Here is a 144,179-nt window from a genome sequence, read left to right as displayed (position 1 = left end):
ACAGATGTCTTAGCCAGAAATTCAACCTTTGTTAACTGACTCCTGTTTAGGGTTCCCTTCATTGTACTCTGCTGCCACCATTGACCAGGTGCTTCGTGAATAATCCCTCCAGAACCATTTTGGTGAGGAAATTGCTACTGATCTTCTGTGAGCATTTGATCATGGGTCCTGATAGAGAAGTCATGCCATCAGGCTCAAAGGACCCCAATTCCAACTTTGATGTCTTTACATATCATTTCTTTAAATATTTTTTATGTTTTGCATTATCATTTCTACTATTACTATCTCATACCCACTTAGTACTTCTATCTAAGATGATGAAGTTGAGCAACCTGCTCTAGACCTAGTGATATAAGGGATTTTAGTACTGAGTGGGTACCAAAATATGGCTGTACTGGAGAAGTTATTTGCATTTTAATCTGAACGATGCGTACTATTACAATACTGAAAGATATCAGTTAGGCTCATACTGTATCTCAAGAATTAAGCAGTAGATGGCACTAGAAGACACCATAATTTACTCTTAAATTTCTTTGTAGGTGAATCATTTTATCATAGTTAATTTCACTCCTTTTCTACACATGCATATTTTCCTACTAAACTAGATGAAAATTATATAGCAATATTTCTGCTATTCAGTTCCACAGACATTCAGCTAGTGCCTAATATGTGCAAGTCACTCTTCTGTGTATGGAGATAAGTAAGTCACTCATAGGCTTTGTCCTCAGTAAACTTACAATCCTTGACTAATCCCATGTGCTAAGCATCTCATTCTGACAGCCTCAGGACCATCGTTTGGAGTAATTTATCATTTTTCAGAATTTCCTAGATCCTAAGTAGATATGTCACTATGGTGGTGTGATACATGGCATTGATATACATGAATGAAGAAAGACTCTTATCTGGGCTTCTGGAACATTCCCAAGACTAACCAGACATTGAGAGTTTTTATTCCCACAGGAAAGAAAGCCCACCTTCTTTCCACGTTGTAGTAACAATGGTTGTTTGTTTCAGTTCAGTTAAAGCACAGAAAATCACAGGAAACATTTCAAATGTTATGGCTGATTTTTGCTATCAGAAATCTAGCAGACCATTTCTTCAACTTTCGTTTATTGGATACTACTTAGTATCAGCACTGTACTAAGCACTGGGGATAAGAAAATGAATAAAGATAATTCCTACCTAGGAGGGAAAAGCATTCCCTACCTCAACAGGTGGCATCATCACTTATCTAGTTGCCCAGGTCACAAACCTTGGAATCTTTCTTGAATCTTTTCTTATATAGTCCATAAGCAAACTATGTTGGCTCTATCTCAGATATGCCCACCTCTTACACAGCCACCTCTGCCGCCCTAGTCTAGACCATCATTATCTCTCCTGGTTGATTGCAATAGCAGTGTAACTGACCTCTTTTCTTTCACTCTCTTAAATAGATTTTTCCACTTAACAGGAGTGGCCCTTATAAAATAGAAGTAGGATTTGCCATCCCTCTACTGTCTTTCCATCGAAATTAGAATAAAATTTAAACTTACATGGTCAAGCTCATGGTAATCTCTTTGACTACCTCTCTTACTACTTCTGTCCCCTCTACTACAGCTCTAACACCAACTTCATACCTGGCATCATCAACTGGTATTAACTTAGCACACTCAGGGAAAATTCAGTTAGATGCTGGCTCCACCCTCAAAGAGTTGAACATCTGTAGGGGAGATCAGATTATATAGTAATGAAGTGAACTGGGTTACTAAGTGGTTTTGCATGATGCAGGGAAGACTTTCTGAAGGAAAAAATTAAGCTCTACCTTGGGAAGTAAAAGGGGCTACAACAAAGTGGATTTGAGAATAGAAGGATAAATTAACTTGAATCTGAACAGAAGTAAAAGAAAAGATGAGAAATAAAGACTTCATGATGTTCCCTGGGGCTGTGTCCTGGAGATGTTTTGTACAAGCAAATGCAAACGTTGCAGGAAGATGGTGGCATTTTCAATATCTGTATGGTTGTTTCCTTCCAGCAGAATAAAGGAAACATTACCTAAAATCTGTCTACTTTGTACCTTATATCATGCATTATTCTAGTTTATGTCTATTTTCTCATTTGGTTCTTACAGCACTTAAGTGGTATTGGTGGTTTAATCCCTTTTGAAAACACAGGGAACTGAGGCATAAGGAGGTTACATTATGTGCCAAAAATTGTACAGTAAATAAGTGGCAGAGCTGATATTTGAGTCTAGGTCTATCTGTGTCCAAAATCCATTTATTTTCCCACTAAGACATAGTACCTCCCTATTATGTTGTTAAACTGTTAAACAATGTAACTTCCAATATCACTGGAATGGTGAAATCTCACAGGTGACAAGGTAAATGGGAACTACTTTTTGAAAACTTTGGGTGTGTGTTTGAACCAAGTCAGGTGCCTCAAAGAAGGTCTTTGTTTTGCCTCTGTGACTCTTTGGAAGATCGTTTTCTACCAACACAAATGTATTTGATCTGTTAAGACTGTTCCAAATGAATTGCTCATTTTCCTAAATACAAATTTTGTTTGGACAACACTTGGCAAAGTGTAGAGACAGGTTCAATATGAATTATGACACTTGGAGTGTTTCAAGTATGATTGATAGTGGCTGGACTTGGGATTAATGTCATATTTTTTTGCAGAAGAGCTTTAGTAAGTTTTGTTATGGCAGTATTTAAAGTCAGCTTAGTCAGCTGGGAATTTTAATTAAGTTCTGGGCAGCCCCTAAGAATACCATATTCTGAGGCCAATGTTTTCTGAGTAGCCATAGAAAATTGGGCATGTGTGCCTGAGCACCATTCATGGATGTAAACCATAGCCGGCAGGAAGGCTCAGAAGGTAGAAAGTTGGCTCAAAGTGATGTTTGCAAAAACTTGAAGCCAACTTAACCATCAGAGATGCATATTGGTTTCTGCTTCTTTTAAAACAATACTTGAATTTTTATTTTTTATTCTGGAAGACTACCTTATCACTTACAATCATATCTAGTCCATGAATTCATTTTTCAGAAGATTAGTGAATGTTCCTAATACCCAAAGCTCACAAAAATTGCCTTGCTTTTTTGGGTACATTTATGTAGTTCAATTTTGCTTTCCTTTTAGTATATTTCTCCCTATGTTAAATCTTTCCCCTTGAGAAATATTTACCAGTCTCTGGGTTTGTTGGACTAAGAAGGAATTGGTGATGAAGGCATACGAAAATGGGAGGGTTGACACTGCTGCTGAAGTTTGGTGTTGGTTATTTGTAGTCCAGTGTACCCTTACGACACTATTGATGAAACTGCTTATTATGAGAATTGATGTTTCCAAGCTGAAACTTCCAAATATTCCATTTTGACCAAGACTTAAAACCAGGCTTCCTGTGCACTGAATAAAAAAACAGGCTTTAAATATAAGGACAAGGTTGTGAAGATTAAAAATAATTAACTGTTTTAAAATTATTGTCATCTTTCCTTCACATAGAATCTTTACTTTGCGTAATGACAATAGCACCCTTTCAGGCAGGCCTGAAAGCTCGGTTATCATGTGATTTCTGTCTTTTCCTCAAAACCTGATCAATGAACAAGTCTTTTTATTTTATTTTATTTTATTCTATTTTATTTTATTATTTTATTTTATTTTTTTCTCATTCTTTTTTTCCCTTTTGGTATCATTAATGTACAATTACATGAGCAACATTGTGGTTACTAGACTCCCCCCATTATCAAGTCCCCACCACATACCCCATTACAGTCACTGTCCATCAGCGTAGTAAGATGCTATAGAGTCACTACTTGTCTTCTCTGTGTTGCTCTGCCTTCCCCGTGCTCCCCCACTACATTATTTGGACTAATCTTAATGCCCCTGATTCCCCCTTATCCCTCCCTTCCTACCCATCCTCTGCAGTCCCTTTTCCTTTGGTAACTGTTAGTCCATTCTTGGGTTCTGTGAGTCTGCTGCTGTTTTGTTCCTTCAGTTTTTGCTTTGTTCTTATACTCCACAGATGAGTGAGATCATTTGATACTTGTCTTTCTCCACCTGGCTTATTTCACTGAGTATAATACCCTCTAGCTCCATTCAAGTTGTTGAAAATAGTAGGATTTGTTTTCTTCTTATGGCTGAATAATATTCCATCGTGTATATGTACCACCTCTTCTTTATCCATTCATCTACTGATGGACATTTAGGTTGCTTCCATTTCTTGGTAATTGTAAATAGTGCTGCAATAGACATGGGGTGTATCTGTCTTTCTGAATCAGGGATCTTGTTTCCTTTGGGTAAATTCCTGGAAGTGGAATTCCCGGGTCAAATGGTATTTCTATTTTGAGTTTTTTGAGGAACCTCCATACTGCTTTCCACAATGGTTGAACTAATTTACATTCGTACCAGCAGTGTAGGAGGGTTCCCCTTTCTCCACATCCTCGCCAACATTTGTTGTTGTTTGTTTTTTGGATGGTGGCCATCCTAACTGGTGTGAGGTGATATCTCATTGTGGTTTTAATTTGCATTTCTTCATGATTAGTGATATGGAGCATCATTTTTTCATGTGCCTGTTGGCCATCTGAATTTCTTCTTTGGACAAGTGTCTGTTCAGATCCTGTGCCCATTTTTTAATTGAATTATTTGCTTTTTGTTTGTTGAGGTGTGTGAGGTCTTTATATATTTTGGATGTCAACCCCTTATCAGATATGTCATTTATGAATATATTCTCCCATACTGTAGGATGCCTTTTTGTTCTACCGATGGTGCCCTTTTCTGTACAGAAGCTTTTTGGTTTGGCATAATCCCACTTGTTCATTTTTGCTTTTGTTTTCCTTGCTCAGAGAGATATGTTCATGAAGAAGTTTCTCATGTTTATATTCAAGAGATTTTTGCCTATGTTGTCTTCTAAGAGTTTTATGGCTTCACGACTTACATTCAGGTCTTTGATCCATTTTGAGTTTACTTTTGTGTATAGGGTTAGAAAATAATCCAGTATCATTCTCTTACATGTAGCTGTCCAGTTTTGCCAACACCAGCTGTTGAAGAGGCTGTCATTTCTCCATTGTATATCCATGACTCCTTTATCATGTATTAATTGACCATATATGCTTGGGTTAATATATGGACTTTTTATTTTGTTCCACTAGTCTATGTGTCTGTTCTTGTGCCAGTACCAAACTGTCTTAATTACTGTGGCTTTGTAGTAGACCTTGACGTTGTGAAGCAAGATTCCCCCTGCTTCATTCTTCTTTGTCAGGATTTCTTTGGCTATTTGGGGTCTTTTTTGGTTGCATATGAATTTTAGAACTATTTGTTCTAGTTCATTGAAGAATGCTGTTGGTATTTTGATAGGGATTGCATTGAACCTGTAGATTGTTTTAGGCAGGATGGCCATTTTGACAATATTAATTGTTCCTACCCAAGAGCATGCAATGAATTTCCATTTATTAGTGTCCTCTATAATTTCTCTTAAGAGTGTCTTATAGTTTTCAGGATATAGGTCTTTCACTTCCTTGGTTGGGTTTATTCCTAGGTATTTTATTCTTTTTGATGCAATTGTAAATTGAATTGTTTTCCTGATTTCTCTTTCTGCTAGTTCATTGTTACTGTATAGGAATGCAACAGATTTTTTTGTATTAATTTTGTATCCTGCAACTTTGCTGAATTCAGATATTAGACCTAGTAGTTTTAGAGTGGATTCTTTAGGGATTGTTATGTACATTATCATGTCATCTGCAAACAGTGACAGTTTGACTTCTTTCTTACCAGTCTGGATGCCTTTTATTTCTCTGTGTTGTCTGATTGCCATGGCTAAGAACTCCAGTCCTATGTTGAATAAAAGCAGGGAGAATGGGCATCCTTGTCTTGTTCCTGATCTTAGGGGAAAAGCTTTCAGCTCCTAGCTGTTAAGTATAATGTTGGCTGTGGGTTTGTCATATATGGCCTTTATTATGTTGAGGTACTTGCCCTCTATACCCATTTTGTTGAGAGTTTTTATCATGAATGGATGTTGAATTTTGTCGAATGCTTTTTCAGCATCTATGGAGATGGTCACATGGTTTTTGTCCTTCTTTTTGTTGATATGGTGGATGATGTTGATGGATTTTTGAATGTTGTACATCCTTACACCTCTGAGATGAACCCCACTTGATCATGGTGTATGATCCTCTTGATGTATTTTTGAATTTGGTTTGCTAGTATTTTGTTGAGCATTTTTGCATCTATGTTCGTGAGGGATGTTGGTCTGTAGTTTTCTTTTTTTGTGGTGTCTTTGTCAGATTTTGGTATTAGAGTGATGTTGGCTCCATAGAAAGAGTTTGAGAGTATTCCTTCCTCTTCTGTTTTTTGGAAAACTTTAAGGAGAATGGGTATTATGTCTTCCCTTTATGTTTGATAAAATTCAGCAGTGAATCCATCTCATCTGGCGATTTTTTTCTTGGGTAGTTTTTTGATTACTGATTCAATTTCCTTGCTGGGAATTGGTCTGTTTAGATTTGCTGTTTATTCCTCGGTCAGTCTTGGAAGGTTGTATTTTTCTAGAAAGTTGTCCGTTTCTTCTAGGTTATCCAGTTTGTTAGCATATAGATTTTCATAGTATTCTCTAATAATTGTATTTCTGTGGGGTCCGTCATGATTTTTCTTTTCTCATTTCTGATCCTGTTGATGTGTGTAAATTCTCTTACTCTCTTAATAAGTCTGGCTAGGGGTTTATCTATTTTGTTTATTTTCTCAAAGAACCAGCTCTTGGTTTCATTGAGTTTTTCTGTTGTTTTATTCTCAGTTTTATTTATTTCTTCTCTGATCTTTATTATGTCCGTCCTTCTGCTGACTTTGGGACTCATTTGTTCTTCTTTTTCCAGTTTCAATAATTGTGACTTTAGACTGTTCATTTGGGATAGTTCTTCCTTCTTTAAATAGGCCTGGATTGATATAAACTTCCCTCTTAGAACTGCCTTCGCTGCATCCCATAGAAGTTGGGGCTTTGTGCTGTTGTTGTGACTTGTCTCCATTTATTGCTTATCTCTGTTTTAATTTGGTCATTGATCCATTGATTATTTAGGAGCATGTTTGTGAGCGTTTTTGTTTTCTTTGTACAATTTATTTCTAGTTTTATACCTTTGTGATCTGAGAAGTTGGTTGGTACATTTTCAATCTTTTTGAATTTTCTGAGGCTTTTTTTGTGGCGTAGTATGTGGTCTATTCTGGAAAATATTCCATGTGCACTTGAGAAGAATGTGTATCCTGCTGCTTTTGGGTGTAGAGTTCTGTATTTTTGTCTGTTAGGTCTGTCTGTTCTAGTGTGTTGTTCAGTGCCTCTGTGTCCTTACTTATTTTCTGTCTGGTTGATCTGTCCTTTGGAGTGAGTGGTGTGTTGAAGTCTCCTAAAATGAATGCATTGCATTCTATTTCCTCCTTTAATTCTGTTAGGGTTTGTTTCAGATATGTCAATGCTCCTGTGTTAGGTGCATAGATATTTATAATGGTTATATTCTTTTGTCAGACTGCCCCTTTTATCATTATGTAATGTCCTTCTTTATCTCTTGTTACTTTCTTTGGTTTGAATTCTATTTTGTCTGATACAAGTACTGCAACACCTGCTTTTTTCTCCCTATAGTTTGCATGAAATATCTTTTTCCATCCTTTCACTTTTAGTCTGTGTCTGTCTTTGGGTTGGAGGTGAGTCTCTTGTAGGCAGCATATAGATTGATCTTGGTTTTTTATCCATTCGGTTTCTCTGTTTCTTTTGATCGGTACATTCAGTCCATTTACATTTAGGGTGATTATCAGTAGATATATACTTATTGCCATTTCAGGCTTTGGATTCATGGTTACAAAGGTTCAAGGGTAGCTTATTTACTATCTAACCTTCTAACTTAACTCACTTATTATGCTATTATACACATAGTCTGATGATTCTTTAATTCTCTCCCTTCTTTTTCTTCCTCCTCCACTCTTTGTATGTTAGGTGTTTTATTCTGTACTCTTTTATGTTTCCCTTGACTGATTTTGTGGATAGCTGATTTTATTTTGCATTTAGTTAGTATTTGGTTGGTCTTCTTTCCTTGCTGTGGTTTTATTTTCTCTGGTGACGTCTATTTAGCCTTAGGAGCACTTCCATCTAGAGCAGTCCCTTTAAAATACACTGTAGATGTGGTTTGTGGGAGGTAAATTCTCTCAACTCTTGTTTGTCTGAGAATTGTTTAATCCCTCCTTCAAATGTAAATGATAATCTTGCTGGATACAGTATTCTTGGTTTGAGCACCCTCTGTTTCATTGCTTTGAATATATCATGCCATTCTCTTCTGGCCTATAAGGTTTCTGCTGAGAAGTCTGATGATAGCCTAATGCGTTTTCCTTTGTAGGTGATCTTTTTTCTCTCTCTGGCTGCTTTTAATCCTCTGCCCCTGTCTTTTATCTTTGCCATTTAATTATATGTCTTGGTGTTGTCCTCCTTGGGTCTCTTGTGTTGGGATATCTGTGGAGTTCCATTGTCTGAGGACTATTTCCTTTCCTAGATAGGGGAAGTTTTCAGCAATTATTCCTTCAATGACATTTTCTATCCCTTTTTCTCTCTTCTTCTTCTTCTGATACCCGTATAATGTGAATATTGTTCCATTTGGATTGGTCACACAGTTCTCGTAATATTCTGTCATTCCTTGAGATCCTTTTATCTCTCTCTGCCTCAGCTTCTCTGTATTCCTGTCCTATGATTTCTATTCCATTAACAGTCTCTTGCAGCTCATCAGTCTGCTCTTAAATCCTTCCATTGTTTGTTTCATTTTTGTTATCATCCTCTGGAATTCATTCCTTAGCTCTTGTGTATTTCTCTGTACCTCCATCAGCATGCTTATGACTTTTATTTTGAATTATTTTCTGGAAGATTGGTGATTTTGGTCTCACCAGGCCCTCTCTCTGGTGTGTTAAAGATTTTGGACTGAACGGGTTCTTCTGCCTTTTCATGGAGATGCAGGTTATCACCCGTGAGTGGTGCGTGTGTCAGCTGGGAGAATAAAGTCTCTTACTGCTTGCTGGTCACCTTACTCATCTCTGCTGCCTGTGTTGTTCAGCCGCACACAGGGAGCTGTCTCTGGGTTAATCCTCTGAGCAGCCGTGGGCAGGGCGGCCCTTGGGATGGCCTACGGCACTGGTGGGGGTCGCAGGTGAGTGGCATGTGTTTTCTTATGAGAATGGTGCCCCTTCATGCTTTTGGGACTCTGAGCCAGTCTCTGGTGCCTGTGCCAGGCAACCACACACACGGAGCAGCTTCTGGGTTGATCCCCTGAGCTGCCATTGGTGAGGCGGCCCTCAGGATGGCCTAGGGCACTGACGGGGGTTGCAGGTGAGCAGTGCGTGTTTGCCGTGAGAACAGAGACACTACATGCTTCCTGGACTCCGTGCCAGTTTCCTCTCAGTGTGCCAGTCACCTGGGTATAGGGCAGCTTCTGGGTTAATCCCCTGAGCTTCCATAGGCAGGACAGCCCTCAGGATGGCCTAGGCACTGGTGGGGGTTGCAGGTGAGCAGCACGTGTTTGACATGAGAATAAAGCACCTTTTTGCCTTCCAGACTCTGCACTGGTCTCCGCTGTGTGTGTTGGTCGACTGCGGGCAGGGGGCAGCCTCTGGATCTGGCCTGGTTAGCTGCATGTGGGGAGAAGCCTTTGTGTGGTTGCTGTGGGTGGGGCTGCTCCCCCCCGGTTGCTCTGTAGCAATGGCAGATCAGCCAGTTCACTTGCAGTACCCATGGGGGGAATGAACGGCAGGCTGCTTATCACCGTGAGGGGCTTTGGAGCTGCGTTGACACCCAGGGGGTTAGGGCGCCTGAAGTTCCTTAAAGTTCCCAGCCTGCTGGGCTGAGTGTGCCAGGATGATTTGGTCCACCTGTTAAACCCTTGTTCCTTAAAGACTTTTAAAGTCCCTGCTTTTATTTTGTACCAGGGCAGTCAGCTGTGGGAACCTGTTCCCAGTCTTAGTCTCGGATTTTGCTTTTCTGTTCCTCTAATATCTGGTACACCATGCAATGTGTGTCTGTGCTCCTGGTGCAAATTACTAGGGCTGGTTATTTAGCAGTCCTGTGCTTCCACTCCCTCCCCACTCTGATTCTTTTCCTCCCACTGGTGAGCTGGGGTGGGGGGAGTGCTCGGGTCCCGCCGGGTCATGGCTTTGTAACTTTCTCTTTTCTATGAGATGTTGAGTTCTCACAGATGTAGATGTAGACTGGCTGGTGTACTGTATCTTCTGGTCACTCTTTTAGGAATAGTTGTATTTGCTGTATTTTCAAAATATATTTGATTTTGGGAGGCTATTTCTGCCACCCTACTCATGCCACCATCTTGAGAATCTCCAGTGACCAAGTCTTACAGTTGTGTTTCTTAAATACTCCTCAGTGGTCCTTTTCTTTCCTTTGCCACTGTTATCACTCTTTTTCATTGAAAAAATGGGGTGACATCCTTTTTCTCATTGCCAAAAGTGCTATAGCTTTTTCCTCTTAAACATCTCTCTTACCCTCATTGTCTCTTGCCTAAACAATTAGAAGAGTCTCCTAGTTGTTCTGCTTGATTCTACCCTTGCCTCCATTACAATGATATGTTCCCACATCTGTCTCCCTTTTCTAGACTTTTAGCTACTTGGCAATGATACTATCTTATTCAGTGTTGTCTCTTACAGTGCCTGCCATACAGTTGTAGATCATTAACATTTTACAAATGCTTATTGAATACCTATTCTGTGCTAAGCCCTGGGAGTGTAGAAGTGAATAAAACAAACAGACATGACTGTACCCTCATGCTGCCTAAGATCTAGTATGGAGAAACAGACCAAGAACAAGTAAGAAACAAAAATTAAGCTGTATTAAATGATGCAAGTTAGAAAAGCAAGGAGATAAACCAAGAATAGCAAGAGGATTCCTATTTTAGGTACAGTTCACAGAAGCCTGATGGAAGCAAGGTAGTAGGTTACATAATGAAAGTGCAAAGAGCATGCTGACAAAGGAAGCAGCATGTGCAGAGGCCCTGAGGTGGGACAAGCTTGGCCTATTTAAGGAGACCAGTGTGGCTGAAGCATGGTGTGTCAGGAAGTGTGGTTGGATATGTAGCCCAGGGCCAGGCAGATCAGGGCCATATCATGAATTTTCATGCAAGGGCAAAGGGTTTTAAGGATGGGGATAAGGGCATCAGATAAGCATTTGGAAAGGATCAGTCTTGCTGCTGTTGAAGGTGGGTGGGGGGGTCGCAGAGAAATGGGTACAGGAAAACCAGTAGGCAGCTGTTGTAGGGATCCAGGTAAAAATTGTTCTTTCTTGAATAAATTGCCTCTTGCCTGGATTTCGGTAATGGCCTTCTATCTCTATGTCATCCTAATTCATTTTCCACTCCAGATTTATTTCTAGTGGAGCTTTAATCATACTTCTCTATTCTACATTTTCTAAAACATGAAAATTCCAGTTTCAACTCCTGCGTATGGAATTTAGGACCTCCTATGGCACTCTGTGCAGGCTTATCTGCCTTTTCCTTCCTAGATATATCCTGTGCTCAAGCCAAACTGTGTTTCTTATCACTCCCTCACTTTCCCACTTCTGTGTACTTAGATGATTCTGCTTGGAATACTTTCTTCATCATTTATTTCTGTTGAGCGTTTGTGCTTCCTTTGGGGTTGGTTCAGGTACTGACACTTAGATGGAACTTTTTCTGATGTCAGTAACCAGTAGTAGTGCCTACCTCATTTGAATCTTTGTTTACAGCTTGTTTTTCTCTTTTTCCTATCTTTTTTAGTATTATCTTAGATTCCTCTGTGTCATTTCTTGTTTTGTCTGCTAGTACCTTGAACACAGCATGAGCTCAGTGAAGTTTTTATTGAGAATAAAATGCATTTCTATGTATTGTAGTATCAACAAAATTGTGTGTATGTATATTTTGTGCCCCATAGCTTAATAATTATTGCATACTTTTTGAATTATTTTTAAAAAACGGGTTTGCTTTAGAGCCTTGTGTTCTTGGATACATAATCAGTTTGAATTTTTGAACACCTGGTTCTCAGATTAACAATCTCGTGTGCATGTGTTTGCTCCAGAAAATCCCCTTACTTCATAAGAGCTTGGCACTTATCTCTAAACTATAATCTTTAATTAAATATTGAGATTTCAGAAGTTAATGCATATGAAGGGAGAGCAAGAAGAAGGTAGCTGTAATAAAGAAACAGTGCAAGAGAGGGAATTATGCTAGGGTTGGCATTAGCTCAACCAGATATGCCAGGAAAAAGCTGAGACATGATTAGAATCCCAACTGTCAAAAAGAAATAAAGGCCATCAGTAGGAGGGGTTAGATAATCATATAAGAGAAGCAGATGTTCGTAAGGTGGTTGAATGATTCAGGAGAAACACTGTAATGTGAAACATCTCAGGATCTGCAATGTGACTGGTATTGTGGATGTCGTATAGTCCTTGGCCTCAGGTGGACTTCGGGTCTACATTGTGCCTCTCTGATATGAAACAGTGGTGTAGAATTGCAATTTTTTTCAGCGGGATTACAGTATGGTCAGGTATAGGGCCTCTAGATCCAGGCAGAACTGGGTTCAAATTATGGTATTTAACTTTTTAGGTTGATGGCTATAGATAAATCAGTTCATCTCTGTGAGCTTCAGTTTCCTCATTTGGAAAACGGCAATAATAACACTCCTTACACCTATGGTTGTAAAGATCAAATGAAGAGTTTCATGCAGAGCCTATAGTACTGAGTCTGGTATATAGAAAAGTGCTATCAATTTCTCTCTCCCTATCTTTGCCTTTCCAAGGAAATACATGGAGATTTTATCTGTATATATGGCCAGTTGTATGACACTGAGAAGTTAAAATCCTTTTTAACATGCCCATAATCAAAAGCTCAGTGGCGACCACTAATCTTTGTACTGAGAGCTGTACTAGATTATAGGGGAAGTAAATATCCTCCCTGCTAAAGGATTTTCACATTTATCTTGTAGATAAGCAGGAGAGTGAGGTGACTTACTTGCAACACCAAAAGGGTAGTTACGAGGCTTTGGCACCAAGAATGGATGGAGTGTGGACAATTCTGAAGTTAGGAAGACAGGTTCAGAGATTCACCTGTTAACACAGGTTACTTCAGAAGCTGAAATTAAAAGAGACAAATAGGAGGCTTTTAAATTGTTCATAAACCTGTATATGCTTGATCTGTGACAAAGAACAAGTACTACCTGTAGAATTACACGTAATAAGATGATGAATTAAGGGGAAAAGTTGCTTTCATTTAGGCAAGAGGAGGTGATGTCCTAGTCTAAGCTAGTGCAGTGTTTGGGGGAAATTTGGAAAGTTTGCATTGTGCCACTTCATGTTTATGAAAGACCTACACTAGTACCTGTTTTTGCTAACAGAAATAAATCTGTAGAGGATTTTCACTTTTATGAACAAAAATTAAAAGCAAAAATAATGTTCAGTGCTTGTTTTGCAGCAAGCCACTGTAGAGGCAGCTTGTACCCTGAGCCGAGGGAAAGCAGCCCCTTCAAACTCCTTCCCCTGGAGCCACACACAGCATCTCAGCATCAAGCCACCAGAGCTCTGACCTGTGTCTCTGAGCATCTTTGCTTCATCTGCATTTACTTTGTCTATGCATTAGCAGCATGTGTCCTAAGTATCAGAAAAGCCTAAGAGGTGATTTTTTAGTTCTGGGGGTGCTCAAAAACTTTTCCATATCAATTAATTGTGTTTGCCTCTTTGCTTTACGCCATTTTGACTTACGAAAAGTTTCATAGGAATGCTCTATATTTTCAGACAGCAGGGAAAGACTACAATTTGAAATTCACTTAAATACAACTGGCAGGATGTAATTATGGAAAATTGGGGAGAATGGGCAGGTAAAGACAGATCAGAGTGATAAATAGTCTTCTTGCTGAGATGAGGAAGCACTGGGAGAACAGTAAGTAGTAGGAAGGGAGGACAGATTTTCCAGGTAGCTTACAACACAGTGAGTTTAAGGTGCATGTGGGTAATTCCAGTGGTAGTGTCCAGCAGGAGGATGGCTATGCAACTCTGGAAATCAGGAGAGAGAAGTAGATGGGAAATACACAACTGCTATTTGTCAGCATAGAGAAGGTATCAAGGCATGGAAGTTGATCACTTAGTGCCGTGATGTCATACCAGTGTCTTGAAAACTGTCTTAGCCCTTTGAGGCTTCTGTAACAGAATAGCAGAGACAGGGTAGCGCTTGTCAACAACAGAAATTTCTCACAGTTCTAGAGGCTGGGAAGTCCAAGATCAGAACATCAGCATAGGTGTATTTGGGTGAGGGCCCACTTTCTGTTCATAGTGTGCACCTTTTTGCTGTGTCCTCACATGTTATTAGGGGCTAGGTATCTCCCTGGGACCTCTTTTATAAGGCACTACTCCCACCCATTAGTGCTCCATCCTCATGCCCTAAGCACCTCCCCAAAGCCCCACCTATTAGTTAGCATCACGTTTGGGGGTTAGGATTTCAATATATGAATTTGGGGGATACACAAACATTCAGACCATGGCAAAATTTGATTCCCAATGTGACGGTATTTGGAGGTGGGGTTTTGGGAAGTGATTAGGTCATGAGGGTGGAACCCTCACTAGTGAGATTAGTGTTCTTATAAAAGAAACTGTAGAGAGCTCACTTGCTCCTTTTTTGCCATGTGAGGACATAGGGAGAGGTTGGCCATCCATGAACTAGTAAGCAGACACCAAATCTGCTGGTGCCTTGATCTTGGACTTCTCAGCTTTCAGACTGTAAGAAATAAAGGTTTATTGTTTAAGTGCCCAGTCTGTGCTAATTTGTTACAGCAGACCAAACCTACTAGACCCCCTGGGAAATTATACAGACTGACAAGCCCTATGATAGAATGCCATGGTTTAAGGGATAGGTGGGGAGGCACAGAGGAGAAAGTATGAGCAAAAATGAATGTTTTGCTCATTCCTACATCCCCAGAGCCTGGAATAATGCATTTACATCATTGTACAAACAATGCGTAGCCTAATCATTCAGTGATTAAAATGAATGGATGAACAGAGGTGTTCGCATAGGAGAATGGCAGAAATAAGGCTGGAGAGGCAGGCATTAGTCCCATTATGAAAATCAGATTGAATAAGCAAATTTGCTTAGGCTTTCTCCAGTTGCCCGCTGGGTCTCAGAACTTATTGTGCATTAGAATTACCTGGGGAACTTGCAAAATACTGATTCCCATTCCCCATCTTCTTTTACAGCAAGTCTTAAGTGAGATCCAAATTTGCATATATTTGATCAGCACACTAGGCAATTCAAATGCAGGTGATAGTAAATTACACTTTGGGGAAACACTGGCCTAATCTCGAGTGTGGGGGGGTTAAGAGTAAGAACGTTTCAAACTAACAAGTCAGCTCTATCAACTTTTATAGTCTAGGGATATTGTCCCTGAGCTCTTGGAGCAGGATTCCCTTGTGTGGTGGAGTAGCTATAGGCATAAAACAAAGGCATCTTCCCCAGCATATAGAAGTGGAGGGAGGACCAGAAAGTAGAAATAATGTCATATCATTTCCTCATATGAACATTGGTATTTCTGATGAGCAGTGATCCATTTAGTAATTACACTTTCTGTAATTACAATTTTTAGCAATTAGATCATTTTATGTACATAAAATTTTGGTCTCCCACATAAAATTTGGTTCACAAAACCTGCACTGTCCTAGAATATAAGAAATTTGGAAGAGAAGGGAGCATTTTAAGTCTGATCTGAACCCAAGGAAAGGACGTTATTTTGGCTCCAAAATAACCAACCAACAAGTAATGGATAGTTTTTTAATGAAAGTGTTCGAGGAGCAAGGGAAGCAAATAGGAAGTGAACTTGTGCAGGCTTAAGCCAGTATTTTAAATAGTTAAGAAGTGTGGTTCAAAGATATGTGTCCCAGCTCAAGAAGTAAGACTTAAAATGGTTCCATGAGGGACTGCGTGTTCTAATGGCTGGAGGTTTCTCTACAAATGGATGCAGGCTTTTAGAGATGAGCTGAATGAAACTTTCTGTCTTGCAGTTTTGATTGTCTAGGTTGACAATGACCTTTGCAGGGAAACTGGAGAAGGATTTTCCAAGACAAAGCATATGTCATAAGGGCAGGTCAACAAGGGCAATGCAGAGCAGTGTGGGAGTGAAGCACAGGTCATGGGAACCCGTGGCATGCCCTTTGGGGAAAGGAAGACAGAGAGCTGGGAAATGCCAATCAGGGTCTCAGAAAATAAAGCAGAAAAATATCATCTGGCAGAGGTTCAGACTTACCTAACAGTTTCTAGTGCCAGGGTGCCTGTATTTGGCCATTTTCAGACATTTCCCCATCTTTGTGGCCTGGAAGCGGCTTTGCTGCTGAGATTGGAGTGTGGAGCAGGATCAGCGGCACTTAACAGCTACTCTTGTCTTGAATATTCCGTCACTCTACCCTCCTCACCTGCCTTATTTTCCTGCATAGATGCTTCGCTGTGTGGGGTATTGTGCTTCTTTATTGTAGACATCCCTTCAGGGGAATAATCTTCCTTAGAGCAGGGATGTTTCTTAACTTAGTCAGTGTTCTATCCTGGCGTCCAGACCAGTACCTATCACTAGCCACTCAGTAAAATATTATTTGGGTACGTGAAGAAATAACTGTTATTTGGCATTGAAGATGGCAGAGGTCAGTAACTAATGGGAGGAGGTGCGTAGGGGTTGGCAACTTCTAATCTCATTTGCTCATGGGAAAGCTTACTGCGAAGGGAGAGTGCTTTTTAAGAAAAAAATGGAAAGGGGCATCTCAGTATAACGTGTTTAAAGAAGGAAGGTGGCAGCAGTGGGGAATTAGATCAAGAACCTAAAAACGGAAAATTTGGAGAACAGTTAATCCAGACCATGACTACAAAATGAGGTCTGTCAGAAATAGTGAAGAGATTTGAGAGTGAGTAGCATTAGGTCAAGAATCCAGGAATGTTCTAATCCAGTTTAGCCCAGAGCCCCTCCTCCTTTTGACATTCCTGAGAGAGACAGGCATGCAAAGGGAAATGGCAAATAGTAAAAAACCAAGTGCCACTTTATGATTATGTGACTAGTGCTGGAAACATTCTTTAATTAGGGACCTCTCTGGTAAACTGCCGCAGCACATGGCTTATGGTCATGAGTTAAGTTACAGCCTCTGTGAGAGAGCAGCTAGAATTATTAGTTCTGGTTCCTTATGAGTGGCCAGTGGGGGAGGTAATCACAGAGATTGTATAAGGCAGCTCATTAACATGTCTCATTGCCTCACTGAGTTATCGATGAAGCATAAATAAAGTGTTTACAATTGTAAAGGGATAAGCTTTACTGGTTCTTTTTTTAAGGATCTTAGTTGTTGTCTCACGTGCTAGAATGTAAGCTCCATGAAGGTAGAGATCCTTTGTTTCTTTGTTCACAGCTCTTTTCTTATTGCCTAGAACGGTATCTAGCATGTAGCTGATTGTCAATGAATACATGCCGAATGAGTGGGCAGATTTGCATTTCCCGTCTTCCAAGGAGAGATGAGAGCAGCTGGATTCTCTTGAGAAAATAAGTGCTAAAGAACTGCTCCCTCTGCCCCAGCCACTCCCTGGTCCTGTGTGTGCTGGAATAATATTCCATTAGGTATATGTACCACCTTTTCTTTATCCATTCATCTGTTGATGGATACTTAGGTTGCTTCCATATCTTGGCTATTGTAAATAATGTGGCAATAAACATAGGCATATATCTTTTTTTTTTATAGAAAAATCCTTTAATCAAAACAAGTTTACATGTTGACACTTATGGCTTAACTAGAATAAATCTGCCCAAATTTAAATTGTACTCAGTACCAGATATAATGTAATAGAAAACAGTGGGTCTTAGTTCCCATTCAAAGACTTCTCAAAAGCAAAACTATTATTGAAGTTATTCACACTTTTCATCTGTAGATGAAAACAATTATCTGAGAGGTCAAAACATACAATGCATGTCACATGCAAACACTGGTATTAAGCTATTTTTCCCCATATTCAGAGTTAACATCACAAGTGTTTTAACCACTAACTGACCTAATATTCCAAAAATGCTATCTGTTAAGTTACTCTTAAATTTTGGGTTAACCTTGGTTCACCCTGATTTAGTCCATATACTTGTATACACAGACTGTCAAAGTACTCCTTTATTTGGTCTCCTGCCTCAGAGCAACATTTTCACTTTTTGTAGTCCTATCACATGTATAATACAGGAATAAAAATTCCCCAGCCATGTTTTCAAATGAGTTGGTTTCCTTATAAGCATTATGAATTTTTTTCCAATTAAAAAATACTTAATGACTTCCTTAATGAGCATGACTTTAGAAACATTCAGAAATTTGAGACATTTCTCGAAAATAAACTTTTATCTTTTAGTTTTCAGTTTCAACTACTAGTGCCTGCAAAAGATCTTGGGTGGTTGAATCCTAAAGCCAGATTCATTCCTCTATTATACCCCATTCTGCTCTCTGCAGGAAAATTATGACTTCACTTAATTCCCAGCCAAAAAAACTAAATTACCATCAAAAGTTAGCATGAGTTTTCTATCTTGTAGAATTGTCAGTTCACACTGGATTATTTAGTCATACAAAAAGGTATACAGACCACAAGTTACAAAGCAGCAGGATAATGTAGCACAATGTAGACTGAGATTAAAATTAACTTGATAAAAGGAGAGAGTAGTTGTATAGAAGTAACATTTTCTCTATCATAAAAATGTATGACTTCTACAAAACCCACACAGTGAAAAGACAGTCTGATAAATCCAAGATTTGTAAAAACTATGCACAAAACCCACAGTATCTGGGAATAGAGGAAAGGTTTATACAAGTATCAATTTAAAAAATGTAACTTTTCTACTATCAATTACACATTAACATACACACAGTAATTGGAAATATTCTACAACCAATGTCTGGAAAAGCAGTTTAACAGTTCCTAAGTGGATTCTCCCTCACGTTTACTGTATAATGTAGCTGTTAATACTGCACGAGTACAATTAGCAATGTTTAAACAAAGATAAAGGGATTACTTCTCCCTCAAAACAAGTTTTAAACATCAAAACCTAAGCTTATAAAAATGTAAAACTTTCTGCAATCTAAGTATTTCAAGTGAAAACCATTACAAACTTCTCAAATGTTCTTTATATTCCAGGTATTGCAACCTAGTTATCTAGTGTAGAATCCTTCAGAGATATTTCAGTCTCTCTCTCTTCACTGGATGGCTTTTTCTTGCTGCTGGCCTCGTGGCTGTCTTTGCCTTCTTCACTGCTGTCTCCATTATGCTGTGGTTGGTTCATGTCCTGGGCATCAGACCCGCCATTTAGAGTCTTTGAACCTGTTTGTTCCTTTTCTAACTTTTTGTTTGGCCCTTTCTTCCCTTGATTTTTGGTTTTATTTGCTTCCTCATGCTGTCTCTGTTCAGCAAGAGATTTATTCAGCACTTGTGTGATCACAGAGTCTCCTTCACCAACCAAAAACATGTTCTTAAACTTGTTATACAACATGGTAGACTTTTCCATGATAACCTGACTAACTTTGAATTGCCGTATTTTTTTCAGTGTTGTGATCATCTCTGTATGTTTCTGAGCTTGCTGCATTGTGACCTGAAGTGAAGCAAGTTCATCCAAGGCCTCAATACATCTGTTCACATCAAGATTATCAATTTTGAGGGAATATCAAATTTCAGCATGTATCCCTTGAAGACGAGAATCCATTGATGTTTCTTGTAGCAGTAGATAGTCTGTAGTCACAAGATTTTGGAGCGCTGCAACTTGCACTTCTCCTAATTCTTGGTTGAGTCCCGACAGTATAGATCCAGTCAAATTTGTTGTTTTACTGTATGCACAGGCCAGCTTAGATATCTCCTTCTTCATTCCAATGGCAAGTCCAGGAACCAGTGGGATGAATGCAGCTACAACTGCAACAGCGCCAGGATCTTTGTTGAAGTTTTTTGATGGTCATCTTCTGGAATGACTCTTCCAGAGAATGTTGATGTTGGAAGTTCTTCTTCATTCGTATCTTAATTCGTTTTCTGGGTAGCCAAATTAGGCTTTGATCCTCTGTATAAATACAAACCCTTTGCCCACACTTTGATATGCCCTTTATATCATTGTGAAGAACTTATTGGAGATCACCACAAAGGAACTGCTTTTTTAAATTTTTTTTTAAGAGAAAGGAATATTATCAGAAAAATGTACTACCATAGCTGATCATCTGACACCCTTTAAATGATCAAAATTAAGGATATTTAAAGCATGCATTAATCGTTGATTTACAGTTAGTTTTATCCTATCAGGGAGTAATCCCCCTTTTCTTTCTTTTTTCTCTTTTTATTAAAACACACATCTTAACATACCAAAATATTTTCCTTATTATATCAAGTAGTTTTCATCAGAAATTAAAACTATTTGATACTTTAACTTTCAGTGAACACTGAAAAACAGGCCACTGTAAACTGTTACACCAACATTCTTCAGATTGATACATTTATGAACATATTTTATCATTTTTGGAAATGTGCCTTATAGCACAATTTCTTATTAAGTACAAAATATGTCTATATAGCTTAGCAAACTTTAAGAATTTCGGTTACCACAAAAATTCTCAAGCTGTTTGCAGATATATACATTTGTACATTAACACAGTAATATTATTAAAAAGTTTATTTGCTACACTTGTTTACTTATTTTTAGCAACATGCCAGATTACTTATAAAACTTTTACTAAACATCAAAGTCAAGCTTTTCTTTAAGCATCTTCTTGAAATACTTAACAGGTAACATCAACTTAAATGACTTTAAGTAAACTTTGGCAGTTAATAACTATAAGGACATGTCCATATCAGTTAAGCTTAAATTAGCATTAATGCATAATATTTTTTATTAGATTTTCTGGAAGTTTTAGAATGCCCAATTTTCACAAGCGCTTGTTTTTAAATCAATTTTTATTAATACCATCCGGAGGTAGAAAACATTTTTTATTTACACACTTAGACACACTAACATACAGACCAAGACATAATGACTACAGTTAGCAACACTTTTCATATAAAAACATACAGACAAACTGACATAAAGATTTGAGTTTCTAATATTCAATTGCCTTCTTTCTTCTTAGTTTATTTGATTAAAAGTACTTCAGTTTTCAAGAATACACTCTAAGGGCAAGGAGTTTACATAACTGGGTTAAGGTTTAGACGGCCCCAGACTAACAGGGCCGAATGAAGGCTCTGGACTGATAGGGACTGTGTGTATGGTCCAGGGAGCTGGAAATGAAATGCAAGTACAACTCTAGCTCCAGTCATTTAAAGCCAGGCTGTACTGCAGAAGATAAATTTGTTCTATCTCAGGAAGTTTAGTTTAAGACTTCTCAATTCTCAAAGATAGCGATGAACTTAATAAGTAGAATAGATGTTCACTAAAAGAATTTAGAAAACTAGCTCCATATTGTAGTAGTTCATGGAACTTTTGACTATTTTCTTCCCTTGTGGCAAAATATATTTAGCTGCATAGGGATGCATTGGGGGGGGTGGATAGGTTTGTATGGGGGAGGCTTAAGGTGTAAAGCACTGGCGCCGTGAGACGCCAGGGGTTCTCATGATCATGATAATGAGCAGCTTGTTCTCTTAATGTCTCTTCATCTTCCGGGCTTAAATGATTGTTTTGATGTCTTAAAGACGTGAGTGTAGGGTAAATGGAGGGGATTTTGGGGGAATTAGATTTGCCAGGTTTACTTTCATGTTCGTCTTGAGGATCTGGAGCTTTTTGTTCAGATTGGGGCTTGGGAGTTTCTTCGAGAGAAACAGCGGGATCTTCAGGAATATCCACAGTTATTGAAGGACAAGTAGAGGGTGGTCGGGAGTTTTTTCTAAGGGCTATTTCTTCTGTTTCTATAACATTTTTGATATCAGGGTCTTGTGAATGAACTTTAAGGATATTATGGATAAGGTTCCAAAAGGAGAATGCTGAGACAGGGACCTTTTGAGGGCCAAAGGTCTGGTAAAAATCTTGGAGAGCATCACCAACTCTTTCCCAGCGTTTACAACTGATAGTGCCCTTTAGGGGGAACCAAGGACAATTTTCATGTACGAAGGAAAAAAAAGTGTCAAAGATCTTTTTTCTTAACCCTTACACCTCGTGTCCTGAGAGAATCCTTAACTCCGTTAAGAAATACCTCGTGGGAGTTCAGAGAATTGCCCATCGCTATGGTTACAACCTCCGCTCGGCCTAAATTTAAATCTCTCCAAGTCAGCCGCAATTACACCAATGTCCTGAGTCAGTGAAGCCACTCTCATCAGCTCAGACGAGCCCTTGCTTACGTAGGACAGCCGGCAGGTATAATCTGCCTGCTTGGACCCTCTAGGGCAGGGACTCCGTAGTCAGAGTCCCCTGGGTATGCCTTCGAGGTGAACGGCCGTTAGCCCAAAGTAAGCACAAGGTTTTCAGAGAGGAACAACTAGAGGACAAAACAAGGGATAAATCGCGGCAGGAGACTGGGGGAAGTGATAAAACCAATTAAATTACTACATCGAACTCACAAGAGGTATTTTGAAATGCTTGCTTGTGAATGCGTCTACTCACCTCTCATGGATCTGTATTACGGACGGGTGGGCCGCAGTGATCGTCAATGCAGAGTCGGCGTCAGGCTCCTACCTGCGCGACGTCTCAAATGAGTGCCTGGCCAGGCCTACAAGTAGACGTTTCAGCAGGGCGCGCGTCCCCGTCAAGCCCCACGTTGGGCGCCAGTTGTCCCGTCCCGCGGGACTATCACTGAGGGCCAAAACGAGAAACCTGCAGAAATGAAACAAGCAAGGGACACAAAGCACGACCAGCAAGACAGGATGTCTGATCAAGCTGGCACAGTTTATTGTTTGCAGGCTCAATTTATACAGGTTAGCAAGGAGGGGGTGGGTCAGAAGATATTGGACCTTAGGTGGCGCCGGCGGGAAGGTGTAGAGGGGTGATTGGGCCTTGGCTGGCACCGGTGGGAGCAGAGGACCCGGAAGAGAAGCGGGGAGTTCGCCATTTTGTGGGTGGGGGCCCTTGGGAGGGAGGTTTTAAGGGTGGGGCTTTCGTAACCAAGCCTGCTTAAAGGCCCACAGGTTTGCTCCCAACAGGTAACTACTATCTTGGAGAAGAACAGAATCAAGAAAATCCTTCTGTTAAGTTTATCTTACCAAATATCTAGAGGACAGACTACGGGATGGTGACATAATATCAGTGGAGATACACATCATGAGACCACAAGTCAAGCCTGTGCCCATACCACTGCCCTCTGCCACATTCTTGAAAGCCTTAAAAGACAGACTCCTAAGCCTTAAGCACACCTCCTCTCTGAGGTTGCCCACAATCCCTTTTCTTCAAGTGTGTACTTTGCCTTAAATACTTTTCACTGCTCAACTTACCAAGTTTTATCTCTGCATTCTTCCACTGGTAAGCATTTGTTACTTTGCTATTTCATTCTATTTTCTAGACTTAAGCACAAGTCTTCACTATCTCTGTTCTATTTGAGACAAGTTGGGAAGGGCTACTAAGATCTTTGATTTTGGCTTGCAAGTTCCTGTTGCCTGGGTGACCCAAACAGGACTGCAGCTGTATGATCATGCTCTTTAATAGCCTGCCTGAAAATCTCCTTTCTTTGTTTTGGGAAGTTCTCAGAATACAATCTCACTCCATCCAGTGCTCTGTGGCTTCCCCAAATCCTGCGGTGATCAGGGCTTAGTTCTCACACCATGCAGATTCAAGCAGACACTGGACACCTGGTGACCCTGGCTTCAGGAGTTGACAATGGATTTGCCCTATGCCGAGCAGGAGTCCAACGACCTTCCCTTTCCTCCCTTGCCCTTCCTTGCTCTCTACAGCCTGTGCGGCTACTGCTACTCCTGCTTTAATGAATTCCTTCCTTACCTACACTGTCTGACCTGTTCAAGAATTCTTTCTCAGAGTCAAGAACCCTTCCCCATCCCATTGAGGTTTCACTTCGTGCATGGGGAGAGACCTCCTGAGATGCAGCTGCCCAACTGCATGTGGTAAAATCCACATCTGTTTAAAAAGGAGGAGAAATTGACAAAAATACAATTACTAGAGCTTTTGTTAAACACCTCTACTTTGACAATCAGACCAAAGGGGAAAAAAAGATAGAGAACAGCAGTCAACAAGGTTTTCTATAAAGGGCCAATAGTATTCTAGGCTTTGTAGGCACTATGCAACTCTGCCATTGTAGCTTGAAAGCAGGCATAAGATAATGCATAAATAAATGAGCATGACTGAGTTCCCACAAAACTTTATTTTCAACACAGATGGCTATCCAGATTTACCTCCTGAGTCATTATTTGCTGGCCTTTGATACAGAATATCTAAATAATATAATTAAAATGTATGAATAAATACAGTGTAAATACTGTTTACCTATTTTGTAGAGTATAAACATGATATATACATATTTACATGAATATAAATATGATTGTCATTAAGGCATCTATGATACAATTAGATGGGATATCACTCAGTAAAAAAAAAAAACTCAGTAAATTTGAAAAATGGGAAGGCCAATGCAGTAAAAGTAAAATAATGTATTGAAAATAAACATCACATTCAGAACAGAATCTACCTACATGTTGGGGAAAAAACACAACTCCCTAATGAATCAATACTACATTGAAAAGAAAACCAAAATTAAACTTTCAGAATATTTAAAATGTAGCAGAATATGAGTATCCGCTCTTCAAGAATTATGCCAGCAATTGAGCTTATCAATCTTTTTTATCTTTACTAAATGATAGGTGAAAAACTGTATTTGGTATTGTTTTAATTTGCATTACTTTATTTATTCATGAGGTTAAACATCTTTTGTACATTCATTTTGCATGGTTATTAAAGAACAAGAGACAGGAGAATCCTTTCCCATTATACTTAATGTTGAAAACTTAAATGAGGAAGAAGAAAAGTATTGCTTTGAAAATACGACCAAGGCAATAATACATGAAATGGTTAAAGTAAGTATAAGTACTAGAAAAGAAGGTACAAATTATTTTATTTATGGATTTTTATTATCATAATTAGAAAATAATTGAAACACTATTAAAATGAATATTAGTTTACTATGGGCTTTACACATTTCTTACTCATGTACGTTCTTGTAAAAAACAACTAGGGACTTACACAAAGAGATAAAACATGGTTCTATTTGATCAAAAATTGAAAAATGATTAAAGAAAATAGATGACCCTGAAGCAAACCAAACTACTCATTAATTCTGACATTCATTCATGTCATACTGGTTTTCTTTCCTTCTTTCTGTTCCTCCAGACACAAAAGCCAATTCCAATCTTCACATCTTTTTACTTTCCAATCCCTCTATCAAAGCCTCTTCTTCCTACTCGTTATTCATCTGACTTCTTTCTCATCTTTTCATGCCTCAGCTTATGGCTTCAGAATGTTGTTTTGACCATTCTGTCTAAAACAGTCTGTTTGCAAACTGAATTCAAAAATACGTCAAAAGTATCGCAGGCCATGATCAAGTGAGATTCATCCCAGGGATGCAAGGATGGTACAACATTTGAAATCCATCAACATCATCCACTTCATCAACAAAAAGAAGGGAAAAACCACATGATCATCTCCATAGATGATGAAAAACATTCAACAAAATTCAACATCCATTCATGATAAAAACGCTCAACAAAATGGGTATAGAGGACAAGTACCTCAACATAACAAAGGCCATATATGACAAACCCACAACCAACATCATACTTAAAAGCAAGAAGCTGAAAGCTTTTCCTATAATATCAGGAACAAGGAAAGGATGCCCCCTCTCCCAGCTTTTATTCACCATAGTACTGGAGGACCTAGCCATGACAATCAGACAAAACAAAGAAATAAAAGGTATCCAGATTGTTAAGGAAGAAGTCAAACTGTCACTGTTTGCAGATGACATAATATTGTAAAAAAAAACTTTAAAAATCCACTCCAAAACTACTAGAACTAATATCTGAATTCAGCAAAGTTGCAGGATACAAAATGAATACACAGAAATCTGTTGCTTTCCTATACACTAATGATGAAGTAGCAGAAAGAGAATTCAGGAAAACAATTCCATTCACAATTCCATCAAAAAGAATAAAATACCTAGGAATAAACCTAACCAAGAGAGTGAAAGACCTATACCCTGAAAGCTATAAGATACTCTTAAGAGATATTAAAGAGGACACTAATAAGTGGAAATTCATCCCATGCTCTTGGGTAGGAAGAATTAATATTGTCAAAATGGCCATCCTGGCTCAAGCAATCTACAGATTCATTGCAATCCCTATCAAAATAATGACAGCATTCTTCAATGAACTGGCACAAATAGTTCTAAAATTCATATGGAACCACAAAAGACCCTGAATAGCCAAAGCAATCCTGAGAAGGAAGAATAAAGCAGGGGGAATCTCGCTTCCCAACTTCAAGCTCTACTACAAAGCCACAGTAATCAAGACAATTTGGTACTGGCACAAGAACAGACCTATAGACCAGTGGAACAGAATAGAGAGCCCAGATATAAACCCAAGCATATATGGTCAGTCAATTAATATATGATAAAGGAGCCATGGATATACAATGGGGAAATGACAGCCTCTTCAACACCTCGTGTTGACAAAACTGGACAGCTACAGGTAAGAGAACGAAACTGGATCATTGTATAAATCCATACACAAAAGTGAACTCGAAATGGATCAAAGACCTGAATGTCAGTCATGAAACCATAAAACTCTCAGAAGAAAACATAGGCAAAACTCTCTTGAATATAAACATGAACAACTTCTTCATGAACTTATGACCCCAGGCAAGGGAAACAAAAGTAAAAATGAACAAGTGGGACTATATCAAACTAAAATCTTCTGTACAGCAAAGGACACCATCAGTAGAACAAAAAGGCATCCTACAGTATGGGAGAATATATTCACAAATGACATATCCGTTAAGGGGTTGACACCCAAAATATATAAAGAGCTCACATGCCTCAACAAACCAAAAGCAAACAATCCAATTAAAAAATGGGCAGAGGATCTAAACAGACACCTCTCCAAAGAAGAAATTCAGATGGCCAACAGGCACATGAAAAGATGCTCCACATCGCTAATTATCAGAGAAATGCAAACTAAAAGCACAATGAGATATCACCTCACACCAGTTAGTATGGCCACCATCCAAAAGACAAACAACAACAAATGTTGGTGAGGATGTGGAGAAAGGGGAACCCTCCTACACTGCTGGTGGGAATGTAAAGTAGTTCAACCATTGTGGAAAGCAATATGGGGGTTCCTCAAAAAGCTAAAAATAGAAATACCATTTGATCTGGGAATCCCACTCCTTGGAATTTACTCAAAGAATACACGTTCTCAGATTCAAAAAGACATATGCACCCCTATGTTTATCGCAGCACTATTTATAATATCCAGGAAATGGAATCAACCTAAGTGTCCATCAGTAGATGAATGGATAAAGAAGATGTGGTACATATACACGGAATATTATTCAACCATAAGAAGAAAACAAATCCTACCATTTGCAACAACATGGATGGATCTAGAGGGTATTATGCTCAGTGAAATAAGCCAGGCAGAGGAAGACAAGTATCAATTGATTTCACTCATCTGTGGAGTATAAGAACAAAGCAAAAACTGAAGGAATAAAATAGCAGCAGCCTCACAGAACCCAAGAATGGCCTAACAGTTACCAAAGGGAAAGGAACTGGGGAGGGTAGGTTGGAATGGAGGGATAAGGGGGAAAGGGGGCTTTACGATTAGCACACATAACGTAGGGGTGGGGGCACATGAAGGGCAGTATAGCACAGAGAAGACAAGTAGCGATTCTTAGCATCTTACTACGCTGACGGACAGTGACTGTAATGGGGTATGTGGTGGGGACTTGATAATGGGGGGAATCTAGTAACCACAATGTTGCTCATGTAATTGTATATTAATGATACCAAAATATAAATAAATACATACATACATACATAAATTGCAACCAAAAAAATATAGCCTATTTGATTTTATTCAGAGCACTTGTAATAATCTGAATGTGTCCTAATTATCTATCTTTCTTGTCTGTGTCCTCCACTGGAATGTAAGCTCCAAGAGACAGGGAGCTTTGCTTTGTTCATGGCTCTATCCCCAATGCCTAGAACAGTACACGCCTGGCACATGAGAGGCACTAAAAAGTATATGTTAAAAAGTACACCAAAATATCAGCAATGGTTGCCTCTGGGTAATGAGATTCTGGATGAATTTTATTTTCTTTATAATTAGTATGCATTGCCTAAATTTTAAACCATAAGTAAATATCATTTTATAATTACAAAACCCAATTCATATCATAAAATGAAATATATATATAAGTTCACATTTCCCACACATTTAGCAACAAAGCAGTCTACTTTAGCCTCTGTTGGAGTCTCATGATTTCCATGGCAACGAAAGCTGCACTATTATCTTAATGTTGAATTTATCACTATTATGATAAGCTCCTGGAGAGTATCTTCAGGGATGAGTAATTTAAAATCTCAACCCTTACCTTCAGTAGCACTTGTCTGTTTTACAAGCAAATGACCTTTCCAAATAACATGCACATGTTCTTATTCTTCCATCTAGAATTTTCTAAAATGTCTTTTTTTAGATTACTCTAAGTATATCACTGACCCCAATCTAGTTTGCATAAATAATCCTGAGACCCACGGTAGTAACAACATCATTAGCATATTTAGTTCACAATATTTATTTTTTAATACAGATTCTTCCCCTTTTGAGACCTAAGAGTTCAATTTTGAATGATCACCCAAGAAAGTTGCTTCACTGGCATGAAATCTGAACACTTCCAAGAGGATGGTTCTCGGAAAGTGACATGTACTGCTTCATTCTCATGACCATAGATCTCTGCCAATTACTATAAATATATCTAAATTAGTGTCACTTTGTGGATTAGAATTTTTTTCACATATATTTTCTCTATCTTTCAATAAACAATAGACTATATCTAGTCTTACTTCTACCATTAATTTCCTGTGTGACTTTTGGCAAGCCACTGGATTTCTCTAGATCTTGCTTTCCTCATCAGTAAAGAGAAAGCACTTTCGTATTAAATGAGCTCTTAAGTGCTTTCAGGCTCTAAAGTTTACTGACATCCATACTGATTATTCACATTGGGATTTCGCTGTGGTGGGTGTCATTTGCTCATGTTTTAGTCAATATCAATTTAATGGAAACTAAAAATTTTTAAAAAGTAATGCAGTATTACCAACCCCTAGCAAACCTAATTTCATTATGTACCTTTGATATATACAACTGTTCATGAGAGTAGACCTAGGAGAAAAAAATCAAGCTCAGTGATAAAAAGCAAACGTACTGAGTTGAGCACTTACCCTGTTACCAGGCACTGTTTTACATCTATATCCCTATTTAACCTTCTCAACAGGTCTGTAAGCCAGGTTTTAATATTATTCTCACATTATTGGTAAGGAAGCTGAGGAACAAAGTAAAAATTGCAAGGTCACAAAAGTGGTATGAGTCAGAACTAGGATTCAAACTGAGGCAGGCTGACCACAGAGTCCATGTTCCTAAGTACCATACTCTGTTCCCTCTGAGCAGGCCAGCTTGCAAGGGTTCCTTTAAAATGCACTCTGATGACTTGCTGGGAGCTCAGTAAGAGCTGAAGAAGAGCCACAGTCACCCCAGCTGTACTTGTGGTTCGGCAGGAATGACACCCATGGCTTTCACAATTAACTCTACTCACCTACCCATCCCTTTGATGTCAGGTCACTTCAATGAGTCATCGGCCTGTCTCATCCCAGAACAGGAGAATGAGCGCCAGTGCATTCAGACACACTGACATGCTCTCTAGAGTTTTGCATCCATTTAGTGATGGAGCATGGATTTCTCTGTCTAAATTTTTTCTGCATGAATATGCTTAATCTCCCTGAATAGATAATAAGTTCCTTTGGGCAGAGATATTATATACTGCATCATCTGTAACCCTCAGAGAATCAAATGTTTACTGATTATCTAAGTCAGTGCCCGACATAGTTTCAGGTTTGGGGACTACATGATGAATATGATACAGTCTTTGCTTTTGAGGGTCTCACAGATTAGCAGGGGAGACAGATATGTAAACAACCCAAACAGATAAGTGGCATAAAAATGGAATGACTAAAGGGCTATACACACAGAGGAAGAAATCATTCACTCTGCTGCAGGACCGCAAAGCAATATGTATGTATTATGGAGTAGGCACAGTGATTGAGACCATGAGCTTTAGAGTCAGACGGAGCTTAGTTTGAATTCTGACTTCTCCACTAACAAGCTGTGTGAAGTTAGAAAAGAAACTTAACTTTTCTGAGCCTCTAGTCCCCCAGCAGCAGAATGGGGAGAGTAATGAGATTTAAACGAGAAAAACCACTTAGCAAATGGCTGGCATAGAGTGGGTACTAAATAAATAGTAGCTGCCATTAATACCAGGTAAATATTCATATAGAAGAAAACAGGTGAGGTAGCCCTTGAAGAAGGAATATGAAAGGATAATGGGGACAGTATTTCAGGTAGAGAAAAGGCAAAGGCAAGAGAATGGCATGGAGGAAGAAAAAGGAGAATGATTTTGCATGACAGTTGGTGTTATAGAGGTTTTAGGATAGAGAAACAGGTCATGAGAGACATTCTACAAATTGATAAGGACCTTGAAAATAAGTATCAAAGGATGTTGAACTTCAGCCTGTAGGAAAAGTCAAATAACAGAAGGACATTAAATATGGAGTGGAGTGGAAAGATGACATATCATCTCATCTGTATTTTTAATGCCTCAGGAAGTGAATGTGATCATCCTTAGATTACTTGGTTATACCTGAGTAAATCTTTCAGAAAGACTTTAATTCCAGAAGAAGAAACTGATGAGACAGCTGCCTATAAGAAACCATTAATTCAGTCTACATTCCATAATCACATTTCTCAAAATAGTCCAATAATACTTTTTCTGAAATAAGCATAGTTCAGTAAGGACAATATTCTGCTGGTTCAGCATTTTTATTTAGTAAGGAGGAGAAAAATATTTAACTAATTAGCCCATCTTAAAGCTGGAAGTTTTATAGGATTTCTATCACCTTAAGAAAGTCCCATGTTTTTCATAATGTAACCACCCAAAATTTTTCTGAAAGATTCCCAAAAGCTATACAACCATATAACAGACCATCCGGAAAGTCTCCTTTGAGTATGGCCAGAAACTGAGTCACCATGAAAGTCTGTATTGGAAGTTTACCTCATCTCTCCATTTTTCTTCCCTACCCTTTACCTTAGAACCCCAACAGCTGGTGTACAATTTGTGGAGTTCATCTCAAAGCCTGTTGACACTGCTTTTTGCTCCCAGAATCCATCAGCCATAGTTTTAGTATATTCATTACCCTTTGGGAAAATGTATTTTTCTCTTTCAAGACGAAGTATAGATTTTAAGCCTGGCCATTCTTTGGCGGTATCAAGAAATATGACCACAATTACAGATGACTCAGCACAACACAACTAACTACCAGAGTGACCTGGATTCATTTTCTCCATCTTTGGCCTCCACTTCCACTTCTCTAAAGGAGGGCATTGGCTGCAGAAACTGAAAAGGACCATTAAGTGCTGACATTCTCAACCTCAGTTTATACACTTAGGTTCCCCTGTTATTTTGGAAACAAGGTGTTTAATGCCCTGGGAAGAAATCATAGCAGAGAAATGTTGTATCACCATGTCAGAATCATGGACAGCTGACAGCCAACATGTACTGAGCATACATGGTCTGTCAGACTCTCCTGTATATGCTTTTAATAATCCCAAATGAATTTGGGGGCAACCTACCTATAAGGTAGGAATGTGATGAAGAATATAATTCCTTTGGGATAAAGTCTCCAAAGAAACTCCTTGGTGGAGAAAATCTTGAGATTTCTCTATTGACTAAAGTCCTAAAGTCTGTTTTTGAGTAGCAGTTTTTGCTTGGTTGCCAAACTGTCATCCCCCCGCCTGCCGCCACCTCCCTTGAGTATGGCCAGAAACTGAGTCACCATGAACCCCATCCTCACTCTCATGACTACCGCCAGATGAAAAATGCCCCAAGAAAAGCTAGCCTCCATGCACAAAATTCTAACATAAAGAAACTTGCAGAAAATCATCAAATCCCATCTTTACCCTAAAACCATACATGAAAGTTCTTGAGACAATTTTCACTGAGGATGACTCTACAAGAGTACCAGGGAAGGTGAGCTTCTTCCTGCTCTTCACAGAGATACCCAACTAGCAGTCCCATTGCTGTGGTGAATCAGAAAGAACGTGTCACCTGTAAACTGGAAGATATGGGTTCTAGCCCTACCTAGTAAGAATAATTAGTTGTGCTAAATATGAATAAGACATTAAGTTATCTGGGCCTCAGTTTCTTCATCTATAAATTGAGAAGGATAGACTGGATAGCTTTCAATGTTCCTTCTGGCTAGCAGTCTATGATTATCAAGTAAATTTTTTCCTGTTTTTCTCCATGTGTCATACATACTTCTGTGGTTCTCAAGAACTCTCTTTCAATTGATGAAGAGCTTTTAATATTCATATAAAGACATAGGTTTTTTAATTAAGCAAAATGTTTAATGTATTATTTTGACATTTACAAAGATGGACATAATTTTCAACTTCTTTATTTTGTGTCCAGGGTCAGCATAGGACTTTCAGAAAAAAAAATGAATTACACCTAACTCTCACTACATGCTGGGTACTGTTCAAATGCTTTACATATTGTTAACAATAGAATCATGGGCCAAAGATGTAGTCGCCCATGTTAATGGCCCTACATCAGCAAACCAAAACTTAACACCTAAATTAACTGCAGTTTCAGCCCCCAACCCCACACCCAGAATGGAACCTTTAACCAGTCAACATGAATTTCCTGGTCAACACCAGGAAATTTATTGATAAATCCTTTCCATTTCCCTTAGGAGGGCTACTTTGACCAAACAAAGGATTCTCTGTTCATAACTTCCACTTTTCCACTCCCTCTCTATATTTAAAAACCTTTTTTTCTCTGTGGTTCAGTGGGGCTCCCCTCTACTTGCTAGATGGGATGTTACCCAATTCATGAATCAATTAATAAAACCAATTAGATATTTAAATTTACTTGGTTGAATTGAGTTATTTAACAATATACATTCATTCCTCACAACAACCATCTAAGTGCAATTATTATCTCCCTCATTTCATAGATTAAAAAATAACTGAGACACAGAGAGATTAAATGACTCTCCCAGGCTTACATAGCTAGTAAATGGTGGTGCCAAAATTCAGACTCTTGAAGTCTGTTTCCAGAGTCCAGGCTCATAACCACTGTACTGCCTTTTAAGACATAGATTGAAATATTACAAGATCAACCAATTTCATGCAAATAATTACTGCCTCTTATAATGCAATTTTAAGGTGTGATTATGCTTAAAACAAAAATCCTTCCTAGGAGATATGGGAAAACACAAGAACAAAGGGGGCTGCTGGGACACAAAATCCTATCCTAACACATTCAAATATTTTTTATTTTAGTTTTGCAAAATTTGGTCAGTCCAGAAGAAATCTCCTCATTCCCTCCAGGACAGTCACCTCACAGGCTCATGTGGCTTAAATGACTCACAGTATCCTCTAGCTGTAACCTCGGGGTTCAGAAGGGTGAGATTCTGCAAGTACAGGATACAATCTGATAGAGGGATAGGGACAACAAAAACAGGATCTGGAGTTTCCTTGGAGGCCATGCTTACATATTTAAGGGACAAATATAAATAATACCATCTTCACATATTAATGATAGACATACACATCCTTTCAAAGAAGTAATTTAAACTTAGGAAAAACTTGACCAACAAAACAGCATTAATTTTCTAAAGCATGTTTTTTTCATATATCACAAGTAGTTGTGGGGGAAAAACATAATTTTCCCTCTGTCCATATAGGTTCTTCACTGAGACCCATCCTGTAATAAAAGACAGATTAACAAGAAAAAACAGACAGAAGTTTAGTAACATGATTATCTCCTATACACATGGGAGAGACCCAGGATAATAGAATTACTCCTTGAAATGGTCCAAGCCCTCACTTTTAATACCATCTCCAGTTAAAGACAAAAGATGTTACAGGTGGAGGGGGAACACCAGTTATGCGTGGTGACCAGGAAAAGCACAGTAAAGGCTGTAATGCAGATTTAAGTCCTTGTCTTCTCCATTGTTAAGAGTTTCTAGAGACTGAGTCATCCCCTTCTTCCTGGTATAGAGGGAGACACCCTTACAAGTGGGGATTTCCCTTATACAGTCAAATGCCCCTTACAAAGCATAACTTTTTGGTTTATAGAGCTTTTCCTATGTCTGCTATTTCTTAAAAAATAATTGGTCTAAAATAATTCTTATGAGAAAAAGCTTATTTGGGGGTGGCAAATTCTGCTCCCCTTCATAACCAAACATGGGAGAAAATTAATTCAGGAAAATAAAATTGTTTTTACATCAAGTTGAAGGTTTCAAAATCATAAATAAGTCATGAGATTTATAAGTGATAACATGTGAGTCTAGACTGTCTTCTATTATTACTGCATCTTTCCTCATGTAACTCACAAAGGAAAGATAAAATACAGAAAATCTGAAGCTTAGTATATATGAAACTGCAAGTACTTGAATTGCCACCTCTTTCCTCTCTGAATCTGAACAAACAGAATATTGTTTCTGTCAGCTCCCAGTATTAGGCAGGAAGAGATTTAATAATGCAGTAAGCAGGGCTTTCCCATCTTTAAATGACATTTTAAATCAGGTTTTACTGGAAGCTTAATTTTTTCCCCTCAGAATCCCTTAATACACACAATAAGAGAAAGAATTAGCAAAATCAGTACCATATTCTTTCTTAAGAAAAAAGAAAAAGTACTTTGGGGATAAATAAATTTTATATGTCAAAGAAAGCATAACTTATGCCTATTTTATGCATTACTCCCATTGGATTCTTTGTAGAAAGAATGTGTTTCTCTTAACAAAAAAATAGCCTGGTATGAAAAAAAAAAACCTTTGAGGACCCAAACTCCCAAGCATGTAATTGCTATGCATATGCATCTACAGCCAGCCTATATCACACATGCACCAGCAAAAATGTTCTATGATCCCTCTGTTTTCTGTACCTAAGTATATTAGAAGCCCTGTCTACTAATCTTGTATGCCACAAGTAACTTTTGTTTGATGATTTTAAATAGGCACTGTGGTGCCCATATGAGAGAAATCCTTAGAGACCAGCTACCATTTATTTGATGGGTTTGAAATATTTCTGAGCAAAGAATTAGGTGAAACATGGCAGCAAACTCTACCTTCCAAGCCTTCAGAACCAGAACCTATACACAAAATTGGGCTCAGCACTGCCTTAGCCCCAGAGGATTTCTAAAGTGTGGACAAGAAGTTTTTTTAAAAAATCTACTAGCTGGACAGCCTACAAGAAATGGAAAGATTCCTAGAAAAATACAACCTTCCAAGACTGACCCAGCAAGAAACAGAAAATCTGAACAACCAATTACCAGCAATGAAACTGAATTGGTAATCAAACAACTATCAGCAAACAAAAGTCCAGGAGAACCAGATGGCTTCACAACTGAATTCTATCAAACATTTAAAGAAGAGCTAGTGCCCATCCTTCTTAAGGTATACCAAAACATTAGAAGAGGGGGGAATATTTCTAAAGTCATTCTAAGAGGCCAGCATCACTCTAATACCAAAACTAGACAAAGACACTACAAAAAAGAAAATTATAGACCAATATCCCCGATTAACATAGATGCAAAAGTCCTAAACAAAATATTAGCAAACTAAATTTAAAAATAAAAGGATCATCCATCACAACCAAGTGGGATTTATTACAGGGATACAGCAAGATTGGTACAATAATCATAAATCAATCAAAGTCATACACCACATTAACAGAAAGAAGGATAAAAACCACATGATCACCTTAATAGATGCTGAAAAAGCATTTTACAAAATTCAGTATCCATTGATGATAAAAACTCTCAACGAAATGGGTATAGAGGGAATGTACTTCAACATAATAAAGGCCATATACAATGAACCCCACTGCTAACATCATACTGAATGGCAAAAAGCTGAGAGCTTTTCCTGTAAGACCAGGAATATGACAAGAATGGACACTCTTATCACTTTTATTCAACATAGTATGGAAGTCCTAGCCATGGCATCAGACAAGATAGAGATAAAAGGCATCCAAATTGGAAACAAAGAAGAAAAACTGTCACTATTTGCAGATGACATGATACTATATATAGAAAACCCTAAAGACTCTACACACACACAAAAAAAAACTATTCAAACTAATAACTAGATTCAGCAAAGATGCAGGGTACAAAATTAACACACAAAAATCTGTTGCATTCCTATATACTAACAATGAACTAGCAGAAAGAGAAATCAGGAAAACAACTCCACTTACTATTGCATTAAAAAAAAGAATAAAATACTTAGGAGGTGAAAATAACCAAGGAGGTGAAAGACCTGTACTCTGAAAACTATAAGACACTCATGAGAGAAATTAAAGAAGAAACCAATAAATGGAAACACATCCCATGCTCAAAACCAGAATGAGATACACCTCACACCATTAGATAGACTACTACCCAAAGGCGAGAAATAAGGGACGTGGAGAAATTGGAACACTCCTACACTGTTGGTGGGAATTTAAACTGGTGTAGCCACTGTTGAAAGTACTACAGACGTTCCTCAAAAAACTAAAAATAGACATACCATATGACCAAGTAATTCGACCTCTAGGAATTTACCTGAAGAAAACAAAAATCCCTGATTCAAAGTGATACCTGCCGGATGCATTGGGCGGCCATCGGGCGGGGACCTGCAGGAGCCGGGAGGGATCGCCCCAGGGCTGTGGAGGCCGCGCACCTGCAGAGGAGGAGCTGGAGGCAGCTCTCCCTCACTCCCACCTCCACCTCCCACCCACCCGCCCCGTGCAGCCCCTCCCTGCGGGTTTCCCAGCTTTAACCGCCTCCCATACTTTCCACTGCAGGCATGTCAGGGCACCCTGAGGCATCCTCCTCCTCCCGCTGCCCCGGGAGGTTGGGCTTCCGTCCTCCCTCCCGCATCCCCTGGCCGTCCGCACCGCCTCACCACCTCCCCGCGCGTTGGAACCCCAGCCTCACCCCCGAAACATGACTCGCGATTTCAAACCTGGGGACCTCATCTTCGCCAAGATGAAAGGTTGTCCTCATTGGCCAGCTCGAGTAGATGAAGTTCCAGATGGAGCTGTAAAACCACCCACAAACAAACTACCCATTTTCTTTTTTGGAACTCATGAAACTGCTTTTTTAGGCCCAAAGGACATATTTCCTTACTCAGAAAATAAGGAAAAGTACGGCAAACCAAATAAACGAAAGGCTTTAATGAAGGTTTATGGGAGATAGATGAAAATCCAAAAGTGAAATTTTCAAGTCAACAGGCATCAACTAAACAATCAACAGACCCAAAATGGTAAAACAGTCCTGCCCTTCAGAGAGTGACACAGTAACTGAAGAAGACAAAAGTAAGAAAAAGGGGCAAGAGAAAAAACAGCCTAAAAAGCAGCTTAAAAAGGATGAAGAAGGCCAGAAGGAAGAAGATAAACCAAGAAAAGAGCCAGACAAAAGAAAAGGCAAAGAAAGAAACTGAATCAAAAAGGAAAAATTTGGGAGAGGCAGAGCCAAGATGGCGGCGTGAGTAGAGCAGCGGAAATCTCCTCCCAAAACCACATATATCTATGAAAATATAACGAAGACAACCCTTCCTAGAATAAAGACCAGAGGACACACGACAACATCCAGACCACATCCACACCTGCGAGAACCCAGCGCCTCGTAAAGGGGGTAAGATACAAGCCCCAGCCCCACAGGACCCGAGCACCCCTCACCCCAACTCCCTGCGGGAGGAGAGGAGTTGGAGCCGGGAGGGAGAGGGAGCCCAGGCCTGCTAATCACCCAACCCTAGCCATCCAGGCCAGAGCGCAGACACAGTACATGTGCGGGGCCCTGGATACTAGGAAAACAGGGCAGCAAGAACGGTGAGCAGGTCCCTGAGGCTGGCACCTGAGGACAAAGAAAAGAGACCGGCTTTTTGCTTGCTTGTTTTGTTTTGTTTTGGCGAGTGCTTTTTGGAAGTCTTAAAGGGACAGAGTGGGACACTTCATCCACAGGCAGGGAATCTGGGGATCTCTGGGCACTGTAAACCCCTGGGCAGCAGGGAGCAGGGAGGCCCCTCACGGAGATAAATAGCCTCCCTGCCGCTCCCCCTCCAAAGTAGCTCCAACATTTTGAAGCAGCCGCCCGAGCCAGGCCACACCCACAGCAACAGCGGAGGGGCAGGAATCAAAAGCCCTGTCTGCGCGCAGCTGCCCAGCACAAGCCGCTAGAGGTCGCTGTTCTTCCAGGATAGGAGGGCCACAAACCAACAAGAAGGGCAGTTCTTCCAGGCGTCACTCGTCCCAGCTCTGCAAACGATTTCTATCACCATGAAAAGGCAAAATTACAGGCAAACCAAGATCACAGAGACAACACCAGAGAAGGATACAGACCTAACCAGTCTTCCTGAAAAAGAATTCAAAATAAAAATCATAAACATGCTGACAGAGATGCAGAGAAATATGCAAGAGAAATGGGATGAAGTCCGGAGGGAGATCACAGATGCCAGAAAGGAGATCGCAGAAATGAAACAAACTCTGGAAGGGTTTATAAGCAGAATGGATAGAATGCAAGAGGCCATTGATGGAATTGAAACCAGAGAACAGGAACGCATAGAAGCTGACATAGAGAGAGACAAAAGGATCTCCAGGAATGAAACAATATTAAGAGAACTGTGTGACCAATCCAAAAGGAACAATATCCGTATTATAGGGGTTCCAGAAGAAGAAGAGAGAGGAAAAGAGATGGAAAGTATCTTAGAAGAAATAATTGCTGAAAACTTCCCCAAACTGGGGGAGGAAATAATCGAACAGACCACGGAAATACACAGAACTCCCAACAGAAAAGACCCAAGGAGGACAACACCAAGACACATAATAATTAAAATGGCAAAGATCAAGGACAAGGAAAGAGTTTCAAAGGCAGCTAGAGAGAAAAAGGTCACCTATAAAGGAAAACCCATCAGGCTATCATCAGACTTCTCGACAGAAACCTTACAGGCCAGAAGAGAATGGCATGATATACTTAATGCAATGAAACAGAAAGGCCTTGAACCAAGGATACTGTATCCAGCACGATTATCATTTAAATATGAAGGAGGGATTAAACAATTCCCAGACAAGCAAAAGTTGAGGGAATTTGCCTCCCACAAACCACCTCTACAGGGCATCTTACAGGGACTGCTCTAGATGGGAGCACTCCTAGAAAGAGCACAGAACAAAACACCCAACATATGAAGAAGGGAGGAGGAGGAATAAGAAGGGAGAGAAATAAAGAATCTCCAGACAGTGTATATAACAGCTCAATAAGCGAGCTAAATTAGGCAGTAAGATACTAAAGAGGCTAACCTTGACCTTTGGTAACCACGAATTTAAAGCCTGCAATGGCAATAAGTACATATCTTTCAAGTCACCCTAAATGCAAATGGACTGAATGCACCAATCAAAAGACACAGAGTAATAGAATGGATAAAAAAGCAAGACCCATCTATATGCTGCTTACAAGAAACTCACCTCAAACCCAAAGACATGCACAGACTAAAAGTCAAGGGATGGAAAAACATATTTCAGGCAAAGAAATCAGGGGTTGCAGTACTAATATCAGACAAAATAGACTTCAAAACAAAGAAAGTAACAAGAGATAAAGAAGAACACTACATAATGATAAAGGGCTCAGTCAAACAAGAGGATATAACCATTCTAAATATATATGCACCCAACACAGGAGCACCAGCATATGTGAAACAAATGCTAACAGAACTAAAGGGGGAAATAAACTGCAATGCATTCATTTTAGGAGACTTCAACACACCACTCACCCCAAAGGATAGATCCACTGGGCAGAAAATAAATAAGGACATGGAGGCACTGAACAACACACCAGAACAGATGGACCTAATAGACACCTAAAGAACTCTACATCCAAAAGCAACAGGATATACATTCTTCTCAAGTGCACATGGAACATTCTCCAGAAGAGACCACATACTAGGCCACAAAAAGAGCCTCAGAAAATTCCAAAAGATTGAAGTTCTACCAACCAACTTTTCAGACCACAAAGGTATAAAACTAGAAATTAATTCTACAAAGAAAACAAAAAGGCTCACAAACACATGGAGGCTTAACAACATGCTCCTAAATAATCAATGGATCAAAGAACAAATTAAAATAGAGATCAAGGAATATATGGAAACAAATGACAGCAACAACACAAAGCCCCAACTTCTGTGGGACGCAGCAAAAGCAGTCTTAAGAGGAAAGTATATAGCGATCCCGGCACACTTGAAGAAGGAAGAACAATCCCAAATGAATAGTCTAATATAACAATTATCGAAACTGGAGAAAGAACAAATGAGGCCTAAAGTCAGCAGAACGAGGGACATAATAAAGATCAGAGAAGAAATAAACAAAATTGAGAAGAATAAAACAATAGCAAAAATCAATTAAAACCAAGAGCTGGTTCTTTAAGAAAATAAACAAAATAGATAAGCCTCTAGCCAAACTTATTAAGAGAAAAAGAGAATCAACATAAATCAACAGAATCAGAAATGAGAATGGAAAAATCACGACAGACTTCACAAAATACAAAGAATTATTAAAGACTACTATGAAAACCTATATGCCAACAAGGTGGAAAACCTAGAAGAAACGGACAACTTCCTAGAAAAATACAACCTTCTAAGACTGACCAAGGAAGAAACACAAAAGTTAAACAAAACAATTACGAGCAAAGAAATTTAAACGGTAATCAAAAAACTACCCAAGAACAAAACCCCCGGGCCAGACGGATTTACCTCGGAATTTTATCAGACACACAGAGAAGACATAATACCCATTCTCCTTAAAGTTTTCCAAAAAATAGGAGAGGAGGGAATACTCCCAAACTCATTCTATGAAGCCAACATTACCCTAATACCAAAACCAGGCAAAGACCCCACCAAAAAAGAAAATTACAGCCCAATATCCCTGATGAATGTAGATGCAAAAATACTCAACAAAATATTAGCAAACTGAATTCAAAAATATATCAAAAGGATCATACACCATGACCAAGTGGGATTCATCCCAGAGAATGCAAGGATGGTACAACATTCGAAAATCCATTAACATCATCCACCACATCAACAAAAAAAAGACAAAAACCACATGATCATCTCCAAAGATGCTGAAAAAGCATTTGACAAAATTCAACATCCATTCATGATAAAAACTCTCAGCAAAATGGGTATAGAAGGCAAGTACCTCAACATAATAAAGGCCATATATCATAAACCCACAGCCAACATTATACTGAACAGCGAGAAGCTGAAAGCTTTTCCTCTGAAATCGGGACAAGACAAGGATGCCCACTCTCCCCACTGTTATTTAACATAGTACTGGAGGTCCTAGCCATGGCAATCAGACAAAACAAAGAAATACACAGAATCCAGATTGGTAAAGAAGAAGTTAAACTGTCACTATTTGCAGATGACATGATATTGTACATTAAAAACCCTAAAGACTCCACTCCAAAACTACTAGAACTGATATTGGAATACAGCAAAGTTGCAGGATACAAAATTAACACACAGAAATCTGTGGCTTTCCTATATACTAACAATGAACCAATATAAAGACAAATCAGGAAAACAATTCCATTCACAACTGCATCAAAAAGAATAAAATACCTAGGAATAAACCTAACCAAAGAAGTGAAAGACCTATACCCTGAAAACTACAGGTCACTCTTAAGAGAAATTAAAGGGGTCACTAACAAATGGAAACTCATCCCATGCTAGTGGCTAGGAAGAATTAATATCATCAAAATGGCCATCCTGCTCAAAGCAATATACAGATTTGATGCAATCCCTATCAAATTACCAGCAACATTCTTCAACGAACTGGAACAAATAGTTCAAAAATTCATATGGAAACACCAAATAGCCAAAGCAATCCTGAGAAAGAAGAATAAAGTAGGGGGGATCTCACTCCCCAACTTCAAGCTCTACTACAAAGCCATAGTAATCAAGACAATTTGGTACTGGCACAGGAACAGAACCACAGACCAGTGGAACAGATTAGAGACTCCAGACATTAACCCAAACATATATGGTAAATTAATATTTGATAAAGGAGCCATGGACATACAATGGCGAAATGACAGTCTTGTCAACAGATGGTGCTGGCAAAACTGGACCATTGTCTAACCCCATACACAAAAGTAAATTCAAAATGGATCAAAGACCTGAATGTAAGTCATGAAACCATAAAACTCATAGAAAAAACATAGGCAAAAACCTCTTAGACATAAACATGAATGACCTCTTCTTGAACATATCTCCCCGGGCAAGGAAAACAACAGCAAAAATGAACAAGTGGGACTATATTAAGCTGAAAAGCTTCTGTACAGCAAAAGACACCATCAATAGAACAAAAAGGTACCCTACAGTTAGGGAGAATATATTTGTAAATGACAGATCCGATAAAGGCTTGACGTCCAAAATATATAAAGAGCCCACCCACCTCAACAAACAAAAAACAAATAATCCAATTAAAAAATGGGCAGAGGAACTGAACAGACAGTTCTCTAAAAAAGAAATACAGATGGCCAACAGACACATAAAAAGATGCCCCACATTGCTAGTTATTAGAGAAATGCAAATTAAAACCACAATGAGGTATCACCTCACACCAGTAAGGATGGCTACCATCCAAAAGACAACAACATGTTGGCACGGTTGTGGAGAAAGGGGAACCCTCCTACACTGCTGGTGGGAATGTAAATTAGTTCAACCATTGTGGAAAGCAGTATGGAGGTTCCTCAAAATGCTCAAAATAGAAATACCATTTGACCCAGGAATTCCACTTCTAGGAATTTACCCTAAGAATACAGCAATCAAGTATGAGAAAGATCAGGGCACCCCTATGTTTATCGCAGCACTATTTACAATAGCCAAGAATTGGAAGCAACCTAAGTGTCCATCGGTAGATGAATGGATAAAGAAGATGTGGTACATATACACAATGGAATATTACTCAGCCATAAGAAGAAAACAAATCCTAACATTTACAACAACATGGATGGAGCTAGAGGGTATTATGCTCAGTGAAATAAGCTAAGCAGAGAAAGAGAAATACCAAATGATTTCACTCATCTGTGGAGTATAAGAACAAAGGAAAAACTGAAGGAACAAAACAGCAGCACAATCACAGAACCCAAGAATGGACTAACAGGTACCAAAGGGAAAGGGACTGGGGAGGATGGGTGGGTAGGGAGGGATAAGGGGGGGGAAGAAGAAAGGGGGTATTATGATTAGCATGCATAATGGGGGGGTGGGAGAAAGGGTAGGGCTGTAAAACACAGAGAAGACAAGTAGTGATTCTACAACATTTTGCTGTGCTGATGGACAGTGACTGTAAAGGGGTTTGTGGGGAGGACCTGGTATAGGGGAGAGCCTAGTAAACATAATATTCTTCATGTAATTGTAGATTAATGATAACGAGAGAAAGTATAAAGAATGGAAATTCGTTTTGTTGAGAGTAAAGAAGGTTAATTGTTCTAAAGTACAGGTATTTATTTAAAGGGAGACAGAGAGAGACAGAGAGAGCAGTGTGGTGCAGCAGCGTGGTGCCTTTTGTTGTGGCAGATCCGCTCAGCCTGTTGCTTTGGGGGAGGGTCAAGATGTTTAGAGATAAGGCGGGATAAACCCAGTCAAGCCCCAGGCAAGCCCAGGCATAATTCTCACCGGCTTATGTGCTTGGGACCATGGGGCAAATGAAGAATAAATTACTATATTCTTACAGATATAATCATGCTATGTGAAATTAAAGCAAGTGAGTCTTAATATCAAGAACACAGCAAAATCGGAGTTTTGTTTTCAGTTGGAAAGACAAAGTATTCTTTAACTGTTAGTCTGCTCTTAATATTCAAAGATTGCAAAGGGTTCTCTAATTGTTTTATTAAAACAGTTTCTTATGCTTAAAGTCTTAATGAATTGTCTGAGTATTTAAGAAAATAAGATCTTCATATTAAAAAGACTAAGCTAAGTGTTAACAACTATGTAACCTTCTGCATTTGCTTTTAAACTTTATTATCTTTCTAGTTAAATAATAAGTGTTATTTAATAACTATAATTCTATTTAGTCAAGTGCCTTAAAACCTTTTGACAACTTCCCAAGACAAAATTTTAAAAAAAGTATTTTTACCTCTCAATTAACTCTGATATTTTCCAGAGGGCCCCTGGAACATATCAGTAGAATTTCTTCTCATCGAAGAAAATATTTGACTAATTTGGCTTGTTTACCTGATATATACTTACCTAAAAAGTGCTGTCAAAAGGAATAATGCTAAACTTTGTTACTGAATGTTTTATGTTACAGAAAGGTCACTCCTCCCCCTAAGACGCTTACTCCTGATGCCCAATTACATTTACCTGTTAGTACTACTATAATTACTGATTGTGTATGTATTAATTGTACTCATGTATCCTCTTACTGTAATTGTACAATCAATGTAAAACAGTCCTCTAGATATAGACTTCCAAATGGTTAAGTATTTTTGTGTAATGACAAAACATATCAAGCCCTCTCTCCACACTATCAAGGTTTTTATGGGGTGAGACCCATTCTTCCTGCTCTAATAGACCATCCTGAATATAAGCACAAGAGACTTCTCCGAGCTCTGCCATCTGACTGTGATGAAAACTTGAAGCTTTGAGGTCCTGCTGCTGTTGCAGTTGCAGCTGCGTTCCTCCTGCTGGTTCCTGGACTTGTTAGAATGCTAAAGGAGATATCTAAGCTGGCCTGCGCATATAGCAAAACAACAAAATTGACTGCTTCTGTATTATCTGAACTCCACCAAGAACTGAGAGAATTGCGAGTTGCAGTGCCTCAGAATCGCGCTGCTGTAGACTGTCTGCTGTTAAAAGAGCATGTAAGATGTGAACACCTTCCAAGAATGTGTTGTTTCAATTTGTCTGATTTTTCTCAAACTACCCAAAATCAATTAGATGATATCCATCATATTGTCAATAAGTTTTTACAAATGCCTGAATTATCTAACTAGTTTTCTTAATTTCATTAGATATAACTAGTAATTGTAAGTCTGCCTTTATTATGTATCTGTATTCCTATTCTGTTAATGTTTGTATGCAATTTGACTAGTAGTTTGTTAAAACCTATATATATATATATACAAGTTATGTCTGTCTTTTGACATGTTTGATCTCAGCCATGTAATGCATATTTCACACAAAACTAAGATACCATATAATCCACAAAGCCAAGGCACTGTGAAACGTGCCCATAGCACCCTTAAAGCTCAATTGGAAAAAACAAAAAAGGGAGAGTTATATTCCTGGTCACCACAGAACCATTTAAATAATATCTTATTTGCAGCCAAAACTGCATCTGCTATATTAAATCAGATGAAAGACATGTGCAAAGAACCCCTGAATAGTCTCTGGCACGCTGTCACACCTCTTAACTCTAAGCATTTTATGGCTTTTGTGGCTGTTACTAGGGCCTTGTGTCCTTCGCAGCATGTAAAAACTCATCCAACAAGCCTTAAGAGGCCTGCATCATTTGAAATTGCAGACGGCCCCCCCCCCACACTTGTAAATCATAATATCTAAAGTCAAGTATGGTAGCCAATGACGGGTAAGATATGGTTGAATTGTAAATACCAACCTAAGACAGGGAGTGGTCGACAGAGGACTATAGCCCCATGACGGGTAAGGATTTACTTCAACCATACAACCTAAGACAGGCACCTACCTTGACCCAGTCTGAGTTAGACTGGTTGTTTTATTAAAGAGAAAAAAGAGACGGGATAGTCAAAGACGGGTAAGCACCCTAGAGCCTCTGGCAACCTAAGACAGGGCTTCCACACTGGAGTGGGAGTACCAATGACGGGTAAGATCAGAGTCGCTGCCTTGGGGCACCTAAGACAGGCACTGTCGTCTTATAAAATAAAAAAGGGGGAGATGTTGGGAGCAAACCTGTGGGCCTTTAAGCAGGCTTGGTTACGAAAGCCCCACCCTTAAAACCTCCCTCCCAAGGGCCCCCACCCACAAAATGGCGAACTCCCCGCTTCTCTTCCGGGTCCTCTGCTCCCGCCGGTGCCAGCCAAGGCCCAATCACCCCTCTACACCTTCCCGCCGGCGCCACCTAAGGTCCAATTATCTTCTGACTCACCCCCTCCTTGCTAACCTGTATAAATTGAGCCTGCAAACAATAAACTGTGCCAGCTTGATCAGACATCCTGTCTTGCTGGTCGTGCTTTGTGTCCCTTGCTTGTTTCATTTCTGCAGGTTTCTCGTTTTGGCCCTCGGTGATAGTCCCGCGGGACGGGACAGTTACCATCAAGCAGTGGGGATGTATCATTTAGGACTGCTTGCCCTGCCTTAAGCTAGTGTACATAATTGGCTGATTAACATAAAATATGTTAGGAATCTTACTTCCTAACTCCCTGGTTTTTACAATGGAATCTTAGCCTTAAGTCCCTCCTGTATATATACTATACTATTATATTTGTACTATTTATATCACAGCATTTGTAATCATAGGCAGGAAGAATTAATGATGATGCTTGTCCCGTGTCATCCCTGCCCTACCTCATTATAAAATGACTTTCATTGCTACATTTACCTCTTTGTCTTGTAAATAATTTTGTTACTCTTATACATGGTTTATGTTTGCTTGGTAAATCTTTTCCACCCTTCTTGTTTTTAATCCATCTCCACTACACTGGGAGCAGGGGTGGGGTGAAAAGGAAAGCCTCTTGATGGCTTAGAAAGCAGCTCCAAAGAACAAGGAAAGCAAGATTTCCTGCTTATGGTCCTTAGTTCAGGCTTCTAGCTCCCTGATAGTGGGATATGATATGTGGGTAGGCAGAAACTTCCTTTATCTCCCTCCCTGTGTGGTCATGTTTCTGAAGGTTAGGCATGGGTTGGCTTCTAATTAATTATTTCAGTTGGGACCATCTGTTCTAAGGGTAATTTTTTTGAAGATTAATATATTATTTATTGATACCCTTAATTTACAAAGCTGCTTAAACATTGTAGCTTTTCATATGTTTTTTGAATTTAATATTTTCAGTAGTCAGAGTAGTGAAGAAGGTAAATTAGGTACAGTAAATGGGTACATGACAACTCAAATTTCCATGTGAATTTTTAGAAATACTTAAATGTTGAGTAGTTTTGGTTAAACCACTAAAACACTTTAACCTGGTATTATATTTGTATAGCACTGAATATGGCATTCATGCATTCTTTCAGTATGTGTACCAGGCACTGTGCTAGGTGCTAGGGATACCACGGTGAACAAGTGTCAGCTCCCCCCTACCTCCGACCTGCAGATTGGGAAGGAACACGACGGAATGCTGAAGATCTGATAGGCCAGCCGGGGGACTCAAGGCATCACAGCACAAGAGTAATGCCAAAAAGGCACTCCTCATATTTATTGAGCAAATGAACCCAAACATCCAAAGAATTCTGAGTAGGGGATTCAGCACATGATCAACACACAATCACCTGATCTTGAGTCTAGCCCTAGGGCGTGATGTTCCTCAAGGACACTGAAACCATGTGAGGGCCATCACGAGTTGTAGGAACTGTTTTGGCTTTACTCATTCTGTTATTGATCATGCATCAGGAGTTGTAGGAGAAACAATCAGGTCATATGTATTCGTACATTTGATTTCTATATTACTTGATATTAATCCCATTAATCCCACAAACAAGATTAGCTCACTACTCAGTGTGACTCTGGGAGGAAAATCCCAGAGCAAAATATCTTTGAAACCAAAATCAGTCAAGAAAGAAAATGGGAGAAACTTATTTATTTCTTACAAGCTGTCATCCACTTCTGCTCTCCCGTGTCTCTCGCGACCTGGCTGCAGAGGAAGAGACCCCACCCAACCTCTTCTGGTCCAGGTAAGCCCTTGCTCGCCCTTGTAATTACCTATTGGTATGGAGATAGACTACTCTCCACCCATTGGAAACACCTAGTGATATGGCGATGCACTAAGGGCAGGTGAGAGATTCTGGAAATATTGCAATTTTACCCACACTTAAAGAACCTCAGAGTTGATTTTTTGAGACCAACAGGACATTGACAATTTAAACATTATGATTTTAGGGATAAGAACATGTTTGTGATACTCATTTAATCTGGACTTTTAATAAATTGCATTTTTTAAAATATTAAATACATATGATTACCATCTATAGAAAGGATGGCCTTTTTAAGAAATGGTGCTGTGATAACTGGACATCTGTGTGGAAAAAAATTGACTTTAGACTCTGATATTGTCTCTTTAATAAAATTTAACTCAAAATGGATCACAAATCTAAATATAAAACATAAACTCTACAACTTCTAGGAGATAACATAGAAAATCTAGGTGATCTTGGGTTTAGGGTTGACTTCTAAGATACAATGCCAAAGGCATCATCTGTGAAAGAAAAATTGATAAGTTGGGCTTAATTTTAAAATTTTAAAACGAAAAAGTATCAGATTTTTATACTTTAGTTAATTAACATCTTATCATGGCAGGTGGTGTGCCCATCCAACTAACAATTCAAGTTTCTTCAGTGTCATCATCTTTGCTGCTCTGCAGTGTTTGCAATTACTTAAAAAATATTAAGTTTATTCTCATTTTGTTACAAAAATAAAAGTAAATAAATGGAAGTCTTGACAAATGATAAGAAGCCTAGACATCCTCATTTTAATGAAATTGATAACAAAATCAGGCCTGCTGAAAGCTGTGACTCTTAAATTCTAATTAAGTGCTTGTTGAGTTAATTTGAAGAAAAATCAAGTTCATAACACGAAAAAATGTAATACTACTTATACAAAAATTAGTACAGAATAAGTTATAGAGACTTGAATATAAAATGCAAAACTATATACCTTACAGAATAAAATATGGGAGAAAAATCTAAGCGACCTTGGATTGGATGAGTGTTTAGGTACAACAACAAAGAATGACTGTAAAAGAAAAATTAAATAAGTTGAATTTTATTAAAATAAAAACCATTTGTGTATGTAAAACATTGCTAATAGAAAGAAAAAAACAAGTCACAGACTGGGAGATAGTGTTTGCAAAACACATAATAATGGTTTTGTGATAACTGTCTTATCTTCTCATTTTACAAATAATTAAAGCTACAATAAGAAGACAACTCAGTTTTAAAAAGGACAAAGATCTGAACAGACGTCTCTGCAGAGAAGATATACAGATGGCAAGTAAGCATATGAAAATATGCTCAACATCATTTATCATTGAAGAAATACAGATTAAAATAATACTGAGATAATACAACACCTAGAAGATTGACTAAACTTCAAACAAACTGACAATACTAATTGCTGTAGAGTCTGTGGAGCAACCAGAATGCCTGTTCATTGCTTAGGTAATGGAAAATAGCACAGCTACTTTGGCAGATGGTTTGGCAGATTCTTAAAAAGCTAAATATACTCTTACCATGCAATCCAGCAGTTGTACTCCTAGACATTTACCCAAATGAGTTGAGAATTTCTGTCCATGCATAACATGCAAGTGAATGTTTATGATAGCTTTATTCATAATTGCCTAAAATTGGAAGCAATGAAATGCCTTTCAATATGTGAACGAATAAACAAGCAGTGGTATATCTATACAATGGGATATTATTCAGTGATAAAAAAAAATGAGCTATCAGAACAGGCAAAGACATGGAGGAAACTTAAATGCATATTACCAAGTGAAAGAAGCCAGTCTGAGAAGGTTATACACTATACGATTCCAACTGTATGATATTCTGGAAAAGGCAAAACTAGAGAGAGATAGTAAAAAGATCAGTGATTGCCAGAGGTGGGGGCATAGTGGCAGAAGAGATGAATAGGTGGAGCACAGGGGATTTTTAGGGCAGTGAAATTATTCTATATGACACCCTGAAGGTGAATACATGACATCACACCTTTGGCAAAACCCTGGAACTGTAAAGCACAAAGAGTGAACCCAAATGTAAGCTATGGACTTTAGTTAATAATGTCTCAATATTGGTTTTTTCAGTTGCACCAAATGTCCCATACCAATGCAAGATGCTAATAACAGGGGAAATTGTGGGGGATGGAGTAGCCGGAAAGCTAGCATATGGGAACACTACTTTTGCTCAATTTCTCTGTAAACCTAAAACCACTCTAAAAAATAAATTATTTTACTAAAAAAATTAACAACTATCAACCTACAGCTTTTACTTAAAAAAACATTAAATATCATGGCCATATATTACAGAGAAGAAATTATCTTATATGCATTAATTATTTTTATTAGGCCTAACTTACATACCTGATAGACACGGTGTTGCAGAGGTGGATAAACTGGACTGGAAAGCATAAAACCTGGGTTTGAGTCTTGGTTTGACCATTTGGGTGATTTTTTGCCTGGGTTAGGCTAAGACATCTGGGTGTAGGCTTCCGTATCTTGGCTATTGTAAATAATACAGCAGTACACATGCGTGAATATATCTTTTTGAATCAGGGATTTTGTTTTCTTCGGATAAACTCCTAGAAGTGGAATTACTGGGTCATGCAGTATTTCTATTTTTAGTGTTTGAGGAACCTCCATACTGCTTTCCACAATGGCTGTGGAAAAGGTAGGTACCTGACAGGATAGGTACCCCTGTCAACATGTAAGAAAGTCTTCCAAATATTATACATCCTTCATTTTTAAGTCACTTTTTATTGGAGAAATAAAACATGTTGATTTCAAAGAATTTCATGAAGACAGAAAATTCCTGAGATGAAAATGAAAATTATCTGTGTTTGTATAGCTCAGAGATAACCACTATACAATTTTTGGTTTAGCCTTTTACATTTTATTTATTCTTAAAAATGCATGTATATGATTTAAATAAAAATTGGCATCATAATGTACATACTCATGTTTTGTACTTTCTCACTTATGAACATTTTCAAATATCATAAATACTTCTACCGTAACTTCATTGAAAATTGTCTAGTGCATGGATAAAGTTGATTACCTTTTTATTGTTAAATATTCAAATTGATTCTAGTATTTGGCTATTGTAAATAACACTGTGATAAATATCTTTGTGCCTGAATATTGTTTGAAATTTAGGATTTATGTTTTTCACCTTCATTTCTGGAAATACAAATAGTGCTAGATTGACAACATTTAATTAAAGAGGGCCTTTTTAAAAATTAACTCAAAGATTAACATTTGGAAAAACATAATTGTTAGTAACATAGTGCCATCTCTTCTCTGCCCTTGGTTGTTTTTTCTCCCAAAGAACTAGCTTTTGTGTTTTGTTTTTATTGAAGTATAGTTGATATACAAACTTATATTGGTTTCAAGTATACAAAACAGTGGTTCAACATTTACCCACATTATTAAATCCTCACCCCAACTAGTGCAGTTACTATCTCCAAGACAGAAAGTTGTTACAGAATCATTGACTATATTCTCCATGCTGCACTTCTATCCCCATAACCAGTTTATATTATGATTGAGATTGTCATGCCCCTTTATCTCACTTGCCCCCTGACACACCCACCCCAGCCCCTTCCCAATGGGAACCATCAGTCACTTCTCAGTGTCTGTGAGTCTACTGCTATTTTGTTCATTTTGTTTTGTTTCATTTTTAGATTCCACAAATAAGTGAAATCATATAGTATTTATCTTTCTCCACCTAACTTATTTCACTGAGCATGATGCCCCTCTAAGTCCATCCATGTTGTCACAAGTGGCAGCATTTCTCTTTTTATGGCTGAAAAATATCTTATTGTGTATATGTACCACCTCTTCTTTATCCATTCATCTATCTATGGACAGTTTGGTTGCTTCTATATCTTGGCTATTGTAAATAATACAGCAGTACACATGCACATGCATGAATATATCTTTTTGAATCAGGGATTTTGTTTTCTTTGGATAAACTCCTGGAAGTGGAATTACTGGGTCATGCAGTACTTCTATTTTTAGTATTTGAGGAACCTCCATACTGCTTTCCACAGTGGCTGCACTAATTGATATTCCTGCCAACAGTGTAGGAAGGTTCCCATTTCTCCACATCTTTGCCAACACTTGTTATTTCTTGACTTTGGGGTAGTGGGCATTCCAACTGGTTTGAGGTGATATCTCATTGTGGGTTTGATTTGCATTTCCTGATGATTAGCGATGTGGAGCATCTTCCAAGAAACTAGCTTTTATTTGATGGACAGTAAGAATATTATACATAATCACATCTCTTTACCTTGGTTGCTGTGACTCTTAGACACACCTAGTTTATGGATTTCATAATATGTAGTGCATTACCCTCACTCCAGGCTTGGCTTCAGCTTTCCTACACAGTTAATTCTGTCTCAACTTATTTTTACAAATATTTGATATTGCTATACCATGTGCATATTCTTAAATGTCCTTAATTCTCTTGGGAACATAGTAAGAAATAAGTACATAAAAAATAAATGACAATCTGTAATTGTAAATCAGTACAGATTTCATCAGAAGGAATGATGTATAGAATGAGAATATAATTAGTAATATGATTTTCTTTATAATAATCAGATGTTTATTTTGTGTAAATTTTATTGGCTAATTTTCAGTACTGTTTCCATTTCACCTTACCATCTTTATAAATTTCAAGTTATCAGGCAGGCTGAGTGATACTAATACCTTCTTTTACTAAGATTTGTGGGCATAAATGGTATGCAGTTGAGAATATGCTCCAGAAGTATAAATAGCCAAACGTGTTCATTTCTCTTTCTTTTGGCTGACTGAAGGTAATAAAATATTGAAAAATGTACAAATTTAAGCAGAGAAAAATGTTAACTACCCAAATGTTAGTAGTTACTGATGAAATTGCATATGTAATGGTTTCTGTCAAGAGGGTGATTCTGTAAAGGACAGTCTCACCAGAAAACACTTACTGAAATTTATTTGTAGTGAAATGAACCCGAAAGTATCACATGAATTGTATTTGACAATTAAATTTGATTGTAAGTTGCTCATCTGAAGAACAGGCAGATTATAGGTGTAGACTTAGCAGTACTGATCAAATATTCACTGTCTGGCACTTTCTGGTAAAATTCTCTCAGTATAACAAGTACCATATTTATCAAATTTAACAAATGTACAGAACAAGTGAAATAACTTGATTGAACATCTTATGTACCATATGCACATTAACTGCTAGACTCATCAGATATGTTTCATGTTTTGAAAGCATTGCTTTTTTACTGACTTTCTCCATCAAAGGACTCAGCATTAAGACTTCTGCCCTGTTCTACCAGCCCTGAATAGCATCAGATTCCCTGTCAATAAAATAGGAATTTAAGAGACTGATTTTTCTCATTTCTCCAAGTAGTTATGAAAGCAAAAGTCTGACAATGAATTCAGTTCATAAATGTGAGAAGACAGCATATTACAGGTACTAGGGAAAACAAACTCACAAAACTGAATATATCACCAATAAATAAGTGAACGGTATCAGGCTTACTTTGTTCTGGGAGAAAGCAGTTTAATGGGTAGGTCCTTGGGCTCTGTTAATGCCACAGTTAGGTCATTTACTCTCTCAGAGACCTTGGGGCAATTACTTAACCTTCCTGAGTGTCAAGTTTCTTATCATTAAAAAGAATGAAAGAACCCTTGTAAGAGGAGTGTCAGAATTAAATGATGGGGTAACAGGCTTCTGCTTCTATGCATAAAGCATAACTGACAACTTGGAATATGTAGATAATAAACAACAGTAAATGTTATAATGTGTGTGGGTGGATGGGTGGATAATCTCAGAAAGTTAAATGTATATATGTACCTGCCAATTATAATTTTCTTGAGGTGTACAGAGAGTTGATTCAGTCCTACTCCTCACTTCAGGGTACAGGACCTCACAAAGCGCTTTTCTTATTCCAATTTATTCTTTCCTCTCTGTCCCTGCTTCCCCCACCCATTCCCTTCCTCCACATTAGTATTCATTTTTAGTCATTTTGTTACAGAATGAGGAAGGCCTAAGCCCTTGGGCCCACATTACAGTGGAGGGTTCTTGACTATGTGCAGGATAGATATTTAACTCACACCAGGTTTAGTATGAGGCAGATTTGTAAAGGGGTAGAAGGTACAGAACATGCAACAGAGCTGAGCAGGCTACTCCATATGCAGAGTTGCCCCTTCCTGGTGGCCTCTTGGAGCTTTTGTTGAAAGTACAATGAGTATGTAAAGTTAGGGATGAAAGACTCATGGTTTCTCTGGGGAGATTGTTAGAAAAGGAGGTGCTTGACATTATTAGGTCTCTTCCAGGGGTTGTCATGACAATTGTGAACTGTTATGGCACTGATGGGCATGATGTAAATAAGACTTAAATAAGTTAGAGGTCTATTCCCAGTCTAATTGGACGCGACCTTGTTTTGATCTAGTTCCAGGGGGTTTCTACTGCATCTTGCTTATCACTCTCAAGCCACTCTGTCCGTTGCTCCTAAATCTGGCTAGTTACGCCAGCTCAGCTCAGGCCCTTTGTCTGTTTGACCCTGCCATTCCTTTCCTACCTCGATTTGATGAAATCCTTTGTGTTTTAAAAATATTATATAAATACTATGATGGTTAATTTTATGTGTTAACTGGCCTGGGCTAAGGGATGCCCACATAACTAGTAAAAACATTATTAACATTATTTCCAGATGTGTTTATGAAGGTGTTTCTGGAAGAGATTAGCATTTAAATCCATATACTTAATAAAAGAAGAGCTCCCTGAGTGGGCATCATCCAGTCCAGTCCACTGAGGGCTTAGATAGAACAAAAAGGAAGAGGAAGGTCAAATTTACTCTCTTTGCCAGAGCTGAGACATCCATCTTCTGCCGCTCTCTGACATAGGTGCTCCTGGTTTTCAAGTCTGACTGAAACTGAGGTTTACACCACTGGCCCCCCAATTCTCAGGCCTTCACAGTCAGCTGAATCATACCACTGGCTTTCCTGGTTCTCCGGCCTGCAGATGGCAGATCATGGGACTTCTTTGCCTCTATAATTATATGAGTCATTGCCTACAATAAATCATCTCATATGTATCTACCTGTCTATATGTCCTATTGGTTCTGTTTCTCTGGAGAACCCTGCTAATACAAATGATATTTGTGCTATGTATCTTGTATTTCTGTTTTATTGTTCAACACTATGTTTTTGAGATCCATCCATGCTATGTGTACATTAAATTTATTGCTTCAAAGTGATGCAGAGCAATCATTGTAGGCATCCTCACACTACCTCTATTTGTCCCCAGGTGATGGACACTTAGGTTCATCAATACCCACCCACCATGACCAACACACTGATGAACATGCTCACACATGTGCCCTAATGAGCAGATGTGAAAGGCATGAATGTTTCTCTAGGACACAGAACCAGGAATGGATTGCTTGAGGCATTTGGTATGTGCACATTTTCCCACACCTTCTGTAACACATGCTGTTAATCTTAATTTTAATTGTTGCCAGGCTGATAGGTGTCAGTCAGGTGGTATTTCATTGTTTTAATGGTTTTCCCTGAGGAAAACCTGGAGAGGAGTGCAGGTTCCCTCTATACTTGAAATATTAATCCCTTGTCAGTTTCATATGCTACAAATGTCTTATTTCAGCCTGTCACCCATCTAGTAAATATGTCTTTGGTTCTCTTCATTGACCAGAGAGCCTCCGCTTTGATACAGTTTAGAGTTTTATTTGTAAACATGGTGAGTGTTTTTCGGGTTTTGTTTAAGATGACTTTCTCTAATAATAAGGTAAAAAAAATCACCTTCATTTGTTTACTTTAATTAACTTCCCTTTCACATTTATATCATTAATCCATATTATATGTCAGTTTTCTCAATACCATATAATAAATATCCTTTTTCCACTGATTAAAGGTGTTACCTTTATCATAAATCTGCTCCTGATCTCTTTCCCTTCCCTTCACCCTTATTATTTTGTGTATCTGTGCCAGGATGATACCATTTTTGTTACTGTGCAATAGTGATAGTTGAATAATAGTTGATACTTGATATGTGCCTGACAGCATTCCAAGTGCTTTACCTATATAAACTCATTTAATTCTTAAAACATACTATGAAATAGGTACTTTATTATCACCATAAAATGGGATGGAAAATAGGTGCAGAGGGGTTAAGTAGCTTGCACAAGGTCACACATCAAGGTACTGGTAAAATAGAGATTTGAACCAGGTAGTCTGGTTCAAGAGCCAGTGCTCTTAACCATTAATGGCAACTTACTTCTTCAGTACATCCTAAGGTATTAGGACAGTATATTATTAATATTGTAGTAAATAAGTACAATATTGTGATATATATATATATATATATATATATATATGTATGTATGTATATAGGTATATAGGTATATATGTAGTCTTTACCCACAGTTCCTGGCTCACAGCTCCCAAAACCCTTGGAATTTCCTGAGCAGTAAGAGCAATGGGAGTCATGATATTTGTTCTCTTGTCCCCAATTCCTAAAAATGCTTTGAAGCCATAAAGGTGACATGGGTCTCCTGTGATTCATAATAAATCCCTTTCCACCATGACTGGGTTTATGTTAGTGAGATGACTTTTGGAAGCACCTAAGGATGGAGGCTGGTTGCCAGGGGAACCAACCTTGGAAAAAAGGTCTGTTACTCCCACTCTCTGATTTCCTCGGGGGTAGAATGGCTGGTGGCTGAATCAACCACCAATGGCCAGTGATTTCATCAGTCATGCCTATTTAATGAAGCCTCCAGAAAAACCCAAAAGGAGGGGAATCAGAGAGCTTTCAGGTTGGGGAATGAGAACTCTTCCTGCATGCTGCCATGCTGGGCATCTAACAACATGAGGACAGAAGCCCGCTCTGTGTATCTCTTCATCTGACTGTTAGTTCATATCCTTTAATATCCTTTGTAATAAATTGGTAATCTAGTGAGTAGAGAGGTTTCCTGAGATCTTTGAGCCATTTGTTGGGGAGGAAGAAATTTCCTTTACCCCTTGAGGGTCTTCTAGATGCTTTAAGAATGAAATTCATATAAGAAAGATTAATAGGAGATGGAGAGTGAGGTATATATGTCACCCTGAACCAAGGAGAAGAGGGTAGGGCGTCTGAGACTTCAAAGGAAAAAGGAAGCAGTTCACAGGAATATGAAGAGAAAATGTCTGGTAAACAAAATACTTGATGGGCCACACAGAAATGGTGGGGCACAGAGAGACATTTTAGCTGCCTCTGTGACATTCCTTCTCTACCACACCTGGCTTGCATTATAGTAGAGCTCTCTATGGCGATAGCTCCCCTCCTGGAGTAGTTCTTCCATCTAAATGCTTTTTGTGCAGTTGGGAGGTGGGAGGTCAAAGTTTCTGAGTCTTTTGGGCCTTGATAGTTTTCAGCTCAAAATAATCTGCATCTCACAATGGCACATCTCGGGGTGGCCTGCCTTTGGTCCCCACACACTCCAGCAAATTAGTCAAACCCTAACAGGAGTCATGGGGACTTCTGATTTATAGCCAGTCCAGTTGCTGAGAAGCACAGGTTAACAGCGTGGCCTTACAATTGTCATCCTGAGTTGGAGTTGTGGGAACCTCCTATCTGTAGCTGGTCAGTCAGAAACACAGGTGACAACTTGGGCGTGTGATTGGCCTCTGAAGGGGAGGGCCATCTCGGGGGACTGAGCCCTTTACCTGTGGAATGATGCTACCTCTGGGTAGATAGTGTTAGAATAGAGGCCAATTGTTGGATGCCTGCCTAGTGTCTGAGAATTGCTTGTGTGTGGAGGCTTACACACACATGTTGGAATTAGGTCCAGGAACCCATTTAATTTGATTAACAAAATATGAGATTAGTAAAGAGAAAGAAATGAGTTTGTTGATTCCTCCATGAAGTCTGCTGGAATTTTAATTAAAATTGTATTGAATTTATAGATTATTTGGGGGGAGAATTGTCATAGTTACAATGTTAAGTCATCAAATCCATGTACATTGCATATTTCTCAATTTGTTCATATCATTTTTTAGGTAGCTTTAGTTTTATCACTTTCTGAAAATGAATATTATGAAGGCATTTTTGGGTTAATTCTTAGATACATTATAACTTTTGTTACTATTATGAATGTTGCCTTCATTTCTTATTATAATTTGTCTATCATTGCTGCTGTAAAGGAAAGTATTCATTTTTATATGTTAATATCTGGTAATCTTACTGAATTCTCTTAATAGTTTTAGTAAATCATGAACTTACTGAGTGGCATTTCTATGTAGATCATCTAATGACAAATTATAACAGTTGTGTCACTTCAGTTAAAATCCACAAACATCTCATTTTTCATACTGTGATGGCTAGGAACTACTATGTTCAATAGGAGCATTGACAGATTTATTCTTTTTTTAGATCCTAAAGTTGATGGCTAGTAGTTTATTAAAATGTTTACTGGAGGATTTGAGGAGAATGTTATTTATTTTTTCAATCAAGTTAAGAAAGTCCCTTTTTGCTTTAACTTGCTGAGTTTTTGCTTTCATTCAGAAGTGCTGAATTTTATCAGATAGTACTTTTAGAGTAAGTTGAACTGATCCTGTATTTTGTTGTTGTTTTAATCCTTTAGTATTTTAAATATATTGTTATTATCCTCTGGTTTTCACATTTTTGGGTGAGGATAATTCTTCATTTTTATCGTAGTTTCTTTGTATGTCTTTTTATTCTGCTGGCTTTTTAAGATTTGCTTTTTGTCTTTGCTTATAGAAAGCAAGTTTACTGTGATACACTTCTGTATGTGTTTTTTTTGTATTTTTCCTTCTTGGAGTTGACTGAGCTTTTTGGATCCATAAGTGGTATAACTAGATTTTTTTTTTCTTTCCATTTCAGACATTATACTTTTCAGTTGTTTCTTTAGCAAGTAGTGATGACTAAGCATTTTGTAAGTGTGCTGTGGTTTCCTCTCACGTGGGGCCTGTACCTCATGCATGATGAATGCTAGACAACTTTTGCCCCAGCCTAGTAGTACAGGCTGATTCCAATTTGACAAGATTCCCTGGCTTCTGCCATCAAAGTAACTAGCTCATCTTTAGCTCTCTAGATTTCCAAGAAAAGCAACTAGATCCCTGCCCATGGTGGTCCTTACCTTCAGGACATACATATTAAGCTTACCAACTCTCTTTAGGCTTGAGATAAAGAACATGGTATACTTTCTACCAAGGTGAAAGCAGAGAATCTTAGTGGGCTAAGAGCTCTCTCCAAAGAAATGTCTTCATTACAACTATCACAGGCTATATATCCAGTTACATTGTCTGACTTGATAACTCATTCCTTTTTATTGCTGAATGATATTCCAGTGTGTGGTTGTACTTCAGTTTGTTTATCCATTTATCTATCAAAGGACATTTTGGTTGCTTCCAATTATTGTTGATTAAGAATAAAGATGGTATAAATATTGTGCAGGTTTTTGTGTGAACATAGTTTTCAAATCATTCTGGTAAATATCTAGGAATGCAAATGCTGAGTATGTTTAGCTTTTTAAAAAACTGCTAAGCTGTCTTCTTAAGTGGCTGTTTCATTTTGTATGCCCATGAGCAATAAATGGGAATTGCAGTTGCTCCATAAATGGTATTGTTAGTTTTTTTTTTAAGTTTAGCCATTCATTTAATAGGTACTATAGTGGTATCTCATTGTTTTAATTTGTATTTCTCTAATGACATAACGTTGAGCATATCCTCATGTGCTTACTTGCTATTTGTATATATTCTTTGGGGAGGTGTCTCTTCAGTTCTTTTGCCCTTTTTTAAATTGAGTTTTGTTTTCTTATTGTAGAGTTTTAAGTATTCTTTGTATATTTTGATGCAAGTCCATTATCAGATATGTGTTTCACATTTGTATTCTTTCAGGCTGTGACTTGTCTTTCCAGTCTTTTAACAGTTTCTTCCAAACAGTCCTTTTTTAAAGTCCAACTTATATAAGTTTTATTTCATAAATCATGCTTTTGATATTGCACCTAAAAAGAGGACATATAGATTTTCTCCCATTTTTTTCTAGAAGTTTATAGTTTCAGATTTTAAAATTTATGTCTATAATCTATTCTGTGTTAATTTTTATGTAAGGTATTTTATTTTTTCATGTTATATGTTCCTTTTCTTCCCCAAATTAATACAACAAGCATCTACGACTGGAGAATCACAGCTTTTGGCATGAGTATTTTCTTTTATCATTTTATTAAATAATAAGCTCTAGGCTTCTTATCACTGATGAACACTTCTGGTTTTTCATTTCACTTTTTTTAAACAAAATGGTAATACATAAGTATCTAAAAAAATAATTGCACAAATACTATGAACAAAGATGGTGATACAGACCAAGAATTATTGACCAGATATTGACACAACTATACTATGGCTTGAAATGTTAATTCATTAGCTGGAGTATGAAAATCTGAACTAAGATTGGAGACAGTATTTGGTGATTTCATTGCATAATGACAGAAGTAGGGCTTTTTATCGTCGAGGACCATAGTCATCGTGGTCATTCTCCTGGCCTCAATGCTGAAATACGGGAAAGGGGCTTCTCTGGGCTTTCTTGGAAGCCAGAGTAGCATGGGAGAAAGACCTAGAACTATCTTAGGGTATTGTGTGAAATTGACCACATCCCCCAGAAAACCGAAATTGTGTACATTTCTGTAAGACCTAGAATAAGGAGCAGTTTTAACAAATTATTAGAGAAATGGTTTTAATATAAACCATTTCATTTTTCAAAAATAAATCTCAAAACATTGCTAACTGGGTCTTAAAAGCCATCTCCAGATAATCCTGTGATCCATTTCTTTTTTTTTGGTTGGTAATTCAGATAATACCATAAAAGCAGGATTTGATTGTGGTACACTTAATAATTGTGTTAACTATAACTGGATTGATTAAGATTCATGCTATTCTTTTCATTTAATGTGTGTTTCTAGTACCTAGTTTTGTTACTGTTTTGATGCTTTCTTTACCTTTGGTGAGGTATCTTTCCCATTCTGGCTTATAAAATTATGCTAAGCATCTTCCTGTATCTAAACTGCTGTGATTCTTGTGCAGTGATTTTTTGTTCCAGTTGTAAAACTTTGTGCAATGATCCTAATATTTTCCATCCATTCATAAATTTATGATGTCAGTACTACTCCTTTAAGCATTCTCTTGAACCTGAGGTTAATGTTGATTTTTCCTACTATTGAGATTAATTTCCTTTTACCTTAGAAAACCTTTGTGAGCCAATAAATGAACTCAAATTAGAATGAGTACAGAGAAGTTAGACTTCTCCTACCAGTTATTATATAATTTGGTCATTCATTACAGTTAAATTATCTTACTCTTCCCATATTTTTGGCTATATATGTTTTCTGAACATTTTCCCTGAAAGTCACTGCAAAAGTGAGGAAATGATGACATTAAAAATTTTTAGATTTTTATAAGAGGATGTTATTACCTAAATTATAGGAACCTTTTTTTTAACTGATAAAAGTATTATCATTTTACAATGTATTATTACAGTGAATCAAATCTGGTAATGAAACAGCTGTCAAACAATTGAAATTCTATAAAAAATTTCAGCTCTAAATTTCCTCTTTTATGCAAGCACTTTTCACCATTTAAAGTTATTATATGATTTTACTTTATATTGTGTTCTATTGTAGTCTACTGTCATTCATCAAAATTTTTACTAAATCCATTCTTCTGGTATACTCCTTCCTCGGATTGAATCAAGAACACATGTAGAGTGAGAAAAACTTAGAAGATAGGGCATTTAGGTTGCAGAAAACTCCTTGGCTCCAGGTATGATTCTTACAGTTTGATAAAAATCCCTTCATTTTCCTAAATGTTCCACTTGCTGTTGCCAACCTAGTATAGCAGTGATCAGCATACATTGATAATGAGCTTAGAAGTCAGGTGAAGACTACAGCTTTTTTGCTTTTGATGTCTGAGGCATTGGGCAAATCAATTCCTGTCTCTGGGCTGTCATTTTCTAATGGGAAAAATGAAGAGGGTTTACCAAGGTGATTTCTAATGTTCTAGTCAGGTTTTAAATTCTATTTGAATTTAATTCAATTGTAGGTAGAAGTTTTATTTTTCACAGAATTGTTTATATATATAATAAAAATTGATTCCTTAAAGCAGTCTTAAAAAACAGTTTAAATAACTATGAGTAACATTATCAAAAAGTTCCCCAGAGTTATTGCAATAAGTAGCCTTGGTTGGGAGCCATTGGCAGATCAAATACCTTAGACGTGGACACCTGGACTCCATGCATATCCCCAGCTCTTTTCAGGCTCCAGGAAATCCTTTCTTGATATGTCTTGTGCTTAAAACAAAAGGTGACTATGTTTCAGTGCCAGGAAAGTTTCTCCTTATATCACTGATAACTGGAGACAGACCCTGCTTCATAATGCAGGGAGGATTTGGCTGTAAAAGTGCTTAGGTGAAAAAAAGGCAAATTAACTTCTCAAATCCTTTTCCTCAAATGGCATAATTGCAATAATTCCTTCATGATGAAATATCATTTTTCAGTGGTGGCAAGCATTCATTCTCTTGCTTCTCTCTACATTCCAAACTGATACTCACAAAATAGTATGGTATTTGTAACATTTACATGTGGATGCTGAGGAACATTTTTTCAATATGCAAGATCCATATTTCTTAAATGTGCATTCATATATGTCTAGATATAAAGTGTAAAAAATGATAGTGACTTTTATGTTGGCAACAAGATAGATATGGAGTACTAAAATGGGAAGTTTTATTTTATAGGAATATTTAACCAGACATACATTTATAAAAAATAAACATTAGCATTATCTAAATTAAGATATTGTTGAGAGCAAGCCTATGTGAGTGGTGCTAACAAATCTGGCAAAGGAAAAGGTATGCAAGCCAGAATTTTGGTTAAAATCTAGAATCATTATTTGTGCTATGTACAACACATTTTAATCTAGTTCTTTGGAGAGATGGTTATCTGTGTTGAAAATGAAGACATGCTTTGGAACAATTAAAAATCTGTGTATTGTTTCTGTGGATCTGCTCTGAAATGGAATATCTTGATGAAGTATGTATCAGATTTCTCCTTAAAACTATTCAAACACACAATGGGAATGATGCTATCAAACCATTTAAATTTAATCTAGACATGGTACAAGATACATTAGAATGTACAACAGATCCTCAAATAAAGAACAAATTGTATCTTTGGTAAAAAATGATTATTTTGAATTAATGCTATTCAGTTATTTGGTATGATCAGTTGCTTACTATTAATAATGTTAAAGGCTCACAACCATTTTTGAAGGTTTGAAAATATTATTAAAATTCTAGAAAAAATTTAATTGAATGAAACTTCATGGGAAATACACAACGAAAATGATATCCTAGTATAGCACAAGGGAGTTAGAATGAGGAAATAAAAACGTTTGCAGTCTTATGAAGAAGCTTCAGGTAAAAAATGATCTCCAATCATTTTTTTGTAAAAATATTATTTTCTGTCCATTATAGATCAAAGAATAATTTCAATGAATCATTTGAAAAATATTGTTTTTTTCTTTAAAATATACTAGCATTTTGAAAGAATTTCATAAATAGTAATTGAATACAGATGTTGCTTAATGAATTGGTGAGATTAACATTGTATGTAATATTAGTTTATATAATGAAATTAAAATATAAGTTTTTCTGTGATAATGATTTATTGTGTGCAATCACTGTTAAAATATTTAGACATCATAGATAAAGTCACGGTACAATTAATATTAGTTTATATGATGAAATTAAAATACAAGTTTTTCTGTGATAACAATGATTTATTGTGTGCAATCACTTTTTCTTTTTTTTTTTAATAAACAAAGATGGGAATTTTCTTTTAATGACAATTCATTGTTGTAAAATAGTTGCACAGCATAAATTTCAGGGTAGGTCCCTAAAAGTTTTTTTTTTTTTTTGAGAGGGCATCTCTCATATTTATTGATCATATGGTTGTTAACAACAATAAAATTCTGTATAGGGGACTCAGTGCACAATCATTAATCAACCCCAAGCCTAATTCTCAACAGTCTCCAATCTTCTGAAGCATAACGAACAAGTTTTTACATGGTGAACAAGTTCTTACATAGTGAGTAAGTTCTTACATGGTGAACAGTGCAATCATCACAGAAACTTTCGGTTTTGATCACGCATCATGAACTATAAACAATCAGGTCAATTATGATTATTCGTTTGATTTTTATACTTGATTTATATGTGAATCCCACATTTCTCCCTTATTATTATTAATATTATTTTTTTAATAAAATGCTGAAGTGGTAGGTAGATTCAAGATAAAGGTAGAAAGCATAGTTTAGTGCTGTAAGAGGGCAAATGTAGATGATCAGGTGTGTGCCTATAGGCTAAGTATTAATCCAAGCTAGACAAGGGCAACAAAACATCCACAGATGCAGAAGATTTCTCTCAAAACAGGGGGGGTGAGGTTCTAAGCCTCCCCTCTGTTGATCCCCAATTTCTCACCTGATGACCCCCCTGCGACTGTGCCTGTCTTAGGTTGTTCCTCCCTTGAGGAATCTTACCCGTCTCTGGCTAACCAGTCATCTTCCGGGGCCATACAGGGAAATGTAAAGTTGGTAAGTGAGAGAGAAGCAATATTCCTTGAAAAGTTAGCTTTTTACTTTTTTGCAGATTTATGCCCTGTGGCTTCTATGCCCAGCATTTGTCTTGAGGTATCTTTACCACTTGGAAGAATTATGATACTCGGTAATTTCGATATGAGGCATGAATTCTACTTAGGGGTTGTAATTATGAAGGAAGAAGAGAAGCTATAGAAGTAGCAGATGGAAGAAAACATGGGAAGATTGATTATTTCTTGTGTGTGCAATCACTTTAAAAATATTTAGACATCATAGATAGGTAAAGTCATGGTACATTTTCAAACCTAAGTATTGCTTACAAAATATTATGGATAATTCCAGATGCTACTACCTTCGCATTGTGAAGTTTCTCCAAATCGGGATTAGTAAAAAATGCTACAAGAACCAAAATTAGTGAAGAAGGTTATCCAACCTGACGACACTGTCAAAAGGACACCAATTATGTGATAATTACACCACAATTTGTGTTTTTTCTGAAATAAAGGCAAGAAAAATAAATGTTATGAAATATATAAATAATAAATATGAATATTTAATTCTTTGCATTTTTAAATTGTCAAAACACTGAGGTGAGTTCAATAATAAACCATTTGTCTTTGATGTTTGACTGACTATATACTCCCCATAAAAAATCACGGCTGCACACACATTTCAGTTTTGATTTTGTTTGTCAAGGTAGGAAGACAGAACATATTTTTAAATATGTAATTTATACATTTTAAGTAGTAGGCATATGACATGTAGCATCCATTTTTCACCTTTGATCCAGACTATACTAATATTAGGGCTGGGCCTAAATAAACCAACCACCACAGTTGTTTTTATGGGTTAGGAAATTGAGGCCAGAAAGAAAAATTTATTTGCTCAAGGTCCCATAGCAGATTAATGATCAAGTGAAAAGTATTCTGAGTAGTTATGTTTTCCATTGTTGCCGTAACAAATTACCATCAATTTAGCAGCATAAAACACCGTGTATTTATTACCTCACAGTTTTGCAGGTCAGAAGTTTGACTTGGGTCTCACTGAGATAAAAGTGAGGTGTCAGCAGATCTGTGTCCCTTACTGGGGGCTGTGGAGAAAAATCTGCTTTTAAGCTCATTGAGGCTGTTGGCAGAATTCAGCTCCTTGCATTGTGCTCGTGGTACCAAGGTCCCTGATTCGGTGCTGGCTGTTGGCTGGGGATCAGTCTCGCCTTCTGAAGATAGTCCACACTCCTTGGCTGGTGGCCTCCTATCTTTACCTGCAAACTCTCTTCTGCCCTTCAAGGCAATATGTTCACAAGCTACAGATGCATGAGCATCTTTGAGGGTGCCATTCTGCCTACCACAGGAGCAAATACCAGAAATAAGAGTTGCAGAGCTAAAGGGCATAAACAGTTTTCAGCTTCTTGATACCTGTTAGGAAATAATAAGTGAGGTGGAGTTTTTAATGTACTCCTGTTCTCTCAACTCCATTATAATAACTAAAACAAGTTGTGCTAATGCATATTCCTTCTAGAGAGAACATGTTTCACCACATCCTTACCAGCTCCACTATCATCATTTTTTACCACTGCTAATTTGATGGTGGAAAAATCCTGAGTCTTTATTTTAAGTTGTTGTTTATTCAACTACTGGGTTAGAGTGAATAGTTTTCTAGATATTTGATAGGTATTTGCATACCATACCCTCATTTGTAAATTATCTATTTCCTTACCCATTTATTGATTGGGATTTTGAGTGCTTTTTAATAGATGTGTATAAACTTAGGAACATACAATTATCTTTAACATTGTATGACCTATGAAAAAAATACTCATAAATTCAAAATACAGAGAAATATTCAAAAATTAAAATTTACTTATGATCTCATTGCTTAGGGATATTTGGTTATGTATATGCAATCTTTATATCTGAACATTTGTGATGAAGTTGATATCACACAACTTGTGTAAATTAGCATTTTCTACAAATGAAATTATCACAATTATATATTCCTATGGAAAACATTTCTCATGGGGAGACTTGTTCATAAATACAACAGTTGTATAATATTCTATCATATTATAAAATGAAACATTAACCATTTGCCATATATGAGGCAAATTTTTCACTAGTTTTTGATTTTGTCTTTGGATTTTGGTCTTTGATTTTTGCATTCATGTTTTTTACATATTTTAAATTCATCCATTTTTAAAGTTACTGTTTTACTGCTTTGCATTTCAGTTATAGAAGCTCACATTTATTACATATTTACCATGTGTTAAGTGCTCTATGTGCATTGTCTCATTTAATTCTCCCAAATACCCTGTGACTTAAGTTCAGTTTTCATCTCTATTTTGACAAATGAGATAATTGATGCTCAAGAATTTAACTAATTTGCACAAGTTCATACAGATGATAAATTTCAACCCCAGAGTCCATGTTCCTAAGCGCTTCATCATATGGTTTCTCCAGAATGAGTCATGTATTCATTTTCTTCATTGTCATTTTTCATTTTGCCATTGTAATTTCCATCTTTCCCTTATTTCAGATTATCCCTCATTGCTAATGTTTGATCTAGTTCACTAGAGGTGTTCTCCTTTTGAGTCTTGTGAAGAATATAAATTAGATTATTTCTAGGATAGAAATGTTATGTCCTCTGCTTTTACAAGGGAGAATAAATTTTTAAAAAGCTTTATAAAGTCATTACTGAATTAAAAATATGTTGAAGTTAGTTACAGAATAACTGCTGTACAATTCCCTATATGAGTACTATATTGTAAAATATAATTTTGTACCTTTCTGATACTAAGATCTTGGTGATTCTACTTGGATTCTACTTGGTAGATCTACTTGGTGATCTACTTATTCAAAAATACATATTGTGCACTTACCAGCCATATCCCTGGCAATGAGGAAAAAAGGTATTCCATCTAGAATGTAACAGGGTAATCAATTATACTTTTCATTTTTCTTGGAATTCTGGATAAAATCCTAAAGCTGGGAACAATAACGCTAGACACATCCATACAGGACATAATAAAGTGTAGCAAAATTAGTCCAATGACCTCTTTTCCATCTTTATAAGAGAATATGAAGCATAATTATAGGGAATTGTTGAAGGGAATTTTTTGGCACAGAAACTAGAATGGCTTTTTAAACTTTTCGCTAGAGTTGGAAGAGGTCTCATAAGAACCACTTGTAGAGATTCTGTATGCTTGTAAGAGGAGACTGGCATTACATCTTCTGAATGGAAACTTCCTGAACTGCTGAAAGCCATATGCCCAAATCATGATCCCACTCAGATGGAGTACAGTGAAAGAGTTCTTGGAAGAACTAGACAGCATCTTCAGGAGTTTGGGGACCATAATGAACACAGAAATTAAGAGTGGATTGAGTAGCTCCAAAAGGCAGTGTGAAGGGAGAGAGACAGATCAGCAGTTGAGAAAACTGCAGTTTCATCTTTTAATGTGTCAAAATTAAGTGTTTTTCCTTTGGGCCAAGTGGACAGCTCAGAAAGTAGTCAGCTTGATATCTTGATGGGACCATGCCCAAGAATGCTGCTTATTGGGGTAGAAGAACCCAAACAGGGAGACACTCCAGGTGCTTTGCCCAAGGCTAGAGTTTAGAGGGTGTTGCCACAAGTCATCCAGAGTATGCATTGCCTGAGTGAAAGAATTCATCATGGCGGTCAATGGCCAGTGCTCTGAAGAATGACTTATGAGCCCCACAAAAACACTAGCATGTGGACACATATTATGAAATGGAACCTAGAGGCTGCCTTATAAGTACAGCAGCCAGTGCAAGACTTGCCCCTCTTACTCTAATTCCTGCATTCCTTCCCAACCCTAGAAAAGTCTGTTGTTTTTAATTTCTATGTAACAATCTCTAAACCTGTGTCTTAAATGTAATAACATTTTATTTTTCCATATTTTTTGTGGGTCAGAAATTCAAAAGTGGCTTAGCTAAGTAGTTCTGGTTGAATATCTTTCATGACATTGCAGTCCAGATGTTTGCTCGGGATGCAGCCATCTGAAAGCTTTACTGAGGCTGAAGGATTCAATTCCAAGATGGTGTTCGCCCTTGGCTGTTGGTGTGCAGCCTCGGTTCCTTGTTGGTCATAGGAAGAAGACCTCATTTCCTTTCCATATGAACCTCTTCATAAGGCTCCTTAATGTCCTCACAACAGGGCAGCTGGTTTTCCATAGAGCAAGTTATCTAATAGGACAGGGAGGGTGCCACAGTGTCTTTTATGACTAACTCTCAGAAATAACACTCCATCACTTATGCAATTTCCTATTGTACATACAAGTCAAACCTATTCAGTGTGAGAAGGGACTTCAAAATACAGTGAATACTAGGTGAGAATTACCTGAGGTCATTTTAAAGGCTGGTCACCTCTGGTGAACTTGTAGGAAGGGTAAAAGAAGAAACCAAGCTACTTGCTTACCCACTCTTGTCAATGGAAGATCTCAGAGCCTAATTCAGGAAAGGGGAAGAAACTTTGGACAAGATTTAGGACTGAAAGTTGAATCAGAGTTACTGAGTGTACAATAATTCTAAATCCCAGTTCGCCTGGGAGAGCCCGTGTTTACTCCTGGACTCCTGGAATGCCATCTGATTTTGCATTTTCCTGGACATTTAATTTTTAGTAAAGTATTAATATTAGTAGTTACACTAAAATATGTCAGGTCAGCCTTGGAAGATCTGCAATTTATACTTCCATTTTCTGACTTGGTCTCATGTAGTGTGTGAGACGCTTGTACAGTGAACAGTGGTAGCCCATTTCTCTGATTTTTATTTTTAAAGACAGCATGTAAGATGTTTGCAGAGAAAATGAAGTGTGTGGCACATGGTGCTAAGGTTGACTGCTTCCTTCTAGTCTCAAATCGTGATGGGAGAAGTAATTGACTCAGTTGCCTTATGTGAGCCAGTTGTGGCATGGTCTATGTCAAGAACTGCGAGATGCATGAAGCGACTGGGTCACTACTTGTCACAGTCAGTGGGAAATATGAGAAGTTATAGGTTGTGTCCAAGAAATATTGGAGGGAAATTGGGCTGAGCAGCTAGGCCATAGTCTGTATAGAGAGTAATCCAAATGTCTTCCCTGTTGAGGTTTCTCATTTTTGTAAGGTACAATTTGACAATTATTTCACTGTAATTTACATTTTTTTGCAATATCTCTTTTCTGTAGTTGTGAGCTCCAAAAAATGAAAGTGCATGTTTAATGTAAACATTAGGTACTCAATTTTTCTCTCTCAAGAAAATTAATGATAAAAACAAATATTCATTGAAATTTTCCACTGCCTCATTGGAGACATACTGGTATCACTGATTATGTGAAAACCAGAAATCACAAATCTGCTGAGGAAGGATTAGCAGCCATTTCAACTGTTAGTTGTCATTTAAGAAGACTGCTCCAGGGGATGATTTACTACTAACACAGGAAGCTGCAAAAGGTGTGTTCATATGTTACTCTGTGAAACATAAGTTATCTGTTAGAATGAAATTTCTGTTTTGAATTTTGCTCATTTTCAACTTCAAAATGTTTGTGCATACAGGAAAAATAAAAAGGACAAAAGGACAACTCATGTGTTGGCTTCACTAGCAGAAGAGGATCTTTGCAGACAGTTGAATTTCGTATCAGTATCATCATATAATTCAGATGAAAAATAAATTTATTCAAATGATATTACCATTTTTAAGAAAGCTAGTGGGTTGGTCTCTTCTTTTACCCTTCCTATAAGTCCACCAGAGGTGACCAGCCTTTAAAATGACCTCAGGTAATTCTCATCTGGTATTCACATGGTTTAGGAGTCCCCTATCCCACTGAATGTCATAACTGGTATTTAATAATAATAAAAAACATCAGCATGGTCATTTAGACATGTTTGCTGCCCATGATCAATCTGACTTTAGAAATGATTTGAATCTTTGAACAGGTACTGATAAATCAACCTAAGTGACCAATGTTATTTAATTTTTTTCTTCATGGAAGTCTTCTACATTTGGGCTACATTTTGTTCAAAATCAATAGATAAATTTATATTCTATACCTGAATTTCATCTATTAAGATGATAGGATGGTACTGTGGTGTGTCAGCATGGCTAAGCTGGGCTACTTTTAAAGCAGCAGTGATGAAGGTTTTCACCTGTGAGAGGCTGAAGCAGGAGATTTTATAGTTCACAGGCCTTTCACTTACCTGCTGATTCTCTCATTTATGTGGGGCAGCAGCCAGGCCACCAAGTGCTCCATCTTCCCTTGGATCCTGCTTCAGTTCCTTTTGCTCCTAGATCAGGTGAGTGCTAAGCTCCGTGACACCAACTTTTTTGCAGACACCCACTTTAACAAGATCAGAGGTAGTGGGAACTGACACAGTTCTAGTTCATCTCTGTGGGTTCCTGTCCAGGCTCCTGGATTGCAGCTCATGTCTTTAGGTTCCAGCCTGCTCTTGCTCTACTCCACTTTACATAAATCTGCATTTCCTGTTTTCCTTCCCTGTATATGTTCCAAAATGCAAAAACTAAGCCTGTATCAATAAATTAGAACCAGTGATTGCAGTACCCATTGGAGGGGAGGAGCCTAATGTGTTGTGGGAGCTCAAGGCCCATCAGACTGGTTGGCTCAGAGTGATGGGGGGAAGACAGGGGAAAGTTGGGAGAAAAAGGCCTGGAGCTGGAGTTTGGAGTTTAGATTTGATTCTCAGTACATTGTCAAGCCATTGGGATGTTTAAGCAGGAGCATGATGGGCTTCTTGACTTACGTTCAAGTTTTCTCTGAAAAGTGATTGAAAGGGTGCAAAATGGCAATGAAGAGAGAAATTAGGAGGATATTAGTGTAGCCCAGGCAGGAATGATGGAATCTTGGACCAGGGATGATGACAAAAGTGATGGATTGTATATATTATATATTTCTTAAAAATGGGCTCATTGTGGGGTGAGTAAGAGAAAGAAAGGAACCAGAATAATCCCTAATTTTTAGACTTTTGAATAAGTGCATGGACATAGATGGGTTGTTACTGGGATGTAGAAGGGGTGTGTGTTCTGTATGGTTATGAGCAGACAGGTTTGCAGGATATAGTAAGTTCAGTTTCTGCATAAGTTGGTCTCTCTGCCTCTCTGTTTGTGACATTTTCTCTCCTGCCCCCTGTTCAGCTGCCAGAAAGCTCAGAAAAAATATTTGAGGCTCAACAACATCACACTTTTTAGTCCTTATTCTTTTCATATGTCTATTTCTCCTCCTCCACTGATTTTGGATTTTTATTCATCTCTCTTTCCTTGGTAGTAATGTTTGATTCTTATTTATATTTTAGTTTTATGTGTTTTTAAAAGCTACTTTAAATTCTTTGTGAAATAGTATATACCTGTGGTGCTCAACTGGTGGCAATTTTGCCCTCCAGGGACAATTAGAAACATCTGGAGATATTTGTGGTTGTCCTAACTGGTACAAGGAATGCTACTGGCATCTAATAGGTGGAGATCAGGAGAGCTGTTCAGCATCCTACAATGTGCAGGACAGCACCCCCACAACAAAGAATTTTCTGGGACAAAGTGTCAAGAATAGTGCTGAGGTTGAGAAATCCTTGAGTCAAGTATAAATTAATAAAATGTAAGTTGTGAAATTTATGAGTACTTGGTGGTGAAATGTTTGGTACCCCTGACATTGTGTGTAACAAAAGGTTCTTGTTATATTATTATCTATTTGTAGATTTAAAAAGCCACAAAATTCTAAAAGGCATGCAACAGTAAATAAGGCTTATCAAGTCCCACCATTTCTTTCAGCATGTAAATCATTTGCAGTTGTCTTCCTGAATCCTGTGAGTAATTCAAAGCATTACAGTATTCTGTAATCACACCTCTTACAGAGGGCACAGCTATATTCCGAAGTAAGTGGAACCCAGGTGCCTGTTGGACTTTCCCTAACTGTTAAGATAAAAACACTGAGAATTCAGTGGCCTCTGGAAGTCATCTACATCTTTCTCCAGTAGCCTCATGTTCTCATGGTCACCTGTGGCTCTGAGATCCTTCTTCCACAGAATTGTCCCGTTCACGGGTCACTTTCTTAGCCTTCATGTGCTGGACTACCTCTGCACCTGATCTATACCTCTATGCAACCCAGCCCCTTTCTCAGTCCTCAGTTACCACCCACACATGCACACATGGAATGTAAACAGCATACACAATGTGTTTGAGTGTACAATTGTATAGAAAGTGTAAGAGAGGTGACAGCAATGTGGTTGAGTCGCTGACACTTTTTAAAAGTGCCCCCAAGTGACTCGTATACAGCCAAGGTTGAGAGGCACAGCTTAAAAGTAATTCTGGTATTGCCTCTTAAGATATATTTTTTCACCTTGATACATATACTGTCATCAGCTTGAATCCCATTTCAATATATAAAGTTCATAAGAGCTGGGGCTCTGGCTTGTTGGTTGCTCCCCAGCATAGGTGCTAAGTAACATTTGTTGAATAAATGAATGAAAAATGCAGTCAATTAGTATAGTCAAAGCAAGAGATTCAAAGGTATTTTCAATCTGATAGTAGATATAATGAATGTTAGTTTTGCTTACTGTCTTAAGCTTTAATACCTCTGAGAAGTGATGAGTTAGAGCAGAAAATTTTGTTCCTCTGTCCTGTGTTTTTCCTTGCAAGAAGTTCCATAACTTTTCATATATTCTCAAATTCCAGTGACCCAGAAAGGTTGAGAATCACATGTCAGAGGAGGTATCATTCTTTCATTGACAGACCTTTTCTTAGAGATTTCCCTAGCATTCTTTTAAAAAGAAGTTAGTGTGCCTTGAGGTTAAAATGGGATTTAGCAGGAGAAAATCTATACATTTCATACACATTTTCAGCAAACCATTTGTTGAATAATATATTCACTTGTAGTGCTTACAGAATTGATAGGTGAAAACTGTAAATGTAGATGAGTGAAGGAAACTTTGCAGTAGCCTGAGTTTTTGGTAGTTTCATATTTGCTTCCCTTGACTCCAGACAGATTTGGCCAATTACTGGAGCAAGGGCTTAAAAGGCTTCTGACTTCCCATAAGTGTGATTGATTCCGCAGATGTGCCAGTTCCCTTGCTCTCTCTAATTAACTGATTGAAAGCACCAGTTGCTCAGAAGTGCTAAGCAAATAGCCTCTTGTTTGGTAGGAGCTGCAGCAGGTTAGAGGGATTTCAAGCTGGTGAAGGGTGTGTAATGCTTTCTGATTGTTCCTTACAGCTTTGGGGAACAAAAGTGTTACATTATCTAGTGAATTGGTAAAATCCTATTTTCAGATTGGTTTTCTCTTTGTTAAAATAAAGTGTTTAGCTGTGTCTGATCATTCAGTACATCAAAATGACCCAACTAACAAATATATGAGTATTTACAGTTTGAAAATTATGCAGACCATCTCTATTTAATAAAAGTCATTCAACTCTGTAAAGATACGAAATGGTGAAAGATCACTATAGAAACTGAAACCAATGAACATACTTGTATGTTAACATAATTAACATTCTTGGTTAAATTTTGGATGATACTGATTTTTTTAAAATGTTTGTTGCAGTACTTTCCTGTTTTTTACATAAGCTGAGGTTATGCAGGAGCAGTTTTGAGTTCATCTAAATTATATTTCAGGTGGAAATTGAAGTATATAAGAATACTAGTAAGAACTTGTAAGTTTTTTTTTTTAGATAAATTTTGTCCCCCTAGACATTTATGTGACTACTGCAGATTTTAGATTGTCTCATACTGTCAGGTTCTCATTGTGAATTTAAATCTGATGAGCACACTCCAGCTTTTAAACAGAGCCCTAAAATGTTTTATTTTAATAGCAGTTTTGCATCCATTACAATTTATACTATTATTTCATGTCTTGTGGCATTCTTTACAGATTTACTGACCCAGAGGTCTTGAGTATAATCTCAGGTCAAACATAATCATCCTTATCATCCACTGCCACTGGTTTTGTATGAAAAATAAATACTTTCCTATTTGAGAGGTAATGATATGTTTAATTCTGGCAAAAGCTGTTAATCTTATTTCAGGTTTTCAGAGAGAGATTCAGAGTTTAAAATTCTACAATCTCAACATTTTAAAAAATGCTAATTGGTTGTAAGTTTGCTCTTAGCATAATGTAATATTGACATGTCATATAAGATGTAATACTGAAATAAAGTCTTTGTTATTAGCATTATTTTCTTCCACTTAAAAATTGTCTCCTCCACAAATAAAAGGGGACAATATGGAATCAAGTAATTTCTTACTGGTTAAGAGCATATTAGTGATCAGTCTACCACCATGAGACAGCAAACCTTTCACAGCTGATATGCTGCCAGGTGCTGTGGGAACAGAACATAGAAACAGAACATGGATTTGAAGGCAGGCAGAAGATGTAGGTGCCCATTACCCCTCTCATTTGATAGCTGTAGCCTTTAACAATTAACTTATTTGAACTTCAGTTTCCCTTTATGTAGGTTAAAAAACAAGCAGCTTCCAAGGTCAAACTTGGGTCTGTTTGTCTCAGAAAGCCTTTTCAGGATCAACTGTTCTGGATAGATATCTGCATTTTTAAAGCTTCTCAGGTGATCCTTTTGTGTACTCAGAGTTGAGGAACATTATCATAAAACAGGTGTCAGCACATTATTATCCAAGGGTCAAAGCTAGGCAGACACTTGTTTTTTGTAAAGTTATTTTGGAATATAGCCATGCCCATTCATTTATGTATTGTTCACGGCTGGTTTTGTGCTACAACTGTAGAGTTGAGTCACTGTGATAGAGACCTTAGAACCCCTAGACCAGAAATAGTTACTATCTGGCCTTTTACAGAGATCTGATAGCCTCTGTCATAGAGGGAAGAGTATAGTATCTGAAGTCAGATAGAACTGGATTTAAATTGTGGTTCTGTTTCTTATTCACTGTGTGGAATGGGGTAAGTCACTTCAGATCTCTGAGCCTCAGTTTTCTCTTATGTACAATAGGTTATGACAAAGCACCTACTCTGTAGGGTGGTTGTGAGGATTATGTTAGATAATGTACTCAGAGTGCTTTGAGCCAGACACATCATAAATGCTCAGTGAATGTTTGCTCCCCCCATGCGTGTGCACACACACACTCCCACAGTGCATGCACATACAGAATGAGAACAGCTGCCCAAAGACAGAGTCCTTTATATCCTGAAGGCTGCCACACTCTAGGTTTAGCACACTAAGGGATAGATTTAACCTGGAAACTCCAGGAAGTTAGGCCCGCAGAAATGTGAGCACAGTTGCTACAAAGAACCAGTGAAGAAAGGAGGGGAAAAATTATTTCTGTAATCTGAAATATATCCTTGTTTTAGTGTTTAAATGAGTAAAATTCCAAGCCAACAGTGGGCCTTCATTTAATATACTTGTATTGAACTACTACCATGTATTAGGTACTAGGCTAGGTGCTGAGGATATGATCATGAACAAGACATGATCATTCCCTCAAGAGCCTTTGACCATAATGGGAAAGACAAATAAGTAATCAATTACAGAACAGTGTGGTTCAGTGCTAAGATAGGTAGTGGTAAACATAAACTGGTATAGTGCAAAATTCTGCACAGCTAACTTAAGTCTTTGGGGATCTGGCAAGATTTCCTGTGGGAAATACCTAGGCTGTGCATTTTAACATGTAGAGTGAATTAGGCCAAGAACAGTGACGTTCCAAGGAGAACTTGTGCAAGAAAAGGCTCAGAGATTAAAGAGTAAGATTAGTCTAGAATCTGAAAGAATTTCAGAACAGACAGGCTGGAGAGTTCTGGACAGTAGTGGTGGTGGTGGTGAGAGACAAAGCACATGTCTGCAGTTCTTTGCTGTAATTTCTAACAGTTAAGTTTAAAATTCTCATTAATTTAATTAGTACTGGCTGAACATGAGCTATTACTTGAACAAGAGAAAAGTCCCCTCTCTCTTTAGCTAATTCTAGACCAAACTGGCTAATCCATGGGATTTACTCTAAAATCAAGGAAAATGGACCTAGTCAGATAAAGTGCACCCCATGATTTTCTCTCATCAGTGTCATTTGCCAGTGTTTTTCTCACACTTCTCAATTCTCTATCTCACTGAAGATCTGTCTCATTTACCTAGTTGCTCATATCAGAAACTCAGGACCATTCCTTTCTCAGCTTGAGCACCTATTCATTCAGCAGTAACCAAGCCCTATGATTTTTACCCACTCAATCTCACTCCAATTTTCCCAGTCCCTCCATCCCTACTACCACTTTAAATCATGTATTCATCGTTGTTCAAGGATAACTGTGACAACACCTTTATTTACAAGGCACCTCAAGACCTACCTCCTCAGACTTACCTCTCCCCAGTCCCAATTACCTGGAGAATATACTGGAAGGAGACCAGAGCAGGACTAGGGAGACTAGTTGGGAGGCTCACAGGATCAAGGCAAGATATGAGGGTAGTTTGGGCAAAGGTGGTGGTGGGATGCAGAAAAGTGGACTGATTCAAGAGTGATTTTGAAAGTAAAATGAATGGGGTTTTCCCTTGAATAGTATATGGGGAATGATAGGGAAGCCAGGGTTGAGGATAAATGCCAAAATCCTGGCTTATACAACTAGATGGCTGGTAGTGTTGATCACCAAGGTAGAGTACTCTGGTAGAGGTCTATGTTTGGTGGTTGTGTTAGATATTTTCCAGTTACCCTTCCTGATTCACTCTTTTTTCTTCATACTGCTGTGCCCTGGGAGGCTGACCTTTATAGACTGTATCAACTCAACTCCATTCTGTCTGCTTTTTGTGTTTGGCCAATAAAAGACCGGCAGTCTTTGGGAGATCGTTGGGCAGAGGGAGAGAGAGCTTGGGGTTTTGTTTGCATAACACTTCTTTTTTGTCTACAGCTTGTCATTCCGAACCTTAGCCCACTGTTCTTGTAGGGTAGTTTACTCCTAAGCTGTAGTTTTCAAGATTATAGCTATGGATTTTTCTCTTGTCTTCTTTAGGCCTAAGAGCAGCAACACCCTCTCACTGTAGCTCTCCTTAGGTGCTTCAAGGCCCCTTGTTGGTTTCCATAACCCTGAATGTACCATTTGTAAATAGTCTTTCTAACCATCCCTTTCTGAGAGGCCGTGTCTAACTGCTGCGACCTGTATAGTTGGAATGGAGAATATTACAGTTTGGTGGCTATTGTTGAGTTTGACAGACTTTAAGATATTGAGAAATAGAGGCCAATAGTGTAGTTAAATATATGTGTTTGGAGCTCAGATAAATGATCTTGAGATGTGCAAGGTACTGTTGTAGAAACTTTGAAAATGGTATCTCCTTATATCCAACTAACCCTATCAGGTAATTTTATTATGCTACGGTGACTAAACATCCTTGTTTTCCTGGAACTGAGGCATTTTCTGGGATGTGGGACTGTTAGTACTAAAATAGGAACTTCTTGGGTAAACTAGGATGAGTTGGTCAAACTACATTTTACCTATTTGCAATCTGAAGCTCAGTAGTTTCAAGTCACCCAGGTAATTAAAGACACAACTGGGATTTGCCCTCTCCCTGTCTGATTGTTAAAATGGAATTCTTTCCACCACATACCATTCATTCCTAAATATGAATTTTCCTTAGAATAAGCTTAGGTCTTCATAAAGCAAACAAAAAAACTGCCCCCAAACCTCCCCAATGGCACCAAACAGCAATTGCTGAGCCCCTTCAACAGAGATTTTGATTCAGTGGGTCTGGGATAAGGCTCAGGAATTTGTGTTTTCATTAAGGGCTTTCAAATGATTCTGATGCAGACTTGCTTTTAGAAACAACTGCACCCTACCATTCTACTCCTCTTAATAACAGAAATGCAAGTATCTTGTAGAATTTACGTCTTCGTAAGCTCAAAACTCATCCCATGTCCTGATGCTAGAACAAACTTTTGTTAGAATTCAACTCTATTACATTCAACAAGATTCTCAGCCTCTCTGACTTCCCAATCTATGAGGTGTTATGTACAAATAGCACATCCTGTAAAATATTGTGAGAAGTAAATGAGATAACATATGAAGTGTCTGGGTCAATACCCGGAACACAGTAAACATTCACAAGTGTTAGCTGCTATTACTGTTATCAACTACCTGGTAGAAGTTCATTTAGAGAGTACTTTTCTTCATACTTATTAATAAACAGCCTGAGTTATTTTTTCTCATTTTTTCCTTCTCTATTTTCCCACCATATTTTCCTTCCTTAGAGAAATTTAACCTAGAATGGCCACTGAATTTTTACAAAGAGTTAAATTGTTGGAATGAGATATGTAGAGAAAAATAAGTTTACTCAAATGGGTTTTACTAAAGGTAGGTCGTTTTGCAACAGCCTTTGAAACAAATGAAGGTAACATACGGTAATTGTGTATCTCCTGTGTGCCAGGCTGTACGTCCATTATCTAATGTAATTGTCATCTTAAAGCAGTAATATAGAGGCCACTGGTTGTCAGTGATTTGTTGAAGGTAACATGTAGAAAGCGGCAGAGCAGGAACTGGAAAGCCAGCTCTTTCTCATTATCACAGTCATACCGAAGCTCGTGGAAGTGCTACCAGAGGAAGGGCTATAACGCAGGGGGACCAGCACAGAAGTCATGAAAATGTCTTGCTTATGTGAAGCATTTTATCCTTGTTCCACTGCTTTTGTACTAGCTTTTCATTAAGTACTCATGGAACTAAGATTTGTGAGTTGCCTTTAAAGGGGAATAACTTAAAGATGAATAATATGTACTCTCTTCCCTTAAGGAGTTTATAGTCAAGTGGAAAGTGAAACATGTTGAAAAATAAAACAACTCAATATGAAATGGCACAGGTGATAAGTGAGAAGGCCAGAATCTGATCCCAGGACTGCCTCACTTCAGAATATTATAACAAAAGTAAAAAGAAAAATATCCTCAAACACAGAGAGTTGAGCGAGAGAATGAATGAATTCATCTGTCATGGCAACTTGAGTGGATTCACTTATTCAGTAAACATTTACTGATTTGCCTACCTGTCACAGACATTATGCTAGGTCTGGGGAACTTAAATATATTCATGTTTTTGAGGAAGTTACAATTGTGGTATTAGGCGAGTGTGCAAAGAAACATACTTTCATGGTCAGTGAAAGCACAAGGTGCTAGCAAGTGGGTTTTCTGTGGTTGCTGACATGACTACTAAAGAACTGATTTAGGCTTCTAAATCAGATCTTGATGGAAAAAAACAGAATCAGTGAATTGATTTCATTAATTCAGTGAAATTACCAAGAGCAAAGGTGAGAGAACAGTTAAATAAAGAAGACTTGAGGAGCACGAAATCTAGGATTGTGGGACAGATGTTAGAAGCATCACAGAAGAGACTGACGCTGTATGCCAAAGTGAACGATGAAGGCAGCTTGCTGGTGGAAGTGAAGGACATTGGGATCCCAGTGAGGTGTGCACAGTATCAGACTTACTTCATGATTCACAGTCTGTTCTATTGTAAGCATATCCTTACATAGCACAGTAGTTCTCCCAGCTATTCCTAATGTGGAAAGTGCAGGAGAAAAAAAAATGATAGGTCTCTGCCCTTGAAGGATTTTTGGTCTAGTGAGGGATAAAAGAAAACAATCTACAAAGAAAGTGGGAAAGTAGGAGATGGCTTCAGGTGAAAAACAAACATACATTTTTCTAGTGGAAGAGGGAAAGAAGGCTGATCCCCTACAGAAATAGTGACTCAAAGGCCAGAGGCATGAAAGTCTATGACTTGTTGGGGTAATGGCCATAATTCAGTCATTATGTCCTCTAGCTTGCTGACTGGAATCCTCGATGATACTTATTCAGGCAAGATATTTACAATAGTGCAAAAAGCCTAAAAGTTATTTTTATAGAGGTCAAACGAGAAAGAGTAGATGAAGAGAATTAAATTAGGCAGGAGATTAAGGTTGAGAATATGGTGCACTAATGAAGATTGGAGTTTAAAATTTGATCATGTCCTCTGGGGGCATTTAAAGAATAGGCCAGGTTCCCTAATTGAAACTGCTATGTATAGAGGTCTATAGGCAGCAGACCAGATTCCACAATGGAGATGTGCAAATAGCTTTGCTCATCCTAGTTGGTGATTACCCAAGACTGTCTGGGGAGGTAGTTCCGAGGTTCTAGCTCTTTAAAAAAAAAATTGAATAAGACTTCGAATACTTTCATGCAAGCATTATAACAGCTATTTAAAAAGTAAGTTTGGTCCAAACTAACTTTTTAACAGCATGTAGTCTTCTGATAAATTGCATTATGTAATTTGATGTTCTGTGTAGACTGGAATTAAGTTTGTTCTCTGATCTCCGAAGGTCATTAAAATAGAGGTTGCAGGTTTCTAATCTAAGGTAAAGTGGTTGGGGATGGCTGAGCAGCAAGCTGGGTGAGATAGATCATCATAATGAGAAATGGATTACTGTTGGCCAGGGGAGGTTTGTAATTGGAAATTGTTAGTGGAAAGGCAGGTTTTGCTGATTGAATGCTTTTAAAATAAGCGACGTCTAACAACTTTTAGTAATGCAACTGTAGCTTTCACCATGCTGTTGCTCTGGAATTGTCGTGTGAATGAGGAATGCCGTCTTGTCATTACTGTACTCCTTAAGACTCTGTTACTACACGACTCTGGTGAAGACTAATTCTAAACAGTGTGAGGAATCCTCACAATATCTTGGTGTGAAATGTACTTTGATTCCTCTGCTGATTGCCTTAACTGCATCTTCTAGAGAGTGAAACCTGCCTTCTAAACTTATTTAGACTGCAAATTAAGTCATGGTGAATAAAATTACTCAAACAGTGAGTCACTTCAGATGGAAGTATCTGTTCTCAGGTATCTACTCTGAGTCAGGAACTCTACTCAGATTTTCACACTATATATGGTGACATGTAATTAGCATAATTTCATGAGAAGGGTTTAATCATCCTATTTAACAGATGATAAAACTGATGGTTGCAGAGGTTAAGTGATTGGTTCAGGTTCACACAGTGCTCAAGCTAAAGATGAATCTTACTCTCTTCCATATAAATACTTAATCTCTAGGAATGCCTTGCCTTGAGATAATGTTAAGAAATGAAGGGAAAATTGTAAATGCACGATATATCAACCCAGAAGGATGAAAAATTAAATTCAGGAAATAGAACATCTATGTAATTTGTTCATAGTACACCTTTATGTTTCATTGATTGAGTTGCTTGATAATACTGTAGTACCAAATACAGTAATCAAAAGTCTGGATACTATGAGGTAAGGATTACAGGATGTCACATACCTAAATGATGACCATGTCGCAACAAAGATATCAAATATGTGTGCAACAGAGTTGGCTTTTCAGTTCATGGACATGTTATTTCACTAAGTTTACAACAAGGAACTCATAAAATATGTACAATTAAAATCTATTTCATTTACAACTTACAATTCTAAGATTCTGTTATGTTTTAAGAAAAATTCTGCATGCCTTCAAGTTGATTTTTCATAACATAATCAGGTATCATTAAAGACAGGTTGAATGAGAAGTCCAGGTGTAAGGCAATTGAGTACAAGAGAAAAAAAATCATACCATTTTTCTGTTACCTGGATATTTTTCAGTAATCTGTATCTTCCATAAATCATACATAAAACTAACAAAAAGGGAAAATAACAGTTTGAAAGAACTGTCTTTGCTTTTAAAGTAACCTTTATCTATCTAATTTTAATTTACCTTTATTAAGCCTATACGTTGTTTGGAATTTGGGTGAAAAAAATTCTGTTATCAAATAAGTATAGGATATGGTCTACACTTCTCTAAATGATGGCTCATAGGTCATATCCAGCCCTCTGTCTTTAAAGTCTTATTTAAACACAGCCACAACTAATTCTTCAGGTGTTTTCTATGTCTGCTTCGTACTACAAATGCAGGATTGAGTAGATAAAACAGAGACCTTATGGCTTTCACAGCCTTAAATATTTACTATTTGGTCTTTACAGAAAAGAAGTGTGCTTAACCCATGCTACTTTCTTTATTGTTAAAATTCATAGAGCCTTTAACTATCTACTGTGTATTGTAAATCTTCAAGAAGAGGATGTGTTTAAATACATATTATTTTCAAAACTTTTTGGTCATAGTAGTTTTTTGGACTCAATCTGTCAGCCCCTGACATTAATGCCCTGTTGTATGATTTCAGAAGTACTGCTGATTGATTGGAAAAGACCAGAGTATACATTCATAGTTTGCAGTAACTTCCAGATAAATTTTAGCCAATGGCACAAAATCCTAACAGATACAACATATAACAGTGCATCGTCCCTTAGTCTCCCGGTGAGCAGCACCCAGCTGAGGCACTGTCTGCAAAAGACACTTATCAGATGAGAGAAACTTAATTTTAAGTTATTCTACACTTCTATATTCAGGCCTCACATCACTTTTCAGGAAAAATGTACACATCTCTTTGCTTGGTGTTTATATTTAAAATGATGTTTGCAAACATTAAGCTTTCCTAGGTATTGGCCCAAACTCAGTATCAGTGAGGTCACATCCTCGTCCAGGAAGAAAAGTAGAGTCTGTGCCCCTAAGTTCTAAGAAGTACCTCTTTCTAGCTTCTCACCATCCTTGAAAGCCCATTTCCTTAAACCTGGAAGACACGCCTTCTGAAACAGTACTTTTAACCCCTTAATGCATACATCACTACTGTATCATTAAGTATCTGATATTTTAAGACATAGTTTATATTGTGTTTTGGGATATGTACTATTCTTAGTTCACCATTTCCTTAAAAGTAAGAAATATAGATTGAGTGACACATACTTAATATTGAGTTCATAATGAAAACTCATAAAAGATACAAGAAGACAAACAAAAATCCTTGAGAGTATCAGCAGAAACAAACTCCCAAATTTCAACTAACTCATAAAGGTTGTAAACACTGGAATTGTCAGGAAAAATAATAAAAATGAGTGAGTATACTTAACATGTTTAGAGAAATAAGAGGGTATATTGAATGTATGACTAAGAAATAAAAAACTATCCATTTGATTAGTGAAATTTGACAAAGGGTAAAGTAGGTCTGGATATAAAAAATAATAGGTTAAAACTTAGTGTATGGGTTAAAAATATTAAACACAGCTGGAGAAGATGATAATATGCAACAGAAAACTGACAAAGGCTAAGTATCCCAAATATTTAAAGGCCTTCAGTGTATCAGTAACTAGAAGAAAAGGATGTGGAGCATCATAAAACTGGTGAGGATATAAACTGGTGCAACTTTGGAAAATCTTTTGGTATTAACCTATGAAAGATGAAGATGGGAAATCCACCATACTGCCCATTCTATATGTATATTCCATATACATATATAAACTTTTCCCACAGAAATTGTTGTACATGTGCTTCCAGAAACATTTAGAGAATGTTAAAAGAAGTTGTGGCTTCAAGGTAGAAATGTGCCAGATGTTTGTATACTATAATGGATAAAAGTATATGATGGGATGCTACATAATAGTGGGAAATAATGAACTACAGCTTCGTGCATTAATATGTATCTGAAAATGTTGTTCTATAGATGACAATTGTCATAAAAGATTATGTTCAGTATGATTTAATTTCTTTAAAAAGCAAAACCAAGTAATAGTTTAACAATAAATACATGCACATTTAGAAAAAAACAAGAAAAGTGAGGGAGTGAATAACACAAAATATAGGACAATGAAGGAGGGAGGGGAATGTGATCTAGTAGGGCACATAGGAGGCTTCAAAGTCCTAGTAATATGCTTCAAGGATTTATTATTTTTGAATCTCAGCTATGTAGGGTTGAATAAATCATATTAATTGGTTCATGAAAAGCTCTCATTAATCCATGCATGTGTGCATATATTTATTAATTGCATAATAAATACCTGTGAACGTAAGAATTAGAAGAATATTGACAATAACATCTACATACATGCTCCTGCCGCATCCTATCCCCATGCCTGTGCCTACCTGAGATAATAACTACTTTGGATCTTGTGTTACTCATTCCCTTGCTTTCTGTCTATGCATCTGTCCACACACATTTATATATTTATGTATACATATACATATACAATGCATATATGTTAAAAGTATATAGGTAGAGTTTTTACTTTCTAAATCAGAACTTCCTGTTGTGGGATGCACATTTTTCCCCTTCAATGCGGTTTCACTGAAGTTTTCGATATTTGTTGGATGTAGTGTACTTCATTCATTTTTGACTGCTCCATAATATTCCATTTGGGGATTAATTACATTAAAATTTACTTTCCTGTAGGGTGCCTATGTGTTTTTATAGTTTTATGGCTCTTTCCTCACTATTATTGTTTAAACTCTACATATGCTTTATATATGCTTGTATATGTATTTAATAATACATTTTAAAAGCATGCCATATGATATTTAATGACCTTGTAAGGTGTTTTGCATACTAAGTGGAAAGTTTCAGGGTACTTAGAATCTGTGAACTGATTCACATTTGGAAGATAGTGAATAAAGAAGAAAGCAATACATACAGAAAAATAATGGGCTAAGGGATGTAAAATATTAACAGTGTTTGAGAAATCTATGGGATATTCATATAAAGGTATCTAATGGGTAGTTGAATCAGCTTAGGACTCATCAGTATATATATAAACACTGAAACAACGGGAATGGATGAGATCACATGTGGGACAGGGTAGAGTGAGAAACTCTAGAAAGACTAGCATTTAAGGAATAGATTAGAGGATTGAATACGGCAGCAAAGATTGAGAAGTGACTACCAGAGAAGTTGGAAGAAAATCAGGAGAGTGTTACTGTGGACAAGAAGGGAAGAAAGTATTTTTGGAAGCAAGCTGTAGTCAATCAGACTGCAGCTGAGTTGTCCCATAAGCCAAGACTGCAGAATGCTGCCTGATCCTGGTAAAAGCTGTTTCAAGCCAGTTGTGGGCTGGCAAAGAAACTCAGTTACCAGTGAGGGAAGTGGAGACAGCTACTGCAGACATCAACTTCAGGAAATTTGGAAGTGAAGGAGTGAAATGGATATGAGAGAAAAAAATAGGATTGGAGGAAGCTTGCTTACTTGTTTGTTTTTGGTATGTATTTAGAATAAAAGAATTGTCTCTTTAAATGTTAAAGAGCTAGTAGATAGTAAATAGTAAACAATAGTGGAGAGGCAGCAGGCTTTATGCAGTTTAAAAGTTCAAATTCTCTTGTGAGGTAAGGAAAAGAATAACATCTGCATTGTGACTGGAAGGATCAAGACAAAGATGTTTAAGGAAGAAAATAAGTTGTAGGGGACGGGGTAGTAAGTTGAGCTACCTGATCTCTGAAGGGCATGCATATAAATATATACCTTATCAGACTCTAAGTTAATAAACGTGGAGCCAGCCTTATTTGTCTCTCTTTGTTAGGAATCTGTTAACTTGTTTTTGTTTTTTTTGATTAGATGATTGGAGACTCATCACACTTAAAATTCAAAAAATTTAACCATGGTGTATATAGGTGTTCATCTATTTCTTCTAATTTTGCCTCTTCCATTTGTAAAGCTGAAGTCTTACTTCATTTAAAAAAGCTGTCTTCTGATGTATTTTTGCATATTGTCTTTGTTAGGATGGTTTTGGGGTCTTCTACAGAAATCCCAGTTGAGAAGCTTCATGCAGATTCAGTTTCTGCAGTAATTGTTTTGTTTTTATTTGAGTACTACTTAAGCTTATGTGCTGGTATTTATTTTCCTGTAGAGGTTGTTTGCTTTTATTTGATGAAAGGTGTTAGATGGTGACTAAAATGTGATCTCATTTCCTTCAATAAAGGTTTTCATAAGTATGCTCCTTTTCCTCTTCTTCAGTGCTAGAGTGATTTCCTTATTTTATGTAGCTTTGTTTTTATAATTCTTTAACACTAAATTTCTCCAAAGCTTGTTTGTAGGTCCCTTTCTCTTCTCACTGTTCCTTTCCCAAGCAGTCCCAGCCATGAATGAGGTCTCAATGTACTATGTGTCTGCTTTCCTTTAGGGTTTGTAGTTATATATTTTGTGATTCCTCGAATTTTGTCAGTCTTAGTTTCAAAGTGATCTTACCTGAATTTCACTTGGTGAGAACTGTTCAGTTCATGGCAGATTGATGGCAGCCTGGTCTATTCCACTGCCCTGTCCACCAGATACTGAAATGGGGGTGGAGACAGCCTCCCCTACATTAGCTCAAGTCACCTTATTTCCTCTAAGTCCTTAAACCATATCTTTTCACCTGCTTCTGATTCTCTTTCTAAATACATTTACAGTATGAAACATGGATGAGCTTTAAGGTTTGCCACTATTTTTGTTCAGTTGAGCCTTTTTTTTGTTCTCCATTTCTTTCTTGTATATATGATTTATTTAGCCCTCACACAATCAGTGAGGCTCATACCCATGGCTGTGAAAGTGTTCCTTAATTTTACAGGCATTATAGGAAAGAGGAATCCTAGGGCAGGACATCAGCCTGTTTTGCAGAGTGACCTCTGGACTCTGAAAGGCAAAACACATCCTCTTGACAGATTCAGTGAGTTGAATAAGGAGTGAAATAAGTTCAGCCATAAGCTAATATGATCTGAGAGAACTGACTAGGGAAAAAAAGCACTATTAAAATGGTGTTTTTGAGGAAGATATTTTTAGGTAATGAAATATTTTTAGGTCTCTTACTCCTTGTGACCTATGACTTGAGAGAACTCTTGGTTCATTAAACCATCACACCATTCATCTTTGACTTTGGATGTAAGGTATGAGAGAATAAGGATTATATAAATGAGGGTGTCTAAATGGGCTCTTTCTTAACTATCTGACATTTAGGAGAAAAAATAGTTTCACTAACACAACTTAAGCACATCTTATTTCATTTCTAGAGCTCCTAAATCAACATAGGATCAACTTATCCCATTTCATTATACGATATTAATATTAACTGCATGTAACAAGCAAGTGAGTTTATGCCACATACTCCTACCGTACTCTCAAGCACAAATGGGGATCTCATAAACCACTGTGGGCTTTTTAATATTCAAAATATTGGTAATAGAATAATGGGACTGTGAAGCAGGAAGGACCATGGAGCGTCTGTTCCAGCTATGTCTCTTGGGCAGGTTAAAGGGAAATCAATCCATGTTTTGCTTGAAGTGCTTCAGGAATAGACATTTCAGGTCATTCCTTTGTCCAGGACTTTTGCACTGGGACAGTAGATAAGTTTTTATTGTATCTGAAAGTGTTTCATTTTTCTTACACCTTAAATCAACTTCTTTTGTTTCAGTTACTGGAAATATATATAAGTGTACATTATTATGTATTATTAACTTTGCATAGTCAAGAATACTGTCAGATTCTTTAAGAATTTCTCATGAAACCCATTATTCACCCCCCTCAGTTCTCAGTTTTTATTGTTTTTTTGAGGGGGGATATGTTCCTATTTTTCTACAAAATACATTGGCAAAAGAAATGTGAGCTTTGGAATTGAAGACAGGTTTCGCTGAAAGTCCTGACCTTCATGTTAACTATGTGACATTAGGGAAGGTTCTTAACCTGAATCTCAGTTGTGATATCTTTAAAATGGGCATCTTCTTATTGAACTTTGAATCCTAAACATTTTTCAACCCATTAAAGCCACTTAACCCCCCAAATGCCACTGTGCATTTATCTTAGAAGCAATATAGAAGTCATATCACTCAACTCATCCAAATCTCTAAGTGACATGTCTAAGTTTCAGTATAGGTCTTTCTGACGAAGAAAAACAAATGCTGGAGGGCCCAATTATTTCTAATTCCCATCCTGTTCACTGTTATATTTAGCAATGTCTCTCAAACAACATATTGATAAGCTATAAAGAAAGATAGTTGGCATCCTGACGACTTGGCGCTTTAACACAGAAGATCCATCAAAGTATGAAGGAATATTTCTTTGTGAATATTTCTTATTATGAAGAAACACAATGAATTGTTTTTTTAACATTCTACACAAGCGTTTTGTCCACACACACTTAATTATAGCTTATAAACTTAGAAAAGCAGTACCAGTGTACATTCACCTCTGGAATCAATGCTCCCTGTTGTTAAACTTGAGTTTTCTGGATCTTTTACTCTGTGTTGAGCCAACTCTGGCTCTTGTTGCTGCTGCTGAGAATCCTCAGGGGCACAGTGGCAAGAGAGCTGTCTGGTAGACTTACTCTTCATGTTCTCCCTGCTGGAATTTTTGCTCCCTGCTATACTGCAATACAAACATTAATTTGTATTCTTTCAACTCCCACACTCTCCTTGACTTTCCATGTTTTCTGAGGCTGCCTGTTTTAATGAATATAAATAGCACCAAAAGTAATCTCTCTTCACTACAAGGAATTATTATCAAGATCAGAGAAGCAGAAACACCCAGATACAAGAGTGTAGAGAAGTTTCCTCTGATATAGTAGAAGTACGAAGAGCAAAAGAGGTAACTTTGTTTGAGGCAAACATAAATCCTAAAGAAAACAAAGGCATCCAGGAGAAATAAGTTCTTCCATTTAACAGGTATTCCAGTTGGTTAGTCCTTACAAATGTCCTTTAAGTTTTTTGAAACACTTTTACAGTCATAGTCTAACTTTAGACTAGCAATCTCCCTGTAGCAATATTAAGATATTGCTAAGATATCTAGAAGATAGAATGCATTGGTTTTTTGTAGATTTATAGGCTGAGGTGCAGAGTTAGGTTATATTTGTGTGTTGAACTAGTTATTATTCATATTATTTGAACAAATTTGATAAGCATAAGATGAATTTATTATACATAAAAAGTACTGATAAAACACTTCTTTCTATAATTTAACTCTCAGTACCCAAAGGGCTAGGATAGGGTGCAGAGAGAAACCAGGAGCATGTCAAAATTCACAAGTAAGGGAAAAGACTGAGCTGAAGTAAAATTTTAGCTTGTCAGAAGATAAGTTTTTTCATGTATAAAATGGAGTTTATAATAGGACTTACTTCATGTAGTTGTGAGGATTAAATGAAGTAATAGATGGGCCTAGAATACTGTCTGGCTATAGGAAATACTCATCAGATACAGTATTTATAGTTGTTGTTGTCTGGCATGTGTGATACCAGGACAAGGCTCAGGACCTGGGTGGAGGCATCCCATCTCCTGACTTTCAGGAGAGTACCCATCTGCTCACAGTCACACCTTTGTCATGTCCAGCCCATACCTCTTGTCAAATCCTTGGGTTTACCAAGTCAGGGATGCAGTTGTCTGTGTTGGTGAGGTACAAAGAGCGAGTTGTATAGTCCAATTGTTGTGCTCATAATTTTAGATAAATGAACAAAAGGAGAATATGTATTTCATCAGCAAAAACAGTTCTAATTAGCATAGTAGTAAAATGTGATTCTGGAGGTAGGCTTAAGCAAATCATGGTGGTGAGGAGTAAATGCACACAGGTGTGAACACACTTAACATGCCAAGAATGCACTAGGTGCTCAGTAAACAGAGTCATTTCCTGCTGTGAATTGTGGGCCCTACCCAGCCAAGAGCCTGTTTTCTTATTGAAAGTCAAAATTGGTATAACTGGTAGTTACCTAACAATGCAAGGGACTGTAGGAGAGGAAAACTTTTCCTTCCTTGTCTTCTAGGTTCTTTGCTGGTCTAATGATTCAGTTGACATAAGGCAGATGAACAGGAAAAGAATTTAATTTCATACATACAGGAGCCTGTAGAAATATGAGCTGGAAGAAGTGACCGAAGGAGGCAGGCTTTATGTCTTTGAAACATACAAAACAGTTGTTTGTGAAGAAGTGACACAAAGGGATCGGAGCTTGGGGTAGTTGTAGTGTATGCCCTGATAGTGTTTTGTTTTGTTTTTCTTTTCTTTTTTTGTAATACAAGTCCCAGACTTCAGCTTTGATTGCCTAGGCATCCACCTCAAAGAGGACTCCAATTCAAAGATGGCTGTCTCAGTAAACACATTGCCAGCCCTACAGCTAGATACAAGAGAGCCAGGCTGCCTCCCCGACTTATGTTCCTTTGTTTGAGGGATCCTGCTTGATTGCAGTAACTAACCACCTGGGCTACTTTTTTTTTCTCCCAGTGCTTTCAGTTCCCACTCTTTAAAGAGTGAGGCCACAACATCCTACCCCGGCACTCTCAACCCCAGTAAAAGCAGAACCCCCGCCTGTTCTCAACCCCCTACCCCTGTGCATGACCTTGCTGTGTGGCCCCAGGTGTGTTGTATAATTTCCAGGTCTTGGAATAAACCTCTGTTTCTCAAAGTTTCCCGATGGCTGCTGGGGAAGGACATCTTGCAGTCATAAGAACCAAATGCTTTTCAGTTGGTTCGGTCATCACACTGGTTTGGAAAGGGGTGCTGTCTTTCGGAAGCTTACCACCATGGCCCAGGTAAGGGCCCCAGGCATTTCTAACCCATAACATTGCTAGCTGACTGGGACCAGCACAAAACAGCAGCAAAGTAGTGAAGAAGGACAAGGTTTGTTTGTGTAGCCTTCTAGGCCCTGAATTCCCTATCTCTGATGATAAGGATGCTTTCTACCATCGAGAGGTAGGGAGGTTATACTTCACATGGGGAATTTATTTCCTCTCACTGGAGATTGGAGGAGGTTCAGAGTGTCCTTATTTCACCAGCTCTTTCTTAAGTAACTTTAATTCAAAATAACCAAAATGCCAAAGTGGCATATTTTGGAATTGCCGGCCACGAACCCTTCTTCATGTGATAAATGTAGATACTATGGGAGTTTTTAAATATCTGGGGAAGCATCTTTTAAGAGATGAGTCTTGAGGAGTCTTGAGGAATAGATTAGTGGTAAATGAGAGGCAGTGAAGGCTTGAGAGCATTCAGTTTCCTTCTTCATGTGGAAGGTAAATGTAAGCATGGAATTTCATGTTCTTTTTGAAATACAGTCTTCATTATGACAGATCCTCATTGAAAAAATACAAACAAGAAATATATCTAGATGAATAGATCTTCACAGGTTAAGGATGTACATCAGGGCCACCCATAACCCATGCCAACTTTCCTATCCAGCCTCACCTTGTTGCCTTCCCGAACACCTGGCTCTCTACCAGAGTTATAATATTCAGTTTATTGGCAGGGACCAGCCATGGCTATTCCTTTTTCTTGGCCTTTGAACCAACAGTTCTGTTCATTTATAATTTCCTATTTTTCTCTAGAACCAAATCCTACCCATTCTATAAGTGAGTTGTAATTTTCCTCTTCTAGGAGATTCTGTGTTCTTATTATGTTCCAGGCACTCTCCTGTGGCCTTAAATTAACTTATACAATCCTCACCATACCTTAGGATCATATAGTTCAATAGATCTATTTTATAAGGTTACTGTGAGAATTAAATGAGTTACTGTTAAAATGCTCAGAAAAAGTGTGGAACATAGAAAGCGCTCAGTATGTTTAAGTACTTACTAGTGTCATTCATATTTTATGGCTGTAAACACTGAGACTCAGGCTAAGTAGCTGGCTGAAAGTGTCATAGCTTGTAAACAGTAATGCGGATATTCAAACTCAGGCATTCTAGCTTCAGAGAGCATTGTCATAAATGTCGTGAAATACTACTTCTCTTGATATTATTTTGACGCCTGGTCATTTTAAATTCAGTACAGAAAGCTCTAGGTAATTATGCTTAATTTCTGCTAGAGTGGTGAGCTTTCTATGTCAATTTTTTTTGAGCAGCATTTAATATTTTTGACCACTTTTTAAATTAAATTATTTTAATTATCAAGGTAAAATGAGTGCAGATTAAATTACAAATTAAAGCAATATGTGTTAAATTTGTAAAAAGAATGTAACAAATGATAATATCTAGTGTGGTGAACAGATTTGAAGGTGGCCTCCAATGATAACAGTGTCCTGGTGTCCACACTGTTGTAGAAAACCCTCCACTAGCATTTGAGTGGGACATGTGACTTCTAACTGATAGAATATGGTAACGTTAATCGAATGTTATTCCTGTAATTACATAATGTTATATAAGATTGTCTCTTGCTGGCTGGCTTTATCTTAACGCTGTTGGCCTTGACAAAGATGCCACATTATAAACTACTTATGCAGAGGGCCACATGGCAAGGAACTATTGGGAGGCTTCTAGGAACTGAGGGAGGCTTCTAGCTGGGGGAAATAAAAAGGAAGCTCTGTCTTCTACCCATGTAGAAATGAACTCTGCCAGCAAACTGAGTTACTTTAAAGCGGATTCTTCCCCGGTTGCTCTTCCAGATAAGAATTCAGCCCAGCTGACATCTTGATTGCAGCTGGTGAGACTCTGAAGGAGAGAACATAGCTTAACCACACAGACTCTGGGCAAACAGAAAGTATGAGATAATAAATGTGTTGTTTTAAGCCATTATGCTTGTGGTAATTTATTATGTAGCAATACATAACTGATAAATCTAAGATGGTGAAGATTCCAGGAAGTTGCCACTCTTACTCCTTTGGCAGGAATATAAATCAGTAAAGCAATTTAGCAGTATATCTTCTTGTCATTGTCCACACCCTCTGACCCAGGAATTTTGCTTCTAAATATTTATTGTAAAGAATCAAGTATGCACAATACTCTTCATAACAGGATATAATTATTTTAACCTAGCATATAATAAAGCAAAAACAATTTTCCCAAGCAGGGATTGGTTAATGGTATCTCCAGTTAATGGAATTTTTATGCAGCTATGAAATATGATTTGATGGAAGTATTTATATTGTTATTGACATGTGTTCATGGTAGATAGTGGAAAAAGCAGTTGACAAAGTGGGATTCAACTTTTTAAATGTGTGTGTGTGTGTGAGGGTAGCTCTCATCTCACTTAGTCCATTTGGTCTTTCTCCTGTTGCTAATATCAACATTCTCCCTTCAAATGGACTCTGGCACAAATAACATCTAGAGTTGGCTATATGTACTTCTGAAGGCAGCAGGTCACAAGGATGTGCGCTCATTTTCTTTAACCACATTCGCCTGATGGTGGTGATTTCTGCAAATAATGAGGTCTCTGCATAGATTGATCCTGGAGTTTTCTGGAGCAGCATTCATCTTTGTTCAAGATGTTTGCATAGAGGTCTTCAGAGGGGCAGCTGTCTCTCTCTGGAGCCCTGATCCTAACCATACATGAGTTGTACAACTTTCTGGGTGCATGTTCCATTTTACAGGTGAAAAAATTGAAGGTTAGATCCATTAAATGATTTAATCAAAGTGACATGGTTAGTCACTTTGATCTGCCTGACTCCACAGTCCATATTCTCCATCTCTCTGCTATATTGGCCAGGTCAGTATACTTAGTGAATAGTTCTCAACTTCATTTTCTCCTTTTCCACTGCCGTTGCTTCAGTCTGTGTTCTTATTTCTCGTGGATTTTTGCTAAAATGTTAAATTAATGTTTCTGTCTCTAGTGTCCACTACTTTGAATGGATTTTCAACTTCACTGTCAATGAACTTCTCCTGAAACATTGCTCTGCTAACATCTCTATCATGTTAAAAGGGAGAGGAAAAAGTGGCAGCTATTTACTGAATTCCTAACTTGTGCCAGTAGCTCTGCTAGGTGCTTTGCCTATGAAAAATGGAGAGAAACAAAACAAAAGGACCTGGGATGACTTCCATGGTGAATTATTGGGCAACGATGGCCCTGATCAAAGGATCCCTCTTACCCATGCCCCTTTACAATATGACTTTGCAGTTCCAACCGCATGGGAGGAACACAACTTCTACCCTTCTAGGTTTGTGGCTAAGACCCCCCCCCCCGTAATAAGAAACATGAATAAAACAAAAACAGGAGTTTAATAACATGTATACCTCTTGAATACCTAGGAGAGACCCTGGAAAACTGTGCAACTCCCCAGAAAGGCCCAAGCCATCACCTTAAATACCATTTGCAGTTAAAGATGAAAGATGATGCTGGGGGTGGGGAGCCAGTTATGGAAGGTTTACAGCTGAAGCACAGTAAACAAGCACAGTAAACATTTTATGCATATATAAGTCCCTGCCTTCTCCAGTGATAAGAGTTTCTAGAGATTGAGTCTTCTTTCTCTTCTTGGTACAGAGCAGGAGACACCCTCACAGTAGATTTCCCTTATCCATGTGACTGTCCCTTACAAAACAGTCACTTGTGCTCAGTTTTCAGAGCTTCTCCTGTGTCTGCTGTTTCTTAAGAATAACCAGGAGGCAGAGCCAACATGGCAGCATGAGTAGGACAGTGGGAATCTCCTCCCAAAAACATATATATTTTTGAAAATACAACAAATACAACTAATCCTAAAAGAGAGACCAGAAGACACAGGACAACAGCCAGACTACATCTACACCAGTGAGAACCCAGCGCCTGGTGAAAGGGGTAAGATACAAGCCCCGGCCCGGAGGGACCCAAGTGCCCTTCCCCCCAGCTCCCGGGGGGAGGGAGAGGGAGCCCAGGACTGCTAAACACCCAGCCCCAGCCACCCACACCAGAGCGCAGGCACAGTGCATGCGTGGAGGGCTGGAAACTAGGGAAATAGGGCAGCAAGACCTCTGAGCGGGTGCCAAGCTGATGCCCCTGTGACAAAGAAAAGCGGGGGCTTTTTGAAAGTGTTAAAGGGACAGGGATTTACCAGCTGGACGGAAACAGCACAGGTCACAGCCAAGTGGCTGGAAATTACAGGGAAAACTGGGCACACTAACCCCCTGGGCAAAAACTCTGAGACCCCTCATGGAGGTAAACAGCCAAACAGCCCCCCCCCCCGTCCATTACCCCTCTGGGCGCGGCGAAAGCGGAGAAACAGCCTAAGGCAAAACACACCCACAGAAAGGCAGAAAGGAAAATTCCTACACTTCAGCCGGGAAAGACACAAAGACCCAGCCTACACGCAATTACACAACACAAGCCACTAGGGGTCGCAGTTGTCACGGTTAAGAAAGGCCAGTAGCAAGTGAAAAGTTTGGCCCTCCCAGCTGACAGACAGTCAACAGCACCTATCAACATGAAAAGGCAAAAAAATTTGATCCAGACAAGACTAACCCAGACAGCTTCAGCATCTGCTACATCTTCCCCTGAGAAGGAGCCTGGGGAGATAGATTTAGCCAGTCTTCCTGAAAAAGAATTCAAAACAAAAGTCATAACCATGCTGATGGACTTGTAGAGAAATATGCAAGAACTAAGGAAGGAGAATACAGAAATAAAACAAGCTCTGGAAGGACTTCAAAACAGAATGGACGAGATGCAAGAGACCATTAATGGACTAGAAAACAGAGAACAGGAACGCAGAGAAGCTGATGCAGAGAGAGATAAAAGGATCTCCAGGAATGAAAGAATTCTAAGAGAGCTGAGTGACCAACGAAATGGAACAATATCCACATTATAGGGGTATCAGAAGAAGAAGAGAGAGAAAAAGGGATATAAAGTGTCTTTGAAGAAATAATTGCCAAAAACCTCCCAAACTAGGGGAAGAAATGGTCTCTTAGACCACAGAGGTACACAGAACTCCCATGACAAGGGATCCAAGGAGGGCAACACCAAGACACATAATAATTAAAATTGCAAAGATCAAAGACAAGGACAAAGTATTATAGGCAGCCAGAGAAAAAAAAGGTTACCTACAAAGGAAAACCCATCAGGCTATCATCAGACTTCTCAACAGAAACCCTACAGGCCAGAAGAGAATGGCATGATATACTTAATGCAATGAAACAGAAGGGCCTCGAACCAAGACTACTGTATCCAGCACGAATATCATTTAAATATGAAGGAGGGATTAAACAATTCCCAGACAAGCAAAAGTTGAGGGAATTTGCCTCCCACAAACCACCTCTTCAGGGCATCCTACAGGGACGGCTCTAGATGGGAGCACTCCTAAAAAGAGCACAGAAGAAAACACCCAACATATGAAGAAGGGAGAAGGAGGAATAAGAAGGGAGAGAAATAAAGAATCATCAGACAGCGCTTATAATAGCTCAACAGGCGAGTTAAGTTAGACAGTAAGATAGTAAAGAAGCTAACCCTGAACCTTTGGTAACCACAAACTTAAAACCTGCAATGGCAATAAGTTCATACATTTCAATAATCACCCTAAATGTAAATGGACTGAATGCACCAATCAAAAGACACAGAGTAATAGAATGGATAAAAAAGCAAGATCCATCCATATGCTGCTTACAAGAGACTCACCTCAAACCCAAAAGCATGCACAGACTTAAAGGCAAGGGATGGAAAAAGATATTTCATGCAAACAACAGAGAGAAGAAAGCAGGTGTTGCAATTCTGGTATCAGACAAAAAAGACTTCAAAATAAAGAAAGTAACAAAAGACAAAGAAGGACATTACATAATGATAAAGGGCTCAGTCCATCAAGAGGATATAACCATTATAAATATATATGCACCCAATACAGGAGCACCAACATACCTGAAACAAATATTAACAGAACTAAAGGAGGAAATAGAATGCAATGCATTCATTCTAGGAGACGTCAACACACCACTCACTCCAAAGGACAGATCCACCAGACAGAAAATAAGTAAGGACACAGAGGCACTGAAGAACACACTAGAACAGATGGACCTAATAGACATCTACAGAACTCTACATCCAAAAGCAACAGGATACACATTCTTCTCAAGTGCACATGGAACATTCTCCAGAATAGACCACATACTAGGCCACAAAAAGAGCCTCAGTAAATTCCAAAAGATTGAAATCCTACCAACCAACTTTTCAGACCACAAAAGCATAAAACTAGAAATAAACTGTACAAAGAAAGCAAAAAGGCTCACAAACACATGGAGGCTTAACAACACACTCCTAAATAATCAACGGATCAATGACCAAATCAAAATGGAGATACAGCAATATATGGAAACAAACGACAACAACAACACTAAGCCCCAACTTCTGTGGGACACAGAAAAAGCAGTCTTAAGAGGAAAGTATATAGCAATCCAAGCGTATTTAAAGAAGGAAGAACAACCCCAAATGAATGGTCTAATGTCACAATTATCGAAATTGGAGAAAGAAGAACAAATGAGGCCTAAGGTCAGCAGAAGGAGGGACATAATAAAGATCAGAGAAGAAATAAATAAAATTGAGGAGAATAAAACAATAGCAAAAATCAACGAAACCAAGAGCTGGTTCTTTGAGAAAATAAACAAAATAGATAAGCCTCTAGCCAGACTTATTAAGAGGAAAAGAGAGTCAACACAAATCAACAGTATCAGAAATGAGAAAGGAAAAATCACGACGGACCCCACAGAAATACAAAGAATTATTAGAGAATACTATGAAAACCTATATGCTAACAAGCTGGGAAACCTAGCAGAAATGGACAACTTCCTAGAAAAATACAACCTTCCAAGACTGACCCAGAAAGAAACAGAAAATCTAAACAGACCAATTACCAGCAACGAAATTGAAGGAGTAATCAAAAAACTACCAAAGAACAAAACCCCCGGGCCAGATGGATTTACCTCGGAATTTTACCAGACATACAGGGAAGACATAATACCCATTCTCCTGAAAGTTTTCCAAAAAATAGAAGAGTAGGGGATACTCCCAAACTCATTCTATGAAGCTAACATCACCCTAATACCAAAACCAGGCAAAGACCCCACCAAAAAAGAAAACTACAGACCAATATCCCTGATGAACTTGGATGCAAAAATACTCAACAAAGTATTAGCAAACCGAATTCAAAAATACATCAAAAGGATAGTACACCATGACCAAGTGGGATTCATCCCAGGGATGCAAGGATGGCACAACATTCGAAAATCCATGAACATCACCCACCACATCAACAAAAAGAAAGAAAAAAACCACATGATCATCTCCATAGATGCTGAAAAAGCATCTGACAAAGTTCAACATCCATTCATGATAAAAACTCTCAGCAAAATGGGAATAGAGGGCAAGTACCTCAACATAATAAAGGCCATCTATGAAAAACCCACAGCCAACATTATATTGAACAGCGAGAAGCTGAAAGCTTTTCCTCTGAGGTCGGGAACTAGACATGGATGCCCACTCTCCCCACTGTTATTTAACATAGTACTGGAGGTCCTAGCCATGGCAATCAGACAAAACAAAGAAATACAAGGAATCCAGATTGGTAAAGAAGAAGTTAAACTGTCACTATTTGCAGATGACATGATACTGTACATAAAAAACCCTAAAGACTCCACCCCAAAACTACTAGAACTGATATCGGAATAGAGCAAAGTTGCAGGATACAAAATCAACACACAGAAATCTGTGGCTTTCCTATACACTAACAATGAACCAACAGAAAGGCAAATCAGGAAAACAACTCCATTCACAATTGCATCAAAAAAAAAATAAAATACCTAGGAATAAACCTAACAAAAGAAGTGAAAGACTTATACTCTGAAAACTACAAGTCACTCTTAAGAGAAATTAAAGGGGACACTGACAGATGGAAACGCATCCCATGCTCTTGGCTAGGAAGAATTAATATCGTCAAAATGGCCATCCTGCCCAAAGCAATATACAGATTTGATGCAATCCCTATGAAACTACCAGCAATATTCTTCAATGAACTGGAACAAATAATTCAAAAATTCATATGGAACCACCAAAGACCCCGAATAGCCAAAGCAATCCTGAGAAAGAAGAATAAAGTAGGGGGGATCTCACTCCCCAACTTCAAGCTCTATTATAAAGCCATAGTAATCAAGACAATTTGGTACTGGCACAAGAACAGAGCCACAGACCAATGGAACAGACTAGACAATCCAGACATTAACCCAGACATATATGGTCAATTAATATTTGACAAAGGAGCCATGGACATACAATGGCGAAATGACAGTCTCTTCAACAGATGGTGCTGTCAAAACTGGACAGCTACATGTAGGAGAATGAAGCTGGACCATTGCCTAACCCCATATACAAAAGTAAACTCAAAATGGATCAAAGACCTGAATGTAAGTCATGAAACAATTAAATTCTTGGAAAAAAGCATAGGCAAAAACCTCTTAGACATAAACATGAGTGACCTCTTCTTGAACATATCTCCCCGGGCAAGGAAAACAACAGCAAAAATGAACAAGTGGGACTATATTAAGCTGAAAAGCTTCTGTACAGCAAACGACACCATCAATAGACCAAAAAGGAACCCTACAGTTTGGGAGAATATATTTGAAAATGACACATCCGATAAAGGCTTGACGTCCAGAATATATAAAGAGCTCACACGCCTCAACAAACAAAAAACAAATAACCCAATTAAAAAATGGGCAGAGGAACTGAACAGACGGTTCCCAAAAAAGAAATATAGATGGCCAACAGACACATGAAAAGATGCTCCACATAGCTAATTATCAGAGAAATGCAAATTAAAACTACAATGAGGTATCACCTCACACCAGTAAGGATGGCTGCCATCCAAAAGACAAACAACAACAAATGTTGGCGAGGCTGTGGAGAAAGGGGAACCCTCCTACACTGCTGGTGGGAATGTAAATTAGTTCAACCATTGTGGAAAGCAGTATGGAGGTACATCAAAATGCTCAAAACAGACATACCATTTGACCCAGGAATTGCACTCCTAGGAATTTACCCTAAGAATGCAGCGATCATGTGTGAGAAAGACCAGTGCACCCTTATGTTTATCGCAGCACTATTTACAATAGCCAAGAATTGGAAGCAACCTAAATGTCCATCGATAAATGAACGGATAAAGAAGGGGTGGTATATATACACAATGGAATACTACTCAGCCATAAGAAAAGGTCAAATCCTACCATTTGCAGCAACATGGATGGAGCTGGAGGGTATTATGCTCAGTGAAACAAGCCAAGCGGAGAAAGAGAAATACCAAATGATCTCACTCATCTGTGGAGTATATGAACAAATGAAAAACTGAAGGAACAAAACAGCAGCAGAATCACAGAACTCAAGAATGGACTAACAGTTACCAAAGGGAAAGGGAATGGGGAGGATGGGTGAGTAGGGAGGGATAAGGGGGTGGGGGAAAGGGTGTTATTAAGATTAGCATGCATAGGGAGGTGGGAGAAAAGGGAGGGCTGTACAACACAGAGAAGGCAAGTAGTGATTCTACAACATTTTGCTACGCTGATGGACAGTGACTGTAAAGGGGTATATAGGGGGTAGCTGGTATAAGGGTGAGCCTAGTAAACGAAGTATTCGTCATGTAAGTGTAGATTAATGATAAAAAAAGAAAGCAGTTCCTGTGTGGTGACCTCCAATGAGCTCTACACAATGATATAAAGGGCATATAAAAGTGTAGGCAAAGGGTCTGTTTGTGTTTATACAGAGGATCAAAGCCTAATTGGGCTACCCCGAAAATGAACTAAGATACGATATGAAAAAGAACTTTCAACATATGCACTCTCGGGAGGACTCATGCCAGAAGATGATCATCAAAAAAAACCCCAACAAAGATCCACGCAGTGCTACACGTGCAGATGCATTCATCCCACCAATTCCTGGACTTGCCATGGGAATGAAGAAGGAGATATCTAAGCTGTCCTGTGCATACAGTAAAACAACAAATTTGACTGGATCTATACTGTTGGAACTCAACCAAGAATTAGGAGAAGTGCAAATTGTAGCACTCCAACATCTTACAATTACAGACTATTTACTGTTAAAAGAACATATGGGATGTGAACAGTCCCCAGCAATGGGTTGTTTTAATTTGTCTGATTTTTCTCAGACTGTTCAAGTTCAGTTGGACAATGTCCACCATATCATAGATAAGTTTTCACAAATGCCTAAGGTGCCTAACTGGTTTTCTTGGTTTCACTGTAGATGACTGGTAATTAGAGGTATGCTTTTGTTACGTAACTATACTCCGATTATGTTAATGTGTGTGCGCAATTTAAGTAGTAGCTTAAAACCTATACATGCTGAAGTTACTCTACAAGAAGATATGTCAAAGGAATAATCAATCTTCCCATGTTTTCTTCCACCTGCTACTTCTATAGCTTTTCTTCTTCCTTCCTAATTACAACCCTTAAATAGAATTCGTGCCTCATATCAAATTTACCGAGTATCATAATTATTCCAAGTGGTAAAGATACCTCAAGACAAATGCTGGGCATAGAAGCTACAGGGCATAAATATGCAAAGAAGTAAAAAGCTAACCATTTCAAACAATAAGGCTTTTCTCTCACTTACCAACTTTACATTTCCCTGTATGGCCCCGGAAGATGACTGGTTAGCCAGAGACGGGTAAGATTCCTCAAGGGAGGAACAACTTAAGACAGGCACCGTCGCAGGGGGGCCATCAGGTGAGAAATTGGGGATCAACAGAGGTGAGGCTTAGAACCTCACCCCCCCTATTCTGAGAGAAATCTTCTGCATATGTGGATGTTTTATTGCCCTTGTCTAGCTTGGATTAACACATAGTCTACAGGCATACACCTGATCATCTACATTTGCTCTCTTACAACACTAAACTGTGTTTTCTACCTTTATCTTGTATCTACCTACCACTTCAGCATTTTATTAAAAATAATAATAATAAAGAGAAATGTGGTATGCACATATAAATCCAGTATAAAAAACTAATGAATATTCATATTTGAACTGACTGTTTATAGTTCATAATGCATGAGGAAAACCGAAAGCTTCTGTGATGACTGCCCTTGTAATGTTCACCATGTAACTTATTCACTGTGTAAGAATTTGTACTCCATGTAAGAGCTTGTTCGTTATGCTTCAGAAGATTGGATACTGACGAAAATTAGGCTTGGGGTGGATTTATGATTGTGCAGTGAGCATTGACCCCCCTATACAGAATTTTATTGTTGTTAACAACCATTTGATCAATAAATATGAGGGATGCTCTCACACGCACACTATATATATATACACTTCCAATTGTAAAATAAATAAGTAACCAGGATGTAATGTATAGCATAAGGAATATAGTCAAAATATCGTAACACACGTGGTATGGTGATAGCTCGTACCTAGAATTATCATGAATATAAATGTTGAATCACTGTGTTGTACACCTGAAACTAATGTAATACTGTGTGTCAACTTCCCTTCAATAAAAAATAATTATCTAAAAAAAAAAAGAAGAATAACCAGCTCGATACATTTAATAGAATGAACCTGAATTATTGTCTGACTCCATACACAAAAGTAAACTCAAAATGGATCACAGACCTGAATGTAAGTCATGAAACCATAAAACTCTTAGAAAAAAACATAGGCAAAAATCTCTTGGACATAAACATGAGCAACTTCTTCATGAACCTATCTCCGCAGCAAGGAAACCAAAAGCAAAAATGAACAAGTGGGACTATATCAAGCTAAAAAGCTTCTATAAAGCAAAGGACACCATCAGTAGAAGAAAAAGGCATCCTACACTATGGGTGAATATATTCATAAATGACATATATGATAAGGTTTTAACATCCAAAATATATAAAGTACTCACATGCCTCAACACCCCAAAAGCAAATAACCCTATTAAAAAATGGGCAGAGGATCTGAACAGACACTTTTCCAAAGAAGAAATTCAGATGGCCAACAGGCACATGAAAGATGCTCCACATTGCTCATTATGAGGGAAATGCTAATTAAAACCACAATGCGATATCGCCTCACAGCAGGATGGCTGATATCCAAAAGACAAGGGACAACAAATGGTGGCGATGATGCAGAGAAAGGGGAACCCTCCTACACTGCTGGTGGGAATGTAAATTAGTTCAACCATTGCGGAAAGCAATATGGAGGTTCCTCAAAAAACTTAAAATAGAAATACCACTTGACCCAGGAATTCTACTCTTAGGAATATACCCAAAGAAAACAAGAGTCCAGATTCAAAAAGACATACACACCTCTATGTTTATCGCACTACTATTTACAATAGCCAAGATGTGGAAGCAACCTAAGTGTCCATCAGTAGATGAATGGATAAAAAAGAGGTGGTATATAAACACAATGGAATACTATTCAGCCATGAGAAGAAAACAAATACTACCATTTGCAACAACATGGATGGAGCTGGAGGGTATTATGCTCAGTGAAATAAGCCAGATGGAGAAAGACAAGTACCAAATGATTTCACTCATTTGTGGAGTGTAACAACGAATCAAAACTGAAGGAACAGAACAGCAGCAGACTCACAGAACCCAAGAATGGACTGACAGTTACCAAAGGGAAAGGGACTGGCGAGGATGGGTGGGAAGGGAGGGATAAGGGGGAATAAAAGAAAGAGGGCATTACGATTAACATGTATAATGTGGGGGGCACGGGGAGGGCTGTGCAACACAGAGAAGACAAGTAGTGATTCTACAGCATCTTACTATGCTAATGGACAATGACTGTAATGGGATATGTGGTGGGGACTTGATGATGGGGGAAGTCTAGTAACCATAATGTTGCTCATATAGTTGTAGATGAATGATAGCAAATAAATAAGTAAATAAATAAATACACTAATTAAAAAAACAACAGCAGACTCACAGACTCTAAGAAGGAACTAGCGGTTACCAAAGGGGAGGTGTGGAGCAGGTGGGGAGGGAGGGAGAAGGAGATTAAAGGGCGTTATGATTAACACTTAATATTGGGGGGTTCATGGTGAAGGCAGTATAGCACAGAGAAGACAAGTAGTGATTCTATAGCATCTTACTACACTGATGGACAGTGACTACAATGGGATGTGGTAAGGGACTTGATAATATGGGTGAATGTAGTAACCACAGTGTTGCTCATGTGAAACCTTCATAAGATTGTGTGTCAATGATACCATAATAAAAAAAAATAGACCTACAAAAAAAATACCATCTCAAGATAATCCTTATGTCAAAAAGCCTTATTTTGGAGTGGCAAATTCTTCTGCCCTTCACTCCCATGAAGAGGTAATTTGCCTCCACAGTTCTTAAATTGTGGGTGGACTTGTGGCTTATTTTGACCAATAGAATGTGGCAGATTTTAATGCTGTGTCAATTACAAACCTAAATTTCAAGAATACTTGAGTGTGTTTCTACTCTTTCTTTTGGAATCCATTAGCCATCACATGAACAAGCCCAGGTTAACCTTCTAGAAGTTGACAGGCCACATGGGGCCAAACTGAGTCAGCCCAGTTGTCCCCGTGGAAACACCGGAGACTGAAGGGCTAGCACAGATCAGCAAAGCTGCTACCTGATCCACATCTGGTTACAGATGCATGAGGGAGCCCTAGCCAATGTCAGAAGAAACGTCCAGCTGAGTCGGTCTGCAAAGTTGTGAGTTAAATAACTGCTTGTTTTAAGCCACTGAGTTTTTGGTAACTTCCCATTGTCTGCAAAATAAGGACCAAACTTCTTACTATGAAGTATTAAATCTTCCACATTTTTGTCTTGGTTTAGGTTTAGAGCCTGAATTCAAGTTCCCCCCACCACCCCAATATGCTAAGCCAATGTCCCTGCAATATGGTCCAGGGACCAATCTAGATTTACTCAGTCTAAAATGCTGGGCAAGAAAATAAGCTAGGAAGATTTTTTTTGATATTGTTAATGTACAATTACTTTAACAACATTATGGTTACTAGACTCCCCCTATTATCAAGTCCCCCCCATTACAGTCACTGGCTAGGAAGGATTCTTAAAGAATTTCTTAAACCATACCCCAGTTGTACTGAAAGAATCTTTGTAAGTAGAACCTAAGACTCTTTTATTTTCATTTAATGCCACAGGAGAGTCTAATGGGACTGATAGTTGTATTACAGTTTGAGAATCAACTTCCTAAACTCCTGCCATGCTCTTGTCTAAGCACACTAAGTCCTCCAGTGCCTTTGGTCATGATCTTATCGTCCTGGAATGTCCTTTCCATGCTTCACTACCTGGTGAACTCATTTCTGAAATCTGAGCTCAGGTGTTTGTGCTCTGTAGCTTCCCGTGACACTCTCAAACCATGCGGAATTGATTAATTCCTCATCTGCGCCCTCCTGACATTATGTGCGCATGAGGAGTGGTGCAGTCACCACATTTTCTAAAAACACTTGTTTACCCTTCTGCCTTCCCTTCATGACTGCTATCCTCAGGGGCAGAAACCTTGATCTTCCTGTTCTTTATACCTCCAGAGCCTTCTTAGCTCATGATGGGCATTCAGTAAATATTTGTTAAATTGTATTAAATTGACTTTCTTCCTAAAGGTTTTCAGTTCATGATTTTATCTGAAAAGTTGTGAATTCTCAGAACATAAGTGAATTATTTTTGGATTAGCTATTATTTTAAAGAACTGTACAATATGCATTTCTTTCCCTCTATGTAATATGCAAGTGATCAGGGTCAGAATGAGGTATTCTCATAGTATTAAAAAATTTTTTATCTCTGTTTTGTACACCTTATTTAGTCATCTGAGATTTCCATTACATTATTGATATATTTTACCTTCAGAACCATGTTCTTCCCTTAATTAGAATTTTTAGAAAATGATTAAAAATAAGCTTATATTTTATGCTGCCTCTGAGTTGCTACAATGTTAAATACTAAAAAACCCATTTTTAAGAGATGAAATGTTATTGCATTTTAATTATATGGTGTATACATAATTACTATAAACCACATTTATCACTTTCAACTTAACAAGGAATTTATTTCCTAAGTGTCAAATGATATACAATTGAGCCAAATCCTTGTGGAATGTGTTTGCTGCAAGCACTATTTCACGTTCTGTCAGATTGCATCCCACTTGAAATTTAATTAGTTTATGTAACTATTTAAGTCTCTATCCAAATAATTTATACCATGTCTATTAAGTTCATCTGTTATTTATATTAATGAAATGGCTTACTTGAAGAGAGTTTAAGTGAAAATAGTAAAAAGAAAAGAAGATACATATTCTTTACATTGGATAGCTCACTGGAGCAGGTATTCTTGAATTTCATGTACCTTGTATTAGACTTGTGAACATAGTAGGTTTGTGGGCTTTGCCTCTAACTTCAGTTTGTTAGCATCAGGAGGTCTGCTTACTCTTAAAACTTGGTACCAGCAATAGAGGATGAGGAGTAGAAGGAATAAAGATATTCTACATTCCTTCCTGTAATTTTTGAGAAAGATCAACAATGAATTTTTCTCACGTCAGGCTTTTTTTGGAAACAAATGATCTTTATTCCTTATAGAAATAAATGGCGAGAACCTAGAAATAATCATGTTAAATCAGAGTGATTACACTCCAATTAATAAAGTATCTTGAAATAATCACATTAGAGTCTAGTTGGTTTATTATTAGCAGTTACATCAGTATCTCTACCTAATCCACAGTGTGTTACACAGAAATCAAGGCCAGAGACAAGTTTCTACTGAAAGGAATCTCTTTGGTGTGATCCTTCAGATCTTTGGTGAAGATTCTGCCCCCACCTTTAGTTATTTTTTCTGGCCACAGGTATCTTGATCATTACATGCCTAGGGCTCATTCATGTTGTGGTTGCTTGAGCACGCAATATACCAAGACAACTTTGCTCACCAACATCAAGAAATGCTTACTAAACATCAGGGCAGCATAGAAAGTTCCTGAGTTGCTTACATTGAAAAAATCTTCACAACTTAGTTTTGTTAGGGTAGTCATTAAACAAGTCAAATGTTTGCCAGGGCAAAGAAAATTATGTTCAAAACATACATAGGCTGTGATTGAGATCCCAGAATCTTAGGTTAGGAGTCAAATATAATGATGTTGCAGAAAAAGATAATAGAGTACGTGTTCTCCAGGGCTGTATAAACTAGGAGTTCCTCAAATTCAAGATTTGGATTCCTTGAGAATATAATATACTTGTTCTACTTCTTTGGCCACTTCATCACTTGCTTTTCCTTTATGGCCTGCTCTGCAACTAGGAACCTACCCAAAGTTTGAACTCAGATTTTCTGTCTGTCTCTGTATTACCTCATTTAGACCACTTCTCTGGTGGTAACACCTTCAGATAACATTTTAGCCAATGTCTGCTTTGTGACCCACACTGTAGGAAAAGATGTTTTTATATAAAATTTATTCAAACTAGGTGTCTGCCCTTGTGGTGTAAGTAAATTGGTGTTTGACTAAAATTAGTGAAAACAGATAACATGGATAGGTGTGGGGAAAATGTACTCGATCGGAACTGAAACAGACGTATTCAGTTTTCAGGTCACCTACAATTTAACTGTGTGTTGTTTCATAAGAACTTTGTGTTCTCTGCCTTGAGTTTCATTATTAAGTTAGCAGCTTGGTTTAGAATGATCTGAATATTCTTCAAACTCTGGCCATCAACTAACTCAATGTTGCTTTTAGAGCAAGAACCAAATGGCCAGGATTAATTGATATCATTGTGCATATAGTTGACAACACTGGCAACAAAATAATAAGCCGTCTAAGTCAAGGACTTCCATAGAGCATAGATCCAGGGACTACCTTATAATGTGTCTTTATCATTTTGTCTCCTCCTATAAGTCAGACACCTTCTAGGGAGCAGAGAAAGGGAACTAATCCCTTAAATGTTTAAGGATTAATTACCTCTGTAGGAAAAAACCCTGCTTTGAAGGACCAATTTTTTTCCAGCTTTATTTGACTTATAACATTATGTAAGTTTAGGGTGTACACTGGATAATTTGATAAGTGTATATATTGTGAAATGATTACCACAGTGAGGTTAGTTAACATATCAGTCATCTCAGTTCTTTTAACAGTGAGAAATTTTAATATCTTAGCAAGTGTACAGTACACTATTGTTAACATAATTACCATGCTATACATTAGACCTCCAGAACTTACTCGTCGTGTAGCTGGAAGCTTATACCCATTGACCACCTGCTCCCATTTCGTCCACACTCTGGTCCTGGCAACCACCAGTCTACTCTGTTTCTATGATCTCATCTTTTTAAAATTCCACATAAAGCTGAAATCTTACAATATTTGTCTTCTAATGTCTGACTTATTTCGCTTAACATAATGCCTTCAAGTTTCATCCATGCTGTCACAAATGGCAGGATTTCCTTCTTTCTTATGACTGAATAATCACTGTGTGTGAGTGTGTGTGCCACAATTTATTTATTTATGCATCCATGCACTGACACTTAGGCTGTTTCCATGTCTTGGCTATTGTAAATAATGCAGCAGTGAACATGGGAGTACAGATTTCCTTCGGATATCTACCCAGAAGTGGAATTGCTGGATCATATAGTAAGTCTCTTTTTAATTTTTTGAGGAACTTCTGTACTGCTTTCCATAATGGCTGCACCAGTTTACATTACCACCAACAGTACACAACAGTTCCCTTTTCTTCACATCCTTGCCAGCACTTGTTAACTCTTCTTTTTTGATAATACCCATTTTAGCAGGGGTGAAGTAATATCTTATTATGGTTTTGAATTGCAACTCCCTATGATTAGTGATCTTGAGCAACTTTTCATGTATCTGTTGTCCATTTGTATATCTTTGGAAAAACATCTATACAGATCCTTTGTCGATATTTTAATCTGACTTTTTTTTTTACTGTTGAGTTCTATGAATTCGTTATATACTAACCCCTTATCAGATATGTTTGGTAAATATTTTCTCCTATTCCATAGGTTGTCTCTTTATTTGTTGATTTCTTTGTTGTGAAGAAATTTTTTAGTTTGATGTAGCCTCACTTACTTATTTTTGCTTACTTTGCTTGTGTTTCTGGTGTCATATCCAAAATATCATTGCTGAGTCATGTCATGGAGCTTTTTCCTTAAGTTTTCTTCCAGAAGTCTGACAGTTTCAGGTCTTAACATTTAAGTTTTTAATCCATTTTATTTAATTTTAGTGAGTAGTATAAAATAGGGGTCCAGTTGCATTCTTTTATATGTGGATATCCAGTTTTCCTGACAAGATTTATTAAAGAGATTATCTTTTCCTCATTGATTATTCTTGGCTCCCTTTGCAAATATTAGCTGACTATACATGTGTGGGTTTATTTCTGGGTTCTCCATTCATTCTATTGGTCTGTGTGTCTTTCGTTATGCTGTACTTTATTATTTTGACTACTATTGATTTATATGTCTTTTAACTGGAGAATATAATCCATTTACATTCGAAGTAATTGCTGATAGGTTAAGACTTAAGTTGCCACTTTGGTAATTGTCTATTTTGTAGGTCCTTTGTTCCCTTTTTCTTCTCTTTTTACCTTTCTTTGTGACTTGATGATTCTTTGTGCTGGTATTCACTTATTCCTTTATCATAGTCTTTTGTGTTAAAATTCTTTAGATGTAATCCTGGAAGTTGAGTTGCAGGGTCAGAGTGTATGCAAATTTTAAGTAATGTGGATATTGAAAATTGCCTTCCAAGGACATTGTTCCAATTTATGCCCCACCAACATATACTTATTTTGAATTTGTAAGTTTCTTAAATCTTTGTGGAACTAGTGTGTTACTGCATCCCATGTTTTATATAGCAGCCTAGAAAATCCTTATAAACCTTTTCCTGATCTTAAATGAGGTTGGCTCTGTTTTGACCTATGGGAACAAATACTTAGAGGGGTGTTTTATTATTCCAGGCTTCTTATGTATTCATTGTGAACAGTTTAGACTCCCGATTCTAAGGGCAGTATTGCATTTATTTATTCCTATTCTTATCCTAAAACTGAAATGAGTATGGTTTGCTTTAAAAGCAGAGATTGTTTTCTAGATGAAAGCTTTTTAGACAGTTAAAATCTATGGTGTTATTATACTTATTTAATTGTTTTCAGAGGTTGAAATTATTATATCTGATGCTTCAGTAAATGCAGACATACTTCCTATTTGATCTTTACTACAATTTCTATTACCTCTCGCTATTAGTTACTTCCGTATAATAGTTTCTAACATCTAAAGATCTACATGATGCAATAATGTAAATCCATTAAGAACTTAATATCATGATAACTTTCTATTGAAATTTTACTAACAAAACACTAATGCAAATGCAAGGTTTTTCTTACTGTACACAAGCCAGAATTAAAAAGTAAAATAAGTTTTACAACAAAAGGTGGTTATTTATCAGCATTATTCTATGCCTTTGCTCCCTTTTGCTTTCTAGAGATGACCTGTTGATCATTTATCGTTTGGGGTGCTAGCATATTCTCTGGGTGACATTACTCAATGTGCAATCTGGATTGAACTGCAGCCCAGAGTCTAAAGGACAAGCTGAGGAAACATCTGGCCAAGTTGGAAATCTCAAGAACAAGTGAAGCACGCCAAAACTGTTTGGCTGTAAGCCATGCTTGTGCTCATATGGGTTAGGGAGGGAGAAGAACCAGATAGCTACTGGAATAAGATCAAGACACGAGTTGGCAGAGAGCAGGAGCCAGATGAGGAAACACAATTTTAAATCCATCCAACATTTCTAAAACTTAAGATTTGAAAGAAGTGCGATGTGTTTATATTATTTCCTTGTAGATAATTGTCCTAACCTTATTTAAGTGAATTCTATTCCCAGTGGAGAGGAAGTATAATTGACATATGATCACATGACTTAGAAATCTTCATAACAAGAAATATAAAATACTTTAAACTAACAAAATCTAAATTCTGATGGATATAACCGCAAAGCCTGTGACTGTGTCCGTTTCTTCCTTCTATCCTCAGCACTTAGAATTCTAAGTACCTTGTATATAGTGGGTATTCAGGAATTGTTTGGATGAATGGCAACCTTGTTTATTCCAATTAATAGCTCAAGGTTATAGAATGAAAACGGCAGATATGTGCTATAGCAACCTCTAAAAATGTCCTCTACTTCTAATGTATCACGTCTGTATTCTACCTTTCAAGAAATTATGTTGGCAATTAGAAATTCTTAAGACTAGTGCTCTTATGAAATATTCATGAACATCTCCAGTATCTTCTTAAGCAGAGCAGTCACGACAAGGACTTGCAGTTGTGCTTGTACTTGCTAGAGCATGTATTTGGTTGTGTAAAATGCACAAAACTACTGACACTATTTAAGCAAGGTAAGCATATTATCTAATACCTAAACTTAGTATTGTTATGAAAGCTTGTTTTTTATAACAATAAACCAAAGTGGTACACCCTCTTTTGGGAGCAGTGTACCATTCCAGTGTCCACAAATATATGATATAACATTTGAAAGTCAGGTTTCATTCTAATGTCACTCTTAAAATCTTCCTGAATGTGATTTTTAATGTTTACAATGACATGTATGATATTCAAATAATGAGAAACCACAGCCTTATAAGAACGATTAAAATCCCCAAGGCAAATTTAAAATCGATATAATTAGAGGTCACTGCCAAGTAATGAGGGCTCGTTAATGATCTTATTCATTGACCTTGGGTTATAGTTAAATTATTTTAAAGGCCCGTTTCAAAAATTTATAATTTCTAGTTAAGTTCTCATTATCTCACTAGTGTTGCTAAAATAGTTAGAGGATAGAAAGTTGGGTGCAGGTGGATTCTTCTGATATCCGCTATTAGAAAAGGATTAGTAGTTTTCAGAGGAGTAAACCTTTTGGTTTGTACTTATGAAATGAATCTTACATTATATCAACCTTACCAAAAAGAATATATGGCTTAACTCTTTGATGGAAAATATATTGAAAAGTATATCATGGCATGTATGAGGGTGAACATTTAGCCATTAATATTTTTCATCTTCAAATTTTTTTATTAAGGTGTCATTGATATACAATCTCATGAAGGTTTCACACGAGCAACATTGTGGTTTCAACATTCACCCATATTATCAAGGCCCCCACAACCTCATTACAGACACTGTCTATCAGCATAGTAAGATGCTATAGAGTCACTGCTTGTCTTCTCTGTGCATTTAGCCATTAATTTCATTTTGAATAGTGTGAATACTCAAACTTTGTATTTGTCCAATTTCATTTGATAAAATTTTCTTTTGAATGGGTAAGTCAGGAATTGTATTGACTAAAATTCAGCAGAATGAATATGTGTACAAAAGCCACCGGTCTAAGAGGTAGGTTTTGAATAAGGACAAGTATCATTCCAAATACTTTGTGTCCTTTATTATTCCCTTTCTTTTAAAACCAAATAATAAGTATTGATATAATAAAATATTGACAGTAATAATGGGACATGATATTTATTGGGTGCATACTGCTCAAAGTTCTGTGGCAATCATTTGTGTTGATGACTTTTAAGCATCACAATGTGACTGTAAGATAGGTAGTAGCGTTATTCCTATTTTATAGTTGGAAAAACTGAGGTTTCTAGGGTTTTGAAGTTACATGCCCAAGGACATACAGGTAATTATTGGTTAAGTCAGAATTGAAAATTGGGTTGGCTTAATTTGAAACCACTGAGAGAATACAAAGAATGACCTTTGTTCTAATGTGTCTGATGTTCTAGTCTTCCTATATATATTTTTCAACAAGATATGTATATATATATATCTTGTTCAAAAAATGCTTTTAAATATCAGTATGGCAAGTTTTATTAATAGCAATAATGACAGAGAACAAGTGTTTACCATGTGCCACATACTCTTCTGATCACTTTACTTTCATTAACTTATTTAATCCTCTCAGTAAAATTTTGCAGTGGGGAAGCTGAGTCACACAAAGTGATACTGGGAAATGCATAGACTAATGGAACACACAAGAGCTGAGAAGTAAACCCTCACATATATGGTCAAGTCTGTATTCCAGCCTCCCTTCTCTCCCATCCCTAGGCAACTAAAATTTGACAAGGGCTCAAAAAATACTCAGTGGGGAAAAAGATAGTTTCTTCAATAAATGGTCACTATAGATCACTAGAAATGTATACAAATTGATTCCTATAGTATGTACTCATTTTTGTTGTTTTTTCGTTGTTTAAGGGAAGAGTAAAAGCTGGTTGCTGTTACTCCAATTTGGCCAGAGCAGAAGTTCCTATTTCTTAAATTTCACTTTTATTACTGTCTTAATTCTTTTATTTAATTGAAGAAAGATAGTAACAAATCAAACAGTGCAACAGTTTTTTTGACATAGAACATACAAAACCCTTCCTGATCCCTCAGTTCTATTCCTTAAAAGAGATTTTAATTTTTAAAAGACATTGAAGTGATTGAAGAGATAAAGTGATGTTACAAAGCTGAATGCTCCCTTGATTACCTTCTCTTTCCTATTTCCTATACTCCCATAATGTGTCTGTGTAATCCATGTTTTTATCATATATGTTATGCTTTTATAGACAATTATAGTATATTTTTTATTTTAATTTGTTCATGATTATTATATTAGAATCATCAAACTTGAAAAGAATAATTATTCCAACCACTAAAAAGAAGTGACAATTATGTGACAGAGCTGCTAACCATTGCTACATTGGCAATTATATTACAATATATAAATGTATCAAACTGAAATGTTAATTTACATTAAGTTTACTCAGTTTTGTATGTCAAATATATTTCAATAAAAATATACATATTATGTTTTTATATATGTTTACATATATATTAGAGGAAGAGAGACAAATATTTTAACTGTTGTATAATATTGAATTGTAAGTGTATACTACAGTTTATGCAATATCTTACTGAAGCTATTTGTATTAAGCATTTTTTAAAAGTATAAAACCCACCAGCATTTTGAGTTTGAGTTTGCTATTTCCTTACATTCTCGAAAACATGCCCTTATGACCCATCAATTCATCAAATAGCCATCATACTGGAAACTGTAGTATGCCTGAAACAGTGTATCACTGCCCTTTAATCATCATTTCTATGTTTCGAGTTGTATGACTTGCATGCCCACATCCTTTATTCATTTTCCTGTTGGCTTGATTGTCTATTTCTATGTGATTTGTAGGAAACTTTCATAATTTGGAGTCCTTATATTTCTTAGGTAATATGAATGTCTCCAAGGTGTTTGTTTTCTATTAACTTTGTGATGGTGTTGACTTTCATACTTTAATATGGCTGTATTGGATACAAATTCATCTATTGTTTTTATGCTTTTTGCATTTTATTTAAGAACACTGTACATATCAAAAAATATTCCATTATTTTAAAGCTTTGTTTTTGACACATATCTTTAATCCATCTGGATTAGACTTCTAATTTATGTAAAGTTAAATTTTACAATAATTTAGCTGGATAATCCACTCTGACTCTACTGGTTTGTAATAAAAGAAATAAAAACAGCAGCCATAATAAGATATTGAACATTCACTGGGCCCATAATATACACAAAGTGCTATTTGAAATGTGTTATGTATGTATTAGCAATAATCTATGATAAAGATAATACCATTGTATCTGTTACGTAACTGAATAAACTGAGTCACAAAAGAAAAACTAAACAGCACAAAACTACATAATTAGTAAATGGCAGAACAGAGATTGAATGCAAAGCAGTGTTGCTCCACATCCTCTCTAACATTTATGACTTGCCTTTCAGTAGTAGCCATTCTAATACCTATAAGGGGATATCTAGTCGTGGTTTTGATTTGCATTTCCCTGATGATTAGGGTTGTACACCTGCTAGACTTGTTGGACATTCAAATATCTTTTTTGGAAAAATGTTCAGTTTCTTTGTCCATTTTTAAGCTGGATTATATTTACTGCTGTTGAATTGTATGAATTTCTTGTGTTTTAGATATTAACCCTTATCAGATATATAATTTGCAAATACTTTTTCCTGTTCTGTAGGTTGCCTTTTCATTTCATTGATTTGTTTGCTGTACAGAAGCTTTTTAGCTTTTTAATTTGATGTAGTCCCACTTGTATATTTTTGGGTTTTTTTTTTGTGTGTTTGTAGTGTCATATTGAAAAAGTCATTGCAAAGATCAATGTCAAGGAACTTTTCTCCCTAAGAGTTTTCTTCTAAGAGTTCTATCATTTCAGGTCATACAGTTAAGTTTTTAATCCATTTCAAGTTAATTGTTTGTGAGTCTTAAGATAAGTGTCCTTCATTCTTTTGCATGTGGATATCCAATTTTCCCAGCATCCATTTATTAAAGAGACTCTCTTTTCCTCCTTGAGTATACTTGGCTCCCTTGTCAAGTATTAGTTGATTGTATATATGAGGGTTTATTTTTGGACTCTTGTTTGATTGTACTGGTTCATGTGTTTGGCAGTATGTACATTTATCAAATTGTAACATTGTACACCTTAAATTTAGAGTTATATACCAATTATATCAATAAAGCTGAAAAAAATTAAAAGGCAGTTTCATTGTAGTTTCCTTATGTTTAGTCTCTCTATGATGTTATAGTACTTTTCTATCAAGATCCTATGTATCAAGATCTTCTGTTTCTGTTGGTCTTTTCCTTTGTCTACGTGCCAGTACTATTCTGTCTTGATCATTATAATTGTATGATATGCCTTATACAGCCCAGTACTGATAGGACTAGTCTCTCTGATTTGTTCTTTTTCAAAGCCTCAGCTATTCTTGAAATCGTTTTCACCTATGTGAACTTGGGATCAGTTTGCAGAACCAGAAATTTTCTTTTGTAATATTAAGTGGAATTGCATTGAATTTATTGTTTTATTTAGGGAGAATACATATTTTTATGATTATCATGTTTGTCTATTCCTTCTATTCTTATGTATCTTGTCATGTATTTAGTTATATTATTAAAACAACTTGCATTAACTTCAAATAAAATATGGATATAGACATGTCCAAATTAATATTTAATTATGAAATGAAAATCTATGTAAACCCCACTTTGGTCAAGAAAATAGAACATTATTACTGTAGCAGAACCCTCTGTGTGTCCCTCCCTAATCATAATCCTAACCATCAGCCCTAGAAATAACTGTGATTCTGACTTTGGTGGTAATTATTTTCCTGCTTATCTTGACACTCTCTTTTTTTATGCATCCCTAAAATATAATTGGTTTGGCTGGTTTTATATTTTATACAAATGAAATAATAATTTCATGTTTTAGGTCTTTTATTCAATGCGTTTTTTGTGAGATGAAATCATCTTAATACTTGTAGCAGTAATTCACTCATTTTTATATCTATGTAATACTTTCAGTAGAAATGTGTCAGTTCATTTGTCCATATGAGAGTTATTTGGATTGTTTCCAAATTGAGGCTAATACAAACAATGCTGTTATAAATGTAACTGCCTGTATATTCTAGTACACAGGTGCTTAAGTCTCTTGAGAGTTTATACTTTTCTTGGAGGCTTTTCATTTTCTGAAGCATTTAGAATGAGATGTTGCAAACATACTAAAATGAGTTGCAGTCTTAATTGAGAATGCATTAAATCTTCAGATCACTTGGAAGATTAACTTTTCTGAAATTGAGTTGTCTAATCCAAGAATATAGTGTAACTCTCCTTTATTTAGGTCTTTAGAATATCTCAGTAAAATTTATGATTTTCCTTAGAATTTTACACATACTTTATTAGATTTATTCCTAAGCACTTCATACTTTTGATGCCTTTTAAAAGTTGTCTTTTAAAGATTGTTTTTCTATACATTTGTGGCTGGTATGCAAAAATAAATTGGTTTTCTAAATACTAGTACTTGTTGAATGTACTAAAATGGATGTAGATACTTTTGAGTTTCCTATGTAGACAATGATACTATTAATAAATAATTTTGTGTTTCTTATTTCTAATACTTTTTTTCCCAGCTTTACCTGTACTGGCTAAGAACTCTAAGACAATGGTGAAGGGATATAATTGTGGTGAGCATGCTTGTCCTACTCCTGATCTCCGAGGAAAAGTTTTCAGTATTTTATCATTTAATTATGATACTTGTTTTAAGCTGCTTATAGATAAACTTTGTCATACTAAGGCAGTTCTCTTTCACTCCTAGGTTAAAATTTTTTTGTTGTAACTACAGATGGGCTAAACATGATCAATATAATTTTTGAGATAATTATATTATTTTTCTATTTCAATCTTTATAAGTATGGTGAACAATGTTAATAATCTAATGTTAAACAAAAATTGCATTCTTGGAATTAACATAACTCTAGCTAATGACATTTTATAAGTTATTGGAAATTTAAAAAATTCTTTTAAGAATTTTTAGATCAGTGTTCATGAGTGTGATTTGGTTATAGTTCCCATTTTTAATAGTGTCATTGTTAGACTTTAGTTTCAAGGTTTTCTTAGGTACATAAGATGAAATAGGGAAAGTCTGTATCATTCTTTTTTTATGATTCTCATTTGTCTTGCCTGTTACACTTTTTTTCTTTTTTGCTCATTTCCAAAATTGACTTATGAAGAAGTAGACAATTGAAAACCTTTACTACAGAGAACATCTGACCTAAAAGGCATAACTGTACAGTTTTATCAAAGATATGAAAGAAATATTTTTACACAAATCCTTTCATAAAATAGAGAATACTTTATTTGTTTTAACGAGACTAGTGTAGCTGTAATAGGATATAAAAGTAGAAAATTATAGATTCATATCTTTCATGAATATAGATAAAAATTCATTAGCAAAATATTATTGAATCAAATATAGAAATATAAATAAGATATAATACCTCATGACCGAGTGAGATTTATTCCAGGAATGTAAGATTAGTTGAACATATGAGTCTTAATGTAATTCATCACATTAACAAAATAAATCTGAAAAGTCATGTCAGATCAATGGATGTAAAAATTTGACAGCAGCCAAAACACTTTCATTAAAAAAAGCACCCAATAAGATATGAATAGAAGAAAGTTTTCTCAACCTGATAAAGGACTTCTATAAAAATACTAAAGTAAACGCCATATTTTATGAACACTCTTACCACTCTATTCAACATTGTAATGGAGGTCTTAGCCTAAACAATAAGGAAATAATAGGCAAACTGTTGGACAAGAAAAAGTAAATCTCGCTGTATTCACAAACAATGTAATTGTGTATATTGAAACTTCAAACTATTAAACCTAATACTTGAACTCTGCAAGATTTCAGGACACAAGGTCATTGTGTGAAAATGTTTGTTTCCTTTACTTAAAATTAACAATTGGAAATACCTTAAAATGCTATTTTACAAAAGCTTCAAAAGCTTAAATACTTAGGGATAAATCTGACAACAAATATGTAAGTTATGCCTTCCAATACTAAAGAAACACTGAACAGAAAAATAAATGACAATCTATATAAATACATTTACTCTTTTCATGTTTTAGAGACTGATTACTTTAAACTTGTCAATTCTCCCCCAAAATGACCAATAGATTCATTGCAACTGCCGTCTAAACCATAACACTATTTTTGAGGGGAGAAATTGTCAAGATTGCACTAAAATTAGTGTACAAATGTAGAAAATCTAGGATGGATATAAACAATCTTGGAAAATTGCAAATTTGGAGGTCTTACACTGCTGGATTTTAAGACTTACTACAGGTCTATAGTAGTAAAAAAAGTAGTTATGTATTGGCACAAGGGATTGTTGAATAGATCAGTGAAATAGAAAAAAAGAGTCCAGGAATAGACCCTTACATGTATGGTCAAATCTTTTTTGACAAAAGCACCAACGCAGTTCAGTAGGGAGAGAAAAGTATTTTCAAGGAATGGTGCCAGCACAAGTGGACATCTATGAGGAAAAAAATATCCCTCATACCTCACACCATACATAAATATTAACTCAAAATGAATTGCAAATATAGTAACAGTGAGAGTTACATTATAAAGGTTCCGAAAGAAAACTTTAGGGGGATATCTTTGCCACTATGGAGAAGACAATATTTCTTAGAATGCAAAAAGGAATAATCATAAAAGAATAATAATTTTGGTGGTCCAAGTTATCTAAAGTTTACATTAATCAAAAACACCACAAATAAATTGAAAAGGCAAATCAAAAAGTGGGATAAAAGAATCTCACTGTATATTTTACAAGTTCTACAAAACATACATTTCAATAACATTATTAAACTCATGTATCAAGAATATATTAAAAACATACAAATGTTTAATAAGCATAAGGTAGATCATGTAAGAAATGTCGACATGTAATGCAAGGAAGTGGCTGTGAACCAGAGAACGTGGGTGGCCTCCAGAAGTTGGAAAGGGATTCTTTCCTGGATGAATTTGTATCTAGTGGTACCTTGATTTTAGTCCTCTTAAGACTTATTTCAAACTTCGCACCTCTAGAACTGTAAGATGATAAATTTGGATTGTTCAAGACACTAAGTTTTGGGTAAGACTTTCAAGGAGTAGGTTTATCAAACTTTATTTTTTTTCAAATCTGGAAGAAGAAGAGTATCTTGTTTCCATTTTCGTTTCTCTAAACATGAGTGAGGTTAGCCATATTTATCCATGTTTATAAATATTTAAGCTTCCTGGGAGTTTCCTATTTGTAATATGAATATAACTAAACTGCTAATGAATTTTGTGAGAAAAATTTATTCATAAAGGCACTGACTGTGTTTTCATATTGCTTATTGATTAATTGCTTTATTATTTAGTCATAAATTCTGCTAATAGTCTCTGATTCTGGTCAGTTGTATAAGTAATGAGCTCAATAGAAACAGAGCATATGTCATCTCAATGTGCTGTTTCATATTCAAGACTTAGTAATACAGTCAATGTTAGTTTCCTTTGCTGCTGTAACAAGTTGCCACAAATTTAGTGGTTTTAAACAATACAAATTTATTATTTTTTAATCTTGAAGATCAGAACTACAAAATGGATCTCAGTGGGCTAAAATCAAGATGTCGTCAGGGCTGCCTTTTCTGGAGTTACTGCTGGAGTATCTGTGTCCTTGCATTTTCTAGCTTCTAGAGATTACCATCATTCTTTGGTTCATAGCCACCTTCCATCTTCAAAACTAGCAGTGGCAAGTTGAGTCTTTCTTGCTGCCATTTCTCTGGTTTTCTCTTTTTTGCCTCCTCCTTTTTGATTATATTATGACATCCCAGTTTATCCAGGGTAATCTCCCCATCTCAGGGTCAATTGATTAGCAACCGTAATTCCATCTTCGACCTTAATCCCTTTTTCCCATGTAAACAAACATACACACAGGTTCTGGGGATTGGGATATGGACATCTTTGGATGGGGTATTATCTGCCTACCACAGAGCCCTTATTTTATTTTTTTCTGATGTTTTGCTTGGGAGAGCCTTATTTGAAACTGTTGGTGAAGCCATAGGGTGTATTTGAAAGATAATTGGCCTCAGGCCTAGAGTTTGCAGTTTGCTGGCTGTGGTAGTTGATTTCCACTTAAACTTTTTGAACCACTGCAGCTTACCTATCTAAAAACGGGTATGATAATTAGACCTACCTCTTTACAGTGTGATTATAAGGACTGAATGAGATAGTAAAAGTGATAAGGAAATAGTGAGAACCATTCATTGAGCTCTTGCTATTTGAGATACAGAGTATCTCAGATAGACTTTAGACAGCACTTGCTATCTCAAGTGTCATGATTAAAAGCCCTTAGAGAAGTGCCATGGTGACTTCTGGCCATTCAGGTAATTAACAGTCTCATCTTTTTTTTAGGTTTTTCAGAGCTCTAGTTTATTCCTGTGCTCAATTGTAACTGCAATTCCAAAATGTTTCCAAACTTCCCTTAAAGCAGGCATATATGCTTTGCCTACATCTTACTTTATCCCCTCTTGGTTTAGAAGTAAATTCCACTGGGACCCTGTTCTAAGCTCATTGAGAAGTACCTTGTTCTTAATAGCTCATACTACAGCATATTTAACTTGCATGCTATTTAAGGGAGCAGCCACGCTGACATATTAATTGAGTTGGTCTGAAGTAATACTATATTTTAGAAACCAAAGATCTGAAGCATAGAAACCAAGATGTAAAGTAGTTGGTCCAATTAAAGATTGTACATCTTATAAATAATTTTCAGATTGACTTGCAGTCTTTGAAGAGGTTCTTCTAAGGAAATTTGCTGCCTGAAGTAGAATACTTGCTTTTCTGTAACCTCCATTGTAGCACTTGATTATTCGACTCACTGTGCCTTACCATAAAATGTATGAATTTCTCTGGGGCTGGGAGTCACTGGCCACGTTGTTGGTAAATCTGGTGAATACCTGTAATGTTTCTCTGCGCTCTCCAATGTGGAAGTGGTTAGTGGTTGAAAAGCAGCAGTGGACTCCACATGGCTGCTCTTCACCTCCTGTCCTCCCTGGTATCTTGACTAGCATAATTAGACCATGCTTCATTTTTACTGATCACCCTTACATTTGCCTTTCCTATTGTTTACTCTCCATTTCCTTTGAACAAAATAATGAATTCCATTTCCTTTTAGTCGTATTCTGTTTGATCCATTTCGCCCTTTGAAGACTGTCAGTGGAGCTATGTAGAAAAGTGGTCTGTGGGGATAAGTTTAGGTTTCTTTGACATTAATCCTTTAGGCATATTCATCTTCAACAAATGAGACTTTTTCATATTTCTCACCTTTTCACATCTGTTTAACGCTGATCTGTCTTCATTCCTTAGCTGTGTTTCACTGTTGTATATGTTGGTACATCTGTTAGTATTGCATTTTTAAGTGTTATTTTCTGTGTGTGTGTGTGTATGCTGTAAATGAAGTTTTTTCATGTTGATATTTCAAATATGAGATTAAAAAATTTATAAGATAAATTGAAATTGAACAACAGTAACAAAAGACTTTTATGTAGTATTATAAATATTGTTATATAAGATGCATAGTAATGGTAACGTCTGTATAAACTTCCACTGGAAAATTACTGTTTGAAAAGTTGTTCTTTTGTTAACTGTGGTTCTAATACTCCTTGGTTAGATATATGCCATGTATACCTGGAGGAAAACACATTGGTCTGTTCTTTTTGCTTATTATAACATCTTCATCTTAATTAATTGATCCTAATTAACTAGATTGAGTTTTCTTTAAAGTATCTAAAAATAAAATGAATCAATAACTTTGTCCAGCCTTTATTACTCAGCCTTCTAGGCATGCAGCCCAGGCCCATGCTGGCCCCTTGCCCCACTGCAGCAAGCATTGCTGACAGCCTTGTGGTCCCCAGTTAATTGGGCAGAAGTCTGTATGGCAGCACATCTAGTGATTTCAGTGCCCTCTGGAGCACTGGGTTGACAATAGAGTAAGTCTAAGGAGGTCATTGAGGTTGTTGATGTCACAAAGCTGATTAAGAGCAGACTGATTTTGCTATAATGAAGCTTGAAAATATTCTTTGGCTCTAACATGGGTGGGAGATGTGTATCTGTGCATAGCCAAATTCTGCACATAACTGAAACTTGCCTTATTAAGTGTTTGTTTTCTTCTGTATGTACTAGTCAAAAGTCATGTCTTAAGGAACTTAGTTTCTTTTTATGGGCTGTAGTCTTGCAACATCTCTGACACCAAATGCAATGGTGTATTTTTTCCCTACATATATGTGCAACAGTAACAATATTATACACAGCACTAATAGTAGTGTAACTTCATTTGGGTACCTGAACCTGATTCCAGTGTGTGTAAATATGTGGGAGAGGGGTCTTCCCACACATACTTAAACCAAGCAATTCTCAAACACCAGCAGGGTATTGGAGAACTCAATTCTGATGCTATCTGCCTGGAGACGGCTCCAGAGTCCCAGGTTAAGGGTTCCGTCCTACAAGACTGCCCTCCACCCCCAACTCCAGACACCTGTCATAAGCCCCAGGCAGTTCCCTGTGCTTCTGACCTACTGGCTACAGACTGGAGGTTCCCACGACCTTCCCACTTAGGTCTGATTAATTTGCTAAAGCAGTTCACAGAACTCAGGAAAACACTTACATTTACCAGTTTAATAAAGGGTACCATGAAGGGTACTAGTTAACAGCCAGATGAAGAGAGACAGAGGGTAAGGTCCCAAATAAAGGAGCTTCTACCCTTGCAGAGCTTGGGGCCTGGCTCAGTGGCACATGGAGACATTCTGGTTTCCCAAGCCCAGAAACATCCAACAGAGCGGAGCAGGCAGACAGAGCAGAGCAGAGAGAGAGTGAGCGAGATCTCAAGGGTTTGTGAGGGCTTCATTGCATAGTCATGATTGACTCAATTATTGGCCATTGGCTGATCCAACCTCCAGCCCCTGCCCTTGGGTAGGGGTCCAAAGTCTGTCATTAACGTGAAACACCTGTTTCACCTTTAAGACTTTGCAGTGTTTTCAGGAACTCTGGATGAAGACCAATATAATAGGGAAATACATATCTGATCATATGAATGACCAGATATGTATTTCTTACAGTTATTTCATCACAACTCTTCATAGTAATAACTCACAGTCCAAGAGGATATTGATTTGGGAGTGAAGAAAAACCACATATATATTAGAAAGAGGAAAAGGCTACTGGACATGAGCCTAGGGTCTACTACCATCTCTTCCAGGAATCTTCTGAGTAACATCGGAAAATCATTTGCTCTATGTGTGTAAGTTTGGTCATCTCAATAGTGGGGGTAATAGACTCAACCTATCCCATAGAATATGTACAAAACCTTTCTGAAAATAGGAATGCTGTACAGCTGAATTTGTTACTTTTGAAGTACTTAGAATGTATACATAACTTTAACATAATGCACATAACAACCCTAGGAAATAGGTACTAATATTGTCTCCATTTTATAGATGGTGACACTGTCATAGACAGAGATTAAGGGACTGGCCTCCTTGAGCAGTCTAGGAAGGTTCAAAGGCAGAATTTGAACTCAGATAGTCTGGTGCTGGATTCAGTGCTTACAACCACTACACCATTCTCTTTGATCACAAAGAAAAAGGGTGATTTCTTGCCTAATTCATGAAGACTTTTCCCTAGTCTCTTACCATAGTTAAAATGAATATGACACTTCAGCTTTACTCCTTGAATGGTCTTGTCAGTAGCAAAGAAAGTTTGCATCTCCCATGCAGGATTTCCATAGCCAACCACAAACATTTAAGGATCTGCTTGTTGGCAAGTAGGAATTAATCTGAATGTAGGGATATTCACTAGTGCAGGGCTTTGTAAGCATACAGATTCTCCCTTTTGGAGAAACTGATTTACTAGATCAAGGGTGGGGGTAAAGGAATGTATTTCGTAAAAGCACCCCAGGTAACTTGGTGAGATACTTGTGTTGCCAGTGAAATTGTGCCCAGTGTGTAGGCATCATTTGCACCTTAATCTAGCTGCTGAGCTAAATGTCTTAGATGAAATTACTATTCAGTAAAAGTTCAGCAAAAGTCCTTTCCTGCTTCTCTAAAATTAGAAAGAGTTCTAACTCTGCCCATGGAGTGACTACTGTGAAAATTTACTCCATACCCTTGGCATGATCACAATATTTTCATGCAGATTAGGAAATATCATGCCACCAAATGTTGATAGATACATTTTGGGGAAAAATTAGTTTGGATGCTCTAAAGGGAGATGTCAGAATCTGGAAAAATGTTTTTCTGTGTAATTGTTTCTGTGTCTTGAAACAATTTTTCAAGTGTTTCTTCTCTGGCAACTCTGCTATTATTAAAGATCAGAAATGCAACTTTGGGGACTGAACTTAAAGTGAAGTGTCAAAGCTGTGGCTGTCACTGACATACAGAATGGCCTGGGGCAAGGCACTAAACCTATGTCCATCTGTCTCATCTGTTATCTGGGACCACAGCATTTACCTTATTTCAAGGGGATGTGCCATTAATTAATATATTTGATACATCAAGTCCACTTTTTAAATAAAAATTCAGCTGTTATTATTATCTGCTGAAATGAAGAAATAATGTGACCTTATTTACTTGTCATTTAAATGCCTCTTGGCAACCAAGGCAGTAGGAAAGAGACAGTCACTCCAACCACAGCTTCCATTGCAAGTTGTCCCTAACCGTATATTATTCTAGAGCCCCAAAGAGTGAGCTCTGATAAAAGAACCAGCTGGGGGCTCTCTACACGTCTCTACACCAAGCGCTCATTGATGCTTACTGAACATGAGGGTGCTGTGCTACATTCCCTGAGGAAAGAACAAATTCTGAAATGGGTGTGGCTTACCTGGGTTTGCCCTCTGCTACTTAACATCTGACTTCATTCCTCTGGCAGGGTTTCTCTCCACCCCCATTCAGTAATTTGTACTTAACATGATTTGAGGTCCTATTGAACTTGGGTCATCGTAAAGATGACAAAACCCTACAAACCCAAGTGTAGACTGTTGTGAGAATTCCATTCATTTTAAAGAATGTACATATATGCCACAAACTGTACACAGGGTTGATAAGTTCTTGTCATCTCATAACTTGTCCTCATTAAAGGATTGTTGTTAATATTTAGGTATAGCCCAGGAAATACTTCTCTTTGGATATGTGCTTTCGTTTGTGTGTCCGGCATTGCATTTATTTCCCTTGGCTTGGTCTTGCTCTTGTGCCTTAAAGGGAGAAAAGCTCATAGTCTTTAGGTATGTTTAATACAGCCTTATGTTCTGAGGCCATAAGTTATATAAACAGCATTGGTTCCTTCAAATATGCTCTTCATAGCACTGCAAGTAGCCATGTATTACTGCAGATTTGACTCTCCAGTTGCAACCCTGTCTATCTTTCTGTCAAGATCAGTCTCTGGTTTATGCTGTGGCAATGGATGGGTATTTTATGCAAGCATTTTTAGGTAGACTCACATCTTGATTTAAGTCCAAACTGTTACAGGGTATTCCCTATAAGTAAGGGAACATTTGACACAACAGTAATCACTGTACACCCCAAACTGCACATGTCATAATAGCACTTTGCTATGTACTGTGGGACGTACAAAAATAAAAGATTGAACCTCAGAACCTCAAAGAGGTTTGAGTACAGTTGAGGAAATATGGGAGACATGCATCTTAAGGGAAAAACAAACCTAGTACAGAAAGAAAAGAAACAGGAGGTGACACTGATTAAGGGGCAGTATGAGGTAGGATTTTCAATTCAGTTTCTCCCATTTACTGAATGTGGCCTTGGGCAATCCACTTCATCTCTCCATGCCCCAGTCTTCACATCTGCAAAGTGCAGACACAAAAGGTACCTTCCCCATATGACTATTGTAAGGACTAAACAAGTCAATGCATCTAAAGCACTTATTTTTTTCCTTGGTTGTATACATTTTTTATGTATTTAGATATCATCTAATACCATCTAATATCATCTAAATACATAATATCATATGTAATTAAGATATCATCGACATACAATCTTGTGAAAGTTTCACATGAGCAACATTGTGGTTGCTACATGCACTCATGTTATCATGTCCCCCCATACACCTCCTTGTAGTCACTGCCCATCAATGTAGTAAGATGCTATAGAGTCAGTACTTGTCTTTTCTGTGCTATACTGTCTTCCCTGTGACCTCCCCTACATTATCTGTCTGATCATAATGCCCCTGAATCCACCTCTACCTCCCTCCCCACCAACCTTTCCCACCCCCTTCCCTTTAGTAACCACAAGTCCCTTCTTGGGTTCTCTAAGTTTGCAGCTGTTTTGTTTCTTCAGTTTTTGCTTTCTTGTTATACTGCACAGATGAGTGAAATCGTTTGGTACTTGTCTTTTTCCACCTGGCTTATTTCACTGAGCATAATACCCTCCAACTCAATCCATGTTGTTGTAAATGGTAGGGTTTGTTTCCTTCTTATGGATGAATAATATTCCATTGTGTGTGTGTACTACATATTCTTTATCCATTCATCTACTGATGGACACTTAGGTTGCTTCCATTTCTTGGCTATTGCAAATAGTGCTGAGATAAACATAGGGGTGTATATGTCTTTTTGAATCTGGTCTCCTGCATTCTTAGGGTAAATTCCTAGAGTGGAATTCCTGGGTCAAATGGTACTTCTGATTTTAGTTTTTTGAGGAACCTCTGTACTGCTTTCCACAATGGCTGAACTAATTTACATTCCCACCAGCAGTGTAGGAGGGTTCCTCTTTCTCCACATCCTCCCCAGCATGTGTTGTTGTTTGTCTTTTAGATGATGTCCATCCTAACTGGTGTGAGGTGCTGTCTCATTGTGGTTTTAATTTGCATTTCTCTGATGATTAGTGATGTGGAGCATCTTTTCATGTGTCTGTTGGCCATCTGAATTTCTTCTTTGGAGAATTGTCTGTTCAGATCCTCCACCCATTTTTAAATCAGGTTATTTACTTTTTGGATGATGAGGCATGTGAGTTCTTTATATATTCTGGATGTTAACCCCTTATCAGATAAGTCATTTATGAATATATTCTCCAGTACTGTAGGATGCCTTTTTTTTGTTCTACTGATGGTGTCCTTTACTGTACAGAAGCTTTTTAGTTTGATGTAGTCTCATGTGTTCATTTTTGCTTTTATTTCCATTGCCTGAGGAAATGTGTTAAGGAAAAACTTGCTCATGTTTATATTCAAGAGATTTTTGCCTGTGTTTTTTTCTAAGAGTTATGTGGTTTCATGACTTACATTCAGGTCTTTGATCCATTTTGAGTTTACTTTTGTGTACGGAGTTACATAGTAATGCAGTTTCATTTTTTTACTTGTAGATGTTCAGTTTTGCTGACACCAATTGTTGAAGAGGCTTTCATTTCCCCATTGTATATCCATGGCTCCTTTATTGTATATTGGTTGACCATATATTCTTGGGTTTATATCTGGGCTCCTACTCTGTTCCATTGATCTATGGGTCTGCACTTGTGCTAGCACCAACTTGTCTTGATTACTGTGGCTTTGTACTAGAGCTTGAAGTTGGACATTATAATCCCCCCAGCTTTATTCTTCCTTCTCAGGATTGCTTTGGCTATTCAAGGTCTTTTGTGGTTCCATATTAATTTTAGAACAGTTTTTTCTAATTAGTTGAAGAATCCTGTCAGCATTTTGATAGGGATTTCATAGAATCTGTAGATTGCTTTAGGCAGGATGGCCATGTTGACAATATGAATTCTTCCTATCCATGAGCATGGGATGTATTTCCATTTATTGGTATCTTCTTTAATTTCTCTCATGAGTGTTTCATAGTTTTTAGGGTATAGGTCTTTCACCTCCTTGGTTAGGTTTATTCCTAGGTATTCTATTCTTTTCAATTCAATTTTAAATGCAGTTGTTTTCCTGATTTATCCTTCTAGTTCATTGTTAGTATATAGAAATGCAGAAGATTTCTGTGCATTAATTTTGTATCCTGCAACTTTGCTGAATTCAGTTATTAGTTTTAGTAGTTTTTTCATGGATTCTATAGGGTTTTCATGTACAATATCATGTCATCTGCAAACAGTGACAGGTTAACTTCTCCCTTACCAATCTGGATGCTTTTATTTCTTTGTGTTGTCTGATGCTGTGGCTAGGACCTCCAGTACTATGTTGAATAACAGTGGGGAGAGTGGACATCTTTGCCTTGTTCCCAACCTTAGAGGAAAAGCTTTTAGCTTTTCACGGTTAAGTATGATGTTGGCTGTGAGTTTGTCATATATGGCCTTTATTATGTTGAGGTACTTGCCCTCTATACCCATTTTGTTTATTATGAATGGATGTTGAATTTTGTCAAATGCTTTTGCAGCATCTGTGGAGATGATCATGTGATTTTTGTCCTTCTTTTTTTGATGTGGTGGATGATGTTGATGGATTTTCGAATATTGTACCATCATTGCATCACTGGAATATATCCTACTTGGTCGTGATGGATGATATTTTTTATGTATTTTTGAATTCAGTTTCCTAATATTTTGTTGAGTATTTTTGCATCTATATTCATCAGGGATATTGGTCTGTAATTTTCTTTTTTTGTGGTGTTTTTGCCTGGTTTTGGTGTTAGAGTGATGCTGGCCTCATAGAATGAGTTTGGAAGTATTCCCTCCTCCTCTACTTTTTGGAAAACCTTAAGGAGGATTGGTATTAGGTCTTCTCTAAATGTTTGATTAAAATTCAGTAGTGAAGCCATCTTGTCCAGGGCTTTTGTTTTTAGGTAGTTTTTTGATTACCAGTACAATTTCATTGCTGGTAATTGGTCTGTTCCCATTTTCTGTTTCTTCCTGGGTCATTCTTGGAAGGTTGTATTCTTCTAGAAAGTGGTCCATTTCTTCTTTTATCCAATTTTTTAGCATATAATTTTTCATAGTTTTCTCTAATAATTCTTTGTATTTCTTTGGTGTTGGTAGTGATTTTTCCTTTCTCATTTCTGATTCTACTTATGTCTGTAGACTCTCATTTTTTCTTGATAAGTCTAGCTAGGCATTTATCTATTTTTTAATTTACTCAAAGACCCAGCTCCTGGTTTCATTGATTCTTTCTCTTTTTTTAGTCTTCTCAATTTTATTTGTTTGTGCTCTTATCTTTATTATCTCTCTCCTTCTACTGACTTTGGGTCTCATTTGTTAGTTTCACTAATTGTGAGTTTAGATGGTTCATTTGGGGTTGTTCTTTTTTGAGGTAAGTCTGTATTGCTCTGTACTTTCCTCTTAGAACTGCCTTTGCTGTTTCCCACAGATTTTGGGGTGTTGAGTTGTTTTCATTTGTCTCCATATACTGTTTGATCTCTGTCTTTGGTCATTGATGCATTGATTATTTAGGAGCATGTCATTAATCCTCCATGTGTTTGTGGGTTTTTTGTTTTATTTGCATAGTTTATTTCTAGTTTCATACTTCTGTGGTCTGAGAAGCTGGTTGTTACAATTTCAGTCCTTCTGAATTTATTGAGGCTCTTTTTGTGACCTAGTGTGTTATCTATTCTTGAAAATATTCCATGTGCACTTGAGAAGAATATGTATCCTCCTGCTTTGGGGTGGAGTTTTCTGTAGATGTCTGTTTAGTCCATCTGTTCTAATGTGTTATTCAGGGCCTCTGCTTAGTTATTTTTTGTCTGGTTTATCTGTTCTTTGGAGTGAGTGGTGTGTTTAAGTCTCCTAAAATGAATGAATTGCATTCTATTTCCCCCTTTAATTCTGTTAGTATGTGTTGCAAATGTTTAGGTGCTCCTGTGCTGGGTGCATAGATATTTATAATGGTTATATCCTCTTTTTGGACAGGCCTCTTTATCATTATATGATGTCCTTCTTTGTCTCTTGTTACTTTCTTTGTTTTGAATTCTGTTTTGTCTGATACAACTGCAACTCCTGCATTTCTCTTCCCTTTATTTGCATGAAATGTCTTTTCTATTCCTTCACTTTTAGTCTGTGTATATTTTGGGTTTGAAGTGAATCTCTTTTAGGCAGCATGTAGATGGGTCTTGTTTTTTTTATCTATTCAGTAACTCCATGTCTTTTGATTGGTGCATTCAGTCCATTTACCTTTAGGAATATTGTCAATAGAGATGTACTTATTGCCATTGCAGGCTTTAGACTCGTGGTTACCAATGTTCAAGGGTAGCTTCTTTACTATCTAGCAGTGTATCTTAACTCAGTATGCTATTTCCAACACAATCTAAAGGTTCTTTTTCCCCCTTCTTTTTCTTCCTCCTTCACTCTTTATATATTAGGTGTCATGTTCTGTGCTCTGTGTATCCCTTGACTGACTTTATGGGTAGATTTAATTTTGCATTGCTTGGTAATTAATTGGTCTACTTCCTTTGCTGTGGTTTTATTTTCTCGGGTTAGAGCTATTTAGCCTTAGGAGCACTTCCTTCTATAGTAGTCCCTCTAAAATACACTGTAGAGGTGGTTTGTGGGAGCTAAATTCTCTCAGCTTTTGCTCATCTGAAAATTGTTTAATCCCTCCTTCAAATTTAAGTGATAATCTTGCTGGGTAGAGTGTTCTTGGTTCAAGGCCATTCTGTTTCATTGCATTAAATATATCATGCCACTCCCTTCTGGTCTGTAAGGTTTCTGTTGAGAAATCTGATGATAGCCTGATGGATTTTCCTTTGTAGGTGATCTTTCTACTCTCTCTGGGTGCTTTTAGTACTCTGTCCTTGTCTTTGATCTTTGCCATTTTAATTGTTATTTGTCTTGGTGTTATCTTCCTAGGGTCCCTTGTGTTGGAAAATCTTCCACTTCCATGGCCTGAGAGATTATTTCCTTCCCCAGATTGGGGAAGTTTTCATAGACACTTTCTATTTCTTCATAGATACTTTCTAATCCCTCTTACTCTCTCTTCTTCTTTTGGTATCCCTTTAATGTGAATATTGTTCCATTTGGATTGGCCACACAGTTATCTTACTGTTCTTTCATTCCTAGGGATCCTTTTTTTCTCTGTGCCTCAGTTTCTTTGTATTTCTGTTCTCTAATTTCTATTTCATTTACCATCTCCTTTACCTCATCTATTCTGCTTTTATATCCTTCCATTGTATATTTAATTTCAGAGAGTGTATTTTTCAAAGTTTCTGTCTCTTTTTGGAGTTCCTCCTTGAGGTCTGGCATATTTTTCCATAGCTCTGTGAGCATGTTTTTGATTTTGATTTTGAAATCTTTATCAAGAATATTAATAATTTCAGTTTCACTCAGCCCTCTTTCTGTTGTTTGAAGCATTTTGATTTGTACAAGACTCTTTTGCCATTTCATACATCTAATGATTACTGTGGTATAATAACTTTGATGAGGCAGCACCCTCTAGTGCCCAGAAGCTCTCTTCTCTGGAGCTACCCAGCCCTTGGAGTGGTGGAGGGGATCACAGGTGTGTGACACTAGTGCTTGCTGGAATGTAAGAGCTCTCTCCTGCTTCCTGGCTGCTGTGCCTGCCTCCACTTCCAGGGCCAGTGGGCCAAGAGCCCAGGGAGGATCCTCTATACTATACCCCTTGAGCTGCCATAGGTGGGGCCTCCCTCTGCTTGGCCTGGCATGATGGTGGGGACAGCAGGTTTGCAAACTGGTGTCATCCAGGAGGAAGGGGTAGCAGACTGCCTATTAGGGTGAGGGGCCTTGGGGCTTCTTTGCCAGCCAGGGGGATAGAGCACCTGGAGCTCCTTAAAGTTACCAGCCTGTTGGGCTTAGTGTGCCAGGACATTTTGTCCTTTCCCTTTTAGGACCCCTCTCACTATTGGGAATACTTTCAAAGTATCCACATTTCTTTCAACTCAGAGTGGCCAGTTGTGGGTACCTGCTCTCTACAGGCAGCTGGAATCTCAATCTCTCTGAGTGTTCTGCCTGTCTTTGCTTTCCAATCCCTCTAATCTCCAGAGCACCATGTAATGTGGGTTTGTGCTCCCAGAGCAGATCTCCAGGGGTGGGTTTTTAACAGTCATGGGCTTGTACTCCCTCCCCACTCCATTTCTCTTCCTCCCGCAGGTGCACTGGGTTGGGAGGTGGACTTGGGTCCCACCAGATCATGGCTTTACTACTTCACCCTTTTCTGTGAGGTTTTCCCCATAAGTAGGCAGTCTGTCATAGTCTTCTTTTGGGTTGCTCTTCAGGATTAGTTTTAATTGCTGTATTTTCATGTTATATGTGGTTTTGGGAGGAGGTTTCTGCCTCACTTCTCCTGCTACCATTTTGTTCATTCTCACTCCATACTCTGCATCTGAAGTACTTATAACAATGCTTGGCTAGAAATGCTTTGTGAATGAGTACTACCTATGTTTATGAATTATTAGGCATTCAGAGAAAAGCCTGATGTCCTTTTGGGTATATCTGTGGGACTCAACAAACTGGGGATATTTTCAAATATTTCTGTTACTTCAAGTTGATATTTATCTTCCATGATGTATGAGAAAGGGTTCATGTTCCTACAAAATTTATTTTAAGAAAGTATTAAAAAATTGTATGTATTTAAGGTGTACAATGTGATGGTTTGATATACATGGTGGTTATGGCAGTCACAGAAGAAAGTGTATGATCTCACTTATGTGTGTGATCTGAAAAAGTCTAATACATTCTACTCTGCAGATTAGAATGGTGATTACCAGGGGCAAGGAGGTGGGGGGGGGAAATTTCGAGAGGCTGGTCCTACACAAGCTCTTTGATCTTCCTTTTACCTCTCTTCAGCCTTAGCATAATCAGACCACTGGCCCTGAGACATACTGAGAGAAGGAAAATTCGATTTCTTTCTTTCCATTTCCAATTTGGAAAGGGAACCTTTCCTTTCTAAACCTAGATCAATTTCACTAGGCCTGTCTCTTAATGTACTTAATAGAGAAGAAAAGGAATTTCAGAAATCTTCTTTCAAGACAAAGCCTTTCTAGACTTGGCCTTGCTTAGGAAGGTCAGAATGTGTTTTACCTTTCCTTTCCCTTTGTAACCACCCTGTTAAAAAAAAAACCTTGGTAGATGCCTTGGGTTGAATCTATCAAAGTTCCACTCCTGCACAGTTGGATACCTTCTTTAACCTTCATTACTTAGGAATAGATAACCATATACAGGGAAGCCCTTTGACTTTCTCAAAGTTCTTGCTGTAAATCAGTTATCTCAAATCATTCCTTCTGTGTATTACTGTTATGGCACTAATAAACTTAGTCAACTCAAGGCATCCATGGGCTTTGGAGCAGATGTGGGTGAGTGGAACAAGTTTTATTTTTTCAATGTGGAATATTAATATTTTCATATATATGGGGAGTAACTATGAAGTAACTAGATATTTGCCTACATGGCCTATGAAATGTGTCCATTCATTTTATAGTGCTGGATATGATGGCAAAATGGTTCAAAATTCAATTGTATTGCCTCCATTTATTGAGCACTGACTATGTGTGTGGCAGGGTGTTAAAGGTTTTACGTACATCCTACCCAAGGTGTCACCAGTGTGACTGGAAACAGAAACACATGTGATTAAAGAATTAGCAACTTCTCATTACCATAAATAGAAAGAATATTTAGCAGATGTGATCTTCCTTATTTAAGTCAAAGTGTTTTAATATTTTAATTGTCTTGATGAGATATGGTACTGTTTATTCTTAACTGTACTTGGTTATCCAATGCACAACAGATCAGGAAATCTCAAATATCCTTTGGTGAATGGTCTATGTAGTTTCCTGAGTTAATGATTGTGGAGGCCAGAGCTGTTCATGGGATCAAGAGCACTCAGTGTTCTTGGCCAAGGCCTACCCTGCATCAGCTTCCTCAGCTCTGCTCACAGTGTACTGTGCTTACCTAATGACTCCTTTCCCTGTATTACCCTGCTAAACTTCGGAGGCCAATGTGGTGGGGGCTGTGGGTGTCATTCACTCTTGCATCCCCAGTACCTAGGAGAGGGTCTGGAGCTGATGTCGGTAAATGCTTGATCAACACCTATTCATAAACTTTGGTTGACAGACTGCAGGGCAGGGTCGAGAATTACCGTAGTTATAAAATGTGAGGCAAGCACTGCACATGTCCTGCTAGGGAGCCTAATGTTAATAAATGTTAGCGATTCAGAATTCCTGTGGAACTTTTGTGCTTACAACTTTCAGTCCTGCAATACTGTGCTTTGTTTTTATTTACATGACATGCAGTACCTCAGCCACTCCTCAACTTAACATTGTTTTCAACTTTTGTTCTTTGTTCTATGAAAATGAACCAGCCAAAACAATGAAAGTGTCACTTATGAAAATAAAATTATATGAAACAAGAACAGATAGTGAAACTGTGCATGTTCCACATGCTTTAAATATGTGGGTCATAGAATGGTGTGAATGTTGATTGAAGGGGTGTATGTTGTACCAAAACTGAGAGTGCTTGGATAATAACAAGAAGGAAATGGGATTTAAAAAATTAAATTTCCTGAGAATGATTTAAGAGGTTCATCAGGATGCTCTACAGTTGTTTGCATCACTTTCAGCTTCCCTTTTACTGTTGTCATTGGAAATTCAGTCAGGGGGCTTGATTTGCGGTCACAGCTTCTTACCACCCCTTGAAAACAGGTTTCTTAAAAGAACAGGCAATGATAGCCTTTCTCTTCCAGAGAGCACACCTGGACTGTGCCATTTTAATTTGAGAGCATTCCCTGCATAATATCCTTCAATATCACACTCGTGAAAGATATAAAATCAGTGCCCACAATACTGTGGTTTGTTAAACATCAGTTCCTCTTAATCTTTTAACAAAGCAGTTCTGAACAAGAGTGGAATGTGTTTTCCTGAGCTCAATAAAATGAAATTTACCTTTCTGAGATACTTTTAGATATGTGTGCTAATTTTTACCTCATTTAGGTTTATTATTTTTGAGTCACCGGTAAAAATAAGTGGCATTAGGGAATCCCAGAAGTCCTTCAATATTTTTCCCCTTAAGCCAGTAAAAATGGCAGGCTGACCCAGGCCTGTGTGCCAGTCTTTCCTCAGGAGGAAACTTCCCTTTCCTGCTTGCCTATGTAGTTCCAATTCCTTTTCCAGGTCCAGCTTTTCTCTGAAGAGCTTTCCATGATTTCTCCAGTCTAGATTAACTACTCTCCTTTTTTATGTGCTCCCACATTGTACCCTGTATTTCCTGTACATAAGCACTTATTATATCTGATTTTAATTATTTACTTACAAGTTTGCTTACTAACTTGACAGTTCTCTCAGGAAATGCTTTATCTGACCTATTTCCTTCTCTCCATCATGTAGCCCTGGATTTGCTACATAACAAGTGGCCTATAAATTTACTGAATACATGAATTAAAATATGAAATAACAAATAAAAAAATGGATGAATCCTCTAGGAGTCTTTTATCTTCTGAGTGGTATGTTCCTATTGGCTAGCTTGCCCTAGGAATCCAATGAGAGGTCCGTCTCCTTCAAGAGTTTTCATTGCACTATTGCTTCTCAGGATTTTCTGTTTTGTAGGGCAGGGTGGGGATCTTGAAGCTTATTGTTCCTGGATTCATCATAGTCAGTTAACAACAGGGCTCAGTAATAATTAAGTCCCAGATTAACTCTATGGGTTAAGCCTAGCCAGTAAGCACCACTTGTAAGTCTAAGTCATATGTCTGGGACAAGGGAAATGGCACGTGAAAGATGGGGTGTTAGAAGAGGAGGTGCATTAGAGTGAAGAGAAAAGAAATAATCTTAAGGCTTATATATTGAGGATACCATAGAGAATACCATCAATTCTTGCCCAGAAAGCTACTCCTGGGACAGCAGTTGGATTTTCCATCTCTGCTGGTGGTCTAGGTACCACCTATAGGCCTGAGTAGTAAGACATGACACTTTATGTAAGTGTGCTGTTGTTAGGAAATCTCAGGAGTTAGAGCAAAGGTTCTGAGAAATGATTTTTGCATGACAGAACTAGAGGATGTGGTGGTTAATTATTTCCTAAAAGAAATACCTTTTCCTCTGCCTTGTAGAATGTATTGTATTAAGGAACTTTCTACTTAAAGAGTGAATGAGGGAAGAGGAAGGGCAGTCCCCACACACCACATCTCTAAAAACTGTACTAAATATTAAAAAGCATTTTGTTGATGTGGAATTTTATTGATGTAATTCATATACCATAAAATTAACTCTTTCAACCGGTATAATTTAGTGGCATTTAGCATGTTCACGTAGTTAACAACCATCCTACTAATTCCAAAATATTTCCATCATCACAAAGATTTCTCATGCCAGTTTGTAGCTGCTCCCTGTCCCTACCCTCCAGGCCTTGGCAACCACTAGTTGAGTCTCTATCTCTATGGATTTTTCCACTCTGGACATTTTATATAAATGGAATTGTACTTGGGTCATATATAAATGGAAGCATACATGGATATGTATGCTTTTGTGTCTGGCTTCTTTCATGTTTATAAGATTCATCCATGCTATATAACATGTATCTTTACTTCATTCCCTTTAAAAAACACTTTATTGAGGTATGATTATCATAAAACTATAAATATTAATGTATGTGATTTTATTGAGAATAAGTATATACCTATGAAACCATTATCACAATCTATGCCATAAAGGTATTCCTCTCTTCCAAAAGTTCTTCCTACTTTCTTTTGTTTGTTACTACTGTAATTAGTGATAAAAACACAAGATCTACCCTCTTAGCAAAATTTTATGTATACAGTAAAGTATTAGAACAATAGACACTCTGTTGTATAGTAGACCTCTAGGACTTGTTTTGTATAATTGAAACATGTGCCCTTTGAGTTCCTTGTCTCCTTCCTCCACCCAGCCCCTGGCAACCACCTTTCCACTTGGCCTCTATGGGTTTGACTATTTCAGATTCATCATGTAAGTGATATATAGTATTTCTCCTTCTGTGTCTGGCTTATTTCACCTAGCATAATGTCCTCCAGGCTCACCCATGGTGTAGCATAATGGCATGATTTCCTTCATTTTTGAGATGAAATAATATTCTAGTGTATGTATATGGCACATTCATTTTATCCATTCATCTAAAGATGGTCATCTCTGTTGTTTCTCTATCTTGGCTACTGTGGATAGTGTTACAATGAACATAGAAGTGCAGCTATCTTTCTGAGATCCTTATTTCAGATCCTTTGGATATATACCCAAAAGTGGGATTGCTGGATCACATGGTAGTTCTATTCTTAACTTCTTGAGAACTACCATCCTGCTTTCTATTTTGGCTTCATCAATTTATATTACCACCATCAGTGTGTAAGGGTACCCTTTTCTTCATATCCTTGCCAGCATGTTACCTTTTTTTTTTTGATAATTGCCATCCGAACAAATGTGAAGTGATATCTCTAATTTTGGTTTGCATTTCTTTAATGACTAATAATGGTGAGCACTATTTTATATACCTGTTGATTAATTGTATGCCTTTGGAGAAATGTCTATTCAGTTCTTCTGCCTAGTTTTTAACTGAGTGCTTTTTGCTATAAAGTTGTATTAGTTCTTTATATATTTTGGATACTGACCCTTTGTCAGATATATGGTTTGTAATTATTTACTCCCATTCTGTAAGTTGTCTTTTCAATATGTTCATGGTTTTCCTTTGCTGTGCAGAAGCTTTCTAATCTGCTATAACCCCACTTACCCATTTTTGCTTTTATTGCTCATGTTTTTGGTGTCATATTGAATGAATAATTGCCAAGCATTTTCATATTTGATCAGCTATATAAAATCATTTTTATTTATATTTCTCTTTTTTCTTGTTCACATAGTAGACCTATCAGAACATAAAGAGAGTTCTCATATCTTCCTCTCCCTACCCCTATTTCCACTATTATTAGCATCTTAAATTTTTGTGGTATATTTGTTAAAATTGATGAGCCAATATTGATATATTATTAACCAAAGTATATAGTTTACAGTAAAATTCACTGTGTGTGTTGTATATTCTATAGGTTTTGGCAAATGTAAAATGCTGCATATTGTGTATCCATCATTCTTACCATGAAAGTATCATATAGAATAAATTCACTCACCTGAATATCTCTGTGTTCCACTTATTCATCTCTCCTTGCCTCCCAGGAACACTGGTGACCACTAATCTTTTTACTGTCTGTATATTTTTGCCTTCTCCAGAATGTCATATAGTGGGAATCATACAGTAGATAGCCTTGTCATCTTGGCTTCTTTCAATTAGCAATATACTTTTATATTTCTTCCATGTCTTTTCATGGATTAGTAACACATTTCATTTTATTGACAAATAGCGTTCCATTGTATTGATATGACTCAATTTGTTTATCCATTTACCTAGTTATGGACATCTTTGTGCTCCTAAGTTTTGGCAATTATGAATAAAGCTGCTATAAACATTATCCATGTACATGTGGACCTAAGTTTTCAACTCATTTGGATAAATACCAAGGCGCGTGATTGCTGGATCATATGGTAAGTGTATGTATAGTTTTGTAAGAAACTACAAAGCTGTATGGCTGTACCAATTTTTATTTCCAGCAGCAACGAATGAGAAATTCTGTTGCCCTATAACCTTGTCAGCATTTGGTATTGTCTGTGTTTAGAATCGTGACCATTCTAGTACGTGTGTTGTGGTACCTCATTGTAATTTGCAATTTTCTAATGGCATGATGTCCTTTTGTCCCAGTGTCATTTGTTGAAAATGCTATCCTTTCTCCATTAAATTTCCTTTTCTCTTTTGTCAAAGACAAGTTGATTATGTTAGACCTATTTTTGTTTTACAAGTCATTATATATCACAAAACTAGAAACTTTGAATGAATCCCAGCACCACAGAAGTGCCTCTTGTACTTAAAACCTGTAGAATATATATCACCTCCTAGAGAGCACCTTTTGTACTGCTACTGGGATATAATCTCAGTATTCATTTTATATAGCAACTTTTAAAAAATAACCCTGTTTACCCTCAGATTCAAGGTCCTTTACAGTATAATCCTTAAGCCTAGCTTTCAAGCTTTATCTTAGAGCATTCCCCTGCTTGTACCTGTGCTCTGGCCATATGGGCTATTCCCTGTATCCCAAACATACCCTATACTTTTCTCATTCATAAGTTAGCCTATACCATTTTATTTGATAGAATTATCTGTTCTCCCTAAATCTGCTTGGAAGTATTCTATTGAATGTATTCTATTGATTCCTGAATCCTAATTGTTGTATGGAATTCTTTTAGGAACCTTTTTTTGATTACTCTGATGTGTTTGCTTCTTCCTTTGAACCCTCTGACAATGATGTTTTTATCTTTTCCAACACATATTCATGTCATACACATATAAATTATTTAAATTCTGTTTTGTGAGCTGCTGCAGTTAATGTTTCTCATATCTTTTTCTTTTTTACTGATCTATGAGTCATTTATTTCCTCATAGCCTGAAATTTCCAAACTTATGTTTTTGTATCTTCTCCTGGGCTAATTACTGAATTACCTTGCTAATTTTTAATTTATCCTATAATATGTTCCCCGTTAACTACAACAGAACCTTATCACTTCTATCTTTTTGTTACTGTGCACATACTATTAAATAAGGGGAAACTAGCCATTGTAGTAACTAGCCAGTTAGGAGCAGGATATAGGGAGGCAAATGGGTTAAAGCAGGAATCCCCAGAGTCACCACCTGAAACAACATTATAGAGTAAAATTAATAAACTTTGTCCTAAAAGACCCAGGTGGTTCTGTTTTTGTATTTTCTAATATTTTATTACATATAATAATAGTATCTTCCATAACATCTGGTTAATATCAAGTGTATTTTAGATACTCAAAACATCAATAAATTATACTCATCAAAATATTTGTTTTGGAGTAATAAAAAATGTTTTAGAATCCTGATTTTGAGTTCAGTGATGTGTCACCTTTAATATTGCCTGTATTAACTAAATAATCTTTGTCTGTTTTATTTACTGTTTGCTTCTAAAATATGCCTGGCACTTTAATAAGCATTAGATAAACATTTGTTGAGTGAATGAATGAATGAAAGAAATAATTGAAACTAATTCATTAATGTTTTTCTTGAATATTATTAAGGATTTTAAAACTGAATTTCCTTCTGTCTTCCTGAAGTTAAACACTTGAAATTGTTTTCTGGGCATTTGATATATTCAAGTATGCTTCCTCATTCTGAGATCTAGAAAAGAGAAATAGGTATGATCCATAGAGAAGAAAAGTACCAGAAAGAACATGTCAGTCCATGACCACCACAATATATAACAGTTTTACAGTCGGTCAAAAAGAAGCATTTCTTCAAATAAACACACCTAGATAATTTATGTTTCGAATTCTGGTGATGTACTTAATGGTAACAATCACACTGGTCTCAAGTGCAGGACTCCAGGAGAGAGTCAAGATTGAAGTTTTATTTCTGAATCACAATAAGGAGAAGAGGTAGACTTTGGAGACCTACACACACACACACACACACACACACACACACACACACACACGGATTGAGTATGCATGCAGTTCATTGAATTGTCATTCCTTCAAGGCATACTGTTACCTGTTCACAATGAGGAGAAAGAGGTAGACTTTGGAGACACACACACACACACACACGGATTGAGTATGCAGTTCATTGAATTGCCATCCCTTCAAGGCATACTGTTACCTGTTCCAGTTATTGAATGTTTCTTGGCAGCTTGGGAGCAGGATGTCTGCAAGCACCGTGGTGTCTCTAATGGAATATTTCCTACATTGCAGGTGAGAGTTGGTGCCAAATTGATTTCAGTGACCCTTCCAAAACTAACCTTGTGATATGAGTGCCTCTGTTAAAAGAATAAGGACAAAGAGAAAGAGGGCGATGAGAGAAACTAACCTGATTTAGTATAGTAATGCTTTTGTTTGGTAGAATGAATAGTAATGAAACTTATTTTGACTCTCCTTACTATGATTCATGAAAGCAGTGCAATCTAGATCCCCAATTTTTAATAATAACTTTATGAGTATCAATCATTAATTATTCAATATGTTCCATGTTACTGCAAAGAAAAAGCAATTGAATTTTAATATATATGTCACTATATATAATTTTAGCAATCTTTATTGTCACACCTTTGAAACAGTAGAGTCTATAGATTATTTTAGTTTATCTATATTTATCTAATACCAAAATAGGAAAGTATAATTCAAACTATTAGGATAAATGCTCATTAATATATTTTCCTGTGTTAGTTGGGCTTGGTCAGTTCAGGTTTTTCCACCAGGTGGCCAGCAAGAGAAGTGAAAATGAGTTCAGCAGACTTCTTTCACAGGCCTTCTCTTTTTCTGTTTCTCTCCAGCTGTTGTCTACACAGCTATTTTCTTCTTTGTTTTTTTCTGTATGTAAAACTTAGACAGTCTGTGACCAAAGACAAAGCTATCTTATTTTATGATCCCCAAACCACAGTCACTTAGAGACTCAAAATAGAAAGTAATTTCTTGTGAGCTCATCCAAGCTTTAGCCTACGCAGTTCCTTTTTTGCACAAAATGACTTGGCTAACATTCCAACCAAGGACCATAAACCAGCAGTGTGCATAGACACTGAGAATAAAGATATATTTAGATAGATTGCATGGATTAAAGAGGCCTAAACCATCTGTCTTTAACACAAGCGAATGTCATTTACTTCAGTCAAGGGCCTGGGTTTTCCAGTAATATCCCAACATTTAAAGATTCAAAGAGGTGCTTTAACAATTAGATGTGCATATCATTCACAGAAAAGTCATATACATCTGTTTCTCTTATTATTACAGACTTTTATAAACTCAGAAAGTCTTTGTTATGGTTTCAGGAATAATTTGTTATTTACTTCTTTTTTCTTCCATGCTTCTCAGAAAAATGCTTCATGCTGCTATTCTAAGCACACTGTAAGTATTTACATTTCTGCCTCTTCAGGGTGAGCTCCTCCAGGATGCAGAGTGAGCTTTCTTTATCCTGTGTCCCCAGTGCCCAGCACTTAGTAAGTGATCTACACGGTCCTGTAAATGTGTGTTGACTGATTTGCATACTTACAGAACCCATGGTGTGTGGGGATTGTGTTCCTCATGGGAGTGATTTGAGGAATAATTGAGTTGGTTTGGCATCCTCTAGTAAGCTAGAATGTGATTCTTGAATTGAGGTCTCATCTAGTAATAAGGTTGCTGGATAAAATACAGGATACTTAGTTAAATTTGAATTTCACATAAATAAATTTTTTTCCAGTAAAAGTATGTCCTAAATATCATATTCAGTTATTGTATGTCCCATTATTCAATGTTTATCTGAAACTCATTTAGCTGGACATCAGTATTTTTATTTTCCAAATCTGACAGTTCTATCAGTAAGGTGGATTGCCCAGTGGAGCATGGGACCAAAGATAGTGATGTATTTTACTGGGCAAGAAGAGCCTAATCAATTCAAAGGTATGATACTTATGTTCTTTTTTTTTGCTACATTGACTATGATTGAACTTTCATTAAAGTAATAGGAAGAAAGTGAGCAAAGTTTTGAAATACCCCTGATACGATCTAGTTTTTTCGTAAACTTGTACCAGGGAGGCGGAGCCAAGATGGCAGCGTGAGTAGAGCAGCAGAAATCTCCTCCAAAAACCATATATATTTTTGAAAGTACAACAAATAAACTCTCCCTAAAAGAGAGACCAGAAGATACAGGACAACAGCCAGACTACATCTACACCTGCGAGAGCGAAGGGGATAAGATACAAGCTGTGGCCCAGTGGGACGTGAGCGCCCCTCACCCCAGTTCCAGGCAGGAGGATAGGAGTCAGAGTGGGGAGGGAGAGGGAGCCCAGGACTGCTGAACACCCAGCCCTAGCCATCCACACCGGAGAGCAGACACAGTGTGTGGAGTGCTAGATACTAGGGAAACGGGACAGTAAAACCTGCGAGTGGGTCCCTGCAGCCAGTGCCCCTGGGAAGAAGAAAAGTGAGTGCTTTTTGAAAGTCTTAAATGGACAGTGACCCCACAGCTGGATGGAAGCATCCTGGGACACTTAGCCTAGCAGCTGGGAATCCCAGGGAACTGAAGGCACCCTAACCCCCAGGGCAGCAGCGCAGCTCGGATGCCCCTCACAGCAATAAACAGCTTCCCGCCCATTTCCCCTCCGACGTGGCTCCACCATAGTAGAGCAGCAGCCGGAGGCCGTCCATGCCCACAGCAAACCCAGAGCTCCACAGCGGCCGGGCAAGAATCAGAGACCCTGTCTGCACACAGCTGCCCAGCACAAGCCGCTAGGGGTCACTGTTCTCCCAGGAGAGGAAGGCCACAACTAGCAAGAAGGGACGTTCTCCCCACAACTACCTCTATCACCATGAAAAGGCAGAAGAATTTGATCCAGACCAGCCTAACAGAGACAAACCCTGAGAAGGAGATAGACCTAACCAATCTTCCTGAAAAAGAATTCAGAATAAAGGTCATAACCATGCTGATGGATCTTCAGAGAAATATGCAAGAGCTAAGGGATGAAGTCCGGAGGGAGATTACAGAAATGAAACAATCCCGGGAAGGACTTAAGAGCAGACTGGATGAGGTGCAAGAGGCCGTTAATGGAATAGAAATCAGAGAACAGGAACACAGAGAAGCTGATGCAGAGAAAAATAAAA

At 37.4% G+C, this 144,179-nt stretch overlaps 1 protein-coding gene across 1 annotated transcript; it reads right to left on the bottom strand.

Annotated features, from left to right (window-relative positions):
• Positions 1–17,704: 17,704 nt before the first annotated feature.
• Positions 17,705–19,698, bottom strand: LOC118913895 (PC4 and SFRS1-interacting protein-like). The gene has a single exon (XM_036888210.2). The coding sequence runs from the start codon at positions 19,575–19,577 to the stop codon at positions 19,143–19,145; it is 435 nt and encodes a 144-aa protein (XP_036744105.2). The 5' UTR covers positions 19,578–19,698; the 3' UTR covers positions 17,705–19,142.
• Between the last annotated feature and the right edge of the window lie 124,481 nt (positions 19,699–144,179).

The sequence above is a fragment of the Manis pentadactyla genome, chromosome X (assembly GCF_030020395.1).
Source record: "Manis pentadactyla isolate mManPen7 chromosome X, mManPen7.hap1, whole genome shotgun sequence".
Classification (NCBI taxonomy): Eukaryota; Metazoa; Chordata; class Mammalia; order Pholidota; family Manidae; genus Manis; species Manis pentadactyla.
The sequence above is the reverse complement of the archived record's forward strand: the minus strand, read 5'-3'. Positions and strand labels throughout refer to the sequence as shown.

Coding starts and splice junctions, on each gene's coding strand:
- LOC118913895 (XM_036888210.2), bottom strand. CDS start 19,577: ATGCAGCAAGCTCAGAAACATACAGAGATGATCACAACACTGAAAAAA.